This window comes from Cyprinus carpio, chromosome A1, assembly GCF_018340385.1.
Source record: "Cyprinus carpio isolate SPL01 chromosome A1, ASM1834038v1, whole genome shotgun sequence".
Taxonomy (NCBI): domain Eukaryota; kingdom Metazoa; phylum Chordata; class Actinopteri; order Cypriniformes; family Cyprinidae; genus Cyprinus; species Cyprinus carpio.
Window position 1 is genome coordinate 22363134 of NC_056572.1, and position 144179 is coordinate 22507312.

The 144179-nt window shown below is 37.2% G+C and overlaps 7 protein-coding genes, 3 non-coding genes and 1 pseudogene across 18 annotated transcripts; 3 read left to right on the forward strand and 8 right to left on the reverse strand.

Annotated features, from left to right (window-relative positions):
• Positions 1-905: 905 nt before the first annotated feature.
• Positions 906-9309, reverse strand: LOC109060911 (Krueppel-like factor 5). The gene is made up of 4 exons (XM_042757709.1): positions 8987-9309; positions 5414-6314; positions 3761-3820; positions 906-1811 (listed from the first exon to the last, which is right to left on the reverse strand). Exons 1-4 carry the CDS (start codon positions 9155-9157, stop codon positions 1633-1635), a joined length of 1311 nt encoding a protein of 436 aa, XP_042613643.1. The 5' UTR covers positions 9158-9309; the 3' UTR covers positions 906-1632.
• Positions 9310-9502: 193 nt separating this feature from the next.
• On the reverse strand, positions 9503-41257 carry LOC109103495 (annotated as a pseudogene).
• Positions 41258-41335: 78 nt separating this feature from the next.
• LOC109103088 (GPALPP motifs-containing protein 1-like) lies at positions 41336-44742 on the forward strand. Of its 5 annotated transcripts, none has more exons than XM_042757729.1 (8): positions 41336-41534; positions 41732-41861; positions 42370-42495; positions 42594-42743; positions 42887-43166; positions 43477-43638; positions 43830-43931; positions 44120-44742. In XM_042757729.1, exons 1-8 carry the CDS (start codon positions 41450-41452, stop codon positions 44336-44338), a joined length of 1254 nt encoding a protein of 417 aa, XP_042613663.1. In that variant the 5' UTR covers positions 41336-41449; the 3' UTR covers positions 44339-44742. The 5 variants fall into 5 exon arrangements, with proteins under 5 accessions (XP_042613663.1, XP_042613682.1, XP_018971961.1 ...); XM_042757748.1 differs by having other exon boundaries at positions 41765-41861; XM_019116416.2 differs by having other exon boundaries at positions 41337-41534; positions 42367-42495.
• Positions 44743-45549: 807 nt separating this feature from the next.
• Positions 45550-54481, forward strand: LOC109103095 (general transcription factor IIF subunit 2-like). 2 transcript variants are annotated; one of them, XM_019116429.2, is made up of 9 exons: positions 45550-45755; positions 45925-45998; positions 46085-46103; positions 46192-46336; positions 52490-52531; positions 52826-52907; positions 53228-53327; positions 53430-53573; positions 54130-54481. In XM_019116429.2, the coding sequence occupies exons 1-9, from the start codon at positions 45690-45692 to the stop codon at positions 54247-54249; spliced, it is 792 nt and encodes a 263-aa protein (XP_018971974.2). In that variant the 5' UTR covers positions 45550-45689; the 3' UTR covers positions 54250-54481. The 2 variants fall into 2 exon arrangements, with proteins under 2 accessions (XP_018971974.2, XP_042613754.1); XM_042757820.1 differs by lacking the exon at positions 52490-52531.
• A 1297-nt stretch (positions 54482-55778) lies between these two features.
• Positions 55779-60192, reverse strand: LOC109103094 (translationally-controlled tumor protein homolog). The gene is made up of 6 exons (XM_042757866.1): positions 60038-60192; positions 58538-58611; positions 58053-58240; positions 57624-57729; positions 56639-56755; positions 55779-56240 (listed from the first exon to the last, which is right to left on the reverse strand). The coding sequence occupies exons 1-6, from the start codon at positions 60063-60065 to the stop codon at positions 56238-56240; spliced, it is 516 nt and encodes a 171-aa protein (XP_042613800.1). The 5' UTR covers positions 60066-60192; the 3' UTR covers positions 55779-56237.
• LOC122146790 lies at positions 57118-57188 on the reverse strand. The gene has a single exon (XR_006161274.1). It is a non-coding gene; the product is annotated as a small nucleolar RNA SNORD58 (small nucleolar RNA).
• On the reverse strand, positions 58396-58466 carry LOC122146807. Its single transcript, XR_006161276.1, has one exon. It is a non-coding gene; the product is annotated as a small nucleolar RNA SNORD58 (small nucleolar RNA).
• On the reverse strand, positions 58923-58993 carry LOC122146799. The gene has a single exon (XR_006161275.1). It is a non-coding gene; the product is annotated as a small nucleolar RNA SNORD58 (small nucleolar RNA).
• A 5398-nt stretch (positions 60193-65590) lies between the features above and the next one.
• LOC109103090 (OX-2 membrane glycoprotein-like) lies at positions 65591-87898 on the forward strand. 2 transcript variants are annotated; one of them, XM_042757774.1, is made up of 8 exons: positions 65591-65772; positions 72720-72783; positions 73047-73122; positions 74054-74386; positions 75042-75371; positions 84230-84511; positions 84663-84738; positions 87586-87898. In XM_042757774.1, the coding sequence occupies exons 2-7, from the start codon at positions 72745-72747 to the stop codon at positions 84719-84721; spliced, it is 1119 nt and encodes a 372-aa protein (XP_042613708.1). In that variant the 5' UTR covers positions 65591-65772; positions 72720-72744; the 3' UTR covers positions 84722-84738; positions 87586-87898. The 2 variants fall into 2 exon arrangements, with proteins under 2 accessions (XP_042613708.1, XP_042613698.1); XM_042757764.1 differs by having other exon boundaries at positions 65593-65772; positions 84633-84738.
• Positions 87899-88853: 955 nt separating this feature from the next.
• Positions 88854-91504, reverse strand: LOC109072263 (B- and T-lymphocyte attenuator-like). 2 transcript variants are annotated; one of them, XM_019088553.2, is made up of 7 exons: positions 91294-91504; positions 91078-91135; positions 89770-90096; positions 89604-89681; positions 89376-89486; positions 89249-89289; positions 88854-89162 (listed from the first exon to the last, which is right to left on the reverse strand). In XM_019088553.2, the coding sequence occupies exons 1-7, from the start codon at positions 91294-91296 to the stop codon at positions 89073-89075; spliced, it is 708 nt and encodes a 235-aa protein (XP_018944098.2). In that variant the 5' UTR covers positions 91297-91504; the 3' UTR covers positions 88854-89072. The 2 variants fall into 2 exon arrangements, with proteins under 2 accessions (XP_018944098.2, XP_018944152.2); XM_019088607.2 differs by lacking the exon at positions 89604-89681 and having other exon boundaries at positions 91294-91502.
• Positions 91505-100229: 8725 nt separating this feature from the next.
• On the reverse strand, positions 100230-103746 carry LOC109091946 (B- and T-lymphocyte attenuator-like). 2 transcript variants are annotated; one of them, XM_042757896.1, is made up of 7 exons: positions 103468-103746; positions 103214-103280; positions 101915-102241; positions 101779-101820; positions 101528-101656; positions 101380-101420; positions 100231-101271 (listed from the first exon to the last, which is right to left on the reverse strand). In XM_042757896.1, the coding sequence occupies exons 1-7, from the start codon at positions 103468-103470 to the stop codon at positions 100996-100998; spliced, it is 885 nt and encodes a 294-aa protein (XP_042613830.1). In that variant the 5' UTR covers positions 103471-103746; the 3' UTR covers positions 100231-100995. The 2 variants fall into 2 exon arrangements, with proteins under 2 accessions (XP_042613825.1, XP_042613830.1); XM_042757891.1 differs by lacking the exon at positions 103468-103746 and having other exon boundaries at positions 100230-101271; positions 103214-103453.
• Between the last annotated feature and the right edge of the window lie 40433 nt (positions 103747-144179).

The following is a 144179-nucleotide window of genomic DNA, read 5'->3' on the forward strand; positions in this document are numbered from 1 at the left end:
AATAGTAAATTGTGCGCACAATTTATAAATCGAGGGAACGAAATAGTAAATTGTGCGCACAATTTATAAATCGAGGGAACGAAATAGTAAATCGTGCAAACGATTTAGCCTACAATTTTTTCCCTGCATGCCATGTGCGGGGCTCCGTATCAATAAATAGAAATTGGTCAAATACTTTATAGTGAATGAACAGAAACCACTAGGCATACGCCAATGTAAACAATAGAAATGTAATTTATCTGCGTTGAGGGAGGCTGATTAATGATTGTTCTACATATTTTATTCTGAACACACATTATTATAGTTTTGCCATTAATTCTGTATAAATTGAACTCAGAAAAAAAATGTGCGAGAGAAGTTCAGTTTGTAAAATGCATTAAAAATTATAAAGTTGATTTTATTAGGTTTCATTTCAATCAGTAGGCAAAAAACATTTTGTCAAGAGGACAACCAATTTAGAAATATAATTTGAGAATCTACAAAATAAGTTGGAAAAAAAAAAAAAATCCAAAAACAACAAAAATAATCACACAGAAAAAATCCAGAGCAATATGATCCATTTTTTTTTCCAAAAAAAGGAGAAAAAAAACAATAGAGCAACAAAATAAATCAAAATAATATTTACACTAAAATGTCATAGTATTTACATTAAGGCATTTCAATAACACAAAACTTGTCAAATTCCACTTCACAAAGCCAATGCAATAAATACATCGATGTTACAAGAAAGAACAAGTAGATGCTAATAACCCTCTCTTAAAGGCAGCCGAATTAATGCGGTAATAGTGAAAAAACGGTAACCTGCTGAAAATCACTTTTTATGAACAATAAGTTTAAGCATGTGCTGCTGATAAAAACAAATATGAAAAGGCACTTTAAGATGAAATGTGTTCAAAAGAACAGTCACTGTGGTCTGGTACATTCATATGAGCTTATGCATCAATGACAGTAGGAAAACAACTGTTCAGCGTGCTTCGGTGTGTATAAAGGGGACTGTACAAATCACACAGCTGTCTAAAGCCCTTTTCCAACTTCTCATTGCTTTTTCTATACCATTGTTTAATAATTCATGAAATAATTGCTGTTCAGTAGCAGCACATTATCATCCAAAGCTATAAATACTTCAGCAACTAAAAAGAGGGAATCGCAGTATAGGTTGGTTACCTGAAACCCCAGCATGAGCAGTAACTATTCCAGTGATATATATTAAGATATCCATCTTTTCCAGTCAAATTCAAGTGCAAAGTAAAAATGGGAGTTAGTTAGTCTTAGTGCTTTGCAGATGTACAAGAATGAATCCGGTGTATTTTACAGTTGATTTCATTATGTTTAAAAACATTTCTTCTTCTAATTAGACAGCTTATTTGTATTAAAGAGAATGTCAAAATGAGATGAGGGTCCTCCTAACGGAAATCTGATCTATACATCCTAAAGGGACAGGAAAAAGGTACCGAACAACAAGAAACTGGATTTCGTGGAAATATCTAAAGTTTACAGCTCAACGCTCTCGACAGATCAGAGAAAGATGATTACCCTAAACATTATAAGGTTCGTCGCGGTGTAGAGAAAGAGACAAGTCGTTCTGTCATCACTTCAAGTGCATAATAATAACAGGTATGTGAGTCTTTGTGTCTAATTCTGATGCCTCTTCATATGCAGGGCGAGATGATCAGAGCGAGAGAAGCTGCGGTTGCACACAGAGCACTGGAAGGGTTTGGCTCCCGTGTGCTTCCTGAAGTGACGCGTCAGCTCATCGGAACGAGCAAACCGCCAGTCGCAGCCCTCCCACGTGCACCTATACGGCTTCTCACCTGAACACAGACACAATGGACACCACATTTGGTTAGGCACATGAAGTCACGAACACAAAACGGAAGAAACTATTATTCACACATAAAAACAGGTTTCTGTCCACCAATACATTAGCATTGCTAAATGAGTAATCTGTGTGGGTAGGGTTTCTCTGTCACTGCTATAGTAACCATAACAAACATATACTGAGAGGTGGAGAGCACATAAACTTCACTTAACTCAATCTCTAAGATTAAAGTATTTCAGTATTTTGGTATGTTTGTGGAGACTGACAAGACTAAACTTATAGTCGGCCACAAATAGCAGCACAGTGTTTGCCTTTCTAGAACTCGGGTTTAGAGCATGTTTTTTAAAAGACGATGAAGTTATTTTTTCCTCCCAAAATCAAGTTGGTTTGACTGCCATCTCAACACATGCATTAAAATCTCAATGTACCCTGAAGGTAAAACTCAAAACTAGAAAAACATTATCCCAATGTTATCATTTATCTTAGTAGTAGGACTACAGCTGAAGGACTATAAGGAGTAATACTGCTTTTAGTTAAGCCGTTTCAACCTTATGCAGTAGGTGTGGCGCTCAAAAACAATTAACTAGCTAAACGTCAGAACATGTGCCTGTCTTGAGCTTTAACGTTTGTGAGGAGAGCCCTGAACAGGAATCCTGTAATGACTTGTTTGGATAGCTCATCCCGTGTGTAGTCTGCCTGAGGCCTCTCTCTTCTCTCCAAGGACTGGGTGGACTGGGTTTTATCTTCATACTGTAGGTTATCTGGACATGGTGTGGTTTCTCTCAGTCGAATAAAATAGAGGTGATGTTTATCTGTTTATTAATCATACCTGTTCAGGCTAACAGGATAGTGGTTGGTGATGGTTTATAATAGTATATTGCAAAATGAGAGATAACCTTAAATCTACACTACAATTCAAAAGTTTATTTTATTTTGTGAAAGGAATTAAAACTTTTATTCAGCAAAGATTTTAAGCTTAAGTCTGTGGTCCAAAACTTTCAACATTTATAATAATTTATAATAGTCTATGCTTAAAAAGTGAAAGTGACAGTTAACTGGTAAAAAAAAAAAAAAAATTGTAGATTTAAAAAGTTATAATTTATTTATTTATTTTGTTTATGTGTTTGCTTATTTATTTTAAGCAACTTTGTGTATCTTGGCTACCAAAAAATGTTGGCATCATTAAATTGACCCACCCTGTGCTCTAGGAGGGAAAAAAAATACTTCTTATGAACTTTTTACAAACTAAATGTCATTATGAATTTGAAACTAGCACCCGAGTAGTGTAAATCTCACCTAACATGCCGTTTATTCAAAAACAGCAACCCTGATGAAAGACTAAATCATGCCATGTCAAGTCTTCCAGAAAAGAGTGGGTGTTGTTATCTTATCGTAATAGTGCTGTACAACCAGTATGAGTTTGTAATTAGGCTCAGGAATTGGTGACATGAAATATAAATCTATATCTTGAAAATGAAAATGGCTTGATAAGTACAGTAGTTTATCAGTTGATTCAGTTCACATACCAAAGGCCACATTCTGGAATGTAGTAATATTCACTCCTCTGGGTCAGATGAGGTCTGCTCTTCTGTTTACTTCTATCCAGATACTAAACGAATATCTCAAATATATTTTTATATGAGAGAGTTCAAAACTGAACAATGAAAATATTTTTCTTCTGATAATTTCAAATGTTGCCTAGAGGTCATTCAAATACTGGACGTTATAAATTGATATGGAAAAGGGAAGTAGAAACGGCTGTTCCTGCTGATGTATTTGGGCCTGGTTTTGGTGCAATCCCACATTAGGAAGCGACGCAGGATAGCTTTCAGGCAGCGTGCAAGAATGAACGCATGTGCATGCCAACAACGCACTTCTGCCCAGCAACATGACAGCTTTATCGAGCATAAATAAAACCATTTTTAATTGGGGAACTCTTACCAGTGTGTGTCCTCAAGTGAGCTTTCAGGTGGGACGACTTGGTGTAAACTTTCTTACAACCTAAAATAAGAGAACAGCTTTTGTTACTCACAACAGTAAGCATTTGTGTGTTTAAAAATGTTTGGAAGCTTTTGAAAATGTATAGAATAATTATAAATTATTAAACATTTAAAGTAGAAATTTAAAGTACCAAAATGCAAATATTATATTAGATGCATGAATAGTATGACAAGACAGTATTTCAGTCTTATTGGATATTGTTTAATAAGGCTATTGTTAAAAATATGATTAATTATTAAAATAATTATACATTATTATATATTATATATTTTCAATGCAATCATTATGCTAGCTACATAAACAGCATGACAAGAGTGTTTTAATTTTTTGAGAGGTAAAAAATGTTGGGAGGCTTTTGATAAAATATATAAATTATGAAAACAATTATAAAATATAAATTGTAAGCAATAAAAAAAAAAACAGTGCAATTACTATGTTTGATGCATAAACAACATGACAAGAGTGTTTAATCTTAAGAGATAAAAAAAAATCTTGGGAGGCTACTGTTAAAAAATGTTAAGGCCACTGTTATTAAAAATGCAATTATGCTTCATGCATAAACAGCATGACAAGAGTTGTTTTTATTTTTTAGAAGATAAAAATGTTGGGAGGGATCTGATTACTATATATATATATATATATATATATATATATATATATATATATATATATATATATATATATATATATATAATACAATTATAAATTATTAAATATTTAAACAATAAATTACAAGTATTAAAAACAATAGTATGCTTGAAACATGACAGTATGAGCGTTTCATCATTTGAGAGATAAAAAAATATGCCAAGAGGCTACGGATAAAAACATATTAAAATAATCCTAAATAAAATAAATAATATGTGATTATTATGCTTGATACATAAACAGTATGACAAGAGATGTTTAATCATTTGACAGATAAAGAAAAGCTGGAAGGCTTTTGATAACAAAAATATGAATTATTAAAATAATAATAAAATTTCAGTAAAGTTTCAGTCATAAATTCTAAAACAAAACAATGCCATTGTAATGTGTGATGCATTAACAGTAGGACAAGAGAGAGATTTATTCTTTTTAGTCACCAACACAAACTCAGTTGGTTCACTCATTGCCACATTCACAAATAAGAGCATCCTGTTATTTGCTTTCAGAATGCTTTCTTTTCCAATTAGGAATCCAAAGCCCATCTCATGTCGTTAGCTGTAAAACCCCACTCAGTGAAATAAAGCAGTGATGGGTTCTTAATTGCGAAGCTCGTTGCTTCAGACATGCAGCTTCTTAGCGTAAATGCACTATTAATGGCACTGTGAGGCTTGTCTGTTTTATAATTTGCCCAGTCAATTTGATGCAACAGGATTCAATAACAATCAGCCTGACGTCAACTCTTTGGCATTCATCTTGAGCGCTGGTTAAAAGGCTTTGGCCATCTCTGAATTATTTAACAGTGGATTCAAGCGTGTGAGTAAGAAAGTGCAGTCAAAAGCAACATAGTGCTTCAGAAAACACAGCAGCATCTTGTGAATTTGGCCATAGAACTATTTTTATATTTGATTCCAGTTCAATTGAAAAAAAAAAAAAAACAGTTTGTACCTGCAAAATCACAGTGGTGTATCCGTCTTTTCTCAAGGTCTGGGTTTGTTCGTCTGTTGTTACGAACTGGCATGGACCCAGTGGTCGTGAGAGCTCGTGTCGAGGTGGGTGTTGGGTGACTGGGTGCATGGACAGTCATTTTGGAGGCGATAGTGGCGGCGTAAGATGGTGGTGGTGTCAGATTGTGAAGCAGCTCCTTCTGTCTGTCAGGACTGCCAGGTTCTGAAGTAGGAGGCGAGGGGGGAAGATAGGGCATTTTGAGCTGTGAGTGGGGCTGACCCTGAGGATGCACAAAGTGACCCGGGCCGAGAGGGTAGCCGGTGGCAGGCATGCCACAGTATGGCTTGGCAGCAGTCTGTTGGGTCGCCAAGTGCAGGTCGTGGAAAGTAGGCATCTGTGAGGGCACAGAGTGAGCGTGAGGGTGGGAGTGTGAATCGGCTTGATGGGGGATGTCCAACTCCGAGTTGAGGAGCTGGAAGAGCGGTCCATCCTGTGGGATGTCAAAGCCTTGCATCTCCTGCTTGACAAAGACCCCAGAGTTAATGTCCATGGGATTGATTTCAGAACCCGAAGTGGAATTCGAGTTAAAGATGCTGGTGAAATCGGGCAGTGTGGATGGAGCGGGGCCGGTCGAGCTCACCGGACACTCGGGATGAGAGAAAGGCGCCGCTACAGGTTCAGTTTTGACCTGGCTGGGGACTGAAGGCCGTGCTGGCCGGCACATTCCCGTTCTTAGATAAGCAATGTCGGGGAGGAAGACGTTCATATTGATGCTGAAGGGGGACCCGTGGTCGTCCCTGAAATACTGGTCCATTACAGAGATGTTCTCTCGTCTTGATTTCTTTGGGTCAGGGAGAGCCACAGGTTGTGGAGACAGATATTTATCCATCTCTTGTTTAGCCTAGAGAGCAAAAGAGAGAAGCATAAAATTGTAAATGCAGTTGTAAAGGCCATTAAAGGCAAACAAGATAAACAGATTTCAGAATAATAACTGCTGGAATATTGCACACGTTGCTTCTGTCAGAAAAGCTGCCAGGATCTCCTGGGACTGCTTGTGTTGGCCGAGCACAAACACAGTATACATAATTTTTTTGAAAAGCTTGCAAGAATGCAAATATTCACTTACTGTTCCAACAATGGCCAACATGCCTGCTTACTCAGCTAAGATAACTTGGCTCGGAGTAAAAATATATGGACTACTGAACACAGCAGACACTTAAATCATCTTACAACATGAATTATATTTACAACATAAATATAAACATAACACACACACACACATATATACACATATATATACATAAACAAATTATTCCTCATATGAACAAGCATGGTGGAGCAGATAAAAGTAAATCTATCATATACATCTAGCAATAAACCGATTTATTGGCCAGACTGAGTAATTAGGAGATATTTCCTTTGTTTTCTCTTCAATTGAGGACGTTTTGTACTATAATAATGGTAATAGAAGTCATTTAACTTTGAATGTATAATAGTAATAATAATTTTAAAAAAAAGACATAAACTTTTTAGTAATATATGGACAGGCAAGCATGTTGGAACGGGTAAAAGTAAATGTATACATCTAGTGATTTATTTATTCACCAATTTATCGGGTGAGTGAATGGATGATATTTGGCAATTTTGAAATAACCGATAATTTCTGCTGGACGATTAACAGACAGGTCTTTAAATCTTATTAACTAATAATAAATCATTTGTTTTTTGTTTTTTCCTGTGAATTTTCAGTAAATCTTGTGTAACATTTATGTTAATCTCATTTGCTGTCATTGACTGTATTATGTTTGCAGTTTATCAGCACTACCAACATGAATGTCTGAATGAAAGCTTGATTTTTTTACTAAAAAAAATATGGGTAGATATTTTACCTGTAAAGCCACTATATAAAACCTTAAAATCAGAAGTTTATGTTTTAGCACCTGATCTGCGATCTTGTCTATATTGAGAACATGAATTGGTCGTGTTGCTGTATGGAGCAGTCAGAGGTAAAGCATTTATCAAGTCTTCTTCGATATGTCTCCGCTACATTCCGCCTTAGACTGTAAAACAGCGCTCATACCACAAGCTGAAAACAGACTTGCTGACAGGTGGAAAGCATGCTGGAGAGATTGCTCAGCCTTTCCAAATTGCCACACAATTACCATAAAACACTAATCAGCAGAAAATAGTAAATCAAGACTCATTCATTACTTCCTGAAAGTAACATCTATAGATTCACTAGTGGAATAAACATCAATGGAAATGAAAACACACACACATACAGTACATGCATACATAGACACTCGAAATGCCAGAGCTCTTTAAGTGCTCTTTACGCGGCTGCTACACACAGCTATTTCTGGATTTAGATCTTCCAGCTGTTCGCCGGACATGTATCTCTTTCACAAGTTTTCAGTTTGAGGCTCGGCGTTGCTGGGAAGTTTCAGTTCGAAGCTCGAGAGCAGCGCGTGGGTGAGGAGGGGGAGGCAATTGTTGACGGTAGCCAAGAAACCAACTGCAAGCAACAGACGCGAGACTGTGCGCTCCCCGACCCAGCCCAGACTCTCCACTGCGTTACAGCCACGGGGAAATCCCAAAAACATCACCGAAGCCTTCTGAAATACACGAGTGATTCTTCATTTGAGGACGCTACTTTAAATTTAGAACCGTGATGATGATTCTTTATATTATGCTATGTGTGACGTTAATAACTAGGCCTATATGGTAATGACATTGGTTTGTTTATTTATTGTATCCTATGTATTTAGAGAAAAAGGGATAAGCACTGAACTAGCGAACACAAGTTGCAAATATTAACTTTGAATTTCTAATAAAAACAAACATAAAAAAAATAATTCTCAAATAATATCCTTCTTTGGTAATACCACCTTTAAAAAAAGGCAGATCATGATTTAAAATTCTTAATTTAATTTATCATCTTTCATTTCTTCGTATTATTTTTTTTTAAACTCTGCCTGACCTGGTGTAATAAATGATAAAACATTTAATAAATAAATAAATAATGTTATGGAAATGAGCGATTATTTGTTATAAAACACAAGCGGATTTGTTATAACAATACAGTTTGCACACAGAATTAACAATGAAACACGTTCTAATGACAAAGTGTAACGTAGAACTGTCCTGAATGTAACACTTTTGGTCCGTTCATTTAAAATGGAAAGGTGATAATTGTGGATGGGGTTACAAAATTCTCAATTTCTAAGAATCTGAAAATGTAACATTTCAGGGAAAACGACAAACAGTAGTCTAATTTAGAAACGCAATAAAAGTTTATTTGAACTATTCTTTAAATTAGATATTTCTTTATTTCTAAAATTATCCTATGGAATAAAAAAGTTCCTTAAATTAAAGAATCGCACATGGCTCGCACATCGCAGTTGATGGGGCATGATGCTGATGGGACTGCAGGCGCGCAGGCTGCCGCGTCATCCACAACGGCCCACCTTCCACACGAAGGGATGCATTTGATCTTTAATTCATCCAGTGAAACAGTCATATCTTAAGCAAAACGAAATAGCTCCGTTCAAAGAACTGATAAAAAACAATTACCTGAGAATATTCGTTTGTTAAGCTCCTTTCCGTGTCGGGATTCTTGGTTTCAAAGGCAAACAGACAGGAGTCCTCCTGAAAGCCGTCGGACAGTGATGGTTTGAGAAGCGAGAGAAAGTCATCTTGTCCCGGTGCGAGCGCAGCGCTCATCGTAAGAAGCGTAGCGGCCATAAAGCCGTGGATGTGACGGAGAGAGGGTCCGCAAGATGTGTTTTGATAGACGCTTAGTGAAGGGAGGCGAGTGTATGGTGCATGGAATGACACCCGTGCGTGTATGTGCGCGCGCTTTCAGTAGTAATGTCCCGTTTCGCTTCACTCCGTTCCTGGAGCTCCGGGATATAAGCTATGTATAATCGCTGAAAGGGCGGGGCCTGACAGGGACTGAGAAAGTGAGACGGCTATACCTTTACTACTGCTGTTACTGTAACAGCTCAATAAACCCGTCAAAACAGAGAGTTAAATCTGCCCACCCCTTTACGTATTTAATTTTGCATTTAAAAAAATAATAATAATGACGGCAGTGCAGCATAAAATCACAACTCACTATAAACAGAAATTGTGTTCGAATTGTATTCATTATTTTTATCGGCTAATTCAATGTGCATTTTATGATAAAACATTCTTTATTTTATAAAATACATCAAAAGTATGTTAGTACAAATAACTAGCTACAGCAGAGAAGTAAATAGTCAATAACAAGTTGTAAAACCGGATCTTTTTCAGGGTAGTCTGATACCCGAACGAATGGCTCTTGTGAGTCGGTTCTTTTAAGTGAACCAACAACATACAGAGTGGTCAGGGTTGTCCGATTCCCGACTCTTATGAGCCGATGCTTTTAATGAATCTAAGCCAATTATGAATCTCTCATTGGATCTGTTAGTCCCTTACAGAACGCAAATATGTTATGCTGTACTTAATTAGGCTATAAATTATGACATTTGCTATAATCAGTGCCATTGTTTAAATGAATGCACATTTCACATTTAGGCCTACACTTGTTTGATAGGCTATGTTTTTCTCGCCTCTAAAAATTTTATATGAAAAATGTAACTAAAACAAAAGTTAATGGAACCGTTAAAGAACCATAATCCTTAAATACCTTAGGATTCTCATCCCTAAGTTTTTAAAGACGTGTTTGTCAGCACATCTGCGTTTACTGTTTCCAAAGCTGTAAAATAAGGCTTATTTACAAACGGTAAATGATCCCTATATAAAATAAATGTTTACTATAATTTCATATTTAAAAATAACACAACACGGCAAACAAAAATATCCATCTCAAGCAGACTGAATCAATGAAATGAATCAATAAAGCGCAGCTCACTGCTACCGCTGTTCTTGTTGGGTATTCGAGCCTGTGGCGCGTAACATTAAGATGACACAAATAAACGCGCGATGCGGCTGCGATTAAGGCATGCGCGCGCTCCTCTATTTTTATCAACAGCGTGTCTCGCGTCTTACGAATCAAAACGGAAGGATACAGATCTTATTACCATCAAATTATAGATTCAGATATTGAGATATTTTACAGGGTCTAGATGCTTATATTCAGATACTGCTACAGCTACGTGTTGCTTATAACCTTGCTTTACCTTATTTTAGAACCTTTTAGAACCTTACTTTAAAAACGAATTCACACGCCCGTTTGAATGATTACCATTAAAATTTAAATTCATAGTTTGAGGTTGACATTTTTCATGGCTACACATCAAACCTGTGTAACTAGTTATGTAATAGGTCTTTTAAAAAAAGACTTTTATCTTTGGTTGTATGCAATAGAGCATCCCAAAAGTCTTAAACAAGTTGAACAAGTCTATTTAGTTCTCCGTTCGACTTTTCTGTACCATTCTGGAACTTCTTTATTGGTCTGTTAAAAGAAAAAAAAAAGAGAGAAAAAAAAACATTACTGTTAAATATCTTTGACCATTTCTTTGGACTTTGGTCTGAGTAAATATCTATAAAAGTTAATGTGAGTCTAGCCACAAGCAGCCCAAATGGAAAGCAAAAAAATAAAAAATAAAAAAAATAAAAACCCTTTAAAATGTGTGGTGTTTTATAGAGAAGACAAATTACTGTTTGAAACGTTCTGTACATGGTTAAGCAAAACTTACGAACACTGTGGGTTTGGGACCATAGTTGTATTGCTCCTTGTCTGTGCTTTTTAAAGCTTTGGTTCTATGAACTGCTGTACCGGCACCATCAGTCTCAAGCTCACATAGCGATACAGACAGAGGCTCACCGTGCTGCTGTGAGCTCATGCTAATCAGGACTTGCTTCATCACAGACAGTTCCTGCAGCAGGGTAAGAACAAATCAGTGTTAGCCTGAAAGTTAAAGAGCTTCATCCTATTGTTCATTTGTTTCCCCTTCACAATGTGCAAGAAAGAACCTGCAGCTTCTGTGGTACTTTGATTGCATTCTTGTTTTGCCAGCAGTGCTATGCCCTTAGGAAGGGCAGTTAAGACTGAAACTGCAAACACAAACATCGCATGTGTACTGATGTAGGATGTCAACATTCCATAACATCCATACAACCGCATGTCATGTGACCCTGGACCACAAATCCAACCAGTCTTAAGTGTCAATTTTTCGAAATTGAGATTTATACACCATATAAAAGCTGATTAAATAAGCTTTACATTGATTAGGATTGGACAATGTTTGCCTGAGATACAGCTATTTGAAAATCTGGAATCTGAGGGTGCAAAAAAAAAATCGCCTTTAAAGTTGTCCAAATGAATTCTTAGCAATGCACATTACTTATCAAAAAATAAGTTTTGATATATTTACAGTAGGAAATTTACAAAATATCTTCACGGAACATGATCTTTACGTAATATCCAAAGTGCCTAATGGTTAGAGAGTCGGACTCGTAATCCTAAGGTTGCGAGTTCGAGTCTCGGGCCGGCAGGGATTGTAGGTGGGGGGAGTGAATGTACAGCACTCTTTCCACCCTCAATACCACGACTGAGGCACCGAACCCCCAACTGCTCCCCGGGCACCGCAGCATAAATGGCTGCCCACTGCTCCGGGTGTGTGTTCACGGTGTGTGTGTGTGTGCACTTTGGATGGGTAAAATGCAGAGCACGAATTCCGAGTATGGGTCACCATACTTGGCTGTATGTCACGTCACAAGATCTTTTTTCACTTTCATATATTCCAAAGCTACATAAAATCCACTTCTAAAGCCATATAACAAATTAAAAATGTATTATAAACAAATTTACATTTAAATTTGAGTCACCATTGACTGAAAATCTCCCCCTTCTCTAAAGTACTGAAATTCAACTTTGGTCAGATAAAAAAAAGAAAAAAAAAAAAAAAAAAAAAAAAAACAAGCACAGTGCAGCCACCAAATGCCATTTGCAGGACAAGCTATGGAATTTTAATACTTGAGAATACTTTAAATAGAGTTGCTTGGTTTAATTCTATGTTGTTGTTTTTTTTTGTCCTTTGGGCTAGACAGATACTAAGCATAATATGGACTACTTTTATGGTGCTTTTTGTCCTTACTGGAGTTTGACAGACATGGTCAGTGTCCTTGGAATTACATGTGTTTTTGCAGATATTTTTTCTTTCTTTCATTTCTTCTTGTTCCCTTTCTCTCACTTCTACACCACATATACAAAAAACATTACAGAAACTTGGGGGTTCATGTAAACACTTACATGAGTGTAAACACATACCGAAGGCTCAATGGTAATTGGAGGCGTATCTTCATAACCTCTCCAGTACAAGTGGTGCCCTGAGAGTACTTCTACAAAGCACACAACCCTGTTTTAGTGTAAATACTGAATCTAATTCAGTTAAAGGAAACGCCCTCATTTTTATTAAAAACTAAAAGAAAAAACTAAAACACAACAAAAACAAAATATTTTTTCTTCATACTCATACTTCATACAAAAGAAAGAAAGAAAGACAACAAAAGAAGATCTGAAAGGTAAATAGAAATACTGACTAACTGGTGTTTTACTGTAAGAATATAATAATAATAATAATAACAATAATAATAATTGCTGACAACTGCATATTACTTAGTGAGTTAATCTATGTTTATGATTCCTGTGTTCAACCACCGTCTTGACTCATTTATAACCAATCAGTAATTTGTGGCTGGATTAAAAAAATAAAAAAAAAAAAAAAAAAAAAAAAAACCTTCAAGTTTTAACCTGACTTGTGTGTATAAACGAAAATTGTTTATAGAAAAAGACAGTGTGATGTCAGATCAGTTGCTGTTTATACTCATGTTCCAGCATGCTGATAAAAATCACAGATGCCAAAAAGGTTTTCAAACAGAAAAGCACTGGTGACAGATATAGAAGATACTTTTAGAGCTACAGAATACTGCACAAAAAAAAAAAAAACTGTACATACTTGCCCCGAGTAAAACCATTTAGGTCTTAAAATAAAGCTAAGAAGGGGACAGACATTCCATATTATGCAACAGGAACGCTGCTACAAAAATGTACAGAAACCTGCTGAAAGGAACTTGTTTTGACACCAAAGTCAAAACAAAAACCTCAAAAAAAGTTGAATAGCAACAGTTTGCAAACAGTTACTATTCACATGCATGACGGCAATGTAAAATATCCCCTGCTAGCACATGACCGCCAGATCAGCGGTGAATGTAGATCACCCCGATGCGTAAGAGTCATTCAATATTTCTATTTATCACTGCGTGGCCATATGCGCTGGCATGCTAAAAAGCGCCAGTGAGGAGCAGCTGTCTGTGAGGATTGCATGCTTTCTGCCAACATGCCACTGGAAGTTGTGAAGTCGGCACAGTGTGTGCCAGCAGTATTTGGTTGAAAATAGCTCCAGATTGCGCCGGCGCTTAATCAGTTACGCCCTGCCCTTAATATCCCAAGAGTTCAGAATGTCAGAGGAGGTACAGTGTACCTACGTGTGCCTTTTAGATACAGGAAAACTCCATTCATTTAATACAAATGCAATTCTATTTCTATTTCTAAATGCATCCAAATAAAGGAACCAAAGGAAATTTTCATAGAAATTCATACCGTGTACTGACTTGTTCCTTGCTTCATACATTGTCATTCAAAACACTAAATTCAGAATCTACGGGTCAAGTAGATTTTGGCGTTACAGATTGGTTCCCCCCGATGAGGCAATATTTTAGCTGTCTGTGAACAACCACAAGCAGCAAGGTTATTATGAATCTGATGACTTGAGCATGGGAAAGTTGACCTGAGAGACTGGATTTTCTAGTTACTGCATCTCTGAAACGTCTAGGAAAGCTGCTATCGCAACTGAGCTGTACTGAGAACTTCCTAAACATATAACACTGAAGCATCCAGTGAACAATTACTAGTGCTGCAGATTCCTAATTTGCATGAGAGTTTTTACAGATAAAAGTATGACTTGTTCAGAGAGTTAACCGCAGGTACGCAGTGTAACTTTGAAAGGCAGGCTGGGTGACTGAGTGACAATGAAAGAGGACACACCTAAACTAGACTCTGTGTCTGTGGGATCTACTCTCTTACTGTCATGAATGGATACCTTTAATGGACAATGTATGATAACATTCCTCAAAAAAAGCAGTTTTTAAGCGAGTAACTTAAAGTTGTATTATTTAATTCATTAATAATTTGGAATTTACTTAAAAAAAAAAAAATGTATATGCATGAAACTACTTTAAAATGCAACTAAGTGGACCCACGTCCACTTTCAAAAATAATAAAGTGAACAAAAAGTTTATTGTAAAATACAGTAAATTTGACAAACTAAAATAATCAAATGTAGAATTAATAAAAAAAAGTTAAAAAAAAAAAAATATATGTGAAACATTACAAAAATGACTCATGTTAAATAGTTAAAAAATTCCTCAGACTAAAGGTCATGTGGAGGATTGACAATCGGAAACATGTTATACTGTATTTACAACATGTTACACTATCAGGGTTTTTGAATGGTAATGCGAGTTAGGTTGTTCATCAGAAAACTGTTGTGGTATCTGTTATGGATATCAATAACATCATGCTTTTTTATTTTTTATAGGGGTCATATGACCTTGCTAAATAGAACATTATTTTGTGTATTTGGTGCATGAAAAGTGTTTATGCGGTTTAAGGTATTTTCCACACACTGTACATTATTGTTTCTCCTCTATTCCCCATCTTCTGAAACACGACTATTTTTACAAAGCTCATCAGTCTGAAAACCGAGGTGTGCTCTGATTGGCCAGCTATCCAGTGCGTTGTGATTGCCTGAATACCTCAAGCATGTGACAGAAATGTTACGCCCCTTACTATACTGTGATGCCGTCTCCTGCCCCGGCGAGACAAAACCAATAAAACCTATTACAAACGTGGCATCTGTTGTATCCAGTGGGGACATAATTACTGATTATAATGACTTGTACTGTGTTTTTACCAAGCGGCAACCTCCGGCTCTCTCTTGTGAAGGTAATTCAAGGTGAAGGCTGCTGACACTGCCCTCAAGCTAGGTGGGTGTGGCTTCAGCAACCAGCTCCCGCCTTTTTGCCCATTTTTGATTATCCGAGAGAGATGCGTGGTGATGCGCTGCCAAGATGCCGACGGCCTGCTCCACCCACTTTGCACTTTAAAAACACTCTTCAGGAATCTACGGATGACGTCACGGTCACTATGTCCATGTTTTTATACAGTCTATGTTTTTTTACGGATTGTGTAGCGTATCGCGCCGCGTAAATATAAAACCATGTCTGCGTTTGTGATCAGAGAAACGACAAACACTACTCTACAATGCTTAAAATTCGCTTTTGAATCATCAGTGGCAATTCTTTAAATATAAAAAACGTACTTACAGGCTTAGTCAGAAGCGCCAGACTGTCCTTGCAAAGTTGGAACTGCCACACTTTATAGAAACAGCCTTTGACCACACACGCAATATAGTCTACTCTCTCAGGATCAGGAAACAGTCCTCCATAAAATGTGCTGCACACATCTGAAAATTTGGGTTGAACTGTTCTGGAACAGTGTTGTAAATACAACTTGACCACTGATTTCTAGTTGTGTCTTCTTTTGGAAGGCAAAACAAAGTTGATTCGCTTTCACAACAAAACACACAGCAGGCTTGAGTGAGCGGCAGCTGGTGGTCTTGAGAACAGCATGGCTGGCGGATTCGACGAAGGAGCAGCCGGAGGGTTTGCAGCAACCACATGTGACGACCCCGGGCTGGACACCACTTCGTCCACGGTGAAAGCCCATCCAGTGATCCACAGTGTGAAGTGGATTTCCTCAGTGACCAGCACGGTCATAAAGGATACTTGTGTTATGTAACATGTTTGCGTCATGTCCTGAGTTTGCATTTGACTGTTTTTCTTCATTTTGAAAAATACTGAATCCGTTTTTGTGCGAGTGAGATGAGTAAATACATGCTGACATTTAGTCTAGAACTACAGTAACATTACGTTCACACAGCGCACACATAGCCTCTGCACTTACTCCCAATTTCTCTCAACATGAGGACAGGAGAGCTGTCAGTCAATACATGAGAAACAAAGTAACTGGCATTACTTATTTGAAATAGGATCTAAGACATTTTCTTGTAAATTAAAAAGTAATGCACTACTTTATCACTTGAAAAAAGTAATCTGATTACATAACTCTTGTTATTTGTAACGCATTACCCCCCAACACTGCCTGCACCACATTTAAAAAAAGAACCCACGTATATTTTTTCCTCCCCATACAATGGCAACTTTGTAATACTTTTAATTAATGTTTGAAAAAATTATTTATAATGCTTTACACATCATTAGATCCTCATAGCTGCTCATATACATCATTTAAATGGCTTGACTGGAAAACACTGTTGGGCTGTTGTGTGATGGCAATTTAACTTATTACACAAACTCACATGTTTATCATGAGGTTGGATCCAGTTATTTATTAGTCAGTTAATTATTGAAGCATTTCTTTCCATCTTGAATAACATGCTGCTTCCATAACACGCTTGTATCTAGTATAGCATTGTTCCCATAGCCATGATTTAAAGCGCTGTTTCTCTGGCATTTTCAAAGGCATTTAAAATATAACACAGTGGCTTGGCTTGATACACAGTCCAATGGTCTAATGAAATCCAATTTTAAACATCTTTTACTGTACCAATTTTTATGGCCCTTATATTTCCTATTTGTGCCAATGCAGATGAATGAAGATATTTCAGGAAGAGTAAAGCAAAACGTGATTGGTTATAGTGAGAACGTGCTATGATTGGTCAGCGAAATTTGGCTGCTATCTGATTGGCTTGAGCAGACGGTGTGTGGAGTCCAAACGTTTCAAATGCACAGGATGCGATTCATAAACAATGTGTTTGTGACATAAAATATATATTTGTTAATACGTTTTTTTTTTTTTTATAATTTATTTGCAAATTTCATTTTGTTTATTTGTGAATTGAATTCATGTTAGTGAAACTCTTAAGATTTATTTGAGGATCTCATTCTATTTATTTGTCAATATATTTCATTTTTGTTAGTCTCTTTACATTTATTTGGAATTATGTAACAATTCTATCTCCATATAAATAGGTTAGAGCAGTGGGTCCCAACCACGACCCCCCAACACTGCAGGTTTTCTATGTCTCCTTAATCAAACACACCTGATTCAGATCATCAACTCATTAGTAAAGACTCCAAGACCTGAAATGGGTGTGTCAGACAAAGGAGAGATGCAAAATGTGCAGTGTTTCTAAACCAAAACAAAATATATCCGTACATTGTTGGTTAGAGTACTTCTTACATTTACATTTAATCATTTAGCAGACACTTTTATCCAAAGCGACTTACAAATGAGAATTCTTATTCAAGAGAGAGGAAAAAAAAGAGAAAGAGAGAGAGAAGAGAAAAGAAAATAAAGAATTGAAGAATTGTGCTATTCCCTTTATTCAGCTGATATAGCAGTTACCTCTCTGTGGTCTCTCCAAATCTGCAGCCATGTTGTTTTTCACCTGCAGTAGTGTAATCTTCTCTTTCCGTAGTGCACTGTGAACATTTATACAAGAAGTGTCTAAGAGAAGATGTCTTGAACTTTGACAAGTTTACTGTATGTAGTAATTTATAAAATAAATTAACAAAATTCATTTAATTTTTATGACCACCCATTTAATCTACAAAGCAATTTGTGTCTATACGTGTGTGTTAAAACATACAGTGGCATACATGTAAGCAGCTTTAGGATAATGTGTCTATGCTGCAAAAAATGATTTAGATTACTAGAGTACGTTTACAAGAAAAAACTATTTCAGTCTTTCCACTTCAAAGTGTTACGTTTAATTACTTGCAGATTCTTTGTAATTATTTGTGAAATTTACCAGCGATTTCTGGTGAGAATTTTTGACATTTTTGTCGTACACCAAACACCAAATTTTCTTCAGGATACATGAGTTTAAAAGTCAGCTGCTTCTCGTGTGAAACACAGCACTGAAGGTCACACATGACAAAAACTGCATTTCAACAGAGCAACTCTTTGTCAAACATATGGCATGAGTAATGAGTGGTGACAAACATAGTAAGCTGAAGGTATTTATCTGTTTGTGTACTACCATTTCTACAGAATTAACACTGAGCTGTGAACAAACTCACAACCCGGAGGGCTTGACAGAGCTAGATAAATAAAACTTCAAATAAAACAAATGTGAAATCAACAAGTAATAAATGAATTGCATATGCCTCACTAACAGCACAGCACATGTTCGCAATGAACAGGCAACATTCACAGAGAATAAGCTCTTCATCACTTCAATATAAAGGTAAAGTTCAGAAATTATCCTTATTCAAGAACAATCCCCCCAGCCACAAGAAGCCTTCTAATAAAACCTGACAGATGCTGATATTTAGGAGAGTTATTTGTATATTTTTCATTATAAGAGGACCTCTAAAGACACTAATACATGAGAAAACCTGCTTGTACAGTTTGCATATACAGGTAAGGGATTGCATCTGTCATTGACATGTGACAGAGCCAAGAAAAAACATCCAGCCATACACGCATGCACGCACATGCACTCCTACTATGAAGCTGTCAGGTGGGCCTGACCTTTATTGGCAGGTGCATTACCTTTGCTCCCCAATGAGTTGGAATGTATTTACATTTTTTCAGATATTTCCTACTACCTTTCCTTAGCCAATACAAATGCACACCTTGGAACACGCACATTAGTAGTCAGAAACCGTTGCGACTATTGTTACAAAACAATGGCAATGATTCTATGACAACTCCACCTATATCCTTTCAAAATAAAAGCTTTGTAAAGATTAGAAATGGTGCTGTTGTATCAAAAACAGGATGCATCTATAAATCTGTGATAATCATTTACTTCCCCTTTATGTTACTTCCTCTTCTAATCGCGTGAGACGTTCTTTCAGCGTTTGGATCTGAGTGTCTCTTTGTCGTACGGTCTCAATCAGGTAGCTGTGTGGCTGCCGTGCCTGCAGAAGAAGCTGATTTGCTGCCTCCAACTGAAAGAAAGTAAAAAATAATAATAATAATTCACATAATTTCTTAACGGTATCTTAACGGTTATTGATTGATACATATAAATTGTAGGTCAATACTTGATATTTAATATAATTGTAAAATGTTAATTTTCCATAGTTTTATGTTTTAATGTAATACTTATAAAATCTAAAAAATATATATATTCCTATTTCATGCTTAAATTTATAAAAAAAAAATGCATGTATTTATATAGTGTTACATAGTGTTTTTATTTACTTTTAAAATATAATATGTTCGTACACATACATAAACACCATTGAAAAGTCAGTAAGACTGTTTTTAATATTTTTTATATATTTTTATAATCGGTTTACAATAATCTGTTTTAAATAATAATAATAATAATAAAACAAACAAACAAACAAATAAATAAATAACTAAAACAACTGGCACTACCTTTTTCAACTGTGATAATAATAATAAATGTTTTTGAGCAGCAAATCAGCATATAAGAGCAATTTCTGTATGATCATTTGACACTGAAGACTGGAGTAATGGCTGCTGAAAATTCAGCTTTGCCATCAGAGAAATAAATTACATTTTAACATATATTTCAATAGAAAACAGTTAGATTGTAATAATATTTCACAGTGCTTATTTATTTCTTTTTAAAAATAGGGGATTGATTTCTTTGTAGTAAATAATTTCGCAAGCAGGCTAAAACTAAATATCTTCTTCATTTATATGACCTGGTTATACTCATCAGAAAGACGTATCTAAAGCACAGTCCTTTAACTGATCAATTATAATCCCCTCTGCTATTCTTCTTATGTCAAGCCATCAGTCAGTGATTGTTAAGGGCGATAAGATAAAGAGCATGAAACAGGTGACTTGTGGACCAGTTTACAGGTAAGCTCTTGCTATCTTTGGGCTGCTGTAGCAGGGTGGGGCTCTTAAAGTCTGCATGCAATGAGAGGTTTCCACTGTGTGGGTGGCTAAGTGAGCAATCTAAAGGAATTTTGCAAAGAAAACTTGGTTTTCATCCTCAGTGATTTACAAAGACATACAAAGTGCCAATTAGTCATGTCTGACATGGCAAAAGTCTGTTTGCTAACAGCGGAGGCCAGGTTCACGGTAACCTCATTAACACTGCTCAACGGCTCTTCCAATTGGCCGAGGATAAGCTGGAGTGTGCATCTGATAGGGCAAAGGAAAAGGACGATCACTTCATTCCTACAAGAGATGAAACACGCGACTGAGAAACGTGATACATGTAAACACGGCACAAGCACACAGGCCAAATACAGTATCGACACACTGATGTTTCAGGTGCTTTGTGAGAACATCAAGCATGACAGTTACGGTCTGCTATGATCTTGTTATGATAGCTTTAAACGCCAATGAAAGGAAAGGCTCCGATGTTATGTCTGTGAAGCAAGTCATATATATCAAGTGATTTTTTTATGGGTAGTTTTAAACAATGCGATTATGTTTCCCTCCCTCTGGCCATTTTCTATTAGCCTGGTGTTTCAGACTAAATGATCATGCAACAAAACCGTTTGGCACTTTTTGTTTCCGCACCCTCCTAATAAGAAAATTATAATTACCTTGGTGACAATTATTATTGCCCTTTTTAAAAGAATGGATCTGTTAATTTATTCATGAATCCTATTACGTTAGGCTGAGAACAGAGTGTACTAGGGTTAAACTGTGGTGTAGGAGGGCAGAGAGGAACAAGCATAGACTTGTGATGCCTCTTTATTAAAAGCTTATCCAAATTGTTTCAGGCTTTCTCATTTACAGGCTTTTACTGTATATATTATATAATTTTTATATGTATTTATATAGTTCTTTCTCTTGATACAATATAATCAAATAATCAAAATATATTCATTTGTGTTCATTTTCTACCAATCCAAGTATCAGTGTTTTTAGCATTGTAAAAAGTCTTGACAATTGTGCTTTGGACTGATCAAAAGACTAAGACTTCTCGATTTAAATATGCATAATTGGACAGCCCAATCTAGATATATGGCCCAGATGTACACCACTGTTCAAAAGCTTGGGGTTGGTAATGTTTTTGACAGAAAAACTTTTTTTTATGCTCACCAAAGCTGCATTTCATTGATCAACAATACAGTAAAAAACAGTAATATTGTGAGATATTACTACAACTTTATATAAAGGTTTTCTATTTTAATACGTTTTAAAATGTCATTTATTCCTGTGATGCAAAGCAGAATTTTCAGCAGCCATTACTCCAGTCTACTGAGCAACACGATCATACAGAAATCATTCTAATATGCTTATTTGCTGCTGAAATATTTCTTACTATTATCAATGTTAAAAATATTGCGGCTTAATATTTTTTTTGTGAAAACTACATTTTTTTCTGAATTCTTTGATGAATAGAAAGTTCAAAATAACAGCATTTATTTGAAATAGAATATAAACATTTTTACTGTCATTTCTGATTAATTTAATGCATCCTTGCTCAGTAAAAGTATTAATTTCTGAAAAATAAATAAATAAATAAATATTGCAAATTCTGAGAAAAATGAAGTGCATTGTGTAAAAGAGGTGAAATTTTGTGATAATTAATAACCTCTTGATTATTCAGATGTGGAGCAGACTGCAGCTGATGTTTGTTCAGGAGTTTCTTTCAAACACAACACCATTATGGGAAAACAGATTGCAAATGCTTTTTTTTTTTCTTCTTCTCAGAATAAGATTTTCAAAATATGGGTTGATCAAGGAATAAGTTGTTGTGAACACTGCGATATGGTTTGGGGTTTGATGTCACTGGGGCTGACTAAACAGAATTATAATGAATGCAAAAAGGATTTGTTTGGCAAATTCATCTAACAAGACCTTCTAAAGGTCAAAACCATAAACCTAGCGGATATTACCCTGCATGCCATTCAATAGCTCTCAATCTATGAACCCCGCCCCCCCCAATTTCTCAATGTATTGCACATTCCTTATCAAGCACAAGCTATGTGTGTGTGTGTTTCATTAACTACTGTACCCGCTCTCATACAAACTGGCAATAAGTAATGATACTGATTGATCACAAATATTACATACCTCAATATTGAGACATTTACCTGAAAGTAATGACTCACAGATTGGTAAGTGAGTCATATGTAGTTTCAGTAACTGCTCTAAACGATTCAGTTGATTTGGTCATCAGACCGATTCATACCAGTAACTTGTATTTTATTTTTTTGATTAATTGAAAGAGTAATTAGCTCATGCATCAGACTACACTGTACATTTTTGCACAACTCAAAAGGCATATTTTCTTACCATTTTTCTGTAGTACACAACCCTTTTTTAATCACCATCACATTAAATTCAGAACGCAAACAAAGCATTCATAGCTTTCATATGGCTTCTTTTGACATGGCTCTATAGAGTCTGCAGCAGCAGTGTAATGCTCGGTGAAGTAAGGGTGTGTCAGATTAATGAGAGAATGTAGATTAATTAAATTAATTTATTTTAACTTCCTTCACCAGCCTGATTTCACACCATTCAGACTGCACAAATTTACCACCAGAAATTCATCCCTCTGCTTTAAAAATGGCAAGCTGGGGAAACCTTTTCATTTCACTTAGCTCTGACTTCAAGTACATAGATTTTGGCAATAGATATGCAACATCCAAAATTCAAACTGTCTTTCCAAGAACCACAGACCTGTCTTCTGGGTTACTTTAACCACAGGCAGTGCGTCACATCATAAAACTTAATTTTATTACTAACTGCCAAAAAATGTATTGTAATAAAATGGGAATAAGAAACTGTCTTACTATTCAAAATGAGAATTTCATAATTTAACAGCTGTATCTCTCTAAAAGCTATATATATATAAAAAAAAAAAAAAAAAACCTAAAAAGTCATTTTGGGAGGTTCTCTGTTGCTCCCTTTTTGTTGTGTATTTTTCAGTTCTTGTGATTTGATTTCTTTTATGTTGTATACTGTAAATTTTAATAGGGTAAAGTGTTAAATATATAGATAAATAAATAAACTCTCTGGATCACTGTATCCAATAGTAATGATCTAATAATCAGTGAAGATGAAGTAAAGGTGAAGTGGTTCCGCAAGATCTACTTTAAAACATACTGTGTTTTGATTGTAGACTTGGACTGAACAACTATTAGTAAGGAGAGTCCTTGTTGATGATACAATCTAATCTGTGGGCTTGGGTTAGTCTGAAACCAAACCAAGATAAGACAAATGATTCTGCTATCACAGTGAGCCTGTTGTTAACTTATGTTCTAGTGAATACTATGCATGTTATCACAAGTAATATACATTGATGACTACTCACTAATCACTTCCTTTATCATGGGCTATATTCTATCTGAGTATAAGCAGCTGATGTGCTTTAAATCACCTACTGATGATTGATTAATTGCATGTCATTTTAAAGGGAATGACTACTTTGAATCTCTTTATATTATACTTTATATTCATAATTTATATCACTTTATAGAGATCTGATTGGCCATTTAAGGCATATTCAAGAGGGACAAAATAGATTACGACATCTAAAATGTAACTGTCGATCAACATTAAAAGCATTTTTAGTTTTTTTTTTTTGTTTGTTTTTTTACGTTCAGCATTATTACGTTTTTTCTTGCAAACTGCCCACAGCTCTAATCTTTATCACAGTTAGATTAGAATAAATGCATGTAAAGCATGAAGCTGGACTTTCCAAAGGACTATTTTAGATGAAAGCTGATCCTTGAATGTTTTTGTTACAGTCTGTAGTACTTTCTGCAATTTTGAAACCACACAACTGTCCTTCTGAACTAACAAAAATGCTGCTGAAGTTACTGAATATCTGTAAAAGCAAACATAACACGACGATGTAAAGAGGGGACAAAACATAAATGGACATTGTACCAAGTTAAATGTAAATGCAGTTGTCTGTCTTATTTCTAACTGTTTTAATATTTCAAAATGCTTTCCAAACTCTAGGGAGATTTTTCTCTTGCAATTTTAAGACTGGGTTTGGATGAGCTCTGACCTTGAGCTTAATATGTATGCATATGCAAATACAACAGATTTTGAATGGAACAGACAACAGAAAGGCAGTTAGGATTAGAACACACTTTGTTTACCATGGTTTACAAAGCTATATGCAATTTAAAAACATAACCTTTTCAGCAGGAATTACTAGCTTCAGAATTTTCTGAAAATGATATCATTTACTCACTGTTGTTGTTTTTTTCTCTCCATGCAATGCAAAAGGACGGTAAAGAATTTCAAGAACTGTACATTATATTTTATCATATTTTTGTGAGAGAAACAGAAATTCAAGATAATCTTCCCCTCCAGTGAGCTATTATGAATGGATCACTGAGTAACCAGATTAGTCATATTCATGAACAAATCAATTTTGTGAACTAAATGAACATAATGACTTAAAACATCCAGTTTAAAATAAATAAATGATTCAGAAATCACAAAATCTTGTTTCTACCTCTTCTACAGACTGCTTTTCTCATGAACATGCCAAAGAAAACTAGGCACATGGACACCATTTCTGAAATTTTTATTGGGTTTTTCATCTTTTTTAAGCTTAAAAGCTTTATTTCCCTTTCAATCTTGCATAAAAGGACCAACAGAATACATTTTTTAATTTTTTTTATTTCTCTTTTTGTGTTCATCGGGAAAAAAAAAGAGTGTAATGAGTTAGGAACAACATGAGCATGGGGGATGCATGTATGGATGGATGAATTGCAAAATATTTGTGACTGACTGCTGCTTCTGCATCAGGTTTGCCCTTGCTTTTGGAGGCCATGTGAAAGAAAGAAAGAAAGAAAGAAAGAAAGAAAGAAAGAAAGAAAGAAAGAAAAAAAAAGAAAAATAATGGGGAAAAATGGGGAAGAAAACGAAGAAACAAGAAAAAGAAAAAGAGAAAGAAAAGGAAAGAAAAAGAAAGAAAGAGAGAAAAAAGAAAGAAAGAGAAAAGAGAAAACAAAAGTAAAGAAAAAGAAAGAAAGAAAGAAAGAAAAAGGAAAAGAAAGAAAGAAAGAAAGAAAGAAAGAAAATGATTTGCTGCCTACTTTTGCTATATACTATGTGTGTGTTTCTGCATTCCTGTCAAAAGAGTGAAAACACATCACCTCTTTAGAGATCTGACTGTTGTGCGCCATCTCTCTTTCCAGGTCTCTCCGAAGCAGTGTGTCCTGTTTCTCCAGCTGCAGAACCCTGCGTGCCAAGTGAACACTACACACACACACACACACACACATTCAGAAACCTATGCTTAGAGTCACGCAGACATGAAAACAGTCAGTAAACACAAAGATGAGCTTCTGGTTTTCAAAGACAAGTGACCTCCTCAGACTTCACCTTTGCTTCAGTCTTCTCTTGGCAGTTGTTGGAATGTTGGCACCATAACCATAAGAAAACAGCACCCTCTCTGGCTCATCTTCCTTTTCCACTACAAAAAAAGGAGAACAAGTATGTTTAAGAGCAAGCATGTCTAGACCTACCAGCTAGTATCATGGCCAGAAGAGACTGAATATCTAATATAGGACTATAAACAGTTTTCTATCTTCTTACAATACATACTCTGTAGAAAGATTTATGAGTGAAGAATGTTAAAGTGGTGTTTAAACAGATTGAGGCCTATAGACTCAATAGCAGGTTTTTACAACCAACTGGACAAGAACATAAGGGTCAATAACAAATAAGAATGTCCAAAATAAAGAAAAGGACAACTCGTCCAAGTTCTTGAATTATATTTTAATGTACTTTTCAAGGGATTGCATCCAGTATCAACCCACATTCTTTGTACTAGTCATTCTTTCTCATGTTTGATCTATGCAGATTTGATGAAGTTAAAAACCTGTTATTAACTTGATGAGGTTAAAAACCAGTTGTTAACCTGAGGGATTTTAAAACCTGGCTAGGCCAACCTTTTGCATCACCTCATCTCAGAGTCAGCATATTCACTGACGTTTAGAAGAAGGTTGTTTAAGAACAATCCCTGAGGCCATTTTGTCAAACAGTCTTTAGGTCTGATTGGGCATGGCATTCTGAACATGCAAACCTGTGACAAAAACAGACATGCAGCGTATTTAACATGCTTTAAATTTTGACCTGATGATGGGACTGATTATAGTAGTAAACTGTTTTTGCAGTGCTCACATGTGCTTTTTGCAGCAGAACTGTTTTATGAGTAATCATAAAACAGACTCCTCATAATCACAGATTTTACCACAGCATTGCCATCCTTAAATCTACAGAATCATATATGCAGAAATAAAACCCTCAGGTAAGAATTTAAGGAAGATTTGGCCTAACAGACTCTTAAATTTCAGCGTGCAACCTTGCTGATGTGCTGGTCTTATCTTATCTTTGGTCTTCAATAGGGTTGTGCCGATAGACGATAGTATCGTGTATCGACAATAGTCAGAGATATCGACGATAGCAGATGTCTTTGTTGATAGTCAAGACAATATAAGGCTCATTCTACTATTAATGTATTAAATTCTAATAATAATTATTATTATTTTTATTTTTAGTATGTGGCCTATTATAATTCGCCTATCAAATTGCCTTGCAATATTTTAGACGAGCCCTCACTAACTGAGTTTAATGCCTCAGTTATGTTAGAATGCATCTCATTCTTGTTTCTGTGGCGGTGCGTTGGGCTCGTCATGCGGCGTGCGGTCCGGAGCAATAAATGACTGATGCATCAGTTCAATTGAACTTACCTGTAAATAAAACAACATACCTAATTTGAATACTTCAAATATAACATTTAAGTTAATGACCAAAATTAAATCTAAAATGTTGGACTTTAAATGAAACTATTGATTTCACCGTTGACTGATTTTGCAGAACATTTAGACTGATAACTTCCGATGCGCAGATGCGGCAAATTTGTCACAGGACGCACGATATGACAGTTGCGTCCGACTATATATGAACTAGCTTTTTTAAATATAGTATTTTTATATTTAACGTTAGTTTATCAGTATGTTTGAAAGTATATATATTTTTTAATTATTGGTGATTCCATATGCTCTCTCTCGCGCACCTGCGCAGTTTAAAACACCAAATAGTTATGCTATGACAAGAACAAAGACTCTCTCTATCGCTCCACCCATGCACGATAATATCGTGCATCGTCGATCTCACAGGTTGACCATATGACGATTTGAAAAATGACCATATCGCCCAACACTAGTCTCTCAGTCTCTGGTCTTACTCTTTGCAGCCTGCATGGTAACATCATCCAGCTCCTTTTCCAACTGCTCATATGTCGCCAGTAGTGCTTGCTGTTCACAATTCTGGCCTTGCAATTCAGTGTGATGTGTTTCTCTGATGATGTCTGTAGCCCATAAAACTCTTTCGTTAGAACCTGCATAAGCAGACCAAGAGAGGGACAAAGATATAACAGCAGAAATTGAGTAACAAAGGTGATGTCATAACATCATGTTCAAATAGGTTTCATGATGCTGTCAAATATGTACAATCCTTGTTTTATGAGGCTGGCATATGTTCAACCCTTGTCTGATGTCTAAATGAGTTGAGATTCAGTGTGACGCTCATTACAAGAATTATATATTCAAATGTAAACATGACATTTAAAGAAGTAAATCATAAGTTAATGAACTATTAATGAACTGAGCACCCAAAAATGACAATTCTATCATTACTTATCCTCATGTTACTCTAAAGACTTTCTTTTCTCAGCACAGGAGGAGAAAGTACAGCACCACTGAAGAACATACTGCTGTCAACTTGGATCCACAATGACAAACAAAAACACACCGTTAAAGTAGTCTATGTGAAAGTAAGTTAACGGCTTAACTTACATTTTTTGTTCCTCATGTAAGATTTTCAAAAATTCATAGATTTCATAATATTAAAATGTAACACTATTTTGTCTAAAACACTAAATAGTAAACACCAAAAAGTTAAATTATTTTAAATGCTGCAAGTGAATTTAGGTATCTAAAAACTAATATCTTTTATAACCATCGCTAAACATTATAAACAGGGATGTGAAATGATTAATGTTTTTTTTTTTAGAATAACTTGTTAGATGACTAGCATCTATATTTGATTTATTTTAACATTACTGTAAATGTTACAAATGATTTTGACAATTAAATATATAATATCCACTGATACCATTACTTTTTTTAAATGAATAAGACATGGAAAAATCTTGAAAAAGGAGCTTGTCCTATTTACTTCATTATACGATAAAGAGTGGACAGTAAATTCAGTATTTTTGTTTTTGTGTTCCTTGGAAAAATCAAAGTCATGCAGGTTGGAAATGGCATGAAGTTGTTGTAAATGATGACAGAATGGTGAAGTAATCCTTTAGGGTATTAACAGCTTGAACTACTAAGCAATTAACAGGTTTCAACTTGCAATGAGGCTAAAGGAAATCACTTTGTTCAGGTTTCATGTGCATGGCATCTTTGCCATTCGGATTTTATTTTAAAGTGCGTTGCCTCCAGTTTTTTCTGGTGTTTCTCACACTCAATTTGACAAAGGCTGAGGTTCCTGGCCGTCTCCTCCTGGACCATCTGGGAACGCTCCAACTCAAACTTTTTCAGCTTCACCTGGTTAAGCAGTTCTGCCACCCTGCTGTCTGAACTCAGCTGCAACTGGCTGAACCTGGACAAAAACACAAACATAGGTGCATCTGCATTCACTCATTCTGCACACTATCCATCGGTGAAAACAGAAAGAACAACAACTCTGCAAAATGATCCCATGCAAAGTTATTCAAAAAAATCTAAATGAAAAACAACCATCTGTGATAACAAAGCTGAATTTCCAGCAGCCATTACTCCAGTCTTTAGTGTCACTTGATCCTTCAGAAATCATTTGAAAATGCTGATTTGCTGCCCAAGAAACATTTCTTATTATCATCATCATCAAAGCTAAAGTTGTTAAGTTGTATAATCACAGTTTCTGTGCTTAATATTTTTTTTCTTTGATGAATATAAAGCTCAAAAGAACAGCATATATCAATGTTTTTATTATTATTATGAATGCTCAAAAGAGTTGTGCTGCGTAAAATTTTTGTGGAAGCATTTTTTTCAGGATTCTTACATAAATAGACAGTTCAAAAGAACAGCTATCATTTGAAATAGTCTTTACTGTTGGGGTAAAAACATGTAATGTGTATAATCTCAGGTGCAATTGCTAAATTAGGGTGATGCCAAGCTCATCTTCTGACGTGCTAAGTGTATTTCCTAGGGCAGAATGTCACTGCTATACTGAAACCCCAAATCTCAACATGCCCAAACAGATTGAGTATCTGTTTGTGTCCTCATACATTTATAGCCAGATCTCTGAAGGATTAATCCATTTTTACTGAAAGTCAGAGTGCTCCAGGGGTTTTGGTTGGAACCGTTACCACACCTACGGAGGGGGTAAACTGGCAGGTCAAGATTTTTCCTTTGTCTGTGTGCTGTCATTAACATCCAGTTAAATGCAGGCAGTTTTGTGAAGAATACAAAGGATATGTCATCATAGTGGTGACCAACACCTATAGAAATAATTGCGACAGATTGTACGTAATTGGGCAACTCACATCATACCTTATGGAATAAGACTGGATATTGTTAAGCTATTTATTGGATCAAAGTATATCAGACTTTACACAAATTCAGGAAAAATAGGAAGGGTGAGGAAGCTATTAGAAACAGTATGTTATTTAGTATGTTTACTTTGCTATACAGGCATATCATCTTGGAATCACACCTTCAAGTACATTTGACACAACTTCAAAAAAAATGTATTCAGCTTCATTCTGTTTCTTGGCATGATGCAATGCAATGCAACACTCATTCTATTCTCCCTTCCCCCACTTAAATTTATAAGCCCAGAATAAAATCACTGCACAACATGTTCACGGACCGTAGACTCGGCATCTCAAGAACAGGGTAAAGGAGCATCTGTCGTTTTTGCCCTCGATCGAGCTTCTCTGTGAATGCGAGCAATCCGTTCCCCGGGGCTGAAAAATGTAGGGTATGCCCAACAACTGTGTGTAGAGTATCTGCTGGTATGCAAGGCATGTGGCTGGAGCTCAGTGACACCGTAAGCCTCTCACATGGGCAAATAAGGGCTGACCACTCAGGAGAAAGAGGCGGCCCAACAACCTGCACTGCTTGACACCCCTAACAGCTACATCGTTTTAAAAAAAAACACATCTTAAAGTTTAGAGACAACAAAACAGAAAGAGAGGAAAGAGGGAAAGAAAGATAGCAGCAAAAAAGAAAGAGAAAGTGGTGGAAAAGTAAGAAAAAGTAATTTCATGAATCACAAGATTCATTGCCATTTTGACGAACTGGGCCCATTAGCCCATTTTAAAATATTTTGTAAATTTTAATTCGAGTAATGCAAGCTTTATTAACAAGCAATTTTATCTGCAGCATATTTCCTATCCTTAAATTGCAATATAAATATTGTTTGCTTATCTGTGATTGAAGGCTATGGCATCTTTCATGGCCATGTTCATGGCAAAATCTATAATATAATAAATGATACTGAACTACTCATCAAAGAACTTATAACTGGTGTGTCATTCCACTATGCTTGTTTTTGCAAATGAATTATTATTTTTTAAATTAATATTCCAATTTATAATTAATAATTTAGTTCACCTTAGATTTATACTGCTGTACAAACATTTGGGGTCAGAAAGATTTCAGTTTTTTCTTTGAAAGAAAGTGACAAAGACTTGTACATGGTTACCAAATTTTATAATTCAAATAAATGCTGTTCTTTTGAACTTTCTATTATAAAAAAAGGATCATGGTTTCCACAATAATATTAAGCATCACAACTGTTTTCAACACTGATAATAATTTTTTAGCAGCAAACCAGCATATTACATGGTTCCTCAAATAGCGGACTGCAATGTGGTTCTGGAGCCCAGATTAATTTCAACCAGACCGTGAGACGTAATGACAGCCGGTAGCATTTTTAAAAAATTAAATAAAATTTTATCTAGAGACAAACATTTTATTAAAGTCTTTTCTGCTTGCTCCAACTAATGACATAAAAGCACAGCATTAAGAGCTGCAGATGACACGGTTATTTTAACAACAGTAGCAGAAACATGGTGAGCAGCAAGTTATGCTACTTTCACTAAAAAAACCGCAGGAAATAAGAATGGAGGAAATACTAATATTTTTTTCCGTCATACAAATATGACTCCGACCAGTCAGATAAACCAGGTTTGTGATTTTTTTTTCACAAATAACATTTTTAGAAAACAAAACACCACTGCTTTGGCTCTCAGGGCCCAAAGTTCTCCTCTTTAATGACTATTTTGATTGTTTAGGATATTTTCCTAAGCAAATCACAACTGCTGCAGAGATGGAAATTTATAACTATTCCAAAAATGTTTTGTCCAGACCGCCCCTGGGAAGGAAATATAGAGACTGGACCTCTTGGTAATTTAATTGAATACCCCTGACAGATTATAATTATTTCTGAATCATGTGACTGAAGACTGGAGTAACGGCTGCTGAAAATTCAGCTTTGCAGCAAAGGAATTCACAATATTATACAATATTACTGCATTTCTGATCAAATAAATGCAGCCTTGCTGAGCGTAAGATACTTATTTCAAAAACATTAACAAATGTTACAATCACCAAACTTTTTAACAGTAATGTATAATGCTACACCTGCACTAGGTTTACATTTCAAGTATGTAATTTTTCAAGCCTGTGCTTCAACATTCTATGTTTTGGCTGCAGACATGCACCAGTAGAGCGTACCAAAATAGAAATACCAGTCTGTTTTCTTTTCTAGCCCGTTTAGCATGTTTCCTCTCTCCTGACATTTACCAATGCTGTTTAAAACCAGAGCTCAAATACTAAATTAGCCTGTCAGTGAGTCTTCACTGAGCTGTGGCAACTCACTGATTATTTTCTTTAAAATGTTCTTTTCAGAACTCAAAACAGCTCATATTGAAGCCAATCTGCCAAAACGACAGGTTGACGTAATAGTGTGGCTAAACCCCGCCTCCGCAGAAGAAGATCAACGCCTACTTGGACATAACTGCCTGTTCAGCCCCGCCCACCGATTCGCACACGTACTGTCAATAACGAGAGAGGCAAATGCAGGTCTGCGCAGAAACCAAACGATAAAGATGACTCCGAAGACAAGAAGATGCAGTTCCAAGTTGTGGAAAAACAGTCTTTGCATCGCCTTCCTCCTGATCCTAACATTAGGAAAGAGCTGATGAACGTTATTTTTAATGAAGCTCCAGAACACGTCAGTAAAAACTTGGTCCTTTGTTCACTTCATTTTACAGTGGATTCGTTTTCAAATAAAGCACACAAGATATTCAGAAAGAATGAATCTAAAAGATGATGCTGTGCGACTATATTGGATCCGACACTAATGTCGCACCCCACAAGTGAGAGTAACTGTTTTTATTATGTGGTCACTATTGCTTTTGTCTGTTATTACAGATTTTAGTTTTTTGTATGTACATATTTACATATTTTTAACCTAAATCACAGCAGTGTTCATCTATGAAGGATGTCGGCTGTCAGACAACTCTTAGCCAATCACAGCAGTGGGCGTTTACTTTAGAGTCTACAATCCACCACGCCTATTCAAACAGCGTTCTGATGAGGGAGTCAAAAGAGGACAGAACATAGCCTATTGCTTCTAAATTATGAAGTTTTTTTTAATGTAAACATCTTGATAAATTATAAGTGGACCTCAACAGTACAAAATAATAAAAAAGGCAGTTCATGACCCCTTTAATTTTAATCTGGTCATGTCTTAACTAGCCACTAGTCCTTGTTTTAGCTTATCTATCTGTTCTTATGTGTCTACCACAGCCCAGTGTCCAGAACTAGTACTGCTCTCCCTCAAGTGCAGGCCCTGATCTTGACAGTGTAGACAAAAGGATTCAGAAGCATTTCATCACAAAGGAATGATTAACAAAGGCATGTTCGCCACCTCTGTCACACACACTTTAAAACTGTGGGAACATACACTGTACGATAAATTCCTCCTCAAGAAGGCGGGTTCCAAAAATAATAAAAATCTTAGCTTTTATTGTTTTACTTGTCATTGACAAGCATTTCATAGTTATACAACACTTTTTTTTTTCTTGAGGCAGTAACAGAGGTTAAAATATGTCTTCCTGCAACTTTAAAGTTGTTGATTATTGTACACAGACATCACAATAACAGAAAACATGATTACACCCACTTTTACTTACAGTGACAATATATGGATATGTCTATTATTCCTTGGAGGAATCCAGTCAAGCCTGAAATGTTTTACTCCAAAAAAAAAACAAACAAACAAGCAAAACACTAAAAAGCATTAAAGAAAGGTCATTTTCACAGATTTACCAGTGCATGCAAAGGCTAGAACAGCGTTAATGCCAGCATTCATCCCTACTGTGTGCTTACTAATGCAAAAGTTAATTCATTTTATTACAGTTAACACATTTTTTTTTTTATAATTCAGAGGAAATAACAATGGTTCCTATTACACTACTGTTCAAAAGTTTGGGGTCTGTAAGATTTGTGGATGCTTTTGAAAGAAGTCTCCTTTGGTTAACAAGGCTGCATTTATTTGATAAAAAATACAGCAAAAACTGAAATAGTGTGAAATATTACAATTTCAGTGTGACATGATTGTTCAGATATCATTTTAATATGCTGATTTGCTGCTCAAGACACATTTATTATTATTATCAATGTTGAAAACAGTTGTGGTGCTTATTATTTCTTTTTTTTTGTGGAAAGTGACTAATTATTTCAGGATTATTAAATAAATCGAAACATGTAAAAGAATAGCATTTGTAAGAAATAAATCTTTTGCAACATTACAGATGTCTTTACTGTCACTTCTGATCAATTCTTGCTGAATAAAAGTATTAAATTCTTAAAAAAAAAAAAATTTAAAAAAAAACTTACTGAATGATTATTACAAAGTTGCCATCCTGATTTCAAAATGCCAAGAAGGTTACTGCATCATCAAATTTATTTCACATATTTCACTAGTGTATTAATATTTTACAATTTACACACATTCAGCTGTCACACTTCTTTACACTGAAAGATGGCTTGGCAAGAATTCCTGCACATGTATTTTCTCAATAGTTTTTTACTGAATAAGTGTCAATCAGAAAATAAAGACAGTTACATATTGTCACGCATGAGAGGTGTGTATGAATGCATGAGAGGTGTGTATGAACGCGTGAGAGGTGTGTATGAACGCGTGAGAGGTGTGCATGAACTTACTGGTCTAAGAGTTGATCATATTTGGCTTGGGCATCTCTTTCTGCATTCAGTGCCCTGTCTTTCTCAATGACAGCATTATCTCGGGATTCACGAAGGTTTCTGAAAGAGTAATAAACACATTTCCTGAAACAGTAGTGTACATTATGCAGCACAGGTTTAGGTTAAGTGTGCTTTAAAGCTTTGACACAATATAAATAATGATCATTCATAACCTGTATTACTACATGTAATACAATACAAACAAGTAAACCCAAGCATTCCACTGCTAACTGTTTCTGTATAATATTTCATAGTTTCACTGGTGGAATTTCACTTTTGTGCTTTGGAATGACCAGATGCATCAACAATAAGTCATTCTGAGCCGACATGAAACTAGACGTGCCAATTCTCAAAACAATATAAAAGTATAATGTTGCTCTTATGCTGTGTACAGAAAATGCTACTGTATTAGTGCAAAAATATAAGGAAAATATAACGAAAGCATGTGGAGTTGTAAGATTTTAATCAGATATTCTTTATTCACTATGCTTTCATTGATCATGCACTGCACCCCATCTTAGAAAACTGATTTTCTTAATTTTCTTAATGTTTAGAAGACAAACATAACACAAAAAAAAAAGAAAAAAAAAACCTTTAAAAATAACAATTTCTGGTAAAAAATTATTAGGGGATGATTGTTTTTTAAATAAATAAATAAATAAATAAATAAATAAATAGAAATATTTATATTTACTACTGTAATTTCTATGATGTTCTAATTTTTTTTTTTTTATGAGACTTCCTTGACTGGAAATAACAATTTTAAAACTCCCTTTACATTCCCAAGTTTTCTGTGGGAAACAGTCGTGTGTGTGTGTTTTTTTTTTCAAAGATTTTTTCAAGGATCTGTCCTTGTCCAGTCAGAGACATTAAGGCATGCTCTCACCTGTTCTCTCTCTCATACATCTCTTTAGATGCTCTCTGCAGGCTCTCGATCTCATGACTGGTCTTCATTCGAATGCGCTCCAGTTCATCACGCAGTTTGTTTTCATACTCTGTCTTATAGTGATCTCTGGTGGAGGGATGCATACAACACAACTGTCAAACTGTAATGACTTCACATAAAAGATTTGAGAATCTTAATGGATCTTGAATCTCTGTTCCAAATCCAAATATAATGCCACAATACTAAAGTCACCAGATTTGGCCCATTTCTTCATATCATGCAAACTTCTTAATATAGATCAGTGCTGTATTCTTCATAAAACTGAACTCTGAATGAATTCTAACAACTGAATAAAAATTAGGTTAAGAGCAGGAGATCTAAAAAGGAAGCAGCATCCTTATTATTTACCACCACACATACCTAGAAGAAACATTTTTTTCATAGGCATCTTCCCTGGCCTTTTTTGTGTCTTCAAGCTGGGTCTGCAGTCTGTCCAGGTGGTCTTCTTGATGAGCACAGCCCACATTAAGCTCCATGTTCTGCCTGTTTAAATATTCTTTGTCCTTCTGCATCAATGTTACAGACTGCTGCAGAGTGGCTACCTGCGGATAAAAGGAAAAAGAGGTGAGAAAGGGTTAAAGTAAGTAACAGGAGAAAATTTTTAACAGATTTATGTTGACATTTGGCTACCAACTGCCCCCATGGCTAGTGTGCCAGATATAAAATGTACGGTCATCCATGTCAATGGATAATACACTTCAAATATATTTTCAAATATATAGAGAAATTGTACCTTGCTCTCTAAACACATCATTTAAAGGGGTCATATGATGCGATTTCAATTTTTCCTTTCTCTTTGGAGTGTTACAAGCTCTTGGTGCATAAAGAAGATCTGTAAAGTGCCAAAGACTAAAGTCTCAAATCCAAAGAAAGATTCTTTATAAAAGTTAACACTCATCCACACCCTCCTAAAACCCCTCATTTAAACACGCCCCCACATCTCTACATCACTATGTGGGAAGATTTGCATAAAGCCGCCCAAATGTTCACGCAAAGAAAGAAGGTGTACCTTTTATTCTCGTTGTAGTATTGTTATTGCCGCCGCTGCCATGACGTATAGATGCTGTGTGTTTCACTGTGAAAGCGAAACTACTTTGTTTGGCCTTCCAAAAGAGGACGATATCTGCTTTGTCATGCCTGGAGCTGATCCGTGCTGGTCGCTGAGGAAATACATCAACTTTGCACTGTGTTTCACCAGTTGCTCCTTCGTAGAATCCGCCGGCCGCGCCGTTCTCAAGCTGCCTGCCTCTTCTCACTCAAGCCAGCCTTCGCTCACTCTAGGCTCACAATATGTCAAGGGGCATAACATTTCCATCTCACGATTGAGGTATTTGGCCTATCACAACGCACTGGATAGCTGGCCAATCAGAGCACACCTTGCTTTTCAGATCGATGAGCCTTGTAAAAATCAATGCGTTTCAGAAGGCGGGGCATCGAGGAGAAACAATAATGTACACCAAATGGAAAACAATATCAAACTCACAACCCTAAAGCCTCATAAACACATTTCATTACACCAAATACACAAAATAATGTTCTTTTTAGCAGCATCATGTGACCCCTTTATAAAGAAAATAAACTGAAACACTGTTTATCATCAGCTGGCAATCTCAGATGTTGATCATTTGAACAAGGCCCAATAAGTCAACTAAATAATTGGCCTAATGGATATGCTGGTCTGTCAGTAATCTTAAGAACACATTACCTCCTTATTTAGGTCATTCCTCTCTTTTGTCAAGGCAGTGTGTGTGAAGTCCAGCATTTCCAACTTCTTCCTTAACTCTCTAAACTCCGTTTCATACCCGTCTCTCTCTCTGTCTAAACAAAAAAAAAAAAAAAAAAAAAAAAAAAAATAATAAAATAATTAATAAAATATCACAAAACAACAACATCAAAAAACTAAACAAATAATGACTGCAATAATAATTTAATGAATCAAGCTCACAAAGGCTGCATTTATTTTATCAAACCGTAAAATCAGAACTAATGTGAAATGTTATTACAATTTAAAATAAGTGTTTACAATTTTTAATTGTAATTTATTCCTGTGATAACAAAGCTGAATTTTCAGCAGCTGTTACTCCAGACTTTAGTGTCACATGATCCTTCAAAAATCACATATATGCTAATTTGCTGCTCAAGAAACATTTATTATTACTATCTGTTTTGATTGATTGAACAGTTGCTACTAATTTTATGGAAAACAATGATCATTTATTTCAGGATTCTCTTCTTCTTTTTTTTTTTTTTTGCAACAATGTAAAAGTCTTTTGAATGGAGTGTACATGTGGACAGGCGATACTAAAATTAGGGCTGCCAATGCATTAAAATAATATTTTAATTAAATGATTTGAGCTCCATATAGCTGAGAGACTGTGTCCTGTGCTCACAGCTCCTTTTTCATTCTGTGTTGCCTGCTCTTGTGGTTTAAGAGGGTGCAATGCCTGTAGAAACAGCCGAGACTCACAAAGACAGTGCAGGACATTCCACTCACCGTTTGATTTTCTTATAGTTCTCTCGTTTGTAGTCTCCATCCTGAATAAGCTGCTTGGTGTCAGCAAGTTCCAGCGCGAGTCTCTGACAGCGGATTTCTAGTTCTGAGCGTGCTCTCCTCTCTTCCTCATAGCTCTGGTTAGGATATGGGAAATCAGCAATGTATATAAATAAGAAATAACAGCAGTAATGCCAGTAAGAAAGATTATTTCACAGTTGTCTGGAATACTTGTTTCTGCGCAAATTAGAACAGCCAATTTTTCAATTCAATTCAATTAAAGTTTATTTGTATAGCGCTTTTTACAATACAATTCATTGCAAAGCAACTTTACAGAAAAATGTTTATATATATATACATATATATATATATATATATATATATATATATATATACACATATATATCCCCCCTCCTCTTAAATGTACATAAATATATATATATATATATATATATATATATATATATATATATATATATATATATATAAAATCAAAATAGTTGCCATCTTGCAACTCAAAACTGCTTAAGCTATTAAAGTGGATTAAATGCTACATATGTCACCAGAGATAAGTCTGACGTTTTCATCAGAACATCCACATTTTGATTAAATCTTATGAGATCAAAACATTAGAAAAGATTAAACATAGAGATGAACTGAAATGGGTGAACTGTTCAAATAACTTTATAACATACATTTAAGAGGAGGGGGATTTTTTTATATATATATATATATATATATATATATATATATATATATATATATATATATATATATATATATATTAGCATTTTTATATATATACTTTTCTTCGATTTCACACTGAGACTGTAGTAAAAACAGTATCCAAAAAGAAAAGAAACATATTTTACACCTCCATTAGTGATCTAATTTGGTTACGATGACTGCCCAGATCCTCGTTCAGGTTAGTCTTTTTCACTTGCAGCTCAGTCACAAGAGCTCTCAGAGGGTTCACAACCTCGCAGAACCGAATCTATGTGGGGGGGGGGGGGGAGAATGGGGGGCATATGTACACACACACACATGCATTTGTGGTTTCGGGGACTCTCCATAGGCGTAATGGTTTTTATACTGTACAAACTGTATTTTCTATTGCCCTACACCAACCCTACACCTAAACCTGCCCCTTACAGAAAACTACTGGCAATTTTTTTATTTCATAAAACACTGTTTTGTATGTTTTTTAAGCCTTTTTTTTTATGGGGACACATTTGTGTCCTCATAAACCATGTTTACGTTGCAGTACCCATGTCATTATACACATTTGTGTCCTCATAAAAATGACCTAGATGATCAAAACTTTGCTGGAAGACCTGTTGTGCACAATCTACCACATGCCTTGTGTTGTTCATACTTTTTTTAGCAAGTAAAAGGTCTTTTTGCTTTAAAATCTTTACTAATTTTTAAAAAGTAAGAATAAATTGTATATTTCAAAATATTTCAAAATTAACTTTTACTGGACTACAGCAATGTAGCCGGTTTACCTGATTAAGCACTAGTACTTGATTAAGCATGTTCAGAAAAATCATATTAAAATGTGAGTATCAAATATGTCATATCAGGCTTTTGAGAAACGTTTATTTGTTCATCTTTCAAGCATAATTGTATTGCATTGCATTATATCTTTTGCATCCACAATAAAAATTACAGAGCTCTGATCACGAAACTAAGCATGTAAATGTCATCTTACTAAGACATTTTTTGGAGATTCAGAGTGACAGCTATTATGAATATGCATTTCATGTAAGTAATCTGTTATTCTGTTATAAAGATCTCGTTGATTTACATTACAAGCTATCAATTATCAAGCTATCTTATTTTTGGCCATAACAACATCTGCACCAAATAGTATATTTTTGCCTCTGAATAAAAGTGAGATGTTTTTTCCTTCCTTAAGTATGAGCTCCATATTCTTCCTATATCATACTATATGAGCCATATATAAGCCTGATGTATCAGATATGATGTATCAAAGCATAAAACAATTATGCAAAGTGTGCAAAGTACTTTTTATTTTGTATTTTGTCTAACGCTTCAATCAAGTGTTCAATTTAATTATTATAATCATATAAGCTTAGTTTCATTTGCATGACTCGAAATGGCTTACATTTTATGAGCTTAACATTCCAGGCCTGTTTTATCAGACCAATAAAAAAAAGCCACATTTTTCAGCCACTACCAAATTGACCACTTACAGATTGTACATCCCAACTTCCAAAGATCTTTTTCTCAGTAGAACTGTACCTGTCTTCATCCTGCTGTAGTTTGAGCTGTAGTCCAGACACAGAGCAAGCACCTGCTTCTGATGGAGAGCATCGTTCAGCCTTTCCTCCAGCTCTTCTATCTACACATGAAGGTGCAAAACACTTACAGGTGAACAAACACAGCTGAATTATTTACTTTAAAAACTATGTAGAGACTGGTTTTGTATTCATCAACCATTACCTTGGTAAGGTGGTCCACTTTGAGGTTGTCGATGAGCAGATTTTTTCTGTGACAGCTCTAGCTTCAGTTTTTGAAGGTTATGAAGCAGCTCTTTTCTTCCAGGAGCTGTTCTGTCACCTTCCCTGCACCATCTTTCTCATCCGAAGACGATATGTCCTGTCGTCTCCAGACTTATGTCCCCAGACTGGACGGAGCTGGAGATGTTTGTCGTGGCGTCTCTTGGCTTCTTCATCTCGACAAAGCTCCAGTCCAAGAGTCCTACCGACGTGTCATGTGAGGAAAGAAGACTGTTCTTCAAAGCTGGGAATGTAGCAGTCAAGAGACAGGATAGGAGCTCAGACGCTCAAGTGAAGAATTAACGGATGAGCGATGACAGCTGGACAAAGCAAGGAGGCAAATTTGTTTATTTCAGGTTAACCACCTGACTTTCACAGCCTCGTGACAAGAAAACACGACAAAGTAATCATTTGTGTGAGACATCAAAGTTTCAAATGTGTTATATTGGAAAAAGTGTTTTATGATTAAAACGGTAACTTATTTATCACACCGACTGTTGTTTTTTTAAGCGTCCCGCCTCCCATAGAAACAGCAACGGCTGATGACAGAGAAGAGAAGAGACGTTTGCGTCTGATTGAAAATAACGCGCCATCTATAGGATTCCGCCGGAACAGGACTCTTAATTTGAAAGTTTTCTAAAATTCAAGACCGGAAATAAGAGAATGTGTTTATTGTATCGTAGCGTATTTCCTGGATTTGTGAACGAATACATGTGTGTTTTATTATTACTTTTTCTGACACAATAATTTTTGCGATGTCTACTCAAAACATAATTGGACCCGCTTTGGCACCGACGATGGAAAAATGCAAAAATTATGATTCAGATGAAGAAGGCGCAGGTATGTTAACACATTACGTTACACAGCGTAGTAGCTGCTTTGTGAACTGCGAAATAATTCTTTTATTATTTCGTATTTGCAAATGCATAACAAGGCTGTTTGCCTTTAGATGTTTTCCCCCCTTTTTCTAACAACAGTCGTTTAGTTTTAACTGAAATATAAATTAATGCACAATAAATAATACATGTTGCCTCCAGTCATAGGTCCAGCTTTGCCTCCAAAATATAAAGCTTCAGAGTCCTCCAGCTCATGTGAAGACAGTGATCAAGAGGAGGTTGTGTTCAAGAGAGCCAAATACTCATCATCTAGGAACCGGCCTTCTTCAAAGTATTATACTTGATGGTTTTCCAATGTTTGGTCATAAATAAACCACTTTTGATATATGCAAATGATATTTATGTTGTGTTGGGAGATAGTCAACCTTATAAAGCATACTGTATCATATTTGATAAATAAATTCCAAAGGCCTCTAAATGATCAATATGATCCAAACCGCATGCTCTACTACATGCCTTCTGTCGTCTGATCTGTACTTGCTAAAAATGTTCAACTTAGGTTTACTTGATTGTCTTTTTCTTTTTTCCAAGAAAAGTCTATTTAAAATGTAAGTATGAAATCTGATCCATCAGGCTTTTGAGAAACGTTTATTTGTTAATTTCTCAATCAACATTGTACTGCATTGCATTATGTTTTGCCTCCACAATAAAAATTAAAGATCCTTGATCACAAAACTAAGCATTTAAATATCCCCTTAAGATATGGAGTGGTAGCTGATATTTATGTGCAATTTTTTTTCTTTTTTGTGGTTACATTTTTTGTGGTTCTTTAACAGCAGGAGGGGCAACGTGAAAGATGAGATTGATATAAAGCAAGTTGATATGGATGAGGAGGAGGATGATGATGGTTTCTTTGGTCCAGCTCTTCCCCCAGGATATCAAAAGCGAGACAAATCACCAGAAGGGTAATAAACACTTGATAATAGTATCCCACATTATCATTTGTAGAGCAATTTCAGCATCCCAATCTAAGTCGTAGATGAACTACATTTTGCATCTCTAGGCCACCTTTACTAGGACCTGCACTCCCTCCAGGATTTAAAAATCAAGATGAGGATGAAGATGATGATGAAGATGCAAAAGATGATACCAGAGGGATTTTAGGACCAGCTTTACCACCAGGATATCAAAATCAAGACAGATCTCCTGAACGGTAACAGGAATTGACATTATTACTACTCTAAACATTTTTTGTTGTGTAGAGTTGGTAGTATCACACACACATAGTATCATATTTATTCTAATTTTACATGCAAATGTATGTTGATATATGTTTTTTCCCCCTCTTGTCTGCAGACCACCTGTAGGACCTGCTCTACCTCCAGGCTTTAAAAGACAAGATGCAGATGCAGATGAAGAGGAGGGAAAAGAAGATGCTAGAGGGTTTTTAGGACCAGCTCTACCGCCAGGTTATACACCAGCAGTCTCAAGCGGTGAAGAAGAAGATGATGATGATGATGATGATGATGATTATGTCATTGGACCCATGCCATCAAAAGGACCATCCCAGGACTCTGTGGCGTTGGACATTGAAAGAAGAGCTCAAAGAATGAAGGACAAACTTACAGGAGTGGATGTAAGTAAGGAATTGTAAGGAATTGATTAAAATACATAAATGTAATCAATATTTTTTTAATCTATTAATTCATCTAGTATTATTATTATTAATTATTTACTATATTATTATTTGTTTTTGTATATTGTATATTTCTTCTTACTTTTGACCTTTTACATACTTCATACCTCAGGACAAGTCATTTTGCTGTTCTTGTACAAGGACAAAAAAGAACTTGACTGATTCGTTTTGTTCAACGTTAAAAGAGATGTTGATTTTTATTTTCCAATGTGTGGGCAGACTAAACAATCTCGGACTCTTCTGCTTTTAGACTGGCCCCAAAGTGGTCCGAGAGAGCTGGATGACCGAGTTGCCTCCTGAGCTGCAGCATGTGGGCCTGGAAGCACGAACCTTTAAGAAAAAATCAGGCCCTGAGAACAAAGACCGCTCAATTTGGACTGACACGCCCGCTGACCGTGAGCGAAAAGCTAGGGTGAGTTAGCGATAGATGTAATTGAGTTCAGATGTGAAATGCGGGGATTGTTGTGGAGAGTCATCATAGAATTTCCAGTGATGTCATATGTGATTTTGCAGGTGATACAAGCTTTGTATTTTGGCACTGGGTTTTGGAAAAGAGGGATTTCAGGGATTGTTGGAAATTCCCTTCTTGTTTGTCTTGCTTAGGAGCGACTAGAGGCTAAGGAAAAAGGTGAATCTGCCAAGGATGATGGACCTTGTCTGCCTCAGAAAGAGCTTGAGATGGCTGAAAAAGTTTCCAAATATAATGTAAGTTCAGTTAAATCCAGCTTTGAGATTTATTACAAATTGCACTTGAATGATTCAAGTCAACAAATATATATATATATATATATATATACTCTGATGGACCACACTTTTTAGTTTGCTGCATGCAGCTGTGACTGCTTTAGTATAAAAATGTGAATTTCAGTCTCAGAATGCCCATCTCTTTTTAGGAATCCAAGCGTGGTGAATCTCTCATCAGTATACACACTAAGAAGATGAAAAGAAAAGCTAAGGAGGATGCTTCAAAGCCTGTGGAAAGAAGAGCCTTCGACAGAGACACCGACCTCCAAGTCAATCGGTTTGATGAGGCTCAAAAAAAAGCTTTGCTCAAGAAGTCACAAGAGCTGAACACCCGCTTTTCACACAGCAAAGACCGCATGTTCCTGTGAGGGACATTCAGCAAATGTATCTCGTTGTCAAGGAAGGTTGTACTGCATTGGAATCATTGCAGCATCATCTTCATCAAAACATTATGTGCTTTGTTGACCATTACATGTAAGATTTAGAGGACCTCCTGAATTTGTCTTTTATATGCCAATGTCTAATTGTAAGAGATAATGCATTAAAATGTCTATAATTTTGTGACTTCTAAAAGTTTTTAGTCTGCCTTTGTAGTACTATGTAATGAATACATAAGTATTATAGTTTATACCCACTGATATCCTTTTGTTCCCCTGAATTCTGACAGTTTTATGTTTTTGGGTCATGTATTGTTTACTAGAGTGCTCACAGAATATTCCAAGTTCAGATCACATGAACTTCACCTCAAAAATAAAAGAAAGAAAGAACGAAATAATTTATATTTTCCTTCATGAAGCGAAGACTAGCCTATTTTAGGACCATTAAAACTTTTTGTTGTCATAACACTTCAGCCCAAATTATAATTACCTTGATAAAAAATAATAATAAAAAAAACACTTTATGCTAACAAATTAAATTCTAAAGCATGTGTGTCTATATATATATATACTTTGATTTATGCATCTGTCAGTTTTACCTGTGCATTACACTATTACTATATTACATTAATGAGAATCAACATTCATAATGATATTTGATTCATATTGATTTCTGAAAGCTTTAGACTATAAAACTGTATTAATAAAATCATAGCCATATGTAACTGTCTAGAGCTGGTAATTTATAAATAATACAAATCAATTACAAATTATGTTGGATAAAAGGTCTATTTTAACCCCTTATAGTAGGGTTTATTTTTTTTATTTATTTTTTTTTATTTATTTTTATATTTTTTGGAAGGAGAGGGCACATCTATACTGTTCTGCTTAGGGCACCCATTTGGCCAGCAGCGGCCCTAGATGCTATCAAAATTGTAAAGTGTCATAATTCCTGTGAATAAATACCTCTAAAAAAATAACTTGTTCTCTTCTAAATAAGTCGGTTGCATTAACCAGAAATGAGAGCAGTTTCTAAATAAAATGAGAAAGGGACGTAGAAAATATCTCCTTGATATCTTAAAATCTCCTACTCTAACTCTACTATTACTGGATGAGCTAACAAAAAGAAAATGCGTGTTTATTTATTGACTGTTCCTCCAAATCGCGGATTTTGTAACTGCGTAACATCTGCATTAACCAACGCGCGTTTTTGTCCTAACGGGCTACCGTACAACCGGCTCTGCTGTTGATAGTGCGTTAGCTAACGAGTTTGTTGCGTGAAAGAGGTGCACTAAATCCACATGAAATAGCCAGAATAGAAATATTTAAACTATTAACAAGCATGTCAGACAAAGGAGAGGTGGATTTAACCGGGGCAAAGCAGAACACAGGTGTATGGCTGGTCAAAGTAAGTGTTTTAAAATAGCTCAATGATGAATAGCTACAGATAGTTGTACATGGCTTTAGCTTCTAGAAATACCTCGCTTGGCAATATGGTTTAGATGTTGTGCAGGTTAATTATTAAAACCATATTAAAGGCATTGTTTTAAACCTATGTTTTCATACACTTCATAAAGGTCCCAAAGTATTTGTCACAGCAATGGACCAAAGCAACAGGGAGAGGAGAAGTTGGAAAGCTCCGAATATGCAAGTATGTAGCAATAATAGGTATCATCTACATGTGATGGACGTTAATTCAAAACATTAATATTCTTACAATTGTTGTTGTTTGTGCAGGAATCAAGGCAAAGCGGAGGTAGCTAGTATGTCCTTAAACATTCAGTGTTTTATATTTGAGTCTTGTGTCTTGAAGTGGATTGAGTGTTCTTCTGATTGATTGACAGGTGTCTTTCACACTCAATGAGGAGCTGACCACCGTGGACACTATTGGGGAGAAATCCTCCATGGTGCGGGCCCCTAGAGAGCATCCATTCACTCTGCAGACGGTCGGTGGACAGACTCTGGCTGTTTTTACTGAAAACTCTTCAGGTGAGAACCAGGATGTCACTTAATGCAATTCTGTGAACTGCTGTGCCTTTAAAAGATGTGAAGATAAAGTACAAAATCAGTTGTTAATTGATGAGAATGTTCATGAAGCGTTATATTGTAAAAAGTGCATTATAACAAGCGCAAAAATATAAATATAAACTCAGTAAATATAATAACCATTATTCTTTATAAAGTCAATTTACAAAAAATGCTGACTAATTGTTTGATCATTACTATTGTTTAATATTATGTTTAAATCTTTAGAGTTTGATTTTAAGAGCATTTTTACTTTTTTATGATAAAGACAGAGTTTTAGTACTTTTTGGGGACATGATTTGATGTCCAACGTAAAATAATTTCAGAACCGCTCGATTAGAATACATGGAAGCTGTAAGTCACTTAAGAACAGTCTGCATTTACTTTAAATTGTAACAAATGTTTAGCACGTGCAGGATGAAGATGCAACAGCCAGTGTGTTATAATAGGAAATAAATAGAAACATTTGCTAATTTAGTAGTTATAGCACAAAATGTAAAATAATTTACATAAAATGTTAAGGCTCCTTTTCTGGGTAAAATTCTTTTACAGAATTTATAAATGTCTTTTGATATTTTTATTTATATCTTTCTTTATATAAAGAATCAACTGTTCTATTTAAAATTGTATTTGGACAGTTTAGTTGAATAACTGAATTATAGATGACAGACAAGGCAGAATTCATTTGAAAGGTACATTTATTATACGACTTATGCACAGCGTATGGATATATATGTTACGCCCCATGGCTCGAAAAGGACGTAACAAAAACGGGGACAAACAAGTAACTGCGAATAACATAAAATTATTAACAAAATAGAACTAAACAGAAAGAAACAGTGTAGCATGAAGCAGTCAGGAATCAGTGGCGTAAAGTTAAGTGAATGCATGAGAGTGTAATGGTCTGTAGTAGTGTTGGATGCATCAACCAAAACAAGGTCCAAACGAAACCAAGCCCAAAATGCAGATCGCAGCTCGCCCCTGGCCAGTTGTCATATTGCTTTTTAAAAGGCAAGACAGGAAACCAACAGCAGGTGTCCTCGATGAACCCATCAGAGAGCAATGAGCTGGAAGGCGGAGCAACACCACAATTCAACCCAGGGATGACGCACACAACACATGGGTCGTCACAATATACATATTTAATTGCCCATATTTTAATTGAAAATATTCATAATAATAGCAATAACACTACGAAGTGAATGATTTCACTCAACCTATATATTTTAATGAAAAGCAGAGATGTCTGAAATAGAAGACTATAATGAAGACTATAATGTTAGTTATTTACATATTAATAAAAGTTATTATAAAGTATCATAGTTTTATTTCTTTCCTGTTAACTGAACTTTTGCTTTCAAACAGCTCATTTGGTAAGTCTTTCCGTGCCATCTCTGGGATTTCCTGTACAAACTTCAGTTGCCTCATACTCTTTTCCTCCAGTTCTGTTTAATTTCTCTTGTTACTCTTTGTCTGTTGTGTGAGATGAATCAGATATTAGGTTGTAATAGCTTTCATCTGGTCTCTCAAGCTTTTGCAGTTGCTAACCTCTGCTTCTCAATCAGTGTATGTGATTGTGGTGTTTTAATGGTAGAAGACAATAGAATGGGCCTTCAAATATCACTGATTTAGGAAACCAAATCTACTCACTGCTTTAATTATCCCTTGATTAATGTGGAGTTTTGTTTTGTAGCTTGGGTGTCTGTGCATGACCTGTATAGTTTCTATGCTAACTCTTGTTTTTCTGTTGTGAAAGTGAGGATTTCTTTAGTTGTTGTAAAGGTGCTTGAGTTCCAAAGCCTGGTCACTTCTCTTCTGTTAAGTGTCCAGTTGTTCAAAAATGAGGCTGAATTAAAAACATGTATTAGTCGTAATAAATTTTTTATATATATATATATATATATATATATATATATATATATATATATATATATATATATATATATATATATATATATATATATATATATATAGTACAGGTCAAAAGTTTGGAAACATTACTATTTTTAATGTTTTTGAAAGAAGTCTCTTCTGCTCATCAAGCCTGCATTTATTTTTGTTTAAAAAATACAGAAAAAAACAGTAATATTGTGAAATATTATTACAACTTAAAATAATAGTTTTTCTATTTGAATATATTTTAAAAAAAAAAAAAAAAATTATTCCTGTGATGCAAAGCTGAATTTTCAGCATCATTACTCCAGCCTTCAGTGTCACATGTAACATCCAGTCTATCACATGATCATTTAGAAATCATTCTAATATTCTGATTTATTATGAGTGTTGGAAACAGTTCTGCTGTCTAATATATTTGATGAATAAAAGGTTAAAAAGAACTGCATTTATTCAAAATAAAAAAAGAAAAAAAATTACTGACCCCAAATTACTGACCAGTAGTGTATATTATTATTATTAATTTTTTTTTTATTTTTTTTTTTTTTTACTTTTTATTCATCAAAGTATCCTAAAAAAGTATCACATGTTCTGGAAAAATATTAAGCAGCAGAACTGTTTCCAACTTTGATAATGAATCATCATATTAGAATGATTTCTAAAGGATCATGTGATAATGATCCTAAAAATTCAGCTTTGAATCACATAAATAAATAATAATTTAAAGTATAATAAATTTAAAAACAATTATTTTAAATTGTAATAATATATCACAATATTACATGTTTTTTCTGTATTTTTGATCAAATAAATGCAGGCTTGATGAGCAGAAGAAACTTCTTTCAAAAACATTAAAAATAGTAATGTTTCCAAACTTTTGACCTGTAGGATCATATATATATATGGTACTTTTTATTATTAATATTCTGCATTTACTTGCTCAAAAAAGGAAGCAATATTGTGAATATTATAAAAATCTTTCTTACACTAACTTTTATAATACATTTTAAATTGTAATTTATTCCTGTAATGGCAAAGCTGAATTTTAGCTTGATATTTTTTGCTGAAACTGTTATGCTTTTTTGTTGTTGCTGTTGTCAGGGTTCCTACGCAGTTTGGAAAAGTATGGAATTTGATTTGAATAATTTCCAGGTCTGGAAGAGTATGGAAAAAAGAAAGCAGAATATGGAAACATATTTGCATTTCCAGACTTTAGTTTTTTTTATAATAGAAAATTATAAATTTAATGAAAATTATCATGCAAGAAGTGTGTTTTCATGGCAGCTGTTTAGTCCTTCTTTAGTGACTGTCAAACACGACTGAATGAATTCAAGGTGCACTTCATTCATTATGCAAAAATACAGGTTATATTGCAGTTTTTTTCTCAGGATATTCTTAGCACCATATTACAGAGCGTTTAAAAGTACCTTTGCAAAAATATACAGCTTTTCTTGTGCGCATGATACACCATTAAAGTTGGCATATTGGACAGTGCACACTGATCCATCTATTGCACCATCAACCCATTTTGTGTGTGGTTTGGCTGCCACAGAGAAGACTGTGCATTAAAGCAGACTTAAAGGGTTAGTTCACCCAAATATTAAAATTATGTCATTAATGACTCACCCTCATGTCGTTCCAAACCCGTAAGACCTCCGTTCATCTTCGGAACACAGTTTAAGATATTTTAGATTTAGTCCGAGAGCTTTCAGTCCCTCCATTGAGAATGTATGTACGGTATACTGTCCACGTCCAAAAGAGTAATAAATACATCTTCAAAGTAGTCCATGTGACATCAGAGGGTCCGTTAGAATTTTTTGAAGCATCGAAAATACATTTTGGTCCAAAAATATCAAAAACTACGACTTTATTCAGCATTGACTTCTCTCCCGGGTCTGTTATGAGCGCGTTCACCTCACATCCGGTTCGCGAACGAATCACTCGATGTAACCGGATCTTCTTGAACCAGTTCAACAAATCGAACTGAATCGTTTGAAACGGTTCGCGTCAACAATAAGCATTAATCCACCAATGACTTAAGCTGTTAACTTTTTTAACATGGCTGACACTCCCTCTGAGTTCAAAATAAATCAATATCCCGGAGTAATTCATTTACTCAAACAGTACACTGACTGAACCGAGCCAGATAACGAACGAAACATTGACTCGTTCTCGAGTCAAGAACCGGTTGCATCGGTTTTCGGATCACCGGTAGTGATGGGAAGTTCGGTTCTTCTCCGCGAACCGGTTCTTTCGGACAGTTTGATTCAATAAACCGGTTGCCGAAAACGGTTCACCCAGTTCTTTTGCGCTCGACGTAATGACTTCATTGGCGATGATTGCCCTTGATTGAAGCCTTCGGTTTACCCGCGCTCATAACATTAGCACAGAATCGGTTCAGAATCAATCACCAAAAGAACCAGTTCAGTTCAGACGCACTGTGTGTCAGTCTGAATCACGCATGCGCAGTATCATCAGCTCTTCGGTTCTCAAATCGGACGGACGCGTCCGACAGAAACGGGTCTTGACTCGAGAACGAGTCAATTTTTCATCCGTCATCTGGCTCGGTTCAGTCAGTGTACTGTTTGAGTAAATGAATTACTCCGGGATATTGGTTTATTTGAACTCAGAGGGAGTGTCAGCCATGTTAAAAAAGTTAACAGCTTAAGTCATTTGTGGATTAATGCTTATTGTTGACGCAAACCTTTTCAAACGATTCAGTTCGATTTGGTGAACTGGTTCAAGAAGATCCGGTTACATCGAGTGATTCGTTCGCGAACCGGATGTGAGGTGAACGCGCTCATAACAGACCCGGGAGAGAAGTCAATGCTGAATAAAGTAGTAGTTTTTGATATTCTTGGACCAAAATGTATTTTCGATGCTTCAAAAAATTCTAACGGACCCTCTGATGTCACATGGACTACTTTGAAGATGTTTTTATTACCTTTCTGGACGTGGACAGTATACCGTACATACATTCTCAATGGAGGGACAGAAAGCTCTCGTACTAAATCTAAAATATCTTATACTGTCTTCCGAAGATGAACGGAGGTCTTACGGGTTTGGAACGACATGAGGGTGAGTCATTAATGACATAATTTTAATATTTGGGTGAACTAACCCTTTAAGGCCTTGAAATATGACGTACTGCCCCTACCAAAAGCCAGATTTTAAACAATTTTTTATTTTAATATATGTACAATACCAGTCTTTTTATAGACCATTGAACTTGGCAAATAGGGCAATGCACACAGCCATATTATTATTATTATTATTATTAGCTCATTACATGTCATGGTTTCCTTGATACCACAGAGGATGTTAAAGTGTACATTAGGCCTTGCTATTAGAGGTACTGCCCTAAGGAAAACTAAATTTTGAGCAAATAGATCTCTTATTAAATCATGTTCATCCATGCTTTAGTTTTCTTTACAGAAGGATGGCAGTGACGCACAAAGAAAATGGGTTATAGTTTATTAAACTAGAAAATGCGTAAGCAAGCAAAATATTCCAGTGCGCGTGTGAGTAGTTTCTCAAGGGCATGAAGAACTTTCTTGTGTGCTTGCACAAGTCTGTATGTATGTTTGTAATAAAACCAATAAAAAAAAAAAAATTAAAAACTGAGAAAATACAAATATTTACATAAGACTCAAGACTACTATATACAAAATATAAAGCTGAAATAATGCTGTATGAACTGTTGTTTAAATATGGTCTGAAAATCTACTGAGAGGTTTGGAATTTTGAATTTTGAAATGGAAAATGTATAGGAACCCTGTGTTTTTATTTTTTATTTTAGTTTTTTACTGCCACTTTTAATTACTTTAATGCATCGTTAAATAGTATTAATGTTATTAGTATTAAGTATTAATTTCTTCACGCAAAACAATCCTGACCCCAAACTATTTGGTAGTGAACATGTTTTTTTTTGTTGTTATGATAAATCCACCATTTTATATGAATCTCCACATCCTTGAAGACAGGGTAGGGACCTTTGGTTTGTGGATTTTGGATTAATTTAGATCAATTTCCTCAATGGTTTCAGTAAAACTAACTCATGAAACTGACTGATCAGAGGTTCTGTGTGGCTTGTTGGTCAAATCTGCGTTGTCTGTGCGTTTGCTTTCGCTGACTGCTGTGTAAGAAGCTGGCGTGAGGCTTGGCCTGCCGTGATTACTTTGGCATGTACTCCCCCTTGTTCTCATGTTGCCATCCCTCTCGTAGGGCAGTCAGATGCCGAGGCCGGCGGCTCAGGTACAGGCCCAGGTGAGTGCTCACCGTCGCCCCCTGCTTGAGTGGAGGTCCAGGATATAATGATCTAATGACCTTTGATTTGACAATCAGCCAACAAAAAAAAAGCATTTAGAAATGCTTTCTGTGACCTAATTTAAAGAATTGGTGTATTTAAAATTTCACAGCCTGGAGCAGCGAATGTACAGAATGCACTGTTGGCCTCTCGCTGCTGATGTAATGACTGAGCAGTAATGGGCTGTGTGTTGCAGCAGCGATTGCATACTTACAACTGTCATTGAGTATTAATGTCTCTCTTCTCTCACAAAGATAAAATTGCACTGGAAGGATTGGTGGTGCAGAGAGCTGAATGCAGACCAGCTGTCAGTGAAAACTACATGAAACTAAAGAAGTATGTTTAGAATATGCACACTAGTTCTGTTCCAAAATTGAGTGAAATACCTACACAGAAAGCATGATAAATTCTCATAGAAACTCATAAGGGATTAATTTCTGTGTGCCACACAAATATCCTGAACTCACAACACTAGCAAGTGACCACTAACCTAACTCTAGACCTTAAAAGAAAACTTTTTTTTGCATTTTTAAAGAGAGAAAGATTAGGTCTATACAGGTCCACACACAATCTATTTCAAGACCTGTGATGACTGATACATAAAGTTCATTATGCTTATGGCCAGCACTCATAAAGTATGTTGTGTTATTTTGCAGACTGCAGATCGAGGAGTTATCTAAACCCATGAGGTTCTCTCAACAGCTCGACAAAGCAGTTACCACCAACTACAAACCGGTGGCTAATCACGCCTATAATGTAGGTCAAGCTTTTTCATCGTCCAAAAGATGTCGGAAGTATCTGATATGCAGTTGATCGTTGATGCACACTCTGTTTGTTCCTCTTTTTTTTTTTCCTCAGCTGGACTATGAAAGGAAGAAGAAAGAAGAAGGGAAGAGGGCACGAGCAGATAAACAGCAGGTGCTGGACATGTTGTTCTCTGCTTTTGAGAAGCATCAGTATTATAACATTAAGGATCTGGTGGACATCACAAAACAGCCTGTGGTGAGTTACTTTGCAGTAACACTATGTAATAGACTACTGTTCCGAAGTTTTTTTTTTTGTCATTGTATTTTTTTTTTTATGTTTGAAAGAAGTCTATTTTCACAAAGCTGCATTTATTTGATCAAAAATACAGTAAAGCAGTAATATTGTGAAATATTCTAACTAATTAAATAACTGTTTTCAGTTTGAATCTATTGTAAAATGTACAATTTATTAAAAAAAAAATTCATATAATGGCAAAGCCATCAGTGTCACATGATCCTTCAGAAATAATTTTAATATGCTAATATGGTGCTCAAGAAATATTTCTTAATATTATCAATGATGAAAACAGTTGCACTCCTTAATATCTTCTTGCATCAATTGAGAACCATGATATATATATTTTTTCACGATTTCTTAAAAAAAGTTTAATTAAAGAAATTATTGAAAGTAGAAATATTCTGTCACGATGTAAAAGAATTTACTGTCATTTTCGATTAATTTAATGCATGCTTGATGAACCTTAGTGTTCACTACAGGGCTGCCTATTAAGTCTCCCTTTCTTGTTGTCTAGATTTATTTGAAGGAGATTCTTAGAGACATTGGCATATACAATGTCAAAGGCACCCACAAGAACACCTGGGAACTCAAACCAGAGTACAGACACTACCAGAACGAAGAGAAGAGCGACTGATCATTTTCAAAGCTTGTTACCATTGGACTCTGGGTGGCTATGAAAAGCCAACTTCCCCATTAAGTTCAAAATGTTGTTTCTGGATAATTTCTTCAAGGATGATTCGGTTGTTTTTAGAGGTGCATCAGAAAACTATGTGGCATTTTATAATGCTAAGCAGTTTTTTTATGTTTGTTATATTGAGTGATTCCCATGAAGAAAAAAAAAAACTAGTTTTCAAATCTTCAGTCATCTGAAAATGAAAAGAATCTTCATGTCATGTATAAAACAGTGATGCTGGATTTTTTCTTATTTAAAGAAACATTGATAGAATTATGGTAAACAATTGTTTTATTCAGATTTAGTTTTCTGATTGAAACTTATTTTAGATGGTATTTTGTGTTCTTAAATGCTCTTGAAATAAAGGTTTTTGTACAAAATAAAATTATTCCACGTATGATTTTTTTTTTTTTACAATTCACAGCAGGACTGGGGTTAAATATTTAAATAGTTAAGTTTAAAATATTTAAGCTCAGATAAACGATTTAATATCAGAAACATTTGATTTGTTAAAAGTGAAGTGTGACCATTATGAAAGCAAAATTTATGGCAATGTGTTTATGAAAAAAAAACAGCTTTTAGGCTTTGTAGCCACCAGAACTAATGATAATGTGCACCAGCAAATCTACTATCTCTTCGAAAATTCTGTAGGTAGCTGGTTCGGGTTACAAATGATACCAACAAACTGGATAAGCATTAAAAGTGTATATGGGTGGGACGTCTGCAGGACATAAAAGATCAGCCTGAATAATTGCAAGGCTCAACAGGGGTGAAGCTCAACACTACACAGCATTGTTATGCATTTGGCATTCTCTATACTGATGCTAAAGATACATTCATGTGCTTATCAGGGACTTCAAAGACTATTCACAACACCACTTTCACATGCAAATGTCAGACACACCCATCTTCACCCAAAACCCATCTGAATAAGCCACAACTGTTTGCTCACACAAATGCACTGTTATTATAATCTGTAACTTAGCATAACTTTTGTCTAAACTCCTAATTGTGGCATTTAAACGTTTGCTTTTGTTGTAAAGTTTGGAATTACTTTATTCCTGGCAAGACAAAGAGTTATCTGAATATCAAACCTAAATCCTAAAAATCTTATTTAAAAGTCTACAACTACAGCATAACAGTCATTTTTAAATCACTTTTTCCTGGTTCAAAATACTACATGCAGCTATTCATGGTGTTGGTGTTGATTTTAATCCACCATGCCATATAACAAGGTGGATAAATTGGGCTAAAACATTTTTGAAGTATATTTCTAATTTATATTTTCTTTTTATCTTTTTGTAGTTTTTTTTTTTTTTTTTTTTAAACGGCACATCTTAATTTCTAATTTAGTTTTTGTTGTATAATTCTTTGTACAGCCACATTTCAGTGAATTTGATTGAAAACACCTTGAACCTAGATTAGAATGGTTTCCTTTATCACGTTTCAAGTTGATGACAAGGCAAGTTGAACAGTTAACACGCAAAAACTTCAATTAGCCAGCAGCTTGACTTTATTCAATAATGGTGCCAAGAAATCCTATACAATCCTGTGATTCAATATGGAACGGGGAAAATTACAACTGTACATATGCTGAAACAAGAAGCTGACATGCACAGCAAATGAGAAGCTAGCAGTCAACTTCACCTCAATGACGAAGAAATAAAAGAAAACCCCAAAATTACTCTGTTTCTTTCACCACAACCCTTTTAACATTGTGGTTTGGCTTGCTAAAAGTCCTGTTTTTAATTTCATGAAAGGAGAGTTCACGTCTTCTCGCCGTAGACGGGCATAAGCCAATCAAGAAATGAAAACAGTGGCCTCGTGAAGTTAAAAGAGCCTCTGGTCCTGATGGAAAAGATGAGGAAGAACGATTGGTTTAATCCACGGGCCGGATCCACCAAACAGAGGCCAGAGTTGGAGGAGTAACTTGTAGACACTGGGGAAGTTTACTATGGCAAGAAAGAGAAACACAAAACAATCAGTTATGTTTAAGCTAATACCATCAAACACTTCAGCACACCAAAAAAAAGCTTGAAGATAACTTAGTCACTAGATTTTGTTAGATGCTTTCAAAAGCAACTGAAATGGTCCTTTTCTCCTCAATTTAGTGATTTCCAGCCACCTTCCAGATGGCCAGACGTTATGAGGAATATTACTGTTGCATCCTTGTGCAAACCCAGAGGCCACCAATTATGGCAACAGGCCTATCAGTGGATGCTTTACGAGAATGATTCCCTAAACACTATTTGAAAGCAATAATTTGAGCAGGGCAAACTAATCTTTAATATACAAGACAACTCTATGCAAATATAACACTTAAAAGAGACAAACGACTTCATAAACTTACACATTTTTCAATCTCTAAGCCATCCTTAAAGAAAAGCATAAATGGGGTGACGCCATCCTCACGGAAGTCAAGGAGACCAATTACGCCATCTGGGTTCATGGATTCGCCAGTGAAAAACTGTAGGAGGTGGAGAGAAACCAGTTAGCGGCCAACCATCTTTGAGTCACTGCAGACTGACGTAAAATGTCTTTAGTTTCAACAGAAATACCCATTTAGCATTACATTTGATTAGTTAAGCAACCCAAACTAAAAGTCCTGTTTTTAATTTCACAAACATTACCATTTAGAAGTTTGGGGCAGTCATTTCTTAAATGTATGGCATCGACTGTAACGGACCAATCAATCAGGGTAAAAACTTCAGCACTAACATATTGAGCAGCAACTGTACAACCAATGCTAATAAATACAGAACTGATTAGAAAATATGGCGTTGAAAGACACAAATTTAGGTCTCAAATCAGATTGCTGTAGCCCATCCATGTACTCAGAACATGATTTGTTTTCATAGGTCGTAACCTACAAAGGTGTCCTAAGTTGGTCATCATTGTACATAGGAGAGCTTTCACGTTAACTGATATTCAAATGTTTGGAGTTATTGAAAAAGAAATTAACACTCATTCAGAAAGGACACATTAAATACTGCTCTTTGGAACTTTGTATTCGTCAAAGGATCCTGAAAATGTATTAGTTTCAACAAAAACATGAAACAGCAGTTTAACGCTAATATTACGAAATGTTTCTTGAGCAGCAAATCAGCATATTGGAATGATTTCAGAAGAAACATGTGAAACTGAAGGCTTTGCATCACAGGAATAAATTACATTTTAAACTATATTCAAACAGAAAAGCTTTAAATTGGAATATTTCACAATATCAGTGTATTTGAGTGAAGAGACTTTTCAAAAACAAGAATCTTACCAATCCCAAACTTTTAAGCATATACAAATACATCACAATGACAGTATCAACAGTTACTGTATCCCACCTGATAGTTTTTGATGTTGCCTAAAATTTTCTTGACCTCAGCTGGTGCGTTAGCCATGAAGGGGTCTACCCTGTCAGGTGAAACTTCCTGTAGCTTAGCTTTCACTCTGTTATATAACAAAAAAAAAAAAAAGCAATTATTAACAAAATAATTAGGATTCATTTAGTGGTGCAAGCTGCCAACTACAGCTATTTTAAGTAAAAGTTTTGTAGTCCCCAATTCAATCTTACATGCCACTCATAGGGCAGGCAGAAAGCGCAGGGACATTTAATTTAGCATCTCAACATTTTAAAACCCAGGTGGCCACAATGCAAGACTCTGAGCTGTCAATGATGCATAAACTCAAGTCATGATACTATAGGAAAATTTACGTTGACCATGATATTTACAGTACAACATGCACTTCTCAATGATGATTTCATGACTTACGCCTTCATGTAGTCCTTGATGTAGGCTGTGTAAGACTTCTTGTCATAGGAGGTCTCCTGAAGTTTGTGGTTGAGGACAATATCTACACCGCTGACAGTGGTAGAATCACAGCCTTCATCCTGAACTTCTGCTGACGCATTGCCACCGATCAGTGAATCATCTATGTCTCCCTCCGACCTGCTGATCATCTGCAAAACAGACGCAATGACTGGAGCTGATACCACACCAATCACTCAAGGTAATAACTTCAGTACTAACAACGATTGGTAATTGTACAATTAATGTAAATATCCGCAGAACTGATTTCAAAGATATTTAGACAAATTTTGGCCCATCAAAGACACGTACTCGGAACAAAGTGTGTTTTCATAGGTCGTAACCTACAAAGGTGTCCTAAGTTGGTCATCATTGTATGTCCATGAGAGGGCTTTCACTTATAAAAATCAATATATAAAAAGCCATTTGGTTTAAAATAACCCACATACCTTTCCCTCAACTTCAATCATCATTCCATTCTCAGACTCTTTGATTTTGTAGATGTCGGAGAACATCTCATCCCCTGTGAAAAATAAATAAATAAAAAAAATAGATAAAAATTTGATAAGATAACATTCAGAATACCTGTAATTTATTTAACCATCACAATGGGTTCTGGTTATTTTGGCTCTGAGAAACCGATTGTTTAAGACCCCCAATTACACATTATCGCTAAGTTTGAGGCAGTCATATTTAAAATAAATGGCATTGACTGTATCTGACCGATCACTCAGGGTAAAAACTTCAGCACTAACATATTGAGCGGCAACTGTACAACTAAAGCTAATATCTACAGAACCGATTAGAAAATATGGTGTTGAAAGACCCAGGATATGTACTCAGAACATGGTTTGTTTTCATAGGTCGGAACCTACAAAGGTGTCCTAAGTTGGTCATCATTGTACATCCATAAGAGAGCTGTACCGCTCAACCGTTTTACATCAATGAGATTTTTTGGTTATCACGTCAAAGTAAAATTACTTTGTTGAGGCAGGGTACAACCACTTAAAAAAATTAAATAAAATATTTTATCATAAGGGTTTTCTGCTCGGGGTTAATAAACATACAATGAACGGCACCAACGATCTCTAACGCTAAATACTCATTCACCTCTTTACCGTTTCTTCCTCCCTCTTTTCACATGAACGCTTTAAAACGAATTTCTCGCATTTTCACTTCTAATGCAGTGTTCACTAGAATGTTCTCAAAGCAAAATGAATAAATATGTATTTTATCAAAACGACGGAGAGCTTTGAAATATCCGTCAGTGTTCGAGATAATGGTTAACGTCCCACGTTTATAACTCCCGCAAAAAGCATGTTTTACACACACACGTTACATTTAAAGGGCCTGAGAAAAGCTGACTAAGTGGAGAGTAACGTTAAAGTGACGTGGCTCGACTAGTAACGCCCTGTTTAGCGCTTATTTCATCATCTCGGAGATTTGTGAAATAAAAAAAATCATACTTTTCAACATCGTCCGATTCTGACGAATAGATTAGAAAATGAATAGATCACAAAAAATATATATTTTTTTTTAACACAAACAGTAATTTTGAAGATTATGGGTGTCGAAATAACTATCAGCACAACTACTACCGATCACCAAACTGGCGAACCGGCGTTTTTATTCAGCTACTATCACTCCCATTTACCGCCAGATTAGCTTGAATATAAACCGAACCCTTTCTTATCCTAAAGCAGTTTTGGCGTAAAATAATTCGCAATCGTAAGGATGAAAAAGTTATTTAGGAGCTCAGCAATGAAACCCGCGCCCACACGTTTTTGTAGCTCGGTTAGCCACTAAGCTAACTGCATTCAAGAAAGTTAGGCCGCAGCGAGTACTGAGATCACCGGCTCTTTTTAACAATTTAACAACATCTCACCCCAAAAATACTGGTAACACCGTAACATTCAGGACTGTGACGGCGTGTGAGACGCTATTCTTACCGGTGATGATGTCCTTATAGATGATCATTGTGTTGGATTGTGTTTGGTGGTGCCAGGAGGAGAACAGCGCTGGCGTGAACTGATCGTGGACTCAGCTGAAAAGGCCGGCGCGTGGATTGAGCATCTTATATATGCAGCGAAAAACACGGGCGCCCTCTAATGGTGTAACACCAAATCATTCGACACAACGTCTTGAGAGTTTTATATGATAAAATAACTTTTAGCATATTAGCATGTTTTGTAACATTTGTTTGCGATCATACTGCTTTTAGGTTTTTTTTTTTTTTTTTTTTAATTTAGTTTTCGCCTATTGTTGATGATAATGTTTAAGATGCTCCATGGGACCAAATTATTGTGTAGGCCTTCATTTTGTGCAACAATGAACAAAACGATGACATTTAAATAAATATTTTTATTCATATGGCATAATATGACTATATGAACTCTCAGTTCTCTCTCTGTCTGGAAATATTCAAATTAGTCACATAGTACAGCCATTTTTGTGTCTTTAGTTGGTGATGGATGAATGGGGAGTGGGGGAGAGAAGACTTTATTTATTTATTTATTTATTTATTTATTTATTTATTTATTTATTTAAGACAATCTATGAGTCAGGCATAGGCTACTTTTGGTATATAAGAGGTAACCAACCTTAACTAAAAACAACCTAAAAAATGTAATGTCTTATTCCCAAAATTCCCAATTCTCCTTTTTCTTTCTCTATTCTATTTTTTTTTTCAAACATGTTTTTATGGGAATGATAATTAATAATGTATTTGGCAATCAATTTCTACATTTTAATGCCATCATCCTCCAGGAAGTGACATCACTACTACTGAAGGGGAAAACAACAGCACAAAGCACAAACTCATCTATGTGAAGCTTTGTTGTTGTTGTTTTTATTTTTCTCTTTTCCTTTTTATTGTATATCTGTTCAGCAAAGTGTTATAGGCAGATGGGAAGATGCCTCTCTTGATAACAGAGTCCATATGCTGATAAATTGTAACATGTTTACATAAGTTTAGCATGCAGAGGATCACTATGCATCACCCAAACACATTGTTATGGAAATCAAATGAAAACAATTAACATTGTAGTTATAATGGCATAAAACTGAAAATTATGAAAGGGGCGGTCATCTTGTCCCACCACTGGGGCAAGACGAAATCCTAGCTGTGGCCAGAAGTCCTGGGGACATCTTGGGCCAGTCATCTGATCTTTAAAGAACATCTAAAGGCCAAATTATTCCTATAACTTTTTATTTTAGGGGTATGCCATTACTTTAACTAAATTGGTAAAATGTAAAAGTATGCATCTTGACCAAGCAATTTGAATACATTTTCTGAAATCGAATGTTTCATAATGACTTCATAATAAAGCATAGTTACAGTGAAATGCACGTGAACAGAAATTTCATTCAACACCTTTTAAACCTGAAAACATTTCTCAATATAGCAACAGTTACAATGCAGTGAAACAGAATTATTGCAGTTTTAGCTTGTGAATGATGACAAATGAAGTTTACAGTATTGTTCTTAGGCTGTTAAATTCTTAAATAACAAAATAACATCAACTTAAACAACAACAAATCCATCAAAAAAAAAAATAAACACATATAAAGATGTGGTCGTGGACTTCTAAAAATCCACATACAGTGCCCTCCACAATTATTGGCACCCCTGTTTAAGATGTGGTTGTGGACTTCTAAAAATTCTCCTTTTTTTTAAACAACATAGAACCCAAATGCAAAAAAAAAGAAAAAAATCCAACCTTTTATTTAAGTACATTACTTTGGTGGTAAAAAAAAATCACACATTTAGAAAAAAAAAACCTTGAAATCATGCGTCCCACAATTATTGGCACCCCTAACAATTCCGCTGAAAAATTTAATTGATTTTTTTTAAATATATTTTTCTGTAGTTGCTAAAGTTGGTCAGCGTATCTAGGAACTTTTAATTAGTAATTCATGACCTGGGGTATAAATATGACGTGACACAGAGGCCTAATTCTCTTACCTATTTGTCAACATGGCAAAGACAAGAGAACACACCATTCAAGTGAGGCAGATGTGTGTCGACCTTCATAAGTCAGGCAATGGCTACAAGAAAATAGACACTCGCCTTAACTTGCCCGTATCTACAGTCAGACGAATCATTAAGAAGTTTAAAACAACTGGAACAGTGACAAACAAGGCTGGAAGAGGTCCCAAGTTTATCTTGCCACAACGCACAGTGAGGAGGATGGTAAGAGAAGTAAAAAAAAAAGTCCTAAGCTCACTGTCACAGAATTGCATCAAAGAGTGGCATCTTGGGGTCACAAAGTCTCCAAAACAACCATCAGACGCTCTCTACATGCCAACAAGCTGTTTGGGAGGCATGCAAGGAAAAAGCCTTTTCTCACTAACACTCACAAACGTAAACATCTGGAGTTTGCTAAGCGGCACTGGGACTTCAACTGGGATCGTGTGCTTTGGTCAGATGAGACTAAGATTGAGCTTTTTGGCAACAAACACTCTAAGTGGGTCTGGCGTAAAACAAAAGATGAGTATGCCGAAAAGCACCTCATGCCCACCGTGAAGTATGGTGGAGGTTCTGCGATGATGTGGGCCTGTTTCTCTTCCAAAGGCCCTGGGAACCTTGTTAGGGTGCATGGCATTATGAACGCTTTGAACTACCAGGACATTTTAAATAAAAACCTGATGGCCTCTGCCAGAAAGCTGAAGATGGGTCGTCATTGGGTCTTTCAGCAGGATAATGATCCAAAACATGTGGCAAAATCTACACAAAAATGGTTCAGCAGTCACAAACTCAAGGTCCTCCCATGGCCATCTCAGTCCCCAGACCTCAACCCAATCGAAAACCTGTGGGGCGAGCTAAAGAGGAGAGTGCATAAGAGAGGACCCAGGACATTGGATGATCTAGAAAGATTGTGCAAAGAAGAATGGTCAAAGATCCCTCTCTCTGTGTTCTCCAATCTTGTGAAATGTTATATGAGGAGATTAAGTGCTGTCTTGTTGGCAAAAGGGGGTTGTACAAAGTATTAACATCAGGGGTGCCAATAATTATGCGACACATGATTTCAAGTTTTTTTTTTTTTCTAAATGTGTGATTGTTTTTTTACCACCAAACTAATGTACTTAAATAAAGGTTGGATTTTTCTCTTTTTTTGCATTTGGGTTCTATGTTGTTTAAAAAAAAGGAGAATTTTTAGAAGTCCATGACCACATCTTGAACAGGGGTGCCAATAATTGTGGAGGGCACTGTATATAAATATATTATATATATATATATATATATATATATATATATATATATATATATATATATATATATATATATATATATACACCCACCTGCAAAACTACAGTATACTGTGAAATGTTTTAGGCACTTGTGTAAAAAATTCTGTCAGGATGCTTTCAAAAATAAATAGCTTATAAATAACTTATTTAGCCTAATGTTTATTGTTTAGCCTATAATAATACAAACCCGATTCCAGAAAAGTTGGGACACTGTACAAATTGTGAGTAAAAATGGAATGGAATAATTTACAAATCTCATAAACTTATATTTTATTCACAGTAGAATATAGACAAGAAATCAAATGTTGAAAGTCAGACATTTTGAAATGTCATGCCAAATATTGGCTCATTTTGGATTTCATGAGAGCTACACATTCCAAAAAAGTTGGGACAGGTAGCAATAAGAGGCCGGAAAAGTTAATTGTACATATAAGGAACAGCTGGAGGACCAATTTGCAACTTATTAGGTCAACTGGCAACATGATTGGGTATAAAAAGAGCCTCTCAGAGTGGCAGTGTCTCTCAGAAGTCAAGATGGGCAGAGGATCACCAATTCCCCCAATGCTGCGGCGAAAAATAGTGGAGCAATATCAGAAAGGAGTTTTTCAGAGAAAAATTGCAAAGAGTTTGAAATTATCATCATCTACATTGCATAATATCATCCAAAGATTCAGAGAATCTGGAACAATATCTGTGCGTAAGGGTCAAGGCCGGAAAACCATACTGGATGCCCCTGATCTTCGGGCCCTTAGACGGCACTGCATCACATACAGGAATGCTACTGTAATGTAAATCACAACATGGGCTCAGGAATACTTCCAGAAAACATTGTCGGTGAACACAATCCACTGTGCCATTCACCGTTGCTGGCTAAACTCTAAAGGTCAAAAAAGAAGCCATATCTAAACATGATCCAGAAGTGCAGGCGTTTTCTCTGGGCCAAGGCTCATTTAAAATGGACTGTGGCAAAGTGGAAAAGTGTTCTGTGGTCAGACGAATCAAAATTTGAAGTTCTTTTTGGAAAACTGGGACTCCATGTCATCCGGACTAAAGAGGACAAGGACAACCCAAGTTGTTATCAGCACTCAGTTCAGAAGCCTGCATCTCTGATGGTATGGGATTGCATGAGTGCGTGTGGCATGGGAAGCTTACACATCTGGAAAGGCACCATCAATGCTGAAAGGTATATCCAAGTTCTAGAAAAACATATGATCCCATCCAGACATCGTCTCTTTCAGGGAAGACCTTGCATTTTCCAACATGACAATGCCAGACCACACACTGTATCAATTACAACATCATGGCTGCATAGAAGAAGGATCCGGGGACTGAAATGGCCAGCCTGCAGTCCAGATCTTTCACCCATAGAAAACATTTGGCCCATCATAAAGAGGAAGATGCGACAAAGAAGACCTAAGACACTGATTATACTGATTGGACTTGATTAGGAAAGCCACACACCTGTCTATATAAGACCTTACAGCTCACAGTGCATGTCAGAGCAAATGAGAATCATAAGGTCAAAGGAACTGCCTGAAGAGCTCGGAGACAGAATTGTGGCAAGGCACAGATCTGGCCAAGGTTACAAAAAAAATTCTGCTGCACTTAAGGTTCCTAAGAGCACAGTGGCCTCCATAATACTTAAATGGAAGACGTTTGGGACGACCAGAACCCTTCCTAGAGCTGGCCGTCCGGCCAAACTGAGCTATCGAGGGAGAAGAGCCTTGGTGAGAGAGGTAAAGAAGAACCCAAAGATCACTCTGGCTGAGCTCCAGAGATGCAGTCTGGAAATGGGAGAAAGTTGTAGAAAGTCAACCATCACTGCAGCCCTCCACCAATCGGGGCTTTATGGCAGAGTGGCCCGACGGAAGCCTCTCCTCAGTGCAAGACACATGAAAGTCTGCATGGAGTTTGCTAAAAAAAACTGAGAAATAAGATTCTCTGGACTGATGAGATCAAGATAGAACTTTTTGTGATATTTCAGTTTTGCTTTGTTAATAAATGTGCAAAAATATCAACAATTCTGTGTTTTTCTGTCAATTTGGAGTGCTGTGTGTACATTAATGAGGAAAAAAATGAACTTATATGATTTTAGCAAATGGCTGCAATATAACAAAGAGTGAAAAATTTAAGGGGATCTGAATACTCTCTGTACCCACTGTATACAGTATATATTTAATTGGGTCCGCCTGGCATTTACACCACTAGATGTCGCTGTTTACTCGGTCTAGTAATTGCACGCTTCCATACACTGAACGTCACTGGGCCTCACTAAACACTGATTGCTATGCTTTCCACGACTGCATGCCCGATCTTCCTCACTTCCACTTCCATTCGTATCCCGAATCTCACACATGCCAGAATAACTGGAGCCACTGGATTTGCCAACGCCTGTGTTTTTACAGTACGGATGAACGCAGCCATGCATTGCAGGGTGAGTCGCTTATTCTTAACACTAGTTTGTTAATAAAGGTGAAATCAAAGCAGTTAAGGGCTTAAGTTTTAATTTAGGCTACTTACGTTTTTGCAACCATTTAATTTTCTTCTTAAGATACAGAAATAATAATCCATATTTTCTTAATCGACTAATTAAAAATGTTACTAGTTAAAGTAGACCCGAAATGTATTTCATTACACAGGTTGTTTCATGTCTATGTATGCATTCTCTTCATTATTTCTATAAATTACTTTAGTTATGGAACTTGAGTTTTGTTTTTTTCATTAAGCTTGATTGAATTGTCTATATCACATATTTTGCAAAGACTTTATATTCAGAAAATGATTCTTCAATCTGGATTACAGATTAACAAATATAATTACGTAATACAGTATATTGTTCAACAGATCAAGACTGTCTTTCAGATCATTACACATAATATAAAACTTTTATACTTTTTATAATAGGCCTATAATTTTAATGTAGGCTACATGCTATCATAAAATGTAACCATGTTTCAGATTCCTTTGTGTAGAATTTAAAGCAAATTAATAAATGATAAAAATAGAGAAAATAGTTTCTTTCTTTCTTACCTTTTTTTTTTTTTTTTTTTTTTTTTTTTTTTTTTTTTTTTATGGGTTGTGGCCTACAAAATAAAATAAAAAAAGGGCCCAACCATGATCTTTCATTTCAGGTCATCAGGGGTGTGTGGCTGCCTGGAAGTATCTGCTATGTGGCCCAAAAATAACCACTCTTTCTGTTGATTTACTGGCAGAGTTATGCTGCCTTTAAGTGCTATCAGAAATGTCCTATTTCCCACTTGTGAACTCGTGATTACGAGCTTTGTTGTCAGAAAGAATAAAATGTAGCATCCCATTGGTTTACAATCATATAAACATTCACCGTGCTACACATGCAGTTTGCTGACAATTCTGGAATTTCGGTCAAATACATGCTTATTTCACTGCCTATAAAACATACAATATGCTTCAAATGATCGTTCATATACAGCCTATAAATACACTACTACCAACAAGACAAAGTGATGTAGTTGTTGTGAGAGTAGCATTGACGGCAGCAATGTCCCCTCCACCATGTTTAAAGTTTATGGCCCACCCAACTCGGAAACTCTGGTATCAAAATTATTTCTGAATTTCCTAGTATCACGGTGCAGGGTGCCTTCTCAGCTTCCCCTGCGGTCTGTGTTGTCCTGTCGGTTCGGTAGCTCGTGGTCTGGGCAATCAGCGCTGATCGTGGTGGGGGTGCGCAGATCACGAGCTGAGTCTTCCCCACCTGTCGCTCATTCCCCAGCTCCCTTATATGTCTCTGCCTCTCTGTCTGTCATCGTGAGTAGATTGTTTTGTCTTTGCCCGTGGTTTGTGTGGTGTCCAAACTGCATTCTCACCTTCTGTTTTCCCCCGTCTAAGGATCCGTAGTTCGGAGATCCGGCAGCGCGAGTGGTCCGCAGTGTGCCGGCCAGCTCGGAGATCTCTGTGTGCGCCAGAGCATTTGATTATTGTTTATGTTATTTTGTGTTTTGTGGCGAGAATAAAGATTCTCCTTTTCCCTACTCTGCATCTGAGTCCTCTGTCTAGCCCGCACCCTGACAGAATCTACTCACCAAAGAATGGATTCAGCAGAGGAGACGGAGCTGCGCCGAGCTCTCCTGCAGCAAGGCTCTCTACTGGGTCGTCAGCAGGAGGAAATCGCGGCTTCTCGGCGCGCTTACTCAGAGATCTCTCTCCAACTCAACCAGCTAGCAGAACGGCTTGACCAGCTGCAGGCCAGCCCTTCAGCAGCCCCGTCTGTCCCACCCGCTCCTCACCACGCGGAACCGCGACTTAATCCGCCCGCTCCATACTCGGGTGAGCCCAACTCATGTCGGTCATTTCTGTCCCAGTGCTCGCTAACTTTCACTCTCCAGCCTTCCTGTTTCCCCACGGAGCAATCCAGGGTAGCGTTCGTCATCACTCTCTTAGTGGGTCAAGCGAGAGAGTGGGGAACGGCCATGTGGGACAGCAAGCATGACTGTTGTGTGTCGTTTGAGGCATTCTCGAAGGAGCTGCGCAAGGTATTTGATCGCTCAGCACGCGGGATTGAAGCAGCACGAGCATTGTCGCTGCTTCAGCAGGGAGAGCAGTCGGTGTCTGGTTACTCCATTCAGTTCCGCACGCTCGCCACGTCCTGCGGCTGGAATGAGAAGGCTCTCTGGGATCACTTCCTCCACGGCCTGGCTGAGCATGTGAAGGACGAGATATATTCTCTGGAGCTGCCTTCTGGCTTGGATGAGCTTATCGACCTCGCCATTCGGGTCGACGACCGGATTACTCTCCGTCCTCGGCACCGAAGAGAGGGGATTCCCCATGAACACCTCACCGGGGTCGCGTGTGGAGCAGCATGTGACACGATATCTCAACGCCGCATCCTCCCGGAGGAGGAGCCTATGCAGATCGGGAGAGCGCGGCTGACCATAGGAGAGCGACGCCGTCGCCTGGAGAATCAGCTGTGTCTTTACTGCGGTGAGGCGGGTCATGTGGTAGCGGCGTGCCCTGTGGCAGGACGACGCTTTTCACGCAAGGGAGAGCGCAGGGTGAGCGTCACTACTACTCGACTGCCACCTGGTGGCCGTTCAGAATTTCAAGCTTCAGTACAGTTTGGGGGAGCTGTTTTCCAACCCTCTGCATTGATTGACTCTGGAGCGGAGGGTGACTTCATGGATTCCAGATTGGCAACAAGTCTGGGGATTTCGGCCGTCGCGCTGGCCGAACCTATTTCTGCCAGGACCCTTTGTGGCACCCATCTCACTAATATTACCCACACCACCCCGTTTGTCACACTGACTTTATCTGGTAATCATGCAGAGGAGATTAAATTTCACCTTATTCACTCGCCCACCGCTCCAGTGGTGTTGGGTCACACCTGGCTGGTTAAACATAACCCTCATATTGATTGGGCCCGTGGTTCTATTTTGGCGTGGAGCCCTTTCTGTTTAGCTCAGTGTTTGGGTGCTGCATTTTCCCCAGTTTTGCCTCATTCTGTGTTGCAGGAGGAGCTGGTTAACCTGGCGGATGTACCGGAGGCTTACCATGATTTGAGAGCGGTTTTCAGTAAGTCCCGAGCTTCATCTCTGCCTCCGCACCGCCCGTACGACTGTGCGATTGACCTGTTGCCAGGCACTTCTCCACCTAAGGGGCATCTTTACTCTCTGTCGGGTCCGGAGAGGGAGGCCATGGAGAGGTATATACATGATTCTCTGGTAGCAGGCATTATCCGTCCCTCTTCCTCTCCAGCCGGGGCGGGGTTCTTCTTCGTGGAGAAGAAGGATGGATCGTTGCGCCCCTGTATTGACTATCGGGGGTTGAATGACATCACGGTAAAGAATCGTTATCCTTTGCCGTTGATGTCATCGGCCTTCGAGATCCTTCAGGGGGCAACCATCTTTACGAAGTTGGACCTCCGCAGTGCTTAACACTTGGTTCGGATTAGGGAGGGGGACGAATGGAAGACCGCCTTTAACACCCATACGGGGCATTTTGAGTATTTAGTTATGCCGTTTGGGCTTTCCAACTCCCCGGCGGTCTTTCAGGCACTCGTCAACGACGTGCTCCGAGACATGGTCGATCGGTTTGTTTTTGTTTACATCGATGACATCCTGATCTTCTCCCAGAACGAGCGTGATCATGTCCAGCACGTCAGGCGAGTGCTCCAGCGGCTGCTGGAGAATCGTTTATTCGTTAAGTTGGAGAAGTGTGAGTTTCACGCACATTCGGTTCCGTTCCTGGGATTTATTCTCTCGTCTGAGGGTATCCGAATGGACCTCGCCAAGGTAAAGGCAGTTGCTGATTGGCCCACCCCAGATAGTCGTAGAGCGGTCCAGCGCTTTCTGGGGTTTGCCAATTTTTAAAGGCGGTTCATTCGGAACTTTAGCCAGATCGCCCTCTGACTGATCTCACCTCCACAAAGAAACAATTCTGTTGGTCGTCGCAGGCCCAAGCTGCGTTTGAGAACCTTAAGAGTCTATTTATTTCGGCGCCCATTTTAACGACCCCTGACCCGTCTCATCAGTTCATTGTGGAGGTGGATGCGTCGGAGTTGGGGGTTGGGGGTTGGGGCAGTTTTGTCTCAAAGATCATCTTCGGACGAGAAAATACATCCCTGCGCATTCTTTTCTCATCGTTTAACCCCCACGGAACGGAACTATGACATCGGGAATAGGGAGTTACTAGCTGTCAAGCTGGCACTGGAGGAGTGGCAGCACTGGTTAGAGGGAGCGCGATTTCCGTTTATCGTTTGGACTGATCATAAAAATCTGGAGTACATTCGCACCGCCAAGAGAATAAATTCTAGGCAGGCTCGCTGGGCATTATTTTTTGGACGTTTCAGGTTTACCATTTCTTATCGCCCCGGCTCTAAGAATGGTAAGCCTGACGCGCTGTCGCGGGTTTTTGAGGCGGAGGCTAGACCCACCCTCCCTGTGGCCATTTTGCATCCCGAACGGGTTGTGGCTGCGGTCGCCTGGGGGGTGGAGTCCAAGGTCCGCACCGCACTGCGCGACGCTTCTGTTCCCACTGGATGCCCAGAGGGTCTGCTCTTCGTACCCGAATCAGTCCGAACTAGCGTACTACAGTGGGGCCACTCTTCTAGTCTAGCTTGCCACCCTGGAGCAACTCGTACTTTTAGGTTAATCAAGCAGCGGTTTTGGTGGCCGTCCGTGGCGCAGGATGCTCGAAGGTTTGTGTCGGCCTGTCCTATTTGTGCTACGGGTAAGGGATCCAATCGACCCCCAGCAGGGCTACTCCAGCCGTTGTCGGTCCCTTCACGGCCCTGGTCACACATAGCGATGGACTTTGTTACTGGCTTGCCTCCGTCTAGTGGCAGGACGGTAGTTCTCACTGTGGTGGACAGGTTCTCAAAGGCGGTCCATTTTATTCCCCTCCCCAAGTTGCCGTCAGCGAGGGAGACAGCGACTATTGTCTTAGATCACGTTTTCCGGATTCATGGCCTCCCAGTGAACGTGGTTTCTGACAGGGGTCCCCAGTTTGTGTCTAGGTTTTGGACAGAGTTCTGTCGACAGCTGGGAGCGACTGCGAGCCTATCCTCCGGATATCACCCGCAGACCAATGGTCAGGCCGAGCGTGCCAACCAGGATTTGGAGAGAGTTCTGCGCTGTGTGGCGTCTGCTGAACCGTCATCTTGGAGTTCCAGGTTGACCATGGTAGAGTATGCGCATAACTCCCTCCCGGTGTCATCTACGGGTTTGTCTCCCTTCCAGTGCTGTTTAGGCTACCAGCCACCTTTATTCCCCTCTCAAGAATCCGATGCCGTTGTTCCCTCCGCGCATGCGTTTATTCAGAGATGCCTCCGTACTTGGAGGATCGCCAGAGAAGCCCTCACTCAGACTGGTGAGAGGAACAAGGTATCGGTGGACCGTCACCGTACTAAGCCCCCACTTTACGTGTGTGGTCAGAGAGTCTGGTTGTCTACTAAGGACATTAACTTCAGACTGCCCTCACGTAAAACTGGGACCCAAATTTGTTGGACCGTTCATTATTGCCAAGGTGCTTAGTCCGGTGTCAGTGCGGCTCAAATTGCCCCCTCAGTTTAGAAGGATCCACCCGGTTTTCCATGTTTCGAAGATCAAACCCGCCTTTCGCTCCCCCCTTCAGCCCCTGACCTCTGCCCCTCCGCCTCCTAGGCTCATCGAGGGGTCGCCAGCCTATACAGTACGGCGGCTCATTGATGTGAGGCGTAGGGGTAGAGGTCATCAATATCTGGTAGACTGGGAGGGTTATGGTCCGGAGGAGAGATGCTGGATTCCGGCTCGCGATATTCTGGATCGCGCTCTCATTGATCAATTTCATCAACGTCATGGTGAGTCCTCCGGGGACGCCAGGAGGCGTCCCTGAGGTGGGGGGTACTGTCACGGTGCAGGGTGCCTTCTCAGCTTCCCCTGCGGTCTGTGTTGTCCTGTCGGTTCGGTAGCTCGTGGTCTGGGCAATCAGCGCTGATCGTGGTGGGGGTGCGCAGATCACGAGCTGAGTCTTCCCCACCTGTCGCTCATTCCCCAGCTCCCTTATATGTCTCTGCCTCTCTGTCTGTCATCGTGAGTAGATTGTTTTGTCTTTGCCCGTGGTTTGTGTGGTGTCCAAACTGCATTCTCACCTTCTGTTTTCCCGTCTAAGGATCCGTAGTTCGGAGATCCGGCAGCGCGAGTGGTCCGCAGTGTGCCGGCCAGCTCGGAGATCTCTGTGTGCGCCAGAGCATTTGATTATTGTTTATGTTATTTTGTGTTTTGTGGCGAGAATAAAGATTCTCCTTTTCCCTACTCTGCATCTGAGTCCTCTGTCTAGCCCGCACCCTGACACCTAGTATACGACTTGAGAGGTGCTCACATTTAATTTCCGATTAAGAAACTTGTATATACAATAATTCCGATAGCACGTGACGGTAGCATTAAGCCACGAGTGATTTTAATCATATAGTTTGTGTAAAGGGCAAGAGAAGCTATAAGTTAATGTTAGTCTAGACAATAAAGTGGTAGTTTGATGGTAGCCTACCTAAACAGCTAAACTGTTGTTAAAGTGCCAGAAAGGTAATAAACCTTGACGCAGGATGCAGGTGGTTGGAGATTTTGCTTTTCATGCCATATATAACCCTGGCAAATAACAATCACATTTCCAAACAATCCAAAATTGCTGAATGGCACTGTTACCACTGAGAATACCATAAATAGCGCAGTGAATCCTCAAATTCCAAAATAAATAGACTTGTAGGACAAATATATCCTTGAAGTCAGATTTGAATCTGAGCTGTATGCTACCAAATAGAAATGTATCTTTTAGCAGCACACAGAACAACAACTTCTTATTTGTTTGAAAGTTCAGGTTATTTTATTAATATCTTTATTAATAATCTTATTTTATTATTTTATTTTTATTACAAAGCAATGGCTGTCAAGGAGCTGAACTGATGTTTTATGGACTGTCTGCTCTTTACAAATCTGTGGCTGTAAGTAACTTGAATTCTCTGTTAGTGCTGTATATTTTTTAGACGTTTCACACAATGCAGCAGTGCTCATTCGGGTATCACCGCCCTAATTATTGTAATGAACTATGCCATTGTGAACCTTGTTTATGTAGAGTCTGCTTTAATACACATCATGACTAATATAGATAGTTTCTGGAAATCTGTATGGTAAAACACTACTTGTCTAACTTGAAATTTTGTTTGGCCCATTACTTTATTGACCAACACTTAAAATGATCTTGCAGGTCAAGATGTGTGGATCTACCTCTGCAATATCTCTGCAAGTTTGTGTGACACTGATGTTGCTCTCTCAACTACAAGGTGCCTGTTTGGTTTCCTTTCTTAGCATTAGAATATCTAAGATCTAGAGCAGAATGTGGGTCAATGACATATAAGAGTGTCCATGATAAAGGAAAGGACACATCTTAAAACAAATATAGCAGATGGTTCTTTGAAATGTATTCTTTGTGTTCATGTTGGTTTTATGTTTTATTTTTATTTTTTTATATATGGTTTTATGCCATTTTCCAGAAGAGATTAAACCAAATGACTACATAAGTGTAACCATTAAATGTAATAACATGTTTTTTTATTACAGTTCTGAGTCTACTTATCTGAGGTTATATCTTATATCTCTGAATATTTTATCTTATGTCTTATCTTATATCTTATATTTCAGTTTTCTCTGAGTTATGAGTTTACACCTCGCAATTACGTTTTCCACCGCAGAATAAATTTCTGAGAAAAAAAAGTCTTATCTAATCTTAGAATTGTGAGAAAAAAGCCACGATTGATTTTATTATTATTATCTTTATTATTATTATTATTATTATTATTATTATTATCATGTTGCAGAAACAAGCTTCTATGTCTGCATTATGACATAAATTTACTGTTTTTTTTTTTTCTTTTCTGCATGTTGGTTGTGCCACATGACTTTTATTAGGCAGGTTTATTCATAAACAGTTTTTTTTTTTTTTTTAAATAAGCAGCGAAGCATTTTTGCTTCTAACATTTTTTTTTTTATTTTTATTTTGTTATTTAATTTTTTTGTCAAGACCTTCAGTGTTTTAATAGTTAATTTTTCTGATATTTTTATTTTTTGATATTATGATATCAGGACAGTTGTATCACTCTGACATTTTATACTGTAAGCCCCCTCAAATTAGCAAAATAAAAACATGTTAATTTTAAAATGCTTATTTTTTTGTATACCATTTTAAATTATATCAGATTTGTCAATATGTCCTAGGTAAGGTCCTTGCACCACCTCATCTGCAGGTGATGGCTGAACTTCCCTTCATGCTGGCCTGTAATATTACCATGGAGACAGGAGAGGTTTTAAAACAAGTACTGTGGTTAGACATGGCAAATAAAACTATAATACACTATCAGCCTGATAAGGAAGGCCATGTCACCAAAGTGGATGGAGTCGAGCTTTCACAGAGAACTGCAGGTCAACAAGCTCACACCAGTGTCATCACCATCAGAAGAGCCGCGACAGCCAATGAAGGCTGCTATCACTGTCTTTTTGATGTGTACCCAACCGGGCAGCAGAGAGGAAGGATATGTCTTTCACTTACAGGTGAGGCTTGGTAATCACTTTCAAGCTTTCTAAAAATACCCACAGCTTGTTTCTGTGCTCTTGATATTTTTCCCCACTGATAATTTGAAAATATGAATTTAGAAGGAAATATTACTCATCAAAGAGACTGCAAAAATGTAGCATAGGAAACACTATTATTTAGACCTGCACTAAGATGGTTTCATGATGTTATTGGTGGTTATTACACGTTGCTCAAAAGACATCGACGATTAGTTATAAATAGTGCCCTGACAGGAAGTGGTGAGAACCACCATCCTGCCTGACCTCTTTTACGTAAAAAAACTGACAACAAACTATCACAAAAACCACACGACTCTACATCAGATAAAAACTCCCACTGGGTTTGTGATAAGTTTCATGTTATCAGCCTAAGTTAGTGTTGATAACAAGTGAAGGCAATGAACGTATGCTAATATATAGTGCCGCACATTTTCCAAATATTAAACTGAGCATAGTCTTAAAGGGATAGTTCGCCCAAAAATGAAAATTCTTTCATCATTTACTCACTTTCATGTCTTTCCAGGCCTGTATGAGAGAAAATATTTAGAGAAATGTCTCATACAGTGTCACCAAGTCATGTAAATGGTCATGGTCATGTAAAATCTCTTCACTTTTCCATTTGTATTCCTTTCAGCAACGGTGGTAATGATGGACAATAAAACAGTTGTGAGTGGAAAGCCTGTTACTCTTTCGTGCAAGTATATTCTCAGTAAGCGAGTCCAGCAGGTTTTATGGAAAAAAACAGCTGAGCAAGGAGACACCGCCATTGTTGCTTCTTATGCCAAGAATGACAGCCCCATCATTGAGACCCCTTTCAAGGGTCGGATCACTCTAAATCCATCACTTGGGCAAACCCAGCTCTCCATACATCTGGCTCAGACAGAGGATGAGGGCTGTTACACCTGCGAGTTTCACACGTATCCAGATGGCATTAAGAGCAAGACAGCTTGTCTCTCTGTTTATGGTAAGTTCAAATGGCAGTAATGACAGAGCTTATAGACATGTTTATTTGCTTTAAAATGAAAGATATGTATTTGAATGGTCTCTAAAATATTTGGCAAAAAAACAGGGAGGCTCCCCCACAGCTGTCAGAGTTTTTAATAAACCTCAAAACCTTGATAATCTGGTTCAGGTCTGATATATTAGGATTGAATCATGAAATTGAAAATGCAATTTGTAACAGTGAAAGTCCCAGTGAGAGTAGAGGAAGAGAGAGAGAAAGTATTTGTGTGTAAAAACACACAAACACCTCAAAAATAGTAGTAAGGGAATAATTAGGGAATGCAATTTAATATTAAAATAGAAATTCTGAAGACTGTTTTGGTTGCTCTTTTCCATGTAATCACAATGAATAGAGACTGAAACCTTCAAGCTTCAAAAAGCATGCATAAAAGTATTATAAAAGTAGACCATACTACTCATACTATTATATTGCAAGTCTTCAGAAGCCATATGATAATTATGTATGACAAACTGACTAAAATTAGCATGGTTTAACATTTAACTTCAAAACCTGTGACTGAATTGAGTCAGTAACTGAAAGCACTAAAGAGAACTAGGACAGAAGTCATACGGACCACAAATATGATGCTTTTTTGTTGTACTATTTGGGTAAATGATAGCATTTAATTTTTGGGGGTCAACTGTTAGTTTAATTTGATGGATTTCACTCTGAAAATACACTGTGGCATTTCCTGTTTCAATGAAGTTCCGGTGCAGTATCGCAATAAATTACAGAGAGATAACAAAATGTGCTACATTATCTCATGCAACTGTTTTGCAATAGTGATATTAGCGTCAAGATTTTTTTACTCTGTTGAAAACATCCCTTTCATTTCAAGGTAAATTCTTCTTGGGGAGGAAGTTCACAATCAGTCAAAGCTGACACTGGTTATAATGCTTGTCCTTGACTGTTTTAGTTTAGTGGATAGATTCGGATGAGGGCCAGTGTGATTACTGCGTTTCTGTTCCTCTAGAACAGAGCTCCATTGTGTTTGCTTTCCCTCTGTTGATCTTCCCCAAACAGTCTGGCTGTTGTCACCAAAGAGCTCACAGAGTCACAAAAGTGGACAGAGCCTCACTCTCCCCTCGTCTTGTCGCGATTTATCTCTTTCTCTTTTATCTGACTTATGTCACAGAGTCCCCCTTTGATGGAGTCTGCAGCAGACATGACCAACGTCTGACGGCTTGTAATCAGCATAACAACACAAGTGCCTTCTTTTGTCTTCTGAATGAAGCTAGAACTTACAATACAACAAAGAAAAGTTCAGCATGACCAGTACAGTATTTGTAATGGACATATACAAAGTTCACATATTTGGCACACTTTGGACTGTTGTGAGGGTTCCCAGCTGAACATTATCTCAGCAACCAAAAGAACACAAGATATCTCTATGGAATTTAAGTCTAAAGATTTAAAAAGTAAATAAATGTTAAAATTAGGACTGTAAATTGAATGTGTTAATTTACTGCAATTACTGATGGAATTAGCAGATAATAAAGGTTTGAATGCATCTGTAAAAAAAAAAAAGTACTTTGATATGGAACAAAAACAAATTAAAGATAGATATGGTCCTCACTTGTCAGCAGGCCAAGGTGAAATTATAAGTGCTAGTTAAGTATCATTAAGATAATATTTTTAGTATTTATTAATATTTTTAATTTGTGTTTATTTTTATATTCTCTGAAGTTGTGCTGCCTTATGTTAGTTAAAGTTTTAATAAAACACAATTTCGTTGTGTTTTTGTCATTTATAATAGTTTTTTATGTCTTTATAGTTTTTATTCATTTTTTTCAGTTTTCATTTAAGTTATTTCAGTACATCAGGTTAAACTAACTGAAAATGAGAAACATTGCTTTGGCAGCTAGCTAAAATATATATATACATATATTATTATTATTATTATTATTATTATTATTATAGTAGGCAGCGCAATCCTAACAACCTTCACACTCTGACTATGTCTGCTAATACACTATCTTTTTCTATTGGTCTCTGGAATTGCCAGTCTACTGTAAACAAAGCCGATTTCATTACTTCTATTATTAGTCATTCAAAGCTTAATCTCATGGCCCTGACAGAGACCTGGATCAAACCAGAGGACACTGCTACACCTGCAGCACTCTCCAATAATTTCTCATTTTCCACTCCCCCCGTTTGACTGGAAGAGGTGGAGGTACTGGTCTGCTCATCTCTAATGATTGGAAATTTAATCCTTTACCATCTTTGGGTATCAACAGCTCCTTTGAATCTCATTCAGTTACTGTTACCTACCCTCTTAAAATACATTTTGTAGTTGTCTATCGACCCCCAGGACCACTAGGTAACTTTTTGGATGAATTAGATGTGCTGCTCTCAACCTTTCCTGAGGATGGTACTTCCCTAGTTATTTCAACATCCACCTAGATAAACCTCTATCTGCTGACTTCCACACTCTGCTTGCCTCTTTTGATCTCAACCGAGTGTCAACTACTGCTACTCACAAATCAGGCAACCAACTGGACCTTATTTACACACCACACTGCTCCACTGATCATGTACTGGTTACTCCACTGCACACTTCAGATCACTTCCTCCTCACTCTTAACCTCAACATGGTTCCTGACACATCACTTACCCCTTCACATGTCATCTTTCGACGTAACCTACGCTCACTCTCACCCTCCCGGCTATCTACAATGGTTTCATCTTCGCTTCCTTCCCCTAAACTGTTAGCATCTTTTGATGCTAACAGTGCTACTCATACTTTCTGCTCCACTCTTACATCTTGTTTAGACACTGTTTGCCCCTTGTCTTCCAGGCCAGCCTGTACCACCCCTTCAGCCCCTTGGTTATCTGATGTTCTACGCGAACATCGTTCTAAGCTTAGAGCTGCTGAAAGGGTTGTGTGGCGCGGAAATCCAAAAATACTACTGACCTTAATGTGTATCAGTCACTCCTCTCTTCCTTTTCTGCTAATGTCTCCACTGCTAAAAGGACATACTACCATAACAAAATTAACAATTCGTCTAACTCTCGCATGCTTTTTAAAACATTTTCCTCGCTCCTTTGTCCTCCTCCTCCCCCTCCTGCTTCATCTCTAACTGTGCATTCACACCGCCGGCGTCGAGAGTGTCAAAAATCGCTCTGGCCACTCTGCTCACAACGCTGCAGAAAGATTCGTGAGCGCTCTGACGCTCTGACGTAGATCGAATGCTTATCGTTTATTTAAAGCGGCCGCAAAGCAAACAAACTTGTTAAACTTGTGCAGACTAACTACAATGAGGGTAACGTTATAAGTTAACCTCATTAAATATTGTTGTGGACGAAGTATTAAGATCCTTTACCTAATAATGTATAAAGCACTCTAAAAATACTCTGATGCAAGTAAAAGTCCTGCATTGAAAATGTTACTTAAGTTAAAATAATCAAGTATAAACATTACTTAATGTAAGTATAATCAAGATTTTTTTTTAAAGTAAACTGGGACTACTGTAGCCTAGTATTATTTATTATATCATTAGATTATTATTCCTATTAATATCGTTACTGCACATCAGCAACTTACCAGGAACATGAACAATCTCAGACACCTTGGTCCACGTATCATTTTTAATTTATTTTTTTTATGTCCCTGTACGCAAACAGGGACACATCATAGATTATTGCAAACCCGCCACAGCAATAATCAACCTTTTGTTTTGAGAACTAATGTGGTCGGAGCTGTGTTCTCTGGAATCATCTCAAGCGGTGGACTTCTAACGTTCTGATTGGTTGCTGCCCAACCGCGTCATAGCTCATTACCATAAAGTTGCCCTGATTTCAACTCTCCTCGACGCTCTCAACAGCCGAGTCGCACCGCGCCGCTCCTCGCCGCTGCTCGACGCCGGCTCACATTGAAAATGAATGACTTCTGGCCACTTTGACGCTCTCGATGCTGGCGGTGTGAACGCACAGTAATAGCAGACGACTTTGCCACGTTTTTCATTAATAAAATAAAAAACATCAGTGCACAATTTTCCACACCACAATCCATCAAGCACATCTCACCAGCAAACATACACTCATTCACATCCTTCTCTTCACTCTCTGAGGCAGAAGTCTCCAAACTCATCCTTTCTAATCATCCTACTACTTGTCCGCTTGATCCTATTCCATCTCATCTCCTTCAAGCCCCTTCTCCTGCAGTTGTACCTGCACTCACTCACATCATTAACATATCCCTCCACACTGGTGTTTTTCCCTCATCATTTAGACAGGCTTGTATAACTCCGCTACTTAAGAAACCCACCCTCAACCCATCTCTTTTAGAGAACTACAGACCAGTTTCCTTTCTTCCTTTCATTGCAAAAACACTCTAACGAGCTGTATTCAACCAAGTCTCTACCTTTCTCACACAGAACAACCTCCTTGACAGCAACCAATCTGGCTTCAGAAGTGGACATTCAACTGAGACTGCCCTGCTCTCAGTTGTTGAAGCCCTAAGACTGGCAAGAGCGGAATCCAAATCTTCAATACTTATCTTGCTTGATCTATCTGCTGCTTTTGACACGGTTAACCAACAGATCCTCCTGTCAACCCTACTAACAAAGGGCATCTCAGGAACCGCACTCCATTGGTTTGAGTCTTACCTATCAGATAGGTCCTTCAAAGTATGTTGGAAAGGTGAGGTGTCCAAGACGCAACATCTAACTACTGGGGTGCCTCAGGGCTCAGTTCTTGGACCACTTCACTTCTCTCAACACAACACATCATTACAACCTGACAATCAGAAACAAGCCTCTCAAAACCAATCCTATGCTGATGACACTCAACTCTACATCTCATTCCAACCTGATGATCTGACGGTAGCTGCTCACATCTCAGCTTGTCTAACAGACATTTCTTGCTGGATGAAGGACCATCACCTTCAACTAAACCTTGCCAAGACAGAACTGCTTATGGTTCCAGCAAACCCATCGTTTCATCACAATTTCACCATCAAGTTAGGCACATCAACCATAACTCCTTCAAAAAAAAGCCAAAAACCTTGGAGTTATGATTGATGATCAGCTAACATTCTCAGACCACATTGCTAAAACTGTCCGGTCCTGCAGATTTGCTTTATTCAACATTAAGAAGATCAGGCCCCTTCTTTCGGAACATGCTGCACAACTCCTTGTTCAAGCTCTTGTTCTGTCCAAGATTAGACTATTGCAATGCTCTCTTGGCATGTCTTCCAGCCAGCTCTATCAAACCTTTACAATTAATCCAGAACACGGCAGCAAGATTAATTTTTAATGAGGCGAAAAGAATACACGTCACACCTCTGTTTATCAATTTGCACTGGCTACCAATAGCTGCTCGCATAAAATTCAAGGCATTGATGTTTGCATACAAAACCACCACTGGCTCTGCACCCCTTTACCTTAATTCATTACTTCAGACTTATGTGCCCTCTAGAAGCGTGCGTTCTGCAAGTGAACGTCGCTTGATTGTGCCATCCCAAAGAAACACAAAGTCACTTTTACGGACTTTTAAATTAAATGTTCCCTCCTGGTGGAAAAAAAAAGACCTCTAACACTAGCTTGCTCTAATCTCTATATCTGTTTTCTTTTTATTTATTATATTATTTAAAAGCCCTTGCTACGTATACTGCGTTTAGGCTAACTGAGACTTGTTATAGCACTTATATATCATTGCTCTTTTGTTGTTTTTGATTGCTTCCATTGTCCTCATTTGTAAGTCGCTTTGGATAAAAGCTTCTGCTAAATGACTAAGTGGAGTTAGAGGATTTAGATGAGAGCAGACCTGAGAAAGAAGGTAAAGACGTAGACATGGGGCAACAGATAGAAGAGGAAACAGCCAGTAAAGCCTCCAGAGGTGAATCAGATCCTGATTTATCGTCAAATAGTGAAATCGATGACACTGTCTTGGATGAGGACTATAGACCTGAGAAAGATGACAGCCCAGATAATGGTAGTGATACAGACACAGCTCAAGGAGCTGTCAGTGAAGGAGATGCAGGAGATGTACTTGAAACTTCTGCTGTTCAACGTCATAGGCGCCCAAGGCCAGATATGTGGAAGCGAGAGCTGATAAAGTAGAAGCGTCTTAAGGGGAGAATTACAAGAATCCAATGGGACAGGAGAGACCACCAAAGACCATGGGCCCACCCTGCACATCACAGCACTGCTTAAAGTCAGAGAAACGAAATTGTGAACTACTGACTGAAGAGCATAGAACAGATATCTTCAACAATTTCTGGTCCATGCCTTTCTGGGAGACACGCAAGCTGTATATCCAGACTCCAGTCCAAAATGTGCCCATAAAACAGAAGAAAGGTGGTGTTGCATCAAGGAGAACAACGTCCCTATTATACCACCTGCAACTGGCAGATAGACGTAAACTACCTGTGTGTAAGAATCTTTTCTGTTCAACACTTGGCATCGCCCCCAGAACCATCGGATCATGGTTAAAATCCAAAACTGATCCGTGTAAAACCCAAGATCAACAAGACTGGCCCATGTGTGCCCATATCAGATGTTGACCAGACCTTCCTGAAAGAATGGCTCTCTGGACTGCCTACAGTCCCATCCCATTACTGCCGTCAGGTTCCCTCCTATCAGGAAAAAGAAGTTCCTGGAGCCGGGGAACAGTTCTAAGTGATCTTCACAAGGAATATCAGAAAGCTGCTGTTGAAAATGGAGCGCGTGCTGTGAGTGAGACATATTTTCGAAATGTGTTCAGTGAGCCGAATTACTCCGTGTTCATACCAAAAAAAGACGAGTGTGATGTATGTGTCAGCACCAAGGTAGGAAATACAGATCAGGATACCCTTACTACTCACTTGAAATTAAAGGCTCAGGCTCAAGCTGAAAAAGCTAAGGATAAAAAGGAATCCAGTGACAAACTTTCAGTGTGGACAATGGACCTTCAATGCGTTCTTCTGTGCCCCAAGACAAAAGCAAGTACAATGTATTACAAAACTAAATTACAGATGCACAACTTTACTTGCTTCAACATGAACAACAAAGATGGATATTGTTACGTTTGGGAAGAGCATGAAGGCTCCCTCAGCAGTGAGGTTTTTGCCCATCTGCAGTCCAAAACACTTCGAATCAATCCTAGAGGCCAACGGAAACATTGAGAAAGTCATTGTCTGGAGTGATGGCTGTGGATATCAAAATCGGTGTGGTGCCATCAGCAACACCTACCTTAATCTGGCCATGAAGCATGGTGTCACCATAGAGCAAAAGTTTCTGGTTGCTGGCCACACACAAATGGAGTGTGACTCCATGCATAGCCTCATTGAGCGGCGCATCGTCAAAATTATTCACACTCCACGTGATTACATTGTCATCTTTGAGACTGCACAAATACATCCATCCCCATACAAGGTGACCCAGCTATACCACAATGAGTTCATGAAGTTATCTGGGGCCTACGTAACCAATATTCGACCAGGTAAAAAAGTTGGTGACCCCACAGTCCATGGCCTCCGGGCTCTCCAGTACTTGGCTGATGGTCAAATCCAGTACAAGTTGGATTTTGAGTCTGAATGGGAGGACCTGCCTCAGCGAATCAACATCCCCAAAGAACCATTCCACTGGGTCCCAATCTTTCCTGCCCAACTGCCAATTACTCTCAGGAAATTCAATGACTTGCAGGCAATGAAACCAGTACTACCAAGAGTAGCCCACCAGTACTATGACAACCTCCCTCATCAATAGACAGTGTGAAAATGAGTGTGCACAACACCTGAGTGGAACTTGGTGGGAAAGAAAAACAGTGGTTAAGGTTAAACATTAAGAAACAACTTGGTTAGGGTTGACAAGTTACACATCTTGGTTATATTTAGGAGAATAAAAAAACTTTGGTTATGTTTGCACAGCACCTAAGTGGAACTTCGATTAAGGGTGGAAAAGAGGAAAACAGTGGTTAAGGTTAGACATTAATAAGAAACAACTTGGTTAGGTAAGTCAATTTACACATCTTGGTTATATTTAGGAGAGTAAAACAACTTTTGTTATGTTATGTTTGCATTCTTTATGTAAGAGAAAAAATGCCTAAGTCATGGCATATTCTGCCTAAGTCACTTTTATTGGTTAGGCAATTGATGATGGATCTTTTTCTTTTTGCATACTTGTTCACACATCTTGTTGAATGTACTGTTATAATATCAATAAAAAAGAACAATGTGATTTCTAAAAAATTTGTTTTTTCTTGTTTACCAAAAACATTGAAATATGACTTAGGCAATTATGCTATGAGGCTAACGAAATGTAAATGTATTATTATTATTTGGTTACACTTTTAGGACCAGTTCTCACTATTAACTATGACTTTTACCTCAGTAAACTCCTAATTTGCCGCTTATTAATAGTTAGTAAGGTAGTTGCTAAGTTAAGAGTAAGATTAAGGAATGCAGAATAAGGCATTAATATGTGCTTTATAAGTACTAATAAACAGCCAAAATGGTAATAATATGCATGCTAATTAACACCTAGTTAATAGTGAGCATTGGTACCTAAACTAACTAACTAAATAAATAATACTGTATATTTATTCTATTTTAAGTTAACATTAATTTTATTCATAAGTACCGAAAATATGTGGGTGTCATTCACCCTAGCCCACATTTGATTAATTATATTCAAGCTTTTATATTCAAGATATTTCACCTTTGTTTATTGAGTGTTCCGGTGTCTTTTAGTTATGTTGATTTGGAGGCTTTTCCCAGCAAATATACTGATATGTGATTAATGTAATTATTTAAGTGTCATATCATGAAATTAATTCAAGTGGAGTGCTTAACTGATTAACAGTCATATTTAAAAATCTTCACTATGTCATTTTCCTAGTCCTACCCGAACCTGAGGCCAGTTATATCACCGTATCAGAGGACATTATTGAGGCAAACTGCTCATCCGTATCACGTCCTGCAGCAAAGATCTCCTGGAACGTGGAGGGTCATAATCAAACTCTGGGCCCTGCCGTCACATCATTTTACCAGCTAGGGGACGGCACCACAATGGTGGTCAGTTCCATTCAAATGCAGGCTGAGCTACTGGACACTAAACTTGTGAAGTGTGAAGTTCGTCACCAAGGCCTTGAGTCTGCAATCTATGTGTCTCTGAATAAATGTGAGTGAAACGTACTCAACTTGATATTTTTGTCCTGTTATGCCTTGATGGTTTTGTTTCTAGATGGTTTGGAATATTTAATTTTTTTTAGTTAATATGTTTTTTTTTTTTGTTGTTGCAGATAGGAACATCCATGTCATTCTCATTTCAGCCAGCTGTGTGGCCCTTGTGCTGCTCATATGTCTGTGTATCTGCCTGAAGAGGTGCTAACTTCACCTGCTGATATGGTCAGTAGCACCACAAAATGTCTGTCCACTTACATTAATTTAATGCTTAATCCCAGGGTGTGTTCAATTTTTATAATAATGTATTAATTAAAAAGTATTTATTAAATAATGTTTATATAAAATTTTAAATAAAGGCTGTCAGATCCATGCTTATAATAAGTTTTTAGTATACGGGTGTACACATGAAAGAATGTAAAAGTTTGTGTGCAAGAAAAAGCACAGGAAGAAGAAAGTGTTTACTTTGGCTAAAACTGTAAATGTTTGGTTTGTAAACCCTTGGCTTTTGACACTAACTGAAACAAGAAGTTCTAAATAAATGTGAATATAATAAATAATAATACATGTAGTAAATTAGCTTTTCATTTATTGTTGGGGACAGAAGTAGGTCAAGTCACCACGTTAAAAAAATATCTATATAAGCCACACAAATGTAAAATGTAGATTAAATTTCCACGTATGAAATATATTGTCATATGTAGTAAGACATATTAACCTATTAGAAATTTGAACAATTTCATATATTAACATATCTAGTCTGTACAAATATGTGTAATACATTTGATCTTATATCATGTACATGTAGACACATCCTAAAACCCATCAATACATGTTGATATTATATAAGTAAATTTAAAAGACATTTTTATATATTATTTTAACAAAAACATATATAAACATACAGATTCCCATATGTTGTTTCAATGAAGTTGCATATAATGTAAAAAATATTATTAATATATGTACATTTAAAAATTTTGCTATGGGGATTTTATATTTGTTATAAACTTCCTCAAAAAACTTACAAAAAATTATATATTGCCTTATATGTAATGTATATGGCAATATCACTCTTGATATAGGTCATATGTCATATTACATTTCCATATAGAAATAGTAAAATATAATTATGCAAATAGTAAAATATACCTATAATAATGTAATATGTAAATATTTTATACTTTTTAGATTTTTAGATGTGATTTAGGTTTAGATGTGATATATTGTGTTTCACCCTATTAAAGTTAAAGACTGCACAATTGTAAATAAAAACCCCAGAAACCTTTTAGAGAGGAGATGATAAAAACAGCTACTGGAGACATGTATAGCCGGAAATAGAGAGAGAGACACCAGAATGACTCACTAACCTCTCATACAATCTGTCTTCTTTATTCAAGCCTTTCTTCCTGCTTCATTCTCTTCAACTTTCCCCCCTTAGAATCTGCAGGTCACCCGAGAGGGTCAAAAAAGGGGAAAAAAAACATTTCGTATTTGTTTAAACCAAAGCTGCTAGATCTGCACAAGAGGCCTCAGAGAGTGAAAAAAAAAGTGCCTCAGGCCACACGTACGGGAAGTCAAATCATTCTGTTCACGTTGTGTTCATTGAGGTGTCCTCTTATTGCTCTTTACTGCACTAAACACATGACTTCTAATCAGTGAAGTGGTCCTAAATTTTTTCTGCTTAGTCATAATTTATGGTTTTAATCCTGGTGCATCAGAAAGTTGTACTTAAATATGTTTTGTTGTCAGAAAAAAAAAAAAGAAAAAAAGTATAGTAGCAAAGAATATAGTGACACCATAGCCAACAGTGAAGTATGTTTTTACAGAGCCCCGTTTATGTGCTGAGCCACAAGAAGTCTAAGGTGTTACCACTTCCTGTATCTTGCAAGAAGCCCATCTTATACCATGACCGTTTAATATGTGCTTCAAGGGGGAAAAAAAAGTGACAAACAGAGTCAATGTGAATTTCGATTACAACTCATTTTACTTCTATAATGGGAATTATTTATGAGTGAAACGGGAAATAAACGGGAACAAGAAAAAAGAAAAAGAAAAGGGACATTATTTAATTCATTAGGACTTGTTTAAAATGTTTAATGTTTAATACACAGGATGGAGTAAGAGTGATGTCTACAGAGCTATTTGGCTGTTGTATTTTGAGATTTTAAAGATCGTAAATAAAAACTTTTTTTTCTTTGTAATAACAAGCTCAGACGAATCTTTCACAATAAGACATGTAATGTGCTTGAAGAAAGAATTTAAATGTTAATATTGACTTTTAAACTCTTTGGACCTTCAAAAATAAATACTTCATTCCATTTGGCCCAAAACTGTGTTGCTGTTCCTTAAATGTTGAGTAGGCTATCACATTTGTCTGAAGTTTCCAGAGGAGGATAAGCTCCCCCGTTTGAGCCTGTTTCCTCCCATGATTTTTCTCCCGCTTAATGGAAAGATATTTGATTAGCTTTTCCTTGCCACTGTAACTTTTGACATGCTGGGGACATTATTTATTTATGTTTTTATTCCAGTATTGGAATCTAAAACCTTTTCTTATCTTAGTGTATTTTGCAGAGCTGTTCATATATTCTCTGAACAGTGGAAACATTGTGGCTCTGTGGTGTTTGTCAAAACACTGCTCTGTGTGTGAGCGGTAAACCTCTGGCTCAGTCGGTTTGAGTTGACTGTTTGTACTAACTTGTTTAGTTGAGAATTTACTAGTTTGTCTAAACAGAGAGAAACAAGGAATATTTGTTAAAAATCCAGATTTTCATATTGGAAGCACCATTGGTACATGGGGAAATGGTCACATTTTCTTGAACAAAACGACTGAAATTATTTTAAATTCACCATCATGTTTTAAAAGTATGTGATATTATGATACTGGAATAATAAAGGAACATTGTTCACCATTCAACCCAGTCTTGGATCAACTCAGGATGGAGAACATTAAGTAAAACATTAGCTGTAGGAGTTGGAGGATTAGATTGAACACTTTTTGTTGTTGAAGAAGGCTTTTGCTTTGTGATTCTAGGACGTTAACACATTAATTTTTCCTTTTTCTTTCTTCAGGCTGACTGAAATGAAAGGATATGCTGCTATGTTCAGATGTTCTCCCTGACCAAACAACGGTGTTTCCTCTGTCTGAATCACAGACCAATCTGAGTCAATGTCTTCTAATATAACTGTGTAACAGTATGAAAACAAACATTTAATCAGAACACTTTCAACACAAAATGCCTTATTTATTATAGACAGTATATTTTAGTAAAGCATTTTATCTTAGCTAAACTCTAGTGAATCATAATCGTTAAAGTAACTTAAATCTGAGCAGACTTATATGAAAGCTGACATTCTGTAACCACAGAGAAGTCAATAGCCAGAATTTTTTTTTTTTTTTATTGTTAGCTTTACTGATGTTTTGAAGTGTGTAATTAAAAATAACAAAGTTTTATCAGGGGAAACACTCTTTCAGACATGAGCAGCTGTTTGGCCTTTGGTGCCAAGTCATTGTCTTGATGTTTGGATTAAAGTGATTCAATTATTACAGACATTTTCCCTCTAGAGGGAAGTACACTCATAGATTAAAACATTTAGTCCACCTGCGTCATTCTGAAATGAGGCATTTCCATTCCCTTTAACACCTCTTTGTGATTTATGTGTTTTATATAACTCTCTGAAACCTCTCAAATAATGAAGAAAACATGAACTTTGTTAATCAGACTATGTGACATTGTCGGGCATAAGATGGAAAAGATATTGTTAAAAGATAAACATGAGGCGAGTCAGCGGTATGTGTGTTTCCATCCACCCACTCATAATAATAATAATAACAATAATAAAACTTACCAGATCTACAGCAAATGTCTTAACATGTTAAAAGTAGAAATATATTTAATAATTCATTAAATTTATCAGTTACATATCTTAATACATATCTCTTTCTGAACACATTGGTTTGCCAATCTATCCCATTATATATGCTGTATGTTTTTGTAGATGGTGGGTTTTCTAAAAGCAAAAAGGGTAGTATATATTGTGTTTGTGCAGACAAAATGACTTTTCTTGATGTTTTATGAGGAATTTATTAAAGAAAAATGTTATTAACAATCAGTGATTTACAAATACAACACAACATTTCTGAAGCAATTTTCCACAGTTGGTCATATTACTTCTTCAAAGCAATATGAACTGCAATATATGAACTGAATTTCTTAAGTATTCTCATCACCTAATCATTTATTAGTCTAATGAGTATTTTAACAACTGAATGGCAAAAATAATAATAATAATAAAAATCAGAAGCAAATTAACATTCTATTCTACCGACGTTGCTTTGGCATATCATAAGTACACTGGTACAAAAAAAAAAAAAATGTTACTGGAGAAGTATCCTTTATGAAGGTACTAATATGTATGTTTAAAGTACTAATGTGTACCTTTAAAGTATATGTACCATTTATGTGGAAAAAGAGTAAAAATATGTACATTTTAGCTTTTGTATCTTAGGGCACCACCCCAGTGACAGCTTTGTACTTTATTTCTGACAATGTAGTTTCTTAAACACGGTATACAACAGAAGTCAGCAGGTCTGAGTTCAGATAGAGATGGGGAGGAAGAAGCAGGTCTTTTTTGTGTGTATCCATGTACTGTGGAAGTGAAAACAGAGCATTTTAAAATGTATTTTTCATCATGCGATAAACAGTTCCACAGATATATTTAAAACTTAAGATACCTGATTTTTATTTGCCTTATCTTTTCTTGTAGATTTTGTTCCTAAAATATTTCATAGGATTATCCAAGGAAACACAAAACTGATTTTAAAGCAACTGTGCTGTTTCGTTTAAAGTCAAATCACTCACCTTGGTGTCTAATGACATAAAGAAATGATACAGTCATAACTATGAAGACCAGCCCCACTCCACTGCAGATGTACACATATGGCCCGAGCCACTTAAGATCATCATCTGCACCTGAATTTAGATCACGTAATATTGAAAGAATTGAATAAAATTATATTTTATAGTTGTTGTCATTATCATAGGTTCATATCAACATATGAAGATGCATTTGTCCAAACAAAATGTTACCAGTAATGTCATGAATTGTAATGTTCATGCCCTGATGTGTGTTGCTTTGATTGCGTGACACCTCATCCTTATATTTATCTATAATATAATGAAGTATTTAAATATTTATGTTCAACTAAATGTCTGAATGCATTTTATCAGTGAATCTAAAGATAATGTCTCTTACCTGTCACAGTGACATTAATAGCATGGCTTACAGATGTGTCACCTTCTTTACATCTGTAGAGACCTGTGTCCTCCATTGAGATGTTCAGGAAAATCAGGAAAGCCATCCATTCATGTTTTTTGATGTCCTTCCACTCAGTTCTTATGTGATGTGAGTAATTTAAAGCTTTACAGTCACTTCCATTGAGTTTGCACCATGAGACTCTTGGGTTCCTGTGACATCCATCTAGAGTTATAGTACAGTTTATCTTCAACTTGGTCATAACAGGAGCTCTAAACACGCTGTTTCGTGGCACTCTGATCAACGGAACACAATTCATCTCAGTCCCTAAAAGAATGAAGGAAAAAAAAATAAGAAGACCAAAAAAGAGAGGGAGAGAGAAGTGAATTTTTAGTGAATTGTCTTTAGTTATCTGCATTAAAATCATCCACAAAATAAAACTGTTTAAGACAATAAGCAGAATTTTCATACTATACTGAAAAAGTAAGTTTTCTAATCTTCAGTAGAATTGAAACTGTTTTTTAAACTATTAAGAATGCTGGTGTAAACGTAATACAACATTATCGGACAAATAAAGAACAAATTTCAACTTGTTTCTGTAAATGGTGAAACGCCTCACCCTATAGTGAATGGTTTAAATTATTATTTATGATTATTATTTTGTTTTGTTTTGTTTTTATAGAGGTGGTTTTAGATTTGATAGTAACCATGCACCACACCCATTATTGCAATGCAGCACATTAATGTCTGAGGCTTTACTTTGGCTTCTTCTTTTTGGACATAAAGTCAAAGGTTCTTCATCTAAATTAATAAGATGAATTAGATAATTATTTAAATTATTAGAAGCAAGTATTTACCAGCAAGTGCTATATTATGAATACATTTATAATATATAATAATTCCATAAAAAAGTCTTTCCCTTTATTTATTTCTTCATTTTCTAGGTTGTACTTATTTGAAAAATGTCTAAAACTTGGTATTACAAGCACTTTCTGTGACTGTTTGCCTCTTTAAGAAGAATTGCTTTATGTATCCCCCAGTTGTAAGTTGCTTTGGATAAAAGTGTCTGCAAAATGACTAAATGTAAATGTATATAAAACTACCGTATGTCAGTGATTTTATATATATATATACGCACATTTTTTTTTTACTCACAAAATCCTCTTAACATTATCTAGCAAATGCATTGCACACATATGTTGTGACATCGCTTTTAACAAATACACTATAATACATCCCAAACATCACATTTAAGAAAATATTTCTGACTGACATCAATCAGTCTATAGAGCAGATCTTAATACTCACCGTTTGTGGTGCCAATGACATTGACACAAATCAATATCAGAATAGTGGCCTGGATAATCTAGAAGACAGAGTTGCTTTATGTTGAAGTTCTTTTATCAGAAAATGCATATTTTAAAAGTAATATAAATATGAGAGCTGTGCATTAGTGTGTGCAAATATGTTGGAGTAAAATGGAAATGTGTTGGAACCTGTAAGTTCTCCAAAGACATCTCTTACCATCTCTGTTTCTCTTTTCTTGTACCTTCCTAACTAGTATCTTCAAATCCTTGTATCACGGGTGCTTTTCACCTACATTGTTTCTAAGGTGAATCTGTTGCTCGGCTTTGTGTCTGCGTCTGTTTCTGAAGGTTGTTCTTCTTAGCCTTCTTCCGTCATTAACAGTGTTAAACCTCAGCTAGTGTGTTTGTTGTGGTTTCAGGTTGTTTGAACCATGTCCAGGTTGGCTGAGCTTTCATGCAAATGTTGAAGAGAAAAAGGATGAAGAAACTGTAGGTAGTGTTGCCAACTTAGCAATTTATTTTTTTGCTAGATTTGGTAACTCCACACATATATAGCAACCAGTTTAGCCATTTTTAAAATTTATTTGTCAACTTTTTTAAAAGTGACACAATTGATAAAAAGGCACATTTTACCCTTAAAGAGGAAACCACTGAACAGCTTGCCAGCCAAGCAGCATATCAGCCTGAAGAGAGTTGGAGAGATGTGCCTAGCAGTACACGCAATATGTGAATTATGCTGCTAGTTGCAATTGTTCAATAATAATTTAAGATACACTTTGTTTTTAACTTGAATTTTAATTGTTGATCAGTTTGGTACATTGTAAGAAAAAACAAATGTGTAGAAAAATGGAAAAGGTACTGATAATTTTCTGCCAGGACAATTTCTGTTAAGTTTTCAAACATTTACTGTCACTATGCAACAAAATGCAAAGTATAATTAAAAACAGAGTAAAACACCTTTGAAAATCAATATGGAAAATTCTTTCATATTGATACAGTAAATGTGCCCTATATTCAGAGGTGGAAAGAGTATGAAAATATTCTACTCAAGTAAAAGTACCATTACATTAATGAAATTTTACTTAAGTACAAGTAAAAGTACCAGGCTAAAAATATACTCAAGTAAAAGTAAAAAAGTAGCTTGTTTAAAATGTACTCAGAGTAAAAATTACTTTTAACAGTGGGAGGGAGGCAAAAATGGGATAGGCCAAGGGTGTCAAATTCAGTTCCTGGAGGGCCACAGCCCCGCACAGTTTAGAGATTTAGTTTAGATAACCCTATTTAAACACATCTGATCCAACTAATCTAATCATTTAGGCTTATTTGGAAACTAGATGGTATGTATGTTGGAGCAGGGCTGGAACTAAACTCTGCAGGGGAACTGAGTTTGACACCCCTGGGATAGGCCAATAAATCTCAAACTAGTTGTTTTTAATTAAAGGAATCAGTTATTTAGAATAATAAGACATTTGGGCTTTTACCAGGCAAATTAAATCAGTATCATCAAAATTAATCTTTTCAATGCAAAGGAAATACAGAAGCTTCATCGGAAGTGGCATTTCAATGTATTTACACAGTTTAATGCAGGACATGAATGCATTTAACCTGCAGTTCCAAAAGCAGAAATAATGTTTATATATAAAAAATAAAAAAATGAATAACATCTCATTTGAAATTATAAAACGATGGGAAAACAGCGGGCCTGGGCGCATGGTTTAAACGGGTTGTACCTATTAATGGGTGTTTTTTGGGCATAAAGTGCAATAAACCAGTCTCATGTACGCGTGTTGTAGACCCGCCTATACTAATGTGCTCTTTTAATAACAATCAAAAAATATTGGACCAGGTTTGAGCTGGTCTATGACGCAGTCTATTTTCATCTCCTCAAAATAGCAACTTGCCAACAATGCGCCTAAACACAACTCTTTTTTAGACCAGCACACCCATGGGCGCATGAATGGGTGCAAATACATTTGATATTTAAACAACGCGGCGCAGGACGGGGAAATGAGAATTTCGTCGGGCTGAAACTAGCAAAAACACTTACGCGGCATTGTGCCAGATGTACGATAGGGCCCTAAATGTGAAATTAAAACCACCAGTAGGTGTCAGCAAGTCACTGTTAATAAGTGAGTCACTGTGATTGAACTGAATCATTTAAAACGGTTGATTCATTCAGGAACGAAACATTGTCATGTTGCTCAGAGATGCAAAATTGTGCTATGGTGGCTGTGTTTGGAATTATTTTTGTTGTCGAAATAGGCAATATGGTATCTAAAACGCAAGTCCCTTTTTTAACTTCTTGTTTATTGAACTGCTGTAAAAAAAAATAAAAAATAGGATATATGTAATCATGCTGATTGTTGGAGGAGGAAAAAAACTACACTCGTCGTGTGATACTGATTTACTATATGAAATTATATAAATAAAGCCTATACATTTCTGACCCTATATTTCAATTTTGTGACCATTCTAAATGCATTTTAATAGACTGGATCACGCAGTGAAAGAACACACTCTAAATGTACAAAATGTCAAATATTTAAAAACTGGTTTGATTGACAGCAGTGGTTCTAGATGCAAAGTTGTTCAGAAAGAGGAGATCTAACATATGAATATTGTCTGTATGTGGGAAAAATTTGTGATATACAAGGCGTAAAACATAGGGGCTGATTTCTTTCAAATTTCTCACAGACCTCTAGGGTCATGAGTCAAACAGGCCCATCGAGATATTATAAGCTGCTAGTTTGGTCTCCCTTGGCAGGTTTCGTTTTCAGCTGGGTCTGCACTGCACTATAACGCCTGTCTTGTCCGTCTGCATCTTTCTTGTGTCTAGCACTAGTTTGTTCTTCTGCACGTTTTTTTATTTATTTTTTCTCAGTAATTAATTTGTTTTAAAATGTAGAGAAGTACAATACTTCAAACTAAATATACTTAAGTAAAAGTAAAATGACATATTTTAAAAATGACTTTAAAGAGTAGAAGTACACAAAAAAGCTACTCAATTACAGTAACGCGAGTAAATGTAGGCTAATTCGTTACTTTCCACTTACTTCACAGAAGCTTCATCTAGTTTAATTCAGATCGGCCTCCGTTAACCTTGTCTAACAGGTGCTCAAAGTTGATTGGCTGATGGTGGCCATGTTTTTCAAGATACACCAATCCCCTCATAGATATTGGTGGCACCACACTGCATGCTAAAGTCAGTCAGACTAATGGGTGAGTAATTACATCCATTTTCATTTTTTTTCTGTTATAGCGCCACCAAGTGGTCAAACTTCCCAATTTTGTAATTTGACTAAATATTGAGCTCATTTATATGGGTTCCAAGTTTGGTCAAAATATCTCATTCCATTCAAGAGTTATAGCCTTTTTAGTTAAAGTTGCCCCACTCACTTTTAAACTTTCCGATTGACAATGGAATTTCAACTGGGTTTTGATAACTTTTGCTAATCAGACTACAGAGAACTTTTTTGCTCTGGTTTGGTTCTGATTGGTCAAAAAACCTAGGACTAGTTCACAAAATTAGGCTTTGCAAAAAATAAAAAATGGCAGAAAAATGATCATTACGGAAATTAAATTGGAGCCATTTTGTTTGTATTGAGCCAAGGATTCCAACGATATAAGATACTCGAGTCTGTGACAAACGGTCTAGGTAGGAGTTATTAATTTGATTTTGTATTTTCAATCGCGGTAGCATTTCAGCTTTTAAATTTCTTTTCTTAAAGTTTAAACTTTCTAGGACTGCACTTTTTTAGGTCTGCACAATCAGTTTTACAGCATAATTTAATAATAATAATAACAATAATAATAATAATTAACCTCTTGAACCCCTATAATTATTTGGCAACACTGACAGTAGGACAATGAGTTCAAATGAACTCAGTAACACCTCCTGGTGGATAATGACTGAACAGCAGCACAGGCAGAAAACTTAGATACTGTCTGTTCTGTTCAAGATGTAATGTGTTGATTTAAACCATTTTCTGCCTGGAAAAAAACTGAAGTCTCCCTTCTGAATAGAAATATTATACACTTTTGAGATTCATTGTTAACTGATTATTTCACTTACTTGAGACTGGACTAAGACTTGAGTTATGAGCTTAATGAAGGCCTAAATTAGCTCTCAGACAGACAGTGTGTGCAGATTTTTATATCTTTCCAAAAAAAATTCATTTGTACATTTACATTACACTCTTTGCATCATATCTAGTGCAACCAAAGCCAAAGGTGAAGTATGTTTTTACAGAGCTCCGTTTATGTACAGAACCACAGGAAGTCTAAGGAGTTACCACTTCCTGTCTCTTGCAAAAAGCCCTCCTAAACTTACCTTTTACCATGACTGATGGCTTTTTAGTTGCCACTGGTAACAGGAAATCACTGTTTAAAGAACTTCAACAGAGTGCTTTTCCAGATTCAAATAAATATGTTCACTTGTTGTAAAAAACTACTTAAAGTCAATTTGAATTGTCATTTACTGCCAATAATACTTTCAGAATGTGACCTATTTACAAGTGATACAGGATATTCAACAAGAAAAGATTTGTTTCTGTGGGGAACTAATTTGGACCATTAACGTGCGTTACATACTAGAATGAAGTGAGACCAAATGCAAGTTAAAACAAATAAACAATAGCCCAAATAGCTATTTGCCAATTTGTTAACATTATGCAATATTCCTTGAGGCCTATGTGTCATCAGCTAAAAAGGAAAGTTGTTTCAGAGGAAAAGCATTTACATATTTACAAAGTGTTAAAGTGTTTATAACAGTGCTATCAAAACACTTCTCAGCCTGTAGGTGTTTTTATCCATAAATATGCTTTTGTCAAGCAATTATACTTATTACTGTCACTTAGTGACAAAATTCAGTCTCGTAAGGCTATATATCAATAATTAATTTAACATGTAACCAGAAACGAATCAACCATTGATTTGAACTTTGTGTTTTTGAGATAACATTGTGTGTAACTGACAAGTTTAAGCACAATAAGATGCAAATGAGAACTTAAGTTGTGTCCCAAATGACACACTATACACTCTGTACTTACACACTATGTATTCAACCATGTAGTGTATGAACTATATGGGGTTATTTTGTCATTCACAATCAGAATCTGATAGTCCCTGCCTCTTCCTCCTCTCCATAATTAAAACTGCAACAGCTGAGTGCATGAAGTGTCCAACATTCCACACTTCCGCTGTGTCCAAAATCGAATACTTCCGTACTAGTATGCAAAAAACAGTATGCAAAAAGAGTAGTATATCCAAATTCATAGTATTCGAAAATTTGTCATTATCTGAATGATCTGAACACAGATAATGTCTTCTAACTGATAGGTATCCAGTCTGAAAGTATAAATACAAACATTTAATCACAACATAAACAACACTAAATGTCTTATTTATTAGAATGTATATTTTAGTAAACCATTATTATTAGCCAAACTGTAATGGATCATACACCTAAAAAAGACCTAAATATAAGTAGACTTCTGTTATCTGGAACTTCTGTCTCTAACATACTCAATAACCAAAAGTCAATAACCACACACAAAATGCTTTACTGATGTTTTGATGTGTGTAGTACAAACAACATTTTAACAGTCTTTTAGACATGAGTACCTTTTGCCCTTTTGGTGCCAAGTTATCATCGGGTTGAAGTTTAAATTAAAGTGAAGTTTAACTTAAACTGTCTTATTTTCCCTCTAGGGGAAAGTGTTCTCAGCTTAAAATGTTTAGCTAACTCATGTCATTTGAGTGTTTCATTTTCACACCTCCAAGTATTTCATGTATTCTGTATAAAGTTCTCTGAAATAAAAAAGTAAATATGCACCTTGTTCATTAAACTGTGCAACACTGTTGTTGATCACTCAATAGCTACTGTGTGTAGTTTGCTTTGTCTTCTGAAAGAGAAACACAAGGTGATTTAGGACAGAGGCATCCACCTTGTTTGTTTTCATCCACCTACTCATAAAGGAAATAAAAAAAAAAAAAAGTCACACCACATTTCACAATTACTTCCCCTGGTCTACAGTGATGTTATAACATGTTAAATGGTAGTATATAGAGGCCTTTTGGAAGATTTTTTATTATGCAAAAGGAGTTTTATTTGCACACATTATTATTATTTTTTACACTTTGTTTGCTAATCTGTCTAGCACAATGTTGAGGCCAATTGTTATCCAATTAACATACATTTTGAAGTTGAGCCACAATTGTCTAGATCTGAAAAAAAAAAACACCTTGTGGAATTTCAGGTGGACTAAAGAGTTTACATGACATTTTACCATGTGCATGTTACTATGTGCATGTGGTATTTTATGAGGTGGCTAATTCGTATGAATTCATAAAACTTGGTATGACCTCGTTTGTACGATTTTGTGCTATTTCTGTGAGGGGTAGGTTTAGATGCGAGGTTAGGTGTGGTCCTTCATACAAATTCCCACGAATTAGCCACCTCATAAAATATGTACGAATTGCTATGATCTCTTTTATATTATATTTATCTTATCTTAGTGTTGCAAAGCAAAATCAAAATAAAAAAAAAAAAAAAAAAAAATCCATATAAAAAAAAAAAAAAAAAAATATATATATATAGCAAAATAGCCTGTTTTGTGTCATATTTTGGAAATTTTTATTTATCTAAGTGAATTGATTCTTGTTAAACCTATTCACCAAAAAGCTCTGGTCGATTTACTGACCCTTCAGGTTATATCATTATGCCAATAGGTGGTGTGATTTATGTGCATGATATGGGGAGTTATTTGTCCGCAGAACTGGAGAAGATAATTTCCAGAAAGTGCATTTGTGCATTCTGCAACTGGCAGCTAAGCAGATCTAATATTTTCCTTGGTTTTCATTCACAGTATTGTTCAAAGAGTTGTTCTAAAACACTAACTCCACAAATATAATACTGCTGCATGCAGCCATCTTTAGACACATAAACATTTTTGTATATTTTGCTTCTAAAACATTGACATTTCTAGAAGTAAACAACATGTGTTATCATATAATATCCGAAAAAACAATGTTATGGATAGAGGACTTGTATTTTAGAAATAAACAACAATTTCAGGTTAAACCCATCTTAATTGTGGATTATTGTAAAGTTTTTATCAGCTGTTTGAGTTCATTTTGATGGCACCCATTCACTGCAGAGGATCCATTGGTGAGCAAGTGATGTAATACTTAATTTCTCCAAATATGTTACAATGAAGAAACAAACTCATCTACATTTTGATGGCCTGAGTGGGAGTACATTTTCAGCAAATTTAAATTTTGGGTGAACACATAACTTTCACTTAACTTTCTCTTGTCTGCCTGTTCTCTTCTCAGTTTTTTATTTATTTATTTATTAATTTTTTTAATAAAAATTACAAAAGCCTCCCCCTCTCCCAAAAAACATATTGAAATGATGGTTTTGCAGTAATGTTTGATAATTCGAGTCTTAGACTCTCCATTTGTTTTAAAAGTGTCATGAGTTCTGTATTCTCTATTCTCTATAACCTGTTGTGGTGTTATTTTGAAAAGCAGAAGTGATACAAGCAAAAGTAAATCTATACTGATGAAAGATTCTCAGAACAATCCAAACCATGAGAAATAAAACAGGGAACTGAGGAAAGATTTCTGCTTTCTGACAGAACTGGAAAGGTCTTATACAGTCCCCCCAAAAGTATATGGATGCATTGTTATTGCATTATAAATAAAAATAAAAATAAATAAAAGTAGTATTTCTTTAACATACATACACGCATGCGATATGCACACACATCCATTTTTACTAGATTATAAAATAATATATTTTTATTGTTCAAAATGAAGAACAATTCTGGTTGTTAAACTTGTGTTTATGCTACTATGGTGTACTACACCTGTGGTTACACTGCTAGGGGAACTCGTCTTCATACATCCGCTATAAAATCACCTTGACAACAGTTAAGAGGCATTGCAAAAAAGTGAAGAAAGCATCATAGCATCATTGGTTTGCAGATGCCACTTGGTTTGATATTTTTTATCTAATACAGTGACATCACACTTTTAAAGTGTGAATTGAATGTCTTTTCTTGGGGTTTTATTGTGAATTTATGATGGAAAGTTCTTAACATTTATTAATTACGGTTAATTGAATTATTTTTAATGATTACACCAGTTTAGTGATTCACAGTCAACAATCTACAGCAAACATACATATTCACATAAATTCCATACATTTTCTTTCTTTTTTTCTTTTTTTGTTATCTTGGAGCAAAGGGAGAAGAGAGGAGAGTCTTGATCATATATTCTGAAACTCTACTTCTAGTATGTAAATACAGTGTTGAGATTAAATAAGGAAATCTTTTGTGGAAGGTCCCTTCAATGGAATGAGTCACAGTCTTGAAACCAGACACACCAACACAAAGAATAGATCAGAAGCAAACTGATTTATGCACTTGCAAATAATCATTGAGCTTGTTAAGGAATAGGATGTTGGGTTAACTTACTCATTCACAGTATAAATAGAAGGGAGTATGTTACTCATTGATCTTTAATTCATTAACAGTCAGAAGTCGTATATACCTACTCTTCTTCATTGTGGGCATACAAGATAAATAGAAGGGAGTATGTTACTCATTGATCTTTAATGCATAAAAAGGAGATCATATGTACTATTTTTTTTTTTTTACTGTGGGTGGTAAAGAATCCCACCCTCATATCTGGTAAGTTGCAGTCTCCCCTTTGCTTGTACAGGAAATGTGTTTGCATGCTTTTGCTCTTGTGGGCTTCTTAGTTACTCTCTCTGCAGATCACAACTTGAAAAATACTTATATCTGGTGATTTATTAGAAAAATGACAATACATTTCTGAGTAGAAAAACAAAACATTGTTTATATATATAATTTCTAAAACAATGAAGTGAAGTAAAATATTTACTGTAAAGGCCTTATGGCGATAACTATTATGATAAATACAACTATACATTTTTATCATAATATGGAAGTTTACATCACCACTATTAACTATAACGGCACAAAGGAACCTTTTATTCTCATCGCTTAAGGCATCTCCAAACAAACCAAATGTTCAGCATGTAAATTCAGTCTGATTTTTGCATGCTATTTGTTTTTTCAAACCAATTTGTAAAAAAATGGAAGGTGGGTTGAATTAAAACGCAGATTCATTTTCTGACAGTTGGTGTTTATTCCAAGTTACTCCAACAGGCAGTCAAACAGTTTACTTTAAAAAAAAAAAAAAAAAAAAAAAAAAACAGCACTTCAGATTTTGTATTCACTATGGTGTTTATCAAACATTACCAACTCATTTTGTATAACAGTAGCGACACTGGGCATGCGAGATGATGCGACCAAAAGACCAAATCTTATTAGTTGGTCAGTTTTCTTTGCAATGCAATGAGCAGACATATAAACAGCTGTTCATTTAAATTAAAATGTTAAGTCATTCAGTAGCTGTTAATTATATGAACCACAAAACAACATGGAAATAATAAATAAAAGTTCAGCCTCAAAAATGTTGCCAAAGACAATTTTCAAAAACTGCTTCTTTTGTATAACAAAATAGCACGTTGCATATAGACAGGCTTAAACTTTGTAGAAGCCGCTGTCATTTATTGTGTGGTTTATTACCTGCTACAATGTGCAACATCACTCTCCACGTTTATTTATTTATTTATTTCAGTAGGGCAGAAAGGAGAGCCATTAAATGTTTTTGTAAATTTGAGAACACTAGTAATTCTTGCTGGACTTTTGATATACCAGCAAACATTTGCACTATGCGACCCAGAGGTGTCCTAAAGCTCGGATTCCTGCTCCTCACAGACAGTATTTTAAACTGATTTCTTAATACAGAATAACAAATGTATCACCATTTTTTTTCTATCAGTCATTTCTCAGTAATCTTTTTTTTACTTTCTAAGTTCATTGAATCACCGGAACCGGATTGCCGCATATTCTGAAGATTCTGGTTCTTGTCGGGCTGTTCTTCTCGGCCCTCTTGACATAGCCTGGTGATTCAAAGAAGCATACACCAGAGCATTCTCTTCTTCCCCTCTTTCTGTGCCAGCTGCGTTGTGGCTACCATCTGAAACTCTTCCAGCTGATGATGCTCCTCTGACAGGTGCAGTTTCACAGCCACGATTTAAAGCAGAGGTCAGCTGATCAGAGGGGGGATGGGGGGAATGGGTGTTGTGATGAGGTTTGCTCTGTGGAAGGGAAAACATAAAAAAAAAAATCCTTTAAAACTAAAACATTGATTTCAACAGATAAAATAAACACAGAGTTTCACAGAGCATAATTAAAATAAAAGATACCTGATTTTTAGTTGCCATATTTTTTCTTGTTGATTTTTTCCCTATGGGAAATTTCACAGGATCATCCAAGGAAACAAGAACTAAAAGCAGAATTTTGTTGTAGCTAAACAGAACCGTACAGTTTTGTTTAAATCCACAAACCACTCACCTTGGTTTCTGATAATAAGTAATGTTACAATTATAACTATGACCACCAGCCCTGCTATTCCACTGCAGATGTACACATATGGCCAAAGCCACTGAAGATCATCCTTTTGACCTGAATTCCAATCACCTACTATTGAAGCAATTGAACAAAATAATATTTCAGAGTTGTTGTCGTTATCATAGGTTCATATCAACATATGAAGATACAAATGTGACCAGTAATGTCATAAATTGTAATGTTCATGCCCTTACGTGTGTTGCTTTGATTGCGTGACACCTCATCCTCATTTTTATCTAGTGAATATCATGAAGTATTTAAACATTAATATTTAACAAACTGTCTGAATGCTTACATTCTACCAGTGAATCTAAAGAGATTGTCTCTTACCTGTCACAGTGACATTAATAGCATGGCTTACAGATGTGTCACCTTCTTTACATCTGTAGAGACCTGTGTCCTCCATTGAGATGTTCAGGAAAATCAGGAAAGCCATCCATTCATGTTTTTTGATGTCCTTCCACTCAGTTCTTATGTGATGTGAGTAATTTAAAGCTTTACAGTCACTTCCATTGAGTTTGCACCATGAGACTCTTGGGTTCCTGTGACATCCATCTAGAGTTATAGTACAGTTTATCTTCAACTCGGTCATAACAGGAGCTCTAAACACTGTGTTTCGTGGCACTCTGATCAACGGAACACAATTAATCTCAGTCCCTAAAACGATGAAGGAAAACAGGGAAAAAAAATTTAGGTAGACCAAGAAAAGCCTAAAGAGATTTTAAGTGTGTTTGATATTGTCACTGACATCAGCTACTAAAAATCAATCAATCAATCAATCAATCAATCAATCAATCAATCAATCAATCAACCAACCAACCAATGAACAAAAGATAAGACCATAAGAATTTTCAATCCTAAAAAAGGTAAAGTGAAATCTTATTTTCATTACAGAGTTTTGAAACTAATAAGAATGTTTACTGGTGTAAACAGTATTATGAAAAAAAAAAAAAAAAAAAAAAAAACGATTCATCCTATTTGACTCGTAATAATTAGTATGTTTTTTTTTTTTAAGTTAATTTAAATTATATCCACTATTCTGTAACCAGACATCCCAACCCAATCCATAAGTATAATGCAGTGCATAAGCTCTATTTTTTTATTTATTTATTTTTTTAAATCTACTTGCTGATATTGGCATAAAGGCTAAGTCAATGGAATTTCAGCTAAAATCATATAATCTTAGATGAGTTAATGGTTCAGATGTAGAAGGTATTATTGCAACTATGAATAATATAACATGACTTTTGAAATTACATTACATCGCTGATTATCTTTTTACTACTCCAACAACTAAAACAGTATTCAGTTGTCTATAAAATTGAAAAAATTTATCAAATTTGTATCAAATGACACAATCAAACAATTCTTCTTTTCATACAAGCTGAACCAAGGCATATCAAACCAGACATTAAATGTGTTTCATATTACTGAGTGGGAAAATAAATAAATAATCTATCTGAAAAGAAAACAGTTTGTCGGGTGAAAGGTTAAATAGCAATGCACAAAACCATAAACATACCACAACTTTTGCCATACACATACCACAATGTTCCCTAGAAATCACAATATTCAATATATTACTGACTGACATTAGTATGTAATAGAGCATCAGATCTTAATACTCACCACTGGCCATGCCGCTGATGCCAAGTGATAGCAGTAGGAGAGAAACGGCAAAGTTACAAAATTTGATCTGGAAGACACAGTAGCCCATGATTGAAAGATTTTATCAGACAATGTGTGTTTTAAAAACTAATATCCAAAATGATAGCTGTGCACATTGTTTGCCATGAGTATGTGAGTGAATGTGTTTATTGGAAAGACCAAGAGCGAAGTGGAAGTATACTGTAAGATGTAAGTTCCTCTATGACGTCTCTCACCATCTCTGTTTCTCTTTTCTTGTACCTCTTAACTTGTATTTTCACCTCCTTGAATCATGGGTGCTTTTCACCTGTGTTGTTTCTCAGCATTTCTTTGTATTTGATAGTCGTCTTTGTGTCTGTAACCGTATCTGATGGGTGTTCTTCTTAGTTTGTCTTCTTTCGTCTCTGACAGTGTCAAACCTCATCTAGTGTGCTTGTAGTGGTTTCAGGTTGTCTGAATCTTGTCCAGGTTGGTTGAACCTCTTCAAATGTTGAAGAGAAATAGAATGAAGAAACAGAAAGATCAGTTTTAAATGAACTCAGTGACACCTCCTTGTGGCTAATGATTGAACACCAGTGTAAACTACATCTAGCCTACTTTGTTTACTTTCTGTTCAGTACAAGGAGGCATAAATACATGCATGAAGCTATTTATAAGCATTGCCATTTATTTCAATAACAGCAGTAAAACTGTTCCAGATATTCATCAGAAATACGCAATTAGAAATCTGCCATTTTTGCTCATGGGGCTTGATAATTAAGCAGGCAGTTTGTTTTGTACTAGTCACCTTGGCGACCTGAGCAAAAACATTCTTTATTACCAGTCTTAAGTAGGAATTATTTGTAGTTTCCTCTTGTAATACAAAATAAAACTGCTCAATATGCCCTATAGTGTAAGCGATGTTTCCTCTAATTTTTTTTTTCTTTGCTGAGCAAAAACTTTTCAGTGCTCAAAAAAAAAAACAGCGACCTGAGCAAAAACATTCTTTATACCAGACCTGCACAGTGCGCACACAAAAAAAGTGTGTGACTTTTAACTTAAATGTGCTATTTATATTTGTTTTGACCCTTGATGTAACTAAATAATGCACATTTTAGGTTATGTGAGAAAACTTTGGAAATGTAATAGGTTACAAATTACAAGTTATACTATTTAAAATGTAAAAAGTAGTGTAACTATTTCAATTGCTTTAAAAGTAATGTAACAGATTACATTTGATTACTTTTCTAAATTTCTAATGAATGTTTTTAACTGTTAATACTTTTGAAAATTTTAAAGCAGGTAGGGTTAACCTCGCAGTAGGACTCAACATTGATTACTTCCAGACTTTAAAAAAATCCTTCATCTCTTGAATTGAGTTAATTAGAATGCTGACTACATTTTATGATTTATGATATTAAAGTACATTTCATGGAATGTCAGACAACTGTAAATTTGAGGCTACTGGGTTTAATTACAAACGCTATTGTTAAACTATACTTACTATAGTAAAAACATGGTACATTTTCTTCAGAAACTATAGCTAATGTCTCATTTGATGAATGCAGTAAAGTTATTTCCACGTTGTTTTGCCGTATTTTCTCGCAGAAATACGTTGGAAACTGTCACTTGATTTATTTATTTGAAATAATAAAATTATAATAATAATTGTATATTATTATTCCTATGATAGTAATAGCCATATATTGTAAAACAATTGCACTGTGAAATAAATGACAAAGAGCAAGCAAAAGCACACACATCGATCTCAACTGGGTGCTCAACTAAGAAACAAGTGGAAAATGTTTTAAATGTAAAGTCGGCACCACCAAAGCTCCAAAAATGTATTAAAAAAAAAACTGTTGCATAGCATGTGATTTTTCGAGCATGCAGGCTCTTCATCAGACAAATGAACAATATAATTTACCACTCTTTATCCTCCAGGTGATTAAAGGTCACATGACTGTACAATATCATCATGATAATAATAATACCAAAACAATAACATATCAACCAAGGAGAAAAACAAAGAAGAAAAAACAGTGGAGAGATCATAACAAAACAATGGTCACTAATTAGAAGTACAAAACGAGGATTTGTAAAGAAGAATGTCAGAGGATTTCGATATAAGCCAAGAGGAGACTGGTTTTCCTTCGCTAAAGTAAGGAAACTTTGCTTCTATTGATCCTGTAAACAAACATTGGTTTTCACGAGACTCAACGGCGCATGCACAACGCTGACATCATACGTCAGGCTCCCGGAACTGCTTCTGTCTACAACTGTTGGCGCAAGCTAGATTAAAGTGATTATTACGTTTTCAATATGGATATTTTTCTTACAAAAACACATTGAGTCCTTTGGAGGCCTTTGTTCACCCCCCGGAGCCGTGGGAGAGAATTTTTTTATGGAAAGGCACTTTTTATTTCACTTCATTTGGACTGAAGGAATGCAACACCCGCTGACAGCAATGATAGAGCTTGAAAGATCAAAGACAATTTTTAATGTAACTCTGACTGGATTTGTCTGAAAGAAGAAAGACATATGCACCTAGGATGCCTCTGGGGTGAGTAAAAGCTAAAAACAGTCACACCTCGACTTTCTTCCAAATAACACACATTTCATTCATAATATTATAAATACAGGCCTATAGTTCCTGCACATTTTTTGTTTTTCTGAATTGTGTGAAAGGGCTTATAAAAATAGGTAATACAAAACGATTATGTGGTCACCAAGGTGAATTGGTTTAGTCTTGACTTCTAGTCTTGAGTGACAGTGTTGGTGGGATGGGAAATCTGTTGATTGTCGAGTGCCAAATAAACACAGAGATGGAAAGGAAAAGGTCAAAGCTATCAGGTGCCCAATCAGAAAAAAAGAAAAGGAAAGAAGAAGAGGAGAAACAAGCAAAAGATAAAGGTATGCAACTATGTTCTCTCTGTATGATTATTAAGGTATCCTTGTCATGAATGAAGGGCTAATGTTAATTGGTGGGTATAACTCTTAAATTTGTTAGCCTTTTTGCTAAGATGCTTGCTATGCTTATACAACAATAATTTAGTTTTAACTCAACAAACACGAGATCTAATTTCACCATAATATTGTGCTTTGCAACAAAACTGATATAAATTCAGTTATTATTTATTTCCATCAGTTGGGTTAACGTTAGGCCCTGTAATTAGCCAACGGAATTTTCAAATCTGTGTAATTATAGTTTAAATTGGACTACCATTTTTTAAATTGTATTTCATAAACCAACATCTCAGACATTATGTCAAAACGTTATGGGGTTTTAAATCAAAAAATGACTTTCTGTTACAGAACAGGGCATTGATTTCTGTAGAGGACTTAAATCATGTTTATCAGGCATTTTGGGAGACACAACAAGTGAATATGGAAATAAATTTTACATCAATATTCCTATGAAATATTAGATATTATTATTAAAATTTTGCCAATTATTACTCCAATTATTACACTTCTTTTTTCATTAAATGTTGCTCCAACAACACATTAATATGCCAGTTAGATACAGTGTACAGATACATTGATTGAATGGGAATATTAATTTATTTAAGTAAAATGGTGTATCAATTCATTCCATTATATCTGTCATAACATAGTTGAGAATCATCTTTATACAAATTTTGGTTAAAAAAAATCTAAAAGTTACTGGTGATTAATAAAAAAAGCCCATTGTTTTTGCCTATACATATATTTTCATGTCATTTTATTTTTTAAACAACTGAGTCCTAGTGTCCACTACAGAGGCATAGCATAACATATGCATTTCAAATGCTCCAATGAAGGATATGTGCAACTGAGAAATACAATTTTATCTTTCAACAATTCCTTTATCAACGGTCTCCTCTGTGTCTCTCCATATCACCGTATGCTGCGTATGCTCTTCTGTATCCTTGTGGTGCGGATGATACAGAAGAGCATATGCAGCATACGGTGATATGGAGAGACACAGAGGAGACCATTGACTAAGGAAATCTGAAATGATTCGGTGATTCACTCAACACAGTCAAATGCTTTGTTTCTGTATGAATCAGTCTTTTGAATGAATCGGTTGAATCTCAAAGACTCACTCATTAACAGTCACTTGCTGTCACCTACTGGCTTTTTTAATTTCACATTTTTTTTTATGTTTTAAAATTATTTCAAATAACAGTATTCAGTGTTTTATGTTAAAAACAAAACATTATTTATTCATCAGTAACTGCAGGTTAAAGGGTTAGTTCACCCAAATATGAAAATTATGTCATTAATTACTCACACTCATGTTGTTTCAAACCTGTAAGACCTTCGTTTATCTTCAGACTACAAATTAAGATTTTTTTCGATGGAATCTGGAGCTGTTATTCAACAATTTGTCTCCTCCGCATCACCCGGGTGCCATTTTTGAGAATATCTCAGCTGCATCACGTCAATAAGCTGTTTCCGTTCAGATCAAATCACAACAATGTAGGACACAGTTCCGGTGTGACACTGTCTATGCAGGGTCAGACAGCTCCAGATTCCATCAAATTTTTTTTAATTTGTTTTCCGAAGATGAACGAAGGTCTTACGGGTTTGAAACGACACGAGGGTGAGTAATTAATGACAGAATTTTCATATTTGGGTGAACTAACCCTTTAAATACACCCATGTCCCCTCTGAGATAGGCCTACTTTAAACTATGTAAATACATCTAAATGCTATTTCAGATGCAGATTTCAGAAATGTTTTGTTTGTTGAAATGGAAGACAGTAAGTACTGGATGAAGAGTTTCTTATTCTTACCCAAAAATGCAAAACAGAAGAAAGAGTTAAACTGAACACAATATTGCTACTCAAGCTGTATATGACAGTATATACAGTATATGTATATATATATATATATATATATATATATATATATACACATACATACATACAGTATATATATATATATATATATATATATATATATATATATATATATATATATATATATATATATATGAATATTTATATCCTCATATATATATATATATATATATATATATATGAATATTTATATCCTCATATATATATATATATATATATATATATATATATATATATATATATATATATATATATATATATGTATATATAATACATAAAACGGAAGACACTAAGTACTGGATGAAGTGCTTCTTATTCTTACCCAAAAATGCAAAACAGAAGAAAGAGTTAAACTGAACACAATATTGCTACTCAAGCTGTATATATATATATATATATATATATATATATATATATATATATATATATATATATATATATATATATATATATATATATATATATATATATATATATATATATATAGGAGGTAGGAGCCAGGGAGACGACAAGAGGGCCAGAGTGACAGAGGACTGAGGAGGAGCCGAAGTGAAGAAGGAGCTTGAGTGGAGTGGAGTCCTGAGGTGACGGATGGTCGACAACAGACCATGGCGGAGCCGGAGGGATGAGGGAGCCCGGTGGAGCCTGTAGACTGATGAGCCATGGCGGAGAGGAGGGAGCTAGGAGCCATGGTGGAGCTGCTGGGTCAACGGTCCAAGGCGGAGTCCGGGGCTTAGACTGGAACTTCAATACATGACACGACGAGGGAATTGGGAGGAACACAGGTGAACAGAATGACTAGTTATACAGGGGAGAAACTGGGTCATGGAGCACATGGGGAGGGAAAACACAACAAAGACAGTCCAGGGGCATGACAATGTCAGTGTGTGATTTCCAGGTGCTATAATTACCTTGAATATTTTATATGAAATATAGATTAAAACGACAATAATTGCCATTTAAAAACATTGTAAAAGCCAAAAATTGCAGATAGTATATTGGACAGAGCAAAGACTTTGTGATGATATCAGATTTTGGGATTTGGCTGCAAATATTTTGCATTTATTTGAACACCCAATCGAGTTTCCTATGCAAAACGCCATGCTAGAGACAAAGGATCATAAAATTTCCCTCCAAAAGTACCATTCCTCAGTGACTCACTCAAATCCTAAGTGGTGTGACTTGCTTCAAACTTATAAGGCCTCACATCAGTGACCCTCCTGAGCTTCTTAGGCTTTTGTCTCTTGTCTCTGCTGTCATCACCCTTCAGGGGCCGGCACAGCTGCGCCTGGCAGGCCTCAAATACAACCATGCCTTCACTTTCCATCTGGGAGAAAACTCTCCCGATCACCACAGAGTCAGAATAACATCTTTTAGGTGTCCATCCGTCTCCAAACACGGAAGAACGTGATTGTGACTCCTACACCACAGAATCTCCAAACCATCAAGACTTTCATCCTAGATTGCATCTGGATGCTTGTTCAAGGCCAAGACAATGCAAGTATTGTACATTTAACTAAACGAAACAGAGGTTTAGGATAAGCTGACCTCGTTATATAACAGCACTGAAGGTTCAACTCAGATGGTTAACTGACTCATTTTCCATAACTGCATTCTCTGGTTTCTTTAACGCAGTGGTCTTTACTATTTTTTTTCATGAGAGTGATATGACAAAGTCAATTGGAGAGCCACTTTTACTATAAAGTCAAAAGTTACATCCAGTCATAAATAGCAGGTCTGCTTATCAATCTATCATCCCTGAACATACATTATGCAATGCAATGAAATACAAAATTCTTTAACATTCACTAGTCAAATATGTAAATGAGACAAGATGATTTCCCTTAATGACAAAAAAAGCAGGATTACCTTAATGCTTGGAAGACCTCAAGTTATTTTTTTTCTACATTAGCGTTAGCATAACATTAGCATTATCTAACCACCCATGAAGAGCACATTCAGCGTTAAGAGCTGAAATGATTGTCAAAACTGGCAACTCCGCAGTGTCATGGACGTTAGGGCAGAGCAAGTATAAATATCTTTTCTAATCTATATTTCCATCTTGTAATGCCCCTGTATTAGGCATTTTTAAAAATATATAAATTATGTGTAAGAGAACAGACACTGTCTGACCGTGTCTACACTGGATGCGACAGTTGTTGTGCCATGCCACACTGCGCTTGACAGCACAGTTGGTACTTTATCAAAATAAAATACAGTGAACCAAACATCAGCCCGCACGCCTCTGTGTCACCATTGGAACTGAAGTACAAAGCCTATAATTTACATAATAAATAATAGTTTAGCATTCAGATATGTTACATCACAAATATGGAAATATAATGGAATATTTGGATTTGTGCCAAATGAGAGAGGTAGGATACACGAGCACAAAGCTCCATTTGACAAACATTTGAGTGCACAAGCCTTTAAAGTATACACCTTTGCCAGTCTGTGAGAGACACATTTAGCCCATGGTCACTGCCTAGTGGGCTTTGTTTTAAAGCGCGCAACTCACGGCATTCACTGTTCTTCTGCTGGCGGCTGGTTATCAAACAGTGTTTGTCTAATCCATATTGACTAATTAGTTATGAGAAGCATACATATAAGAGGCATATGTATCAGCATACAATTAGCAGAATATATAGCCTACTCGTTTAATTAGTGACACTCAGCCTGCATTTTAAAATCTTTATTTGAATGTGGCAATTAACATTTTTATTTTAAAACCTTTATTTGAATATGGCAACATAATATTGCGCTCTACATTATTTCTATGAAAAAATCTCTGACAGAGACTATCAGCCAATCACTGTGTGCATAGTTAGTAAGTATGCTGACATCATCCATAGCAACAAGGTCAACCCCACCCTTACTCTTAGCTTAAGACTTCTGTCTATTCCTTAGTAAAAGTTTGTCTCAGCAGCTTTGTGAATAGGTTTTAAGAGAAAACTCTTATTCTAAAAATTTGTACTGCTATTTAGGAGAACTCTTAGTTGTAAGATGGTTGTTGAATGTGTCTCCAGCTACAAGTTCCTGGGACCACCATCTTGGAGGACCTGTCCTGGACCACAAACACCTCCAGCCTGGTCAAGAAGGCTCACCAGCGCCTCTTCTTCCTCAGGACACTGAAGAAGAACCAGCTGTCTTCAGCCATACTGGTAAACTTTTACCGGTGTGTGATCGAGAGCATCCTGACCAGTTGCATCACAGTCTGGTATGGGAACTGCTCAGTTGCTAACCGCAAGGCACTGCAGAGGGTGGTGAAAACCGCCCAACGCATCACAGGGACACCACTTCCTGCTACTGAGGACATCCAGAGAAAACGCTGTCTACGTCGAGGTCGCAGCATTCTTAAGGACTCCTCTCACCCTGACCATATACTGTTTAACCTCCTGCCCTCCGGGAGGCATTTCAGGAGCTTCCGGACAAGGACCAGCAGACTCAGGAACAGCTTTTTCCCTACAGCTGTCTCCTTACTGAATCCTGTCCTCTGACTCCCCTTCCCCCACACCACCACCACCACCCACCACCAACCACCAACCACCAACCACCACACACCAACACACACACTCCTCACCCCTCATTAACACTACATTTGGCTTACAAATAAAAAACAGTTCACTTGTTATGACTTGCATTGACATATCTTGAAGCACTCGAAGATCTTTTGAATTCAAGGCAAAATTTGATGAATTTACGGTCAACAACAACAACAAAAAAACCCTCCTTCCTACCCCTTCACACAACAGGTGCTTTAATGATCACATAATTAATGACACTCCCACATTTTCCCACGGTCACATGACATCACACATGAACGTTTACATGGCTACTATATTCCAGCCCCTAATTATTATAATCTTAACAATAATTACATCCAATAAGTCCACATATACACATAGACATTTGATTCAAAGTCTGAAAATACAATTAATTAATTTATTTATTTTTTACATAAATCAGTGTCTCTGTTTTCGAAGGAGTCCATGTAAAATCCTTATTGCTTTAGTGTCAATGTGTAATTTTAACCCAGTCATGTAAATGTGTAAAGTCAATGTTTATTATGGTTCATTGTCAATGTTTATATTGACCAGTCCAAAACTTCTAATTTCCAAAGGAAATGTCAAATATCTGCTTCCTGCAAAAGATTTTCGTGACTGGTCTAGTAAAAAAAAATTGGTCTTAGCCTTGATTCGTACCTGATGAGCTTTTTTGTCTGGAAAGATTTGGATAACTTTCCCAATAATCCATGAATTACGGGGTGCTGAATCATCCACCAAAAGTACAATATCTCCTGGAATGAAGTTACAGGCTGCAGTGGACCACTTCTTTCTCTCTTGCAATTGAGGTAAATATTCCTTTGTCCATTGTTTCCAGAACAGATCCGACATATAATGCACTTATTTCCATCTTCGACGAGCATATATATACTCTGTTTGGAAGATTCCCTGTGGTAATGATGGTGCAGTTTTTAGAAGCAACAAATGATTGGGTGTTAGTGCTTCCAAATAATTGGGATCAGTAGATTCCTTGGTAATGGGACATCCTTTAATGATTGCTTCTGCTTCACATAGAACTGTATGAAGACAATCTTCATCAAGGGTTTGTCTTCATCAAGGGTTTGTGTTCTTAAGGTGGCATTAAGAACCTTTCTTACGGACCTAATCAACCTTTCCCATTTACCTCTGTGATGTGAACCTGTTGGAGGATTAAAAATCCACTTGATTCCTTTCTGCTGAAGCATGTGATTAATCTGAGATTGGTTCCAATCTTCAATAGCTTGTCTCAGCTCACGTTCCGCTCCAAGAAAATTTGTACCATTATCAGATCGTATTTCTACGACTTGTCCACACGTTGCAATTAATCGCTGCAATGCATTCATAAAGGAATCAGTTTCCAGTTGTTCTCCTTTTTGCAAAATTGAGAATCAATCAGGGTATCTCTGTTTTTGACAGTAACGAATAATATCCAATTCAGCTTTCTTCAACTCCTCCACAGAAAGCTCCCCTTTGTCCAACTGAATCTTTGCTTTTCCATTTCATCTTTCAGTTGTTGTCTTTGTTGGTTTTCATCCATTCCAGATTGTGCTAAAACCATTTTCAATGATTTCCCCTTCTGACTTAGATTTAAGAGTAACTCCTTAAATCTGAGAATCCCAACTACTGACCTCTTTAACCTGCTCCAAGAGGAGAAGTATTGGATAAAGTGTGTCATAACGTCCTTATCCAATTGTATGGTATTAACAGTGACACTTCTTTTCAACTCTGGATCCTCTGGTGAACATTCTCCCAGGTCAGTAGGATTAACAGGCCATTCCTTTTCAGACAACAGCAGAAACTGTGGTCCAAACACCCAAATTCTGTTCCTCAGAAATAATTCCACTCTCAACCCTCTGGAAGCTGTATCTGCTGGATTTGCTACAGTGCTCATGTACCTCCATTGTAATGGTTGATACACCCTAAGAATTTCAGAAATTCTGTTAGCCATGAAAATTTGATATCTAGAAACTTTGTTTCTGATATATTTCAGTACAGAGGTACTGTCCGTTCAGAAAACAGAGTCTTGAAGGCACATACACAGTTCTGTCCTCCACAATGAATCCATTCGACTTGCTTATGTTACAGCAGTAATTTCCATCCGAGGGATACACACTGGCTTCAAAGGAGCTACTCTAGCTTTTCCCATTACAAAAGCAACATGTACTTGTAAGTTAATATCATGCAAAAGCAGATAAGTAACTACTCCGTAACCATCTTCGCTTGCGTCAGAAAAATGCTGCAACTGTGCCGTATTCACCTCTCCGAAGCCCACAGGTTTAAAACATCTATCAACCTTGAAACTTTCCAACTCACGCAATCCATCCAACCAGCTGATCCACTCCTGAGCAGTTGAAACAGAAATCGTGTATCAGATTGTACACCATTGATACAGAGCCAGATACAGCTTCATCTTCTGAATGTACAGAGACAAGACAGTCGTCCACATAAAAGCAAATGCAAGATTGTATCAATTACTTCCTTGGTGAAGTCTCTGTTATCTTCTGCACACCTTCTAAGGGCAAAATTTGCACAACTGGGTGACGAAGTGACTCCAAAGAGGTGCATAACCATACAATATTTTACCATATCTCGAGTAAGGGCACCATCAGGCCACCAAAGAAATCTCAACAAGTCTGCATCATCTTTCGGTACCTAACTTGGTGAAGCATGGCTTCGATGTCCGCCGTGATCACAACTTTCTCTTTCCTAAATCTAGTAATAACTCCAATCAATGAACTGGTGAGGTCTGGACCTTGTAATAGCTGGTTATTCAAAGACATCCCTTGGAATGTAGCTCCACAGTCAAAGACAACACGGAGCTTTCCTTTCTGAGGGTGGTAAACACCATGATGGGGTATATACCATACTTTACCATCACTCCTTCCCAAGTCTTCAGCTAATACTCTCTCTGCATAACCTTTAGAAATAAGGTCTTTCATGAAAACAGCATGAAAACAGCATATTAGGAATGAAGTGAAACATCCTTTTTTAATCTTTTCTTTAGGTTGTTCGGCAATTATCTTGTTGTCCGGCATACAAACATCTTTATCCCCCAGAGGTAAGCCAATTGAATAATGACTCTCTTGCAACTTTAATGAGTTGGTTACAATCTCAGTGAACTTGTGATCTTCTCTTGAAAAAATGCTTCAAATTGCTGCTGCCAAAGTTCTCCCAAGTTTGAAACAGAAATCCTGTTGATTGTAATGTCAGGGTACTTAGAAACAAATTGGTTTCCTCCATCTCCTCTTAATGGACCATTTACTGTCCATCCCAACCTAGTTTTAATTGTGTAGGGTCCGTTTTACCCAAAAGACCAAGTTTATTCATCAATGTACAAAATATTTATTCATTATTTTCGGTCATTATTTTTACTTTTCTTTCAACAAAGTTAACAATGTCGCTAAAGGTAGCTCTTTGATTGACAGCTTCCTGCAGTTCACAGACCTCTAATCGCCATTTCTCCCTTAATTTATATGCCAATTTTTTCACCACAGTCAACATATTGGATGGCATATCCATCTCACACAGATACTCAATGTTTTCCATGTAGTTACAACAGCTTCTCAAGAACAAACTGTAATCTTGTAAGGCCCTAACATCTTCACTTTTAATGCTTGCCCATGAGAGAGCCTTTTCTATATAGGCAGATGCAATTTTATACTGATCGCCAAAATTGTCTTGTAATAAAGCTTTGGCTCTTGAATACCCATGATCTGCAGGCATATGCTGGCAACTTTTTACCACCTCTCTTGGATGACCCCTGGTGTACTGTTCAAGAAAGCATAAGCGATCACTAGAACTTTCAGTTTTACTCTCCACACCACTTTAAAAGGATTTCATAAAGGAGTGATATTGCAAAGGGTTGCCGTCAAACAACGGAACTTCCCTTTTAGGCAAAGATGACAGACACTGTTGTTGAACCAGCAAAGATGTAATTTCATTTTGTTTATCCATAATTTGAAGAATTTGATCAATATTTCTTGAACCAGCACTGGACCTTTTTCCATACTGGGCACTCACATTCACATTACCATGCTGACTTGAGTTTGGAATTGTCTGGGAGTGAATGATTTGAGAAATATTCCTCTTGTTTGCATTTGCACCTGAAGAAACCATTTGTTGAGTTGGAATAAATGATTTTGCATCTGCATTAAGTATCTGGGTGGTCTGTTGACCCTTATCAACATAAGAATTCATTCCATCAGAATAATGTGTCACATCACTTTTAGCACTATGCACGCTGGAGCCCTTAAGTACTTTCACTTTTGCCATAGTTGCAGCAATATCCATTCGCAACCCAAATTCCTCTTTCTGTTTTCTTACGTTTTGTTCTTTTTCCTCAATAGAATGTTTTTCCTTCATTAACCTTTTCAGTGGTTAGTTTAAAATATTCTAGCGGTCCCCCCAGAGTGAGTTTTTTTAAGACGACCATTATTTTAGAACGTTACCCTTACTGTTTCCATGGCGACGCGTCAGGCTTGTCACGTGACACACCGCGTCTACAATAATACTATATGACAGATGGATCGCTTTTATTTTGTTTTTCCTTTTTTAATTTAAAATATTCACAAACTTGCATACCATGTCATGAACAATCTGATATTCCGATTCATAAATATGTGTAAATGAGTGTGTTTGGTCGTTTAAAAGCCTTTCTAAATAATCTTGATCGTAATCTGTAATGTAATGTAATCTGTAATGCAGAGTCCTGTCAGTCGCATTTACAGCACGTGAATTCATCAATTTCTCCCGAAATACAGGTAATAAGTGGCCGGTGAACTGGGTGAAGAATAGAGTGAACTTTATAGTTACATACACTGTGTGTATCTGATATGAATAAAAAACATCTGCAAATTAAATTTGAATGGATTATTATTGTTGCTTCCACGTGTATTTTTCAAACTCTAAATGTATTGTTTTACTAGTATTTGTGTATTTAAATGTCTGAAACCTAAAATATGCATTATGTGGTTAATAATACTGCATAGTTGTGATAATTTGACAAGTGCAGTGTGCGTCTGTCTCTGGCTCAGCGCCAGCCTACGCGCTAAAACGCAGTTTGAATTTGGCATTTATGCTACGTCACCGAACGTTCTAAATCCCATATGTGGGACCATACGCCCAGGAGCATGGAAATAAAAATCCCATATGTAGGACCGTACCGCTCAAAAGGTTAAATCTTGACAAACCAACAGAGCTGCTGTATCAGCCTCTGCCTTAATGCGTGCTGAAGAAGTTGATGATGCTGTTGAATGTTCATCTTGGTTATGCACAGAAATTTTGGACATATTTTGGTCCTTTGAATTTAGTGGGCACTTGGCTGATTCCATTGGTTGATCTTGAGTATTATTAGTTGAGCTCTCAATTACACTTATCCACTGCTTTGTATCTTTTATAAAGACGTCACTGTGTTTATACACATTTGAGAACCAATCATTCTGTTTGGTTTGCTCATCAGTGGGTAATAATGGAATTACAGAATCATGATGTTTGATTGCTTCCTCAGAAACTTGTACCAAACTTTCAAGTTCAACCCAAACAGCTGAAACATTCTCATTTCTTTGCATGAGTTCTTTGATAGTCAGTATAGAACTTTTGATCAAGTTTACATTTCATTTTCGTTCCTTCTGTAGTTGCTCAACTATATTAGCCAAAGCCTTTGCAGTAAGCTGAACTTTTCTTTTACATTGGTCCTGTTCAGGTTCAGCATTCTTACTGGATTCACGTTCACTCATGATTACCACCAGAGCATCAATTCAAAACAAGCAAGCACTACCCAAAACAAACAAACACTTTTCAGAACAAAGCACGTCAAAGACGCTCCTCATCTTCAAACACTTTCACAAAAGCCCAACAACAGCTCAAACAAACCAACAAAAATTACAACCCTTTGTCCTACTGGTTCGATGTCAACAAACATGTCCAAAATCATTGATCCTGCTATTCCGAACATCCAAGCATGCAATCCTTCTCATTAGAACGATTGAGAGTAGATCCATACGTCATGCTGCTCTTGTTTGATTCCAGTCATCGGAGCGTGCGGGCCTGCTTTCAGAGTCCAAAATCAACTTGTTCATCCATGAACAGATTTGTTTGTTGACTGAGTTGTAGAGGCCAAAAGCCAACCAAAGCCACAGGAGCTAAGTACGGGAAAAACTTGTGACGTGTCAATCATCCATTACATTTTCATCTTGGAGTTTATTTGATTGATTGAAAACTTCACATTGACAGCTATCTTGAAGCACTCGAAGATCTTTTGAATTCAAGGCAAAATTTGATGAATTTACGGTCAACAAACAAATGTGTGCTCCCTCACTCACCCCCCTTCCTTCCTTCCTTCCTTCCTACCCCTTCACACAACAGGTGCTTTAATGATCACATAATTAATGACACTCCCACATTTTCCCATGGTCACATGACATCACACATGAATGTTTAAATGGCTACTAAATTCATAGTGCACCTATCTGTATATCATGCTGATAGTATTTAAAAAACTGTAAATTATGTCCATAGTACTGCCTTGTCTGTATATTTATTGTACATTTGTAACATATTGTAGACACTGTATATCCTATACTTACTGCTTATTGCACTTCTTGTTAGCTGCTAACTGCATTTTGTTGCCTTGTACCTTACACGTGCAATGACAATAAAGTTGTATCTAATCTAATCTAATCTAATCTAAAATAAGATAAGATAAGATAAAATGTTTTGTGAATATGGGCCCTGATCTCCTTTGTGTAAGTAGTGTGCAGGCTGAATGACTTTGGTCCAAAAAAAAAAAAACAAGTTGCAGAATGTCGTTGTAGAATGTAAGTCGCTTTTGCTTTTTTGTCTTTGGCAGCAACTTGCTGAGGACTGAAATGACGTGGTAGCAAGTTCCTTTCCAGAGTGGGCAGAGTAGTGGGAATTTGGCATCCCACCATGAGCTGAGCAGGGCATGCCCCTGTGGCAGCAATCGGAGTGGCTCTATAACTCAAGAGTGCCAAGTGAGGGTCAGGTTGACGCAGAATGTGTTTTTCTACACATTTTTTAGCCCACTCAACAGCCCCGTTTGACTGTGGGTAGTCAGTGCTGCTAGTAATGTGTGGAATGCCCCAGTTCGTGCAAACGTCTGCAAAATCCAAGCTATTGAACTGAGTACAATTATCTGAGTGGAGTTCTTTTGGAATCCCCCATCTTATGAACATTCCTTTTAGGGTAGCAATGACACTGTGGTTGCTAGTGAGGTGTAAATGAGCAATTTCAATGTCTCCAGAATAGAAATCCACTACCACCAGATAGTTTTTACCTCCATGTTTGCACAAATCCGCACCAATTGGGTGCCAGGGACTGGGAGGAAGTGGAGTGGTGACTAGAGGCTCTTTTCTCTGGGTAGGTCTGTGCACCTGGCAGAAGGCACAATGAGATACTTTCGCATGAAGACAGGCACATCAGCAGACGTTGACAGCGCAGTGGTGCCAGGGGCTTGTGGTCTGTTTGCAGTGTAAACTCACCGAGAACCACCAAATACTTGTAACAGGCAAACCGCTCTGCAGTGTTCCTGTGGTTCACTGGTAGAGCATTGTGTTAGCAGTGCAAAAGGTCATGGGTTCAATTCCCAGGGAACACACATACTGATAAAAAAAAGAAAAAAAAAATGTATAGCCTGAATGCACTATAAGTTGCTTTGGATAAAAGCGTCTGCTAAATGCATAAATGTAAATGTCACAAGCCCAAACTGCAGCTAGGCATTCTTTCTTAATTTGAGAGAATTTCAACTCAGCAGCTGTAAGGCTTCTGGAACAGAAGGTGTTTTATTACTGTGAATTTGTAGCAGAATGATAGCCAGCCCAAAACTGCTGGTGTCAGCGGACACAATTAAATGTTTTGTAACGTCATAGAAGGCTAAAACTAGAGCCGAGGACAGCATCATCTACATATTGTTAAAGGCCTGCTACTGTTGCGTGTCCCACAGCCATGCTGAATTTTTCTTGAGGAGTTCATTAAGCAGCTGTAACACTGTGGACAAGTCAGGTAGAAACTTTACAAGGTAAATTACCATACCTAAACCGTGGCAGAGTTGACTTTCCACGGTAAATTACCATACCTAAACCTTGACATAGTGTGACAGGTCTGTAATTCCTTTTACTTTGTCAGGATCGGGTCTTACTCCCTCACTGCTAATGATATATCCGAAGAAACAGAGTTCTGTCTTATTGAAATGGCATTTGTCTTTGTTGAGCTTTAGCCCAGACTCCCGAATTGCCTGCAAGACCACCTTGAGATTCTTATTGTGCTTCTCCTGATCTCTGCCATACAATAGAATGTCGTCCAATGGGATTTTCCAAAAGTGTTTAGGTATTTTAAGTCTACACATATCATGACTTTCCTGTTTTTCTTGGCTGCAGGGACCATAGGAGCACACCAGTCAGTGGGCTGTGTGACTTCATGTATTATCTGCATGGACTGCATCCTTTGTAGCTCTTCATCAACTTTTTGCATTAATGTAAAAGGCACTCTGCGTGGTGTAGATAAACTGTAAGGTTGTGCATCTGGCCTCAGTTAAATTTTAATTGGCTTGCAGTTCAGAAAACCAATTTCCCTAATGCTTGGCTTGTTATGGTGTTTAGCTTGCTTAATTCGATGAAGTTCGAATAGTAGTCAATCAGGAAGAGATAGTGTTCTCCATCGAGTTCGAAAATATCAGTAGCTACTTTTTGCCATGGCCTTTCCGGTATGTCATGCCCAATCATGGGCTCCTTTCTATTCTGCTTTCTGTAAGTGTTGAATATAGCACATCTTGAGACTCTGTAAGCTATCTGAGCTTGCATCCCTGGCCAGAATATGACATCTCTTGCTAGTCTCCTGGTTTTTCGATTTCTTGGTGGCTGGAGTGCACTTTTTTCAGAATCATCCTTCTCAGGGTGTTTGGTATCACTAATTTGTTGCCTTTGAATATCAGCCCATCTTCTACTGTCATTTAACTCTTGTAGTCCCAGTACACTTTGGCCTCGTCCGGTGTTTCTGATCTTTTACCTGGCCAGCCCTGGAGGATGAACTTTTTTACTGCTGTGAGGGTTGGATCCTTCTCAGTTTCTTTGAGTATTTCCTGGAGTCTGGCGGCTGCTATGGGTAAGCACATCACTGCACACACTTGTATATCATCTTTATCTTCATTTTTGTCTGTGTCCTTTAAAAAGTTTCTGCTCAGGGCATCAGCCACGTAAAGTTCCTTTCCTTTTTTGTATTTCACAGTCATGTTGTATTTCTGGAGCCTGAGGAGCATTTTCTGAAGTCTTAGTGGGGTCTCGACCAATGTTTTTTTCATTATGGTTTCATTATGGTTTCCAAAGGTTTGTGGTCTGTTTCAACTTCGAACTCCCGTCCGAACAGATACTGGTAGAACTTGTCGCATCCAAACATGATGGCGGCCAACTCCTTTTCTATTTGTGCATATCTTTTTTGTGTGTCGGTAAAGGCATTTGATGCGTTAGCTATGGGACACTCATCTTGAAAAAGCACAGCTCCTATTCCACAACTAGAGCTCAGTTTAACTGGTTTTGATGCGTCATAGTATTGTAGTACTGGAGCTTTTGTGACTATCTTTTGCAGCTTCTCAAAACTCTTGTCTTGTTCCTCCATCCAGCTCCATTCTGTGGTCTTCTCTAACAGGATACGGAGTGGGGCAGTTACGGTGGATAGCTGCGGTATGAACTTCCCTAGGTATGTTACCATCCCTAAATATATCTGTAACTCAGTCTTGTTAGTGGGTTTTTGCATTTTCCTGACTACCTCTACTTTCTCGGGGTCTGGCTTAAGTCCTTCAGCTGTTAGGATGTGTCCCATGTATTTGACTTCTTGCGCAGTGAATGTGCATTTTTCTGAGTTGAGTTTTATGTTCTTTTCTCTCACTTGCTCCAACACCCTTTTCAGCCTCTGGTTGTGCTGCTTTTCGTTTTCCCACCATACAAGGATGTCGTCAACTGTTACCTCTACTCCTTCCATGTCCTCGAGCATTTCAGTCATGAGTCTTTGAAATATTTCTCCAGCTGTATTTATTCCGAAGGGTAGCCTTTTGTATGCGTAGCGACCGAATGGGGTGTTAGAAGTGAACAGCACTGAACTTTCTTTATCCAAATTGACCTGCCAGTATCCACATTGAGCATCTAGTGTGCTGAACACTTTAGCTCCTACCATCCGAGCCATCACTTCTTCGATCGTCCTCATGGGGTAGTGTTTCCTTTCAATAGCAGCATTCAAGTCCTTGGGGTCCATGCATATCCGGATCTTCTGTTTTTCTGGTTTCCATACCGTGACCATGCTGCTTACCCAATTCCTGGGTTCTGTTACTTTTTCAATGACGTCCAGGTTTTCCATTCTTCTCAGTTCTGCCTTTACTTTTTGTCTCTCAAGGCCACGGGGACCTTTCTTGGAGCATGGATGATCTAATCTTGATGTGCTGTTCTCCTTCAGAACAGCCCAGTCCATCAAATACATCTGCATACTTCTCCAGTATATCTTGACTTGGCCATGTCTTTACCTCACTGATGCGTTTTATGAACCCAAGGCAAACACAGGTTGTTAGTCCTAGTAGTGGTGTTGCACTCTGATTTATAACTTGGAATTCAACATGATGGAATCTTTTTTTTGTATTCTGTCAGCAACAGGCATTTTCCTATTGGCTTTAACCCTCTGGAGTCGATTAACGCGTATACGCGTTTTGGGGTATTTTCTCCTGATAACCCCGAAAAGAACTTAAATTACACTTTCAGTTTTGATCGTACAGATAAGAGCAATACATCAATCGAATCTGTAAAGGGTCTACTTTTTTTTGTATACAGACATAATAACAACAAAAACTTTGTGCACTTATAAAATAAAGATAACAAACAAGGAGTGCTGTCTGCAGCCTTTGTCTGCGCTGATCTTCAGATACAAATGCGTCATTAAAATGAACTGTAACTCAGTGAATACTCAACGAAGAGACATGAGAGAGATATCTATAGAAAGCCTGACATGTCTACTTTTAAACTAAACAAGTGCTGCTGAAAACAAATATTCTGTGATAAAGTAATCCATATGAAAACAACGCGATGTCCTTTTTTCACGTCTTCCTTCATTATCTTCTAATGCGACCACGCCCCCGCGCCGAGCGCGCTTTTGAGATTCAAATGTTTCACTGAAGCGCGCGGCTTTTGAATACGCCCACACAACAGAAGACAACGCAGCGAGATTGTTCTTCAAGTTTTTTTTATTTTACTGTTTGCTTCGCGATGAGAGGAATAAGACATAATTCACCCCAAAAAGATGTGATGTGGCTGAGGATTTGAGATTTGGATTTCCTCAGAAAAAAGAATGAAGCACTTTATTCATCAGAGTTCATAAACATGAGTAAGTCTCTTTTTATTTATCTATATACTTGTACTAGTTTTCACATAACGTGTAAACATTTTACTAGTTAGACTTTTTTCCAAAGTTGTTTTCCAAACTATAATTCCTGACTAAATGTATAATCAAGTGAAATATTATGAAGTTTCAATACAATATACACTACTATACCATTCAAAAGCTTGATGTAAATAATATAAATGTAACAATAAATGTAACTGTAACAAATGTAACAATCATTGCTGTTCTTTCAATTTATCCCCCCTAAAAAACCTAAAAAAAAATTCTCAGCTCTTTTCAACATTAATAATAATAATAATAATAAATATAGCTGCAAGCAGCAATTACGGGGCCAAGCACTACATGAGCAAGCTTCAGATGAACGGCAGGAATGAGTAATTAAAACCGTTTTAAGATTATTTTAGGCAAAATGGCTTGAAAACAATAAAGACAACAACTAGTAATAGGATTTATTGGCTTATCACGTTTGACCAATAGGTGGCGCTGTTGTCAAATTAGTGTGTAATGGTCAATGTCAAGTGACTATTGCACATACAACGTTTGGTGTCAGTATGTCAAAGCTTTGAAGAGATATAGCCTTGGAGTCATTTTGACACAGTAGTCAAAGTTTATAACTGCGCTGTACAAAAACGGTTTTGTTTGTCGACACGAAATCCACAACTTTTTTTAGCACAGTCTGAAGATCATCTGATTCGATTTTGGTGAAAATAGGACCAACAGTTGATGAGGAGTGCAAAAAAGTATATTTTCAACATAAATCAAAATGGCCGACAGAAAGTTCGGCTTATTATAACATAATTGATATGTATGTTGTCGGCATGACCCAAGGAATATTTTGAGACCAGTTTCATTACAATAGGTCAATGAAATCAAAAGTTATGAAATTTTCAAAAATGCTAATAATTAAGAATTAATGAATGTTATTACTCCAGACCAATAGGTGGCGCTGTTTACCAAATTGATGTGGCGTGATCAATTTGTGGTGACAATGGCACATGCAAAGTTTGGTGTAAATATGTCAAATCTGTGCCGAGATACAACCTCAGATACATTTTGGCATCCTTCCAACAAATTCGTTGGTGCGCTAAACGAAAACCGTTTCGTATATCGACACGAAATCCATAACTTTTTGCCAGCATCGTCTGAAGATGATCTGAGTCACATTTGGTGAAAATTGGACTAACGGTCTCGAGGAGGAGTTTGACAAATTAGGTTTTTCAACATGAATCAAAATGGCGGACAGGAAGTTTGGCCAATTTTGTCGTAATTGGTAACGATGGTCTCGGCATGATCCAAAGAATTTAGCGAGACCAGTTTCATTCCAATAGTCCAATGTATTCAAACGTTATTAGCATATATGTTAAATTTCTTTATAACTTTTGACCACAAGGTGGCGCTGTGCCCAACTTTTTTGATTACCATCAGGGCATGGTGTTGAACATTTTTGTAATTAGTTTCGTAACGATACGCTAATGCGTTTGTGAAATACAGCAACTTAGATAATAATTCAAAATGGCCGACGCCCAAAATGGCTGACATGGGAAAACTGGGTATCACTCGATTCAACATGATGCACAGAATGTGAAGAGACCAGTTTTGTGATTTCTGACCAAACTATTCAGAAGTTATAAGCAAAAATATGCATTTTTCATATCTCCTGACCACTAGGTGGCACTGCGTCGAAACACTGCAGGTAGTCTCAGGTCATGCTTGTTATATCACCCACCAAGTTTGGTCTCAATACGCCAAATTGTTGCGGAGTTATAGCCTCACAAGCATTTTTGCGTGCTTTTCGTAGAATTTGTTTGCGTGGTATTCAAGAACGGTTGGACAAATCAACTTGAATTCCATAAATTTTTGCCAGCATGGTCTGAAGATGATCTGAGCTAATTTTGGTCAGAATCGGACTAACCGTCTAGGAAGAGATAGAAAAAGTAATTTTTTCGAAAATCTAAAAATAGAAAAAAAACTAAACCTTGCGATTTTTGAATTTTGGGGTTCAATCGACTTGGCATGAGCCAAGGATTCAGAGAAAAATATAATGTTCCTTATGTACCTCAAGCTTCAAACGTTATTAGCATAAAATTTTTGAAAATTTGGACAAGTGGTGGCGCTAGAGAGTTTGAATTAGAGACTTCACATTGGCTCTGGTTAATGTTGACACTGTCCTTTATTAGCATTCCAAATTTCATAACTTTCCCGCAATCGGTTCTATGGGCTGCCATAGACTTGCGGCGGAAGCGGAAGAATAATAATAATAATAATAATAATAATAATAATAAGAATCCCAAAACATACAAAATTAGAATAAACACCTACAGTTCCCATCCCATAAAAATATGAAAAATAGTAATAATGATAATGAAAAAATTTTTTTTTTTTTTTTTTTAGAAAAAATAAGATTGTTAAAAAGGATTTCTGAAGGATTTTGTGACTGGAGTAATGATGCAAAAAATTCAGTTTGAAAGTCAGCTTTGATTGTTCCTAATAAACTGTTTAACTGCACTCACAAGTGAATATTAAATTATGTTGTGGGATAATTAAATATATTCTAAATAAACTACAAACATAAAATTATATACATTTATTTTGTCCTCACATTCTTTCTTGTAACTCATCACTCTCAGTGACACAGCTGACTGAATGGCTCATTATGCAGCTCATTATGTGGGTCTTTGTCTTCTCAGGTGTGAATTCATGATAGTTGACGCCTACTCGCATATGACTTTTACCAACAAAAAGTGTCTTAGAAAATTTAAATCAATATATTGTTTTCTGTAAGTGAGTAAACAAGATGATTTTCACATCATTTAGAAAAAAAAAATTCTAGGCTACAAGCTCCAGTTCTCAAAATTCCTGGGAACCAATTTTCTGTATGTGTTTTATTGCCTTATTCAAGTGATTTAACATTTTTTAGTTTTTCACTAACCACGCATAACATTTTTTTTTCTCAAAAACCACAATCATGTACATACATGCTGCTCACATATTATTATAGCATAGTTTGTGCTGATTACAGTGAGATTAGACTTTAGCCATTTAGATATTTATAAGATACTGAAAAAAAGCACAAATGTCAGGGCATGACAAAATTTCTCCAGGCCCCAAAAATACCCTTAGACTCCAGAGGTTTAAACACTGCCCTCCATAAGTCACTAACTTTGCTTTAGACTTCCCAAGTTGTGCACCAGTCTGTCTGTGGATTGATTCTGGTATGATATTGCATTGAGCTCCTGTGTCTATTTAAAATCTTATTTTCCTGTCATTTATTATAGTATCATAATTTGATTTTACCATGTCTATAAACATTTCTTCTGAACCTGAGTAAGAATGCTCTTCTACCATGTGTATTGGCTTTTTTGTTGCATATGACAATGTTTTGGACATGCACATGCTTGAAAAGTGATTCATTTCTCCGCATTTCTTGCATTTTTCTCCATAGACGGGACATTTCCGCCTCTGGTGGTCTCTGCCACAGTATTTACAGTCCTGTATCATGTTTTGCCTGCGTGACGTGACAAATGACGTTTGAGATTTTTCCACGCACTCCCTTTTAACTTCATTGACAACACACTCGGCTTGTGCTGTTTGCAATTTGTCCATTTGCGTGCGGTCCGCCTCCGCAGCGCGACATATAGACACAGCCTTGGGTAGATCTAAATTCATTGTTCTCAACAACTTGGCTCTTATTTGGTCATCCCTTATTCCCACGACAATTCTGTCTTTTTTATGTTTTCACCGGGAGCCTGAACATGAGTGTTGAACACATGTCTTTCAAACGTTACATTCCTGTGTGGGGTAAAATGTTCATCGAATTTGTCTAGTAGTACCTTGAGTTTTAATCTGTCCTCGATCCTGCTGCGTGAATTCAAAAGTGTTGTAAATTTCTAGAGCCTCATCCCCGATGACGTGTAGTAACGTGCTGCTTTGTACTTTTTGAGCTTTTCCTTCAATGCCTGTAGCGGTCATGTAAAGTCTGAATTTTTGTTTCCATTTCTTCCAATTGTCTGCGATATTTCTTTCCAATCTCAGCGGGTCTGGTGCTTTTAGTGCTTCCATTTTGGCGAGGATTTGTCCATTCTGACACCATGTAATGTGAATGAGACTTACTCCATCGGATGCTAGACTGTAATGCTTTAATGAAATAACCAAAACCTCCACACAGCCACTACTAGTCTGTGAACCTCCATTATACAACAGCGCCCTCTTGTGTCCTGGATATCTTATATCATTACAGGTATGATTACATGAATGAGTTGATCTATCATAAACATGCATAAAACGGTATACAATACAAAAGGCCATATAGAAGAAAATAGCAATCATATACAGTGTTCCTGTATCTCAAGTGGTAGAGCATTGCGTTAACAAGCGCAACGTTGGGGGTTCGATTCCCCAGGAACACATGATAGGTAAAAATTGATAGCCTGAATGCACTGTAAGTCGCTTTGGATAAAAGCGTCTGCTAAATGCATAAATGTAAATGTAAATATACAATGACCTGGGGATATGCATGGTATTAAGGTCATGGAAAAAAAAGTCTATGAATTAACGAAAGAAGTTGTTTCCTATAGCAGTATGTAACTGTTTTAGAGAGAATTGAATGGGGGAGGGGGGTGTTCTCTCTACATACTTTTAGGTCATAAAGTTTATCTGATCTTGCTGAATTGTCGTGGTTGCCATAGTAACCAGGGGCCTGGTGTCGTTCACAGACATCCTGGTACGCAGTATGTTTATTGGGTGAGGGGTCTGTGACTATTTGTCAATCTAATGAATAATTTATTTTTTTAATCTTATTAAAAATGGTGTGTCTGATTGCTCCAAATGCTACAGAATTCCCCCTTTCGAACATTGTTGTCAATTCTTTCTCTCCTATAGTAGAGAATGAATGGAATTGTTCCTCAGGTGATCTATACCACACTATTTGATGTGATACTGTAGCTGATGGCTGCATGGTTACAATTTTATCTCTAATAGAATCGATCTTGGAGGTAAAGTAATTCATAAAGTCATTACTGCTGTGCTGTTGGGAAATGTCAACACCTGTTGATGCTTTATTTTTCATTAATTTAGCCACTGTATTGAGAATAATGATCTGAGATATCATCGCTTGGCTGCATAATTTCAACAACATCAATTCCAAGTGACAGTATTAAATCTAGAGTATGATTTCAACAATGAGTAGGTCCTGAGACATGTTGTCTAACCCCGATAGAGTTCAGAATGTCTATGAATGCTGATCCAAATGCATATTTTTCATTATCAAAATGGATATTAAAATCACTGACAATTAAAACTTTATCTGCAGCCAACACTATCTCTGATATAAAATCAGCACATTCTTTAATAAAGTCTGTATGGTGCCCTGGTGGCCTGTATACAGTAGCCAGTACAAACATCACAGGGGATTTATCATTAACATGTTTTTCTCTGGATAATGTTATATGAAGCACCATTACTTCAAACAAGTTATAGTTGAAGCCCGCCCTCTGAGAAATACCGAAAACATTGTTATAAACTGAAGCAACACCTCCCTCTTTACCTTTTGGACGTGGCACATGTTTATTACAGTAATCTTGGGGGTAGATTCATTCAAAATAATGTAATCATCAGGTTTTAGCCAGGTTTCTGTCAAACAGAGGTTATGATGAGTGATCATATCATTTACAAAAAGTGCTTTTGTAGAAAGGGGCCTGATATTCAATAAGCCAAGCTTTATCATTTGTTTATCTCCATTACATCTGTTTTTTATTTGTTGAACATCAGTTAAGTTGCTACTCTTAAATTGGTTTGGACATTTTTTGTATTTTCTAGTTCAGGGAACAGACACAGTCTCTATAGCGAAAGAGCCTGGCGTGTCCATGACAATTAGATACATATCAGTGGTTCCCAAGCCTGGTCCTGGAGAGCCCCCAAGACTGCACACTTTAGACATCTCTAATCAAATACTCCTGATTCAACTCATCAGTTCATTAGTAAAGACTCCAAGACCTCAAATGTGTGTGTAATAAGATAGACATCAAAAACATTCAGTACTGGGGGTTCTCCAGGGCTAGGATTGGGAATCACCGACATAATCACCGACAGGACTTAACGACTACAGACCTGTGGCTCTAACATCTGTCGTCATGAAGTCATTTGAAAAACTGATTCTGGCTTATCTAAAGGACATCACTGGACCTCCTGCAGTTTGCTTACCGAGCAAACAGGTCCGCGGATGATGCAATCAACATGGGATTGCACTTCATCCTGCAACATCTGGACAAAACAGGGACTTATGTGAGGATCCTGTTTGTGGACTTCAGTTCGGCTTTCAACACCATCATCCCAACAGTCTTCCAGACCAAACTGACCCAGCTCTCTGTTCCTAACTCTATCTGTCAGTGGATCACCAGGTTTCTGACAGATAGGCAACAGCTAGTGAGACTGGGGAAATTCATGTCAAACAGCCACTCCACCAACACTGGTGCCCCTCAGGGATGTGTTCTCTTCCCACTGCTCTTCTCGCTGTACACCAATGACTGCATCTCTAAAGACCCTTCTGTCAAGCTCCTGAAGTTTGCAGACGACACTACAGTCATCGGCCTCATCCAGGACGGTGACGAGTCTGCTTACAAACAAGAGGTTGAGCAGCTGGCTGTCTGGTGCAGTCTTAACAACCTGGAGCTGAACATGCTCAAAACAGTGGAGATGATCGTGGACCTGCACCCCCCCACTCACCATCATGAACAGCACTGTGGCTGCAGTGGAGTCATTCAGATTCCTGGGAACCACCATCTCTCAGGACCTGAAGTGGGACAATCACATTGATTCCATTGTGAAAAAGGCCCAACAAAGGTTGTACTTCCTTCGCCAGCTGAGGAAGTTTAACCTGCCACAGGAGCTGCTGAAACAGTTCTACTCTGCCGTCATTGAGTCTGTACTGTGCACTTCAATAACTGTCTGGTTTGGTTCAGCTACAAAATCAGACCTCAGAAGACTACAGAGAACGGTTCGGACTGCTGAAAGGATTATTGGTAATCCCCTGCCCACCCTTCAAGAACTGTATACATCCAGAGAGAGGAAAGGGCTCAGAAAATCACTCTGGATCAATCATATCCAAGTTACCCCATCTTTGAACTTTTGCCATCTGGCTGGCGCTTCAGAGCTGCAAATACCAGGACAGTCAGGCACAAGAACAGTTTCTTCCCCCAGGCAATCTACCCCATAAACTGTTAAATGTTCCCCACTTATGCAATAAAAATGTGCAATATCCTTATATTTATTTGTTACCCCTTCATCCTAGTACATCCCTGCATCTTACTCAATCCTATTCCATTATCATTTATAGCACAATTGTTTATACACTTATTTATCTGCAAAGCTGTTTTTTTTTGACTGTGTTGTTGTCTCTGTGTACTGGAAGCTAATGTCACTAAAACACATTTCTTGTATGCACAAGCATACTTGCCAATAAAGCTCTTTCTGATTCTGATTCTGATTCATATGGCAATATCACTCTTGACAAAGGGCAATATATTGCATTTCTGTATGGAACATATAGGAATATATATATATACAAACCCGATTTGAAAAAAAAAACCTCTTCTTTTTATAACAGTCTGCAAACGTCTGGGGACTGAGGAGACAAGTTGCTCAAGTTTAGGAATAGGAATGTTGTCCCATTCTTGTCTAATACAGGCTTCTAGTTGCTCACTGTCTTAGGTCTTCTTTGTCGCATCTTCCGCTTTATGCTGCGCCAAATGTTTTCCATGGGTGAAAGATCTGGACTGCAACTGGCCATTTCAGTACCCGGATCCTTTTTCTATGCAGCCATGATTTTGTAATTGATGCAGTATGTGGTCTGGCATTGTCATGTTGGAAAATGCAAGGTCTTCCCTGAAAGAGATGACGTCTGGATGGGAGCATATGTTGTTCTGGAACTTGGATATACCTTTCAGCATTGACAGTGCCTTTCCAGATGTGTAAGCTGCCCATGCCACACACACTCATGCAACCCCATACCATCAGAGATGCAGGCTTCTGAACTGAGCGCTGATAACAACTTGGGTTGTCCTTGTCCTCTTTAGTCCGGATGACATGGCGTCCCAGTTTTCCAAAAAGAACTTCAAATTTTGATTCATCTGATTCAAAAACATCTGCGCTTCTGGATCATGTTTAGATATGACTTCTTTTTTGACCTATAGAGTTTTAGCCGGCAACGGTGAATGGGACAGTGGATTGTGTTCACCGACAATGTTTTCTGGAAGTATTCCTGAGCCCATGTTGTGATTTTCATTACAGTAGCATTCCTGTATGTGATGCAGTGCCGTCTAGGGGCCGAAGATCAGGGGCATCCAGTATGGTTTTCCGGTCTTGACCTTTATGCACAGAGATTGTTCCAGATTCTTTGAATCTTAGGATGATATTATGCACTGTAGATGATGATAACTTCAAACTCTTTGCAATTTTTCTCTGAGAAACTCATTTCTGATATTGCTCCACTATTTTTCGCCGCAGCATTGGGGGAATTGGTGATCCTCTGCCCATCTTGACTTCTGAGAGACACTGCCACTCTGAGAGGCTCTTTTTATACCCAATCATGTTGCCAATTGACCTAATAAGTTGCAAATTGGTCCTCCAGCTGTTCCTTATATGTACATTTAACTTTTCCGGCCTCTTATTGCTACCCTGTCCCAACTTTTTTGGAATGTGTAGCTCTCATGAAATCCAAAATGAGCCAATATTTGGCATGACATTTCAAAATGTCTCACTTTCAACATTTGATATGTTATCTATATTCTATTGTGAATAAAATATAAGTTTATGAGATTTATAAATTATTCCATTCCTTTTTTACTCACAATTTGTACAGTGTCCAAGCTTTTTTGGAATCGGGTTTGTATATGCAATATCCTATATGAGACAGCCCGTGATCACTAGATTTTATACAGGTGTTACTATAACAGTTTTGTAAATGGTGATCAGCAACCAAATATTGATAATATGGAAGTTGTTGTCTTTTGGCTTGATGTGACTTCTCACGTTTTGCAGACAATGCAAAGGCAGAGTACATTACAGACCCGTAGCGTTGACATCTATAGTGATGAAGTCATTAGAGCGTGTAATGGTTAGTAAATTAAGGAGTGAGGTACAGCATCTTTTGGACCCGTACCAATTTGCCTATAATAATGGCAGGGGTACTGATGATGCTTTAATTACAACTGTACATTCCATCTTAAAGCACTTGGAAAATCCATCAGGTTATGTTCGTTTATTATTTATGGATTTTAGTTCTGCATTTAATTGTATTCTTCCGCAGATAATGTTAAGTAGACTACAGCAGATGGAAGTGAACCCCTTTATTGTTAAATGGTATGGTTCTTTCTTGACAGAAAGGAAGCAGCAGGTTAGAGTTAACTCCACTCTTTCTGATATGATTAGTGTAAGTACAGGTGCCCCTCAGGGCTGTGTAAGTTCGCCCCTACTTTTTATATTATATACAAATGAATGCAGAACTATCGGTAGGAATAATTTTATTATTAAATTTTCAGATGATACGACCATACTTAGTTTACTCTACAACAAATCAGACATTGGTATTTACATACAGGAGATAGAGGAGATGGTTAAGTGGTGCAATAAGCATAACTTGCTCCTTAATGTTAATAAAACCAAAGAAATGATTTTTGACCCTAGGTCTATAGGCGATCAAAGCTCTATTATAATTGAAGGAGTACCGATTGAACAAGTAACAACATATAAATATTTAGGAATTCAGTTAGACAAACAGTTACAGTGGTCAAATCAAGTGGAGTATGTTTCCTCAAGAGTATGTCAGCGTCTATATTTCTTGAGGAAACTAAGAGTTCATGGTGTTGACATGGATATTATGTTATTATTATTTTATAAGGCAGCTATTGAGTCTATTGTCCGATATGGTATGGTAGCTTGGTTTGGTAACCTGTCAGTTAAATTAAAATCACAGCTTCAAACGTTGATAAAAAGGGCGGGAAAAATAATTGGACGAGTGCCACCGACCACTCTTAATGAGCTTTTTGAGGAGGCGGTGAGGAAACAAAGTTTAAAAATTACTAACGATCCGAATCATGTCCTCTACAGTGAGTATGAGATGATGCCCTCAGGTAGAAGGTACAGGTTACCAAACTGTAGACTGAATAGGTTTAAATTTTCATTTGTACCACTTTCTATTAAAATATTGAATAAGAACAAATAAGGGGTGTGGGTTGGTGGTAATTATGTGTAGGGGATGTATGTTGTGTTATTTGTATATTGTGTGCATCTGTTATCCCGAATGCCCAAGATAAATTTCTCCGTCAGGAGACAATAAAGGCAAATCAAATCAAATCAAATCAAATCAATTGACTTCAAAATAGGGGTAAAAACCAAGTTTGAGCTCACATTTTTTAATGTAGATCATTTTCATTACTAAAACATCTAATTGTTAAATTTCCAGTGTCCTACCTACAATTAATTTGGTTAATTAATCAAGTTATTTTTCGGACAGAATGGAGCTTTGTTCAACGACTTGACCACATCTTGACTCTCTATACTTGACTGAATAATAAGAACCCAAACCTTACTTTTCTTGGTCTCTTTCAGATTTACTTTCTCAACAGCAAGTTCTGAGTTATGAAGAGCATGAAAGGAGGTAACTGGATTGCAGTCAATTTCTGCTTCAGTTGATACAAACATAGAAAATTCTTTAATCGTAGGATACTCATGATCGTCAGAGAGACTGTGTAACTTGACGATTCCATCTGCTTATTGCCCAATCAGGTAATTTGGGTGGATTTTAGGCCAATTTGCTAGCCTTTCTCTAAATGCCTTTTGGATGACGAATGGTTGGCCATAACGATCATTCAACTTACACCAAGCATCTTGATAGGCCTCATCATCTGTTCTGAAGAAAGTGCCTTCCAAGGCTTTTCGAGCAGAACCACTGACATACTTCTTGAGGTCAGCAGAAGACTTTTCTTATAAGTGCCATAAAGGATTGTTTAAACTCAATGAAATGAATTGGGTCAACTGTGAAGATGGGAGGCTCTGGGACCAGTAATTTGCTCATGGTCAAGCCATCTGACTTAAGACGCTCACGTGCACTACTAGCTTCTACTTTCCATTGATCATATAAAGATACAATCTTTTTCTCCCTCTTTTGCTGCTCTTCTTGCTGATAGGCTAAGTTTTGCAGTAGGAACAGGTGCACATTTTGAACTACATGTATTTTGACTTTGAGTTTTTATATTTGCAGTTCACCAAAATAACACACCACTATTCACATTTATCAAGTTAATTTGATAACATACATTTAACAGATTCACTTTAACTACATACGCTGAAGCATTAACACTTAAATGCGAAACTGATTAATTTGAATCACTTCAGTCCATTACCAGGAGAACTGCATGCACAGCAATGCCCATTACCTTTAAATCACACACGATATACGAGAGAAAATTTGTCCTTTCAGAGTTAATTTCATTTCTTTGTCTTTGGTACTCACTGCGATCCACCAAACAATTTGGAACGGTTCTCTTTCTTTGAGTAGTCTATTAGATCAGTCCATCTGCTGCCCATAGACTTGTATCCATCCGTTAAGAGTCAGAAGTGACCAAAGACCGCAAAAGGGTTAAAAATAAAGGTTCTTCAATGGTTCTTTACAACACCTTAGGTTCCGCGAAAAACCTTCTTCTTGTCAGGACCAATTTTTCATTCTATAGTGTTCTTGAGATGAGCCAAGTGGTTCTCTGGTGGTTATTCATATTAGAATATTGGTTCATTCTTCATGGCACTGTCTATAAGGTTAAAGCAGGGTTCTCAACTCTGGCCCTTGAGATCCAGTTTCCTGGAGAGTTTAGCTTCAACCCTAATCAAACACACATGAACAAGCTAATTACAGTCTTCAGGTTTACTAGAAAGTTACAGGCAGGTTTGAAAAGTGGATCTGTTGACAAAGTAATTTGACAAAAAACAAAGAAAGAAAAAAAAAAAAAAAAAAAAAACACTGACATTGCTCTAATGTGCTGTGAAGAGTATATTAAACAAAATGTGCATCAGCTTGTGGTGTGAAATATGACTACGGCCGGATTATACAATGGGCATTATGGGCACAGGCCAAGTGAGGGTAAGAAGTTTTTTTTTTTTTCAGGATGTCATTACACTTAATGCAAATAGCGCACTTGTTGGCAAACACTATTTAAACTAGTGCTGCCCACCAATGTGTGCTACACTCAAAATTAATAAAAGACACATTTGGTTCAACTTATTCAGTGGAGCAGCAGTAGAGAGTAAGAATTGGCTTTTGATACGATCAACCCAGGTTCGAATCTGCCTTTTGCCAAGCTATAAATATTCATTTACACTCTGTTATCATTGCACCAGGTTAATGTACAAAAATACTTGTGCAAATTGTACCTGCCAATATAAAGTATAGATAACATAATTGCTATTTACATTTATTGAAAAGATAACTGCTGGTCCAGGAAAGCATTGTTGCAACCAAGTAGTGTAAATCCTGTATGGTGGAGGATGTTTACTGGTGTTGATCAGTGTAAATCCTGTATGATGGAGAATATCTACAGGTGTTGATATTGTCATTCAGGTTGTAATCATAGGCTGTAACCTGCTATAAATCCTGAATAAGCTAGAGGTGTTTCCAACAAATAGTACCCTATAATTCATAACCTTGATTGTGTGTGTGTGCTGATGAGTTTACACTAAAAACACATTTTAAAAATAGCACAGTCAGTCTGACAGAAGCAAGGGTGAGTTCTGTGCATGTGATTCGTAATGCGCACAATTTGAACCAATCAGTTGTGGGTGGGGTTAAGAATTGTGCTTTAATAACCCATACAAATACATCTCATTAGAGAGACTGAAAATAATGTGGAAGAGGACACCATAAGCAGTAGGTTTTTATATGTATGAATTGGGCCAATGACATATTCAAAGCAATGTAAAACGAACTGATCTAATTATTTACATGCACAAGTTTGCTTGTTCCCTGCTAGTGCTGCCCTCCATCTGTACAGCTACAGAAATGTTTTACTGTAATAGGAGAAATCTAATAAAGGCTGAACTGTAATAACAATAAATGTAAAAAACATGCAAAAAAAGAGTATTGATGAAACAATGGCTCTGTCAGATGAAGTCAAAATGAACAATGAGTAGGCTAAAGTGTAATGTAAATCATAGTTAATAAACAGTACTGTTTGAATTTTTAATTTATACATTAATCGATTTATGTTTACATCACTGATCATTACAGTGGCACAAACAATAATTATGGTAAAATTCAATAACATTGGTCTGATGTAGCCTAATGGCCTAAGCATATGGCCATGAATTTCCTATAACTCTAAATCCAATTAATTAATATGATCATATTATCAAAGAATATCACTGAGAGATGTGTAAACTAATTCACATTCTTTGAAGCCCTTGATGTACTACCTGCCTCATGCCTGTGGGTTTTACTCCCCCTGGTGAGTGTTACACCTTCCTACATGCATGTGCTCATTTTCAAAATTCAGCTTCTCCTCACAATCTCTGTTCTCCCAGTTCCCTATCTTGGCATTGCGGGCTCCACAACGATATGGCTCAGGTGGGCATGAAGGGAGAGCAATGTTAGTCCCAACATTCTCCTTGCTGACCCAGAACCACATTCCAGCCAGGAAATGCAGGCCTGTCCACACACTGTCTGTCTGGGCATTACTCATATCTGGTAGTACCTTAGGATCCATGTAGGTCAGATCAGTTTTGTGAGACTGACAGTACTCTAGAGCTTCCTTCCATGTCTTTTTCTCATGCACCAGATTCAAGTTCTTATAGCAGAAGAAAGGATGCTTAAGCAGGAAACCCACACAATGCAGTCCATAGCAATGGGATTCTGGATTCCTCATACTTCATTAACGTGCACGAGTCTTCAGTTACCTGAATCAGCGAGCTGAACCAACTCTGAAGCTCCTCCAGCTGGTATTTGTACCATCTGAACATCCTCCTCACTGGTGATTGTAGACAGGTCTGTATGATATGTTTGGCAATACTTTTCAAGCTTCTATGCAGGTCATTGGAGTAGTCACATAAACATGCACTCTGACTGTACCTGTTGTTTCTCTATAAAGGACAAACAGGAAAAATACAGTGAGAATCATCTCTGCTCTGCTCTGATGTGTGCCAATTTGAAGTTTAAGGATGGTTGAGCACTTTTATTTATCACTTTCAATGGGTGTTGACATAGAACGTGCAAATCCTACAGACTCATCATCAAGGTGGAATGTACTGTATGCCCAGTCATCAGCGTGCAAATTATACAATCACTTTTAGATTTATTTAATGAACCCATTGAAGATAGCCAATGTTGATTTTAAACACTTAACATGTTTAGTGATGTATTTGTGATATTTGAATCTTATATACATATAGATTTACATGTATATATTGGAATAATAACAGTTTATATGTTTTGTCAATGCATGGTACGTCCAATAATAAAAAAAAAGTACTCAAACAGCATCATATGTAATCAAACTCTTTTCGTTATTAAAATGTTTGGAAGCCCCATTGTGTATAACTAGCAGGGATGTCATTGAAATACACCTGAACCAGTTAATTAAGGTATTCAGGATTCAGCAGTTGTGTTGCAAAGTTGAGTGTGCACACTTCGAAGGCCAGGCCTCTGAAGTGCACGAAGGGCCCTAAGAAGTGCATGAAGGACACTCCGCCTTCGCAGGAGTTCCTGATTGTGACACCAGAGGTTCCTGATTAGCAGTCTGTCACATAGCAACGGTGTGAGAGGAGAGCTGACTATGATGGAGCCAGAATTGCTCATTTTTGTTTTTATGTTTTACGTCATAATGGAGGAGACGGTGATGCACCTCAGGCTTAGCCAAGGATAAAAATAAAACAGGGAAAAAAACAAACAAACAAAAAAAAAGCTAAAAATAGTATAATAAATGAATACAGTTCAATGTTCAGTGACCGGTCTGAGTCCTTCCGATGCAGCTTTTGATATAGGTAGCAAAATTTGTTAAAATTCTGACAAAATGTTGATACTTTCATTTTCAAAATAATCAGAGGTGGACTGTAAGGAAGTACATTCATTAAGTATATTCAAATACTAAGTACTAAGTTTTCTTTTTGTTTTTCCTCACAGGACAGCAAAGCTACAAAAATATGGTCTTTTACAACATAATGCATTGTTGTAGATTAAACTACCCAACAGTATATGAAGTAGGCAACTTTAAATTTAATAACCTTGAACATATTCAGAAGTAAAATGCAACATATACCGTAGTGCAGCAGTAATATTAATGCAAAACCATCCTGACTAATTCTTTTTTTCAGAACAATACTGTATACCTTTACTTTTACTCTCAATACCTTAAGTATATTAGAGTATGTAAGACAATACTTTTACTTAAAGGATAGTTCAGCCAAAAAAATTCTGTAATCATTTACTCACCCTCAAGTGAACGACAACATGAATGGGGTGCCACAATCCAGACCCTGGTTTTTCTCTTCTGTCTGCCAGTGGTACATCATACATAGTGGTCTCCAGAGTGTTTTACATGTGCCTCGTTCCACTGTCACCACATTATCCTCCGAGTCGCTGAGGAGGTGCTGGCCATTCACCAAGAGATTCACCCCCTGAAGACCGCAGAACACATGGAGGTAGGGTTGGGATCAAATCTGCTTGGTTTTTCTGATATTAAACCTATGTTGTAAATAGTTGTAAAAAGTGTCATGAGTCCGGACCCGGTGTTCCTCCTTCTCACCACCAGAGGGTATGGAAGCAGATTGGTCTCAAATATAATTCACGCAAAAAACACGATTCACACATGCGTAGACAATTTCACATGCATGAAACTTAATTCACGTACACACAAAAAAAATTCACGTGCGTGAAAAAAAAATATATTCACAAAAGCAATTCACATGCGCAAAATAAAATTATATATTCATAAAATACATTTCACAAATGCAAAACACAATTCGTAGATATACAACTGTGCACAAAAACCTTTGAATGTTTAAAATGTACGAGTGTCTGAATGTACAAATCGTCATTTACTACGAATCCACTCGGATTTGTGTGTGTGTGTTTGAGACTTTCCTGGCAGAGCTCTCTTCCCACGTGGGTCTTTCGTACTCTTTATCCAATCAGATGCGAGCTTACCATTCAACCAATCATATCATAAGCCACTGAGAGTGCATTCAGAAGCTCGCAGGCAATCGGGGAGACGTCAAGAGAGAAGCCCAAAGAAGCCCTGGCTTACATTTTAAAATACTATACAAAATAATTAATCAGAATACTTACTCCTGCTCACTCACGCCAAAGAACTCCCCGCTCAAGCTCGCCGTCTCTGCAAGATGGCAGTTTGCACGCACAGCTACTAGAAGATTTACGTCTGTCAGACAGGTTGCTGACGTCATCAAGCTTAGTTTGAGTCGCGCATCAGTCTGCGCATCAACGGAAGTGCTAAAAATCGCTAAAAATGGGCTTCACTTGTCTCAATTGAGTTCCAATTGGGTCGCTGTGTCCATTTCTTTTACTGTCTATGGGATTACTGATGTAAAGGCTTAATTTCCGTTCTAATTAATCCATATTGCGCAAAAGGTGCGCAGAATAGTGCTCATTGAATGCAGTCTCAGTGGCTTATGATATGATTGGTTGAATGGTAAGCTCGCATCTGATTGGCTAAAGAGTACGACAGACCCACGTGGGAAGAGAGCTCTGCCAGGAAAGTCTCAAACACACACACACAAATCCGAGTGGATTAGTAGTAAATGACGATTTGTACATTCAGACACTCGTACATTTTAAACATTCAAAGGTTTTTGTGTCTACAGTTGTATATCTACGAATTGTGTTTTGCATTTGTGAAATGTATTTTATGAATATATAATTTTATTTTGCGCATGTGAATTGCTTTTGTTGTGAATATATTTTTTTTTTCACGCACGTGAATTTTTTTTGTGTGTACGTGAATTAGGTTTCATGCATGTGAAATTGTCTACGCATGTGTGAATCGTGTTTTTTGCGTGAATTATATTTGAGACCAATCTGCTTCCATAGAGGGCGCCACTTCCATTCTCCCGGACTCGTTACCTTCACTCTGCACACCTGGTTCACTCGGCACACCTGTTTCACCCACTCACACGCACACACCTGGTGCCTATTGTCACGGACTATATAGTTTTGTCTCACCCACCACTCTGCCTGGCTGTATTGTTAATTGTTTATTGTGTATGGGTATTCGTGTTTTTGCATGTCGGCTGCTTCTGCTCTCGCTCGTGTGATTTGTTTCTGTTTTGTTTTTGCCGTGTTGGGTTTTTTGTTCTTATTAAAGTAATAATTTCCCTGCATTTGGACCCAGACCCTGTTTCTTCCACGGCGCTCTTTACCGCGCCGTGACAGACAGCCAGCAAACATGGGTCTAGCAGGGAGGTTCCTCGAAGACCTCCATCGATGCCCCCCAGTTATCCGCCTCGCATAAAGGCTGCAGAAACCACCTGCCTAATGGTCTGTTTCTGGGGAGGCCTAGCCGAGCCCTTCAGGTCCCTTATGCCATTCTGGCACCCGGAGGAGACGCTGGAGGACTATATCAACCTGGCCCTGCAGCTGAGTGGCTCAGCCGTCAGGGTGGGGGTGCTGACCCAGGAAGTTCCCGGCGAGGCGGCGGGGCTCGCTTCCGGCTTTCACGAAGCGGCCGAGCCCGCGGATAGGCCCTGCGAGGTGGCGGGTGCCGCTCACGACTCTTCCGAGTCCCCCGAAACGGCGGCAGCGGTGGCCGCTCACGACTCTCCCCGAGTCCCCCGAGGCGGCAGCGGGTGCCGCTCACGACTCTCCCGAGTTCCCCGAAACGGCGGCGGTGGCCGCTCACGACTATCCCGAGTCCCCCGAGGCGGCGGCGGGTGCCGCTCACGACTCTCCCGAGTCCCCCGAAACGGCGGCGGTTTACCGCTCACGACTTTCTCGAGTCCCCCAAAACGGCCGTGGCGGTGGCCGCTCACGACTCTCCCGAGGCGGCGGCGGCAGGTGCCGCTCACGACTCTCCCAGGTCCCCCGAAACGGCCGCGGCGGTGGCCGCTCACGACTCTCCCGGGTCCCCCGAAACGGCGGCAGGTGCCGCTCACGACTCTCCCGAGTCCCCCGAAATGGTTGTGGGTGCCGCTCATGACTCTCCCGAGGCGGCGGGTGACGCTCACGACTCTCCCGAGCCCCCTGAAATGGTTGTGGGTGCCGCTCACGACTCGCAGTGGCCGCTTGGAAAGCACCAAAGGCGAAGGTGTCCGCTCACGATCCCGGTTCTGCCCTGGGTTCCCACCCCACCGGCTCTGCCTCAGTCCCCTGGTCTCCCTCCAGCACACGGACCTGGACCCCCCCGCACGGCCTCTCCTCTGGGGGGGGGGGGGGGGCGCGCTGGAACGTCTGGAATCCGTTCCTTAGAGGAGGGGTCCTGTCATGAGTCCGGACCCGGTGTTCCTCCTTCTCACCACCAGAGGGCGCCACTTCCATTCTCCTGGACTCATTACCTTCACTCTGCACACCTGGTTCACTTGGCACACCTGTTTCACCCACTCACACACGCACACACCTGGTGCCTATTGTCATGGACTATATAGTTTTGTCTCACCCACCACTCTGCCTGGCTGTATTGGTAATTGTTTATTGCGTATGGGTATTCATGTTTTGCATGTCGGCTGCTTCTGCTCTCGCTCGTGTGATTTGTTTTTGCCGTGTTGGGCTTTTTGTTCTTATTAAAGTAATAATTTCCCTGCATTTGGACCCAGACCCTGTTTCTTCCACGGCACTCTTTACCGCGCCGTGACAAAAAGTAGTTTCAGTAATGTATAAAACTATTTGTTTTAATGTGTAAAAAAATATTTACAGGACAAAAAAATAAACATATAGAGGAATGTTTTGTGAAAAAAAATTATAAGCTGCATTAAAAAAATTAACATGCATACAAAATACTGAAGTACTAAACATTTGTAGACATATCTTGAATGACAGCGCTACAAAAACACAACAAAGGGAAAGACTATTCCCTTATATAGTGGTTGTCTTGGGGGCTTTGTGTTAAAAAAAAAAAAAAAAAACCCTGTCTTTTACCACTTTCCCTAGGTATTTGAGTAAATGAAAACACTATATTTAAATTTCAATGTGAATTCCCCCACAGAACCACCGTGTTCTTTGAAAATAAACACCGTCATCATCTGCACACAAGTGATTCTGGGATTAGGTAGGGTCCAAAGTTTCCATCAGATGTACATTTCCTTTTCCTGGGAAATGGAGGGTGCATTTGAAGTCGAAATACGTCTTCGGAGTTCGCACACTTCAGTTTGGGACAGCCTTCATCGCCCCACTGTGATGCAATCGCACTTCAAATGCACCCTTCGATGTCCGTGCACTTCAGTTTAGAACACAGCTGATGTGAGTCAAGAACCTACTTCAACTGTAGTCTCAGCTGATGTTATAGTTAAAGGGATACTCCACCACAAAATGAAAATGTTGTCATTATTCATTTACACCCATCTAGCTCCAAACCCGTAAAAGCTACGTTCATCTTTGGAAAACAATTTAAGATATTTTGGATGAAAACTGGGAGGCTTGTGACTGTCCCATTGACTACCAAGTAAATTGTACTATCAAGGTCCAGAAAAGTATGAAAGACCTACTTTTATGCAAGCAGCGTACGCTCTTCTGTGTCAGCTGTGACAAAAGGATACATTTTCTATGTGTATTTATGCTTTGATTTGATCAAAAACAGTGCATCCGTGCAGTGCGGCTGACACAGAAGAGCGTACGCTGCTTGCGTTCAGCGGATGTTCTCCAAAATGGTGCTACGGTGATGTGGAGAGACACGGAGGAGACAAATTGTTGAATAAAGTCATTATTTTGGTTTTCTTTGTGTACAAAATGTATTATCGTTGCTTCATTAAATTCAGATTGAACCACTGATAGCAGATGGACTATTCTGACCATGTCTTTCATACTTATCTGGACCTTGACAGTGTAATTTACTTGGCAGTCAATGGGACAGTCACAAGCCTCCCGGTTTTCATCCAAAATATCTTAAATTGTGTTCCAAAGATGAACGAAGCTTTTACGGTTTGGAGCGACATGGGGGTAAGTGAATAATGATAAAATGTTCAATTTGGGATGGAGTAACCCTTTAATCCAACACCACAAGCTGTTCCAGCAACATCTATTGAAAGTATATCTGTGAAGTCAGATGTAACAGCTGATCTGACTGTCACTGAAGATGAATGCCATTCAGAAATGTAAAATCTCCAGGCACTGTTATACCTGCTCGAGCACTATCACAGACCTCCGGTGTGACTCTGACTGCACATACGCCAGTTGAAGCTAGCTCCACCAGACAGATCAGATCATGCTTTGGCTATGTCATCAAGCCGGTTGACAGATTAATTCAAACGATGTCAGGCCAGGCTGTCAAGATGCAAAGCATAGTGTTAAGGCTGTTTTCAAGTCTATATTTTGAGCTTTTGCTAATTAGGAAAGTACATCTACTTTTATGGAACATTTGAAAAAGCTTTTTTTTTTTCTTTCCTGGTTTGTCTGGACTGGTTTAAGGTCCTTGGTTCATGTTCAAATAATATACCTGAGGATGGAAAGTAACTTTAGTTGACTGTTGAGGGGGCCTCTTTATTTACCCAATGATCATGTATTTTGTTGTTTCATTTCCTTTATTGGTGTATTCTGAGAATACAAGATTGTGGAAGAATATTGTGGGATGTATGTGGACATTCTGCTGTCGATTGTAAATATGGGAGCTTAGCGCTACTCTCTAATCAATTCATCCTTAAAATCGAATTTATTCCTGTGATGCAAAGCTGAATTTTCAGCATAATTACTCCAGTCTTCAGTGTCACAAGATCCTTCAGAAATAATTCTAATATGCTGATTTATTATCAGTGCTGGAAACTGTAGTGCTGCTTAATATTTTTTTGGAACCTGTAATACATTTTTCAGGATTCTTTGATGAATAAAAAGTTAAAAAGAGCAGCATTTATTTACTTTTATTCAGCAAGGATGTATTAAATTGTTAAGAAGTAATAGCAAGGATTTATATTGTAAGAAAAGATTTATATTTTGAATAAATGCTGTACTTTTTAACTTTTTATTCATCAAAGAATCCTGAAAAAAAGTATTGC

What these genes read in the sequence shown, in the direction of transcription:
- LOC109103090 (XM_042757764.1), top strand. Translation starts at nt 72,745, where the DNA reads ATGTTTTATGGACTGTCTGCTCTTTACAAATCTGTGGCT. An exon ending in AGCTTGTCTCTCTGTTTATG is followed by an intron (nt 75,372 to 84,229) that starts GTAAGTTCAAAT and finishes TCATTTTCCTAG; the next exon opens with TCCTACCCGAACCTGAGGCC. An exon ending in CTATGTGTCTCTGAATAAAT is followed by an intron (nt 84,512 to 84,632) that starts GTGAGTGAAACG and finishes TTGTTGTTGCAG; the next exon opens with ATAGGAACATCCATGTCATT.
- LOC109072263 (XM_019088553.2), bottom strand. An exon ending in TATTAATGTCACTGTGACAG is followed by an intron (nt 89,682 to 89,769) that starts GTAAGAGACATT and finishes ATTATATTATAG; the next exon opens with ATAAATATAAGGATGAGGTG. An exon ending in TACAATTCATGACATTACTG is followed by an intron (nt 89,487 to 89,603) that starts GTAACATTTTGT and finishes ATCTAAATTCAG; the next exon opens with GTGCAGATGATGATCTTAAG.
- LOC109103094 (XM_042757866.1), bottom strand. Translation starts at nt 60,065, where the DNA reads ATGATCATCTATAAGGACATCATCACCG. An exon ending in TGATTGAAGTTGAGGGAAAG is followed by an intron (nt 58,241 to 58,537) that starts GTATGTGGGTTA and finishes TCTGTTTTGCAG; the next exon opens with ATGATCAGCAGGTCGGAGGG. An exon ending in ATCAAGGACTACATGAAGGC is followed by an intron (nt 57,730 to 58,052) that starts GTAAGTCATGAA and finishes GTTATATAACAG; the next exon opens with AGTGAAAGCTAAGCTACAGG.
- LOC109103095 (XM_019116429.2), top strand. Translation starts at nt 45,690, where the DNA reads ATGTCAGACAAAGGAGAGGTGGATTTAACCGGGGCAAAGCAGAACACA. An exon ending in TTTTACTGAAAACTCTTCAG is followed by an intron (nt 46,337 to 52,489) that starts GTGAGAACCAGG and finishes TCCCTCTCGTAG; the next exon opens with GGCAGTCAGATGCCGAGGCC. An exon ending in CGGCTCAGGTACAGGCCCAG is followed by an intron (nt 52,532 to 52,825) that starts GTGAGTGCTCAC and finishes TCTCTCACAAAG; the next exon opens with ATAAAATTGCACTGGAAGGA.
- LOC109060911 (XM_042757709.1), bottom strand. Translation starts at nt 9,157, where the DNA reads ATGGCCGCTACGCTTCTTACGATGAGCGCTGCGCTCGCACCGGGACAA. An exon ending in TAACAAACGAATATTCTCAG is followed by an intron (nt 6,315 to 8,986) that starts GTAATTGTTTTT and finishes TTTGCTCTCTAG; the next exon opens with GCTAAACAAGAGATGGATAA. An exon ending in TCACTTGAGGACACACACTG is followed by an intron (nt 1,812 to 3,760) that starts GTAAGAGTTCCC and finishes GTCTGTGTTCAG; the next exon opens with GTGAGAAGCCGTATAGGTGC.
- LOC109103088 (XM_019116416.2), top strand. Translation starts at nt 41,450, where the DNA reads ATGTCTACTCAAAACATAATTGGACCCGCTTTGGCACCGACGATGGAA. An exon ending in TTCAGATGAAGAAGGCGCAG is followed by an intron (nt 41,535 to 41,731) that starts GTATGTTAACAC and finishes TGTTGCCTCCAG; the next exon opens with TCATAGGTCCAGCTTTGCCT. An exon ending in CGAGACAAATCACCAGAAGG is followed by an intron (nt 42,496 to 42,593) that starts GTAATAAACACT and finishes TTGCATCTCTAG; the next exon opens with GCCACCTTTACTAGGACCTG.
- LOC109091946 (XM_042757891.1), bottom strand. Translation starts at nt 103,301, where the DNA reads ATGGGCTACTGTGTCTTCCAGATCAAATTTTGTAACTTTGCCGTTTCT. An exon ending in ACTTATTATCAGAAACCAAG is followed by an intron (nt 101,421 to 101,527) that starts GTGAGTGGTTTG and finishes AATTTCCCATAG; the next exon opens with GGAAAAAATCAACAAGAAAA. An exon ending in ATATGGCAACTAAAAATCAG is followed by an intron (nt 101,272 to 101,379) that starts GTATCTTTTATT and finishes TCCCTTCCACAG; the next exon opens with AGCAAACCTCATCACAACAC.